General features: G+C 39.9%; 3 protein-coding genes across 6 annotated transcripts; 2 read left to right on the top strand and 1 right to left on the bottom strand.

The window, feature by feature from the left end:
- Nucleotides 1-36,952: 36,952 nt before the first annotated feature.
- On the top strand, nt 36,953-44,131 carry SNRPF (small nuclear ribonucleoprotein polypeptide F). Its single transcript, XM_066357322.1, has 4 exons — nt 36,953-37,092; nt 38,978-39,103; nt 43,330-43,394; nt 43,995-44,131. The coding sequence occupies exons 1-4, from the start codon at nt 37,090-37,092 to the stop codon at nt 44,059-44,061; spliced, it is 261 nt and encodes an 86-aa protein (XP_066213419.1). The 5' UTR covers nt 36,953-37,089; the 3' UTR covers nt 44,062-44,131.
- On the bottom strand, nt 43,993-91,151 carry CCDC38 (coiled-coil domain containing 38). Of its 3 annotated transcripts, none has more exons than XM_066357307.1 (16): nt 91,094-91,151; nt 83,404-83,458; nt 80,171-80,271; nt 78,347-78,512; nt 73,716-73,780; nt 71,445-71,608; nt 71,255-71,335; nt 67,687-67,850; nt 65,373-65,462; nt 64,572-64,629; nt 59,398-59,467; nt 57,642-57,793; nt 55,606-55,741; nt 50,701-50,906; nt 48,286-48,379; nt 43,993-45,280 (listed from the first exon to the last, which is right to left on the bottom strand). In XM_066357307.1, the coding sequence occupies exons 2-16, from the start codon at nt 83,441-83,443 to the stop codon at nt 45,167-45,169; spliced, it is 1,701 nt and encodes a 566-aa protein (XP_066213404.1). In that variant the 5' UTR covers nt 83,444-83,458; nt 91,094-91,151; the 3' UTR covers nt 43,993-45,166. The 3 variants fall into 3 exon arrangements, with proteins under 3 accessions (XP_066213404.1, XP_066213394.1, XP_066213397.1); XM_066357297.1 differs by lacking the exon at nt 91,094-91,151 and adding an exon at nt 90,635-90,698; XM_066357300.1 differs by lacking the exon at nt 91,094-91,151 and adding an exon at nt 90,375-90,470.
- Nucleotides 90,504-106,024, top strand: AMDHD1 (amidohydrolase domain containing 1). 2 transcript variants are annotated; one of them, XM_066357313.1, is made up of 10 exons: nt 90,504-90,639; nt 91,113-91,295; nt 92,662-92,768; nt 94,188-94,252; nt 96,500-96,777; nt 98,794-99,019; nt 102,228-102,352; nt 103,543-103,636; nt 104,159-104,319; nt 105,175-106,024. In XM_066357313.1, the coding sequence occupies exons 2-10, from the start codon at nt 91,159-91,161 to the stop codon at nt 105,260-105,262; spliced, it is 1,281 nt and encodes a 426-aa protein (XP_066213410.1). In that variant the 5' UTR covers nt 90,504-90,639; nt 91,113-91,158; the 3' UTR covers nt 105,263-106,024. The 2 variants fall into 2 exon arrangements, with proteins under 2 accessions (XP_066213410.1, XP_066213407.1); XM_066357310.1 differs by lacking the exon at nt 90,504-90,639 and having other exon boundaries at nt 90,872-91,295.
- The last annotated feature ends 2,857 nt before the right edge of the window (nt 106,025-108,881 follow it).

The raw sequence follows: 108,881 nt of genomic DNA, 5'->3' as shown, positions 1-108,881 counted from the left end.
CATTATAACTGGAAGTTTATACCTCTTAATCCCCTTCACCTTTTTCACCCACCCTCCCATTCCCTCCCCTTTGGCATCATCAGGTTGTTCTCTGTATCTATGAGTCCGTTTGTTTTGTTTTTAGATTCCACCTGTAAATAAAATTATATAGTATTTATATGCCCTGGAATTTAATCTCCAGTGATATGAAGATATTTAATAGATAGAAGCTAAATCGTGGTCCTGGCTTAGTTTTAGATGCTGCTGTACATCTATAAAAGGCATACGCAGGCCCTGGCTGGATGGCTCAGTGGTAGAGCGTCGGCCTGGCGTGCAGGAGTCCCAGTTCAATTCCCGGCCAGGGCATACAGGAGAAGCGCCCATCTGCTTCTCCACTCCTCCCCCTCTCCTTCCTCTCTGTCTCTCTCTTCCCTTCCTGCAGCCAAGCCTCAATTGGAGCAAAGTTGGCCTGGGCATTTAGGATGGCTCTATGGCCTCTGCCTCAGGCACTAGAATGGCTCTGGTTGCAACAGAGCAACGTCCCAGATGGGCAGAGCATCACCCCCTGGTGGGCATGCCGGGTGGATCCTGGTCGGGTGCATGCGGGAGTCTGTCTGACTGCCTCCCCATTTCCAACTTCAGAAAAATACAAAAAAAAAAAAAAAAAAAAAAAAAAGGCATATGCAGGAGATGAAAGTACTTAGCAACACAACAAATCCCCAGCTGGAGGGAGCGGAATTGGAACTGATACAACAGCTATAACCTACCAGCAACAATGTTGAATACTTTATAATTCTCACAACTCTTTAAGGTTAGGTTGTGGAACTAATAACCTTAATGAGAAAACAAGCTCAGAGAAGTTAAATATTTGAGCCAAGGTAACACAGCTAAGTAAATGGACTAGTCAGAAAGTGGCATAGGAAGGCAGTTAAAGGAAGGGTTCAAAACTAGACTGTCAATTTTCTTATTGGTAAAAACACTCCTAGAAGGTTTTCTAGCTTAACACTGGCAGTTTAACCTGGGGAGCTATGGATTTAAGCCCCACCTACCTTGCTTACCTGCAAATCTCACTCATGAGTTTTAGGGCTGTCAATAGATACTTCAAATTCAACACATTCAAAACTAAACTTATTATCTTGCTCTTCTATCACATCACTCTTCCCATATCTCTTATCCTGTAGAATGTCACAATAGTCCATTTTCTGGACCAACACAAAAGGAGTAGCTTTTTCTAAACTTCTGCAAAATGCTGGTGTTCATTACTAAGTTTCTGAGGGAAAAGAGTTCTATAGTCAAATAACCTTAACATTAGGTTAACAAAGTTAAATAGGATTTTTCAGAACAGTTAATATGTTAAGTTCATTGCAAATCTCTAGGAAATGAATATAACATTATATTAAATGTTTGCATTCAGTTGCATGAACCCAACTCAGTAGGTTAACCAATTGAGATTGATTTTCTTCATATGACAAGAAGTCAGGAAGAAGATAGTCTAGTAGAACTTCAGCTTCTCAGTGAAGTCATCACGACCTGTGTGGTTTCTTTCTCACGGTCACAAGATGCCTGTTCCACCTCCAGGACTGGTGTCCCCATTCTAGGCAAGAGAAATGGAGAAGGAGAGAAGGAAAGAAGATATATGCCAGCTAGGTCTCAAAAAGCTTTTCCAACCACCTCACCCATGTGCTTCGATCTAATTGTCCAGACCTGCGTTCTGTGATCTCTCCAGACCATGAGGAAGTCTGAGCACATTGCCACCCTTTAACAATCACGCTTCCATTAGAAAGAAAAGGAGGTTAATGTCAATTAGACAACTGGCTGTATATATCACCAAAAGTTAGCAATTTCACCAATATACGCTGTATCTGGCCCAAGCACCTATTAACATACTCTGCTGCACCCCATCACTGATAGATGGAAATCATTCTTCTTGGCTTGGCACACAAACTTTCTATGATGTGTCAGATCCAGCCACCAGCTCCCTAGCCCCACCCACAGTTTCGGAGGCCTGCAATCTCTGAGACGAATAACGGTGCTTCATGCCTCTTGCTTCTGCATGCTCTGTTCCCTTGCCTCCTCTTCTCTCCTCCTTTGGCTAACTCTGGCAGATCCTTGGAAATGTAGTTCAGAGAATAACTGCTAGAACACCTTTCTTTCTTATTCTCTCTTCTACCAACAGGGTTAGTTCTCTTCCATACTCCCATGGAAGATTGTTAGCTGACCTAGCTGAATCCAGAGTCCTAATCATGCCATTAGAGGGGATATATGTACTCTGCAGAATTGGTTTAAAATGGCTGAAAAGGAAGTGAGAATCCCAAGCATTCTCCTTATTTCATGCTACTAGGTGACTTTTTAATTTTTTTACAAGGACAGAGAGAGAGTCAGAGAGAGGGATAGATAGGGACTGATAGACAGGAATGGAGACAGATGAGAAGCATCAATCATCAGTTTTTCATTGCAACACCTTAGTTGTTCATTGATTGCTTTCTCATATGTGCCTTGATCATGGGCCTTCAGCAGACCAAGTAACCCCTTGCTTGAGCCAGCGACCTTGGGCCCAAGCTGGTGAGAATTTTGCTTAAACCATCTGAGCCTGCGCTCAAGCTGGCGACCTCGGGGTCTCAAACCTGGGTCCTCCGCATCCCAGTCCAATGCTCTATCCACTGTGCCACCGCCTGGTCAGGCACTAGGTGACTTTTTCCCAATACCCCACTTCATCCACAGCATACCCAAGAGATGGTGGGTTTGACTTCTGAAGAAATTAAAACAGACAGACAAGAGGCCAGGCCCATTGAGGGAGGGGTGAGTCAGAGGCTGAATATCAGTAAATACACAGGAATAGTCCTCTTGCAACCTTCCTATCAGACATATATACTCCCAGGAAAGATACTAAAAGATTCTTTTTTTTTTTTTTTTTTTTTTTCTGAAGCTGGAAACAGGGAGAGACAGTCAGACAGACTCCCGCATGCGCCCGACCGGGATCCACCCGGCACGCCCACCATGGGGCGACGCTCTGCCCACCAGGGGGCGATGCTCTGCCCATCCTGGGCGTCGCCATGTTGCGACCAGAGCCACTCCAGCGCCTGAGGCAGAGGCCACAGAGCCATCCCCAGCGCCCGGGCCATCCTTGCTCCAATGGAGCCTTGGCTGCGGGAGGGGAAGAGAGAGACAGAGAGGAAAGCGCGGCGGAGGGGTGGAGAAGCAAATGGGCGCTTCTCCTGTGTGCCCTGGCCAGGAATCAAACCCGGGTCCTCCGCACGCTAGGCCGACGCTCTACCGTAAAAGATTCTTTTGTAGAGAAAGTGGATGGAAATAAGAAAAGAAAAAGAAAAAAAAAAAAAGAACCTACAGTATTGCCATTAGGGATTCCCTAACAAAACCCCACTTTACCTGAAAAATGAGGTCCACCAGCCAAAAAGACTTACCTAGGCCCACAAAGCTTTTAATGACATTGTTAGTATCTCATTGTTAAATATAAACTAAGGCCTGAGGATAAACAGACATTCATGACACAGACCAGGGAGATGAAGTAACAGAAAAACAAAACAGACTAATAAAAGCTGGGCCTCTGAGGAAACACAAACGGTGAGGACACCAAGATCTACCATCAATACCCTCAGAGAAATGAGACAGGGTACGGCATCCATCGAACAAGAACCAACTGGCATAAGAATGAACAGTAGAGAACACAGAAGTACTCTTGTAAATGTCCCATGACCGCTGTAATGAAAATTAATTCCATGAGAGAAAACGTGGAGAACATTCTCCAGACTGAACAGAAGGACAAAGACTAAGCAAGCCTTCAGCCTTGGTTACTGCTGCAATTTTGTGTGGCAGGGATTTGCTGACATTAAACCAGCCATCTTCTTTAGCTCGCAGGGAAAAATCAGGAAAGCGAAATATTGAGTGTGTTCATGTGCAAATGTGCTCAGACTTTGAACTTGAATTAGATTTCAAAGATTAGCTTACAAACTAAAGAATATTTTCCCCTAAAAAATCATCAAAAATTATAAAACCAGTTTTTAAAAGCCCATAATCTCCTAAAGCAGCAATTTGATTAAAAAACCAACCAAACAAAATCTTTTGTCTGTAAGTGGGATTTCAAGATAAATTATGTGGGGCAATGTATTTGAGCTACTAATTAAACTAGATATGCTTCTAGCATTGATTTTACTTATGGGTCTTAATTTCACCGGATGTTTTCTAACCCTAAACTTTTGCTACAATTTCAAACACAAGTACTTTTCTGAACATTTTTATTTCACATCTCCCAAGATTACAATGCAATTTAGAGTGCAAATCTATGACACAATTTACTTTAACCCTAAATTCAGTATAATGGAGTTCATTGTAGAGGAATGATTCAGTTACCAGGAAATCAGAAGAACCTCGCTGAGCAATGTATAACCATAATCCCATTCTCGGAGCTCACAGTAATAACTTCATTACATATTCACACATTTTTTAAAAACCTGTAAATAAGTGATAAGAGAAATTAGAAGGCTATACCCATACAAGGTTAAAATAAAAATAAGTTCATTTATGTTCCTGCAAAATTCAAAATAATACCTCCAATGGCCTACCTTAAACCTTCTCTACTTAAAAATGCTCTCTACTGCCCTGGCCGGTTGGCTCAGCGGTAGAGCGTCGGCCTAGCGTGCAGAGGACCCGGGTTCGATCCCTGGCCAGGGCACACAGGAGAAGCGCCCATTTGCTTCTCCACCCCTCCGCCGCGCTTTCCTCTCTGTCCCTCTCTTCCCCTCCCGCAGCCAAGGCTCCATTGGAGCAAAGATGGCCCGGGCGCTAGGGATGGCTCTGTGGCCTCTGCCTCAGGCGCTAGAGTGGCTCTGGTCGCAACATGGCGACGCCCAGGATGGGCAGAGCATCGCCCCATGGTGGGCGTGCCGGGTGGATCCCGGTCGGGCGCATGCGGGAGTCTGTCTGACTGTCTCTCCCTGTTTCCAGCTTCAGAAAAATGAAAAAAAAAAAAAAAATGCTCTCTACTCACAGAAATATTCCCTATTAAACCTTAAGAATAGGCCTTGGCCAGTGGCTTAGTAGATAGAACGTCAGCCTGGTATATGGACTTCCCTGGTTCAATCCCCAGTCAGGGCACACAGGAGAAACGACCATCTGCTTCTCCCCACCCCTCGTCCCCTTCTCTCCCTCTTCTCCTCCCTCAGCCAGTGGCTCAGTTGGTGCTACGCTCTACCCTGGGAGCTGAGGATAGCTTGGTTGGTCAAGCGTGTCAGCCTCATGCTAAAATAGCTCAGTTGATTTGAGCATCTGCCCCAGAGGGGATTGCCCGGGTGGATCCTTGTCAGGGTGCATGTAGGAGTGTCTCACTATATCCCCTCCTCTTACTTAAAAAAATAAAACAAAACAAAAACAACACTTGAAGAATAGAAACCTTAAAGCTAAAGTTAACACAAAATGAATACAAAAAAGTCTAAGCACTTTTTGGTGAAGTCTAAGCACTTCACATGCATGCAGTCAGTCTCTTTAACAGGACTAAGGAAGATTGCTCATCATGAGGAACAGCACATCCTTTTCCCACGTTATTCCCTCATCAGGAATATTTGAATGAATGCAAATTTTGTTGCAAACTGAGAAGAAGGAATCTTCTTTAGAAATGATTAATTATTGTTAGAATACATGATACACCAATTATGGACAGAACTCTTTTTTGGTTATGAAAGCAGAGAGCACTATATTAATACTTTTTTATTGTTTTTAATTTCTTGTGTTTACATAGATTCTAGTATATTAATACTTTTAAAGCAATATTAAAATGTACACTGAAAAGAATTCTGAAGCAACAAGAGATTTCTCAGTCTTCTAATGACCCTGTAGGAAGTTTGCTTTGTGGAATTACCATATTCTCTGGCTTTCTACCCACCCACCGGGGAAAAGAAGGAGGTACAGACTACTATTTCTTACTCTGAAACAAAACAAAAGAGGACCTACAGACTTGAGGTATAAGTAGCTAAAGCCAGTAGCTTTGAATTCTTTTCCCAGTCTCACTGGTGTGGTCCTCAACATGGCACTTGTAAATCTACAAAGAGAGTCAAATACACTTATGGTTTTCTAGTATGTGCCCCCCTCCTTTTTTTGCTCTATAAAAGGATATTTATTTGCCCCTTTACAGACTAAAAATATTCTACAGTCAGTAAACAAATCTCTTGACTATGTATATAATCCCAAAGGTAAGTAAATAGAGTCCTATACAGAAGTAAAAACTCCCCTATGCAACTCTGAATGAATGTGTCCTAATATACTTACTCTTGATAAGATTTTTTTCTTTCTGTTATAACCAATAGCAATAACTGGTATTTATTGAGGACTTAATGCATGGCAGGCCATGGTGCTAAACACTCTACATGCTTTATCACTGACAGTGCTCACAGTCACCTTAGGGAGAGACCTCCAATCACCGTACTCCTTTATAAATGAGAACTGAGACTTAGCAGAGCTGGTCTCCAAAGTCCAGGAGCAAAAGCACTATGTCCATTATGGTCTTTGAAAAATATACAAAAGCCATAAAAAGGGCAAACTCATCATCCCAAGAAACTGTTTTTGTTTTGGTTCATTTCTTTCTGATCTTATTTCTATCTATACAATTTTTGTTTCATATCCTTTTTCACTTATTAAGTTATAAGAAATTCTCACAAAATATCAATTTTCATGACCATTAACTGTTTCAGTGACTGCCACACTTACTTGGACACTTGGGCTATTTTCAGATTTTTGCTATTATAAATAATGCTTTTATAGCTCTCTATGTAAAAAATTTTCTTAATCAGGGATTATTTCTTTATAATCATTTAAATAGAAATATCAGGTTAATGGATAGGTAGATTTAAGGCCACATTGCCAAATTTCTCTTCCAAAAGGGTTGTATCAATTTGTATGGCTCCTAATTTACTAGATATTATACTTTAAAAATATAAATGTCTTAAGTATGTGAAAAGTGGTATTTTTTAATTTACATTTCTTTCATTGGATTATATGTAAAATTGATTTTTTTTCACTAGTCTCCTAAGGTGGAAGCCTAGGTTATTGATTTTAGATCTTTCTTCTTTTTTAACATATGCATTTAATACTATAAATTTCCCTCTAAGCAAATTAATTTTGCTGTATCCCACAAATTTTGCTACATTGTAGTTTTATGTCTCTTCAGTCCTAAATAATTTAAATTTCACTTGAGACTTCTTCTTTGGTATGTGAACTATTCAAATGTATATTATCTATTTCCAGATATTTGGGAAAAATAACAGTTATCTTTCTGCTATTTATTTCCAGTTTTATTCATTGTTATTTGAGAGCATACCTTTTATAATTTCTATTCTTTTAAACTTGTTAAGATATGTTTTCTGGCCCAGCATATGGTCTGTCAACACACATATATTTAATGTGTATTCCTCTGTTATTGGGTGGAGTAGTCTATAAATGTCAATTTGATCAAATTAAATGATCTATTCAAGTCCTCTATATACTTACTATTTTCACTCTTTTCTATCTTTTTTTTTTAATGTATTTTTTCTGAAGGTAGAAGCGGGGAGGCAGTCAGACTCCCGCATGTCTCGGACTGAGATTCACCCAGCATGCTCACCAGGAGGCGATGCTCTGCCTATCTGGGGCATTGCTCCATTATGGCTGGAGCCATTCTAGCACTTGAGGCGAAGGTCATGGAGGCCTTTGCTGCAGGAGTGGAAGGGGGAGACAGAGAGGAAGGAGAGGGGGAAGGGTGGAGAAGCAGATGGGCACTTCTCCTGTGTGTCCTGCCAGGAATCGAAACCGAGATTTCCACATGCCAAGCTGATGCTCTACCACTAAGCCAACCAGCCAGGGCCTACTCTTTTCAAACTATACTCACTTTTAGCAACCAGTGAAAAGTCAACAAAAGATAAAATATATAAAAACTAAATTATGCTTAAAGCTTATATTGTAGGAAACAGATTTTCCATGCATGCATTCCTTGAAGTTTTTAATTTTTGTCTAGCACCCCTTTCTAACAATGAAGAGGAAGTACGAGAAGAAAAGCTGGGTGAGAAGGCGAGCCAGAAACACAGAAGAATATACTGAAAGAAAACACCAATCACGTCACCAGTCTGAGATTTTTCCGTATTCTAAATAATGCTTTCACACCTACTGAAAAAGAAAAGAAATGCTTATTGACTAAGGATTTAGTCTTTATCTGTCTTAAGAATTCATAATTATCAATGAAAAAATAATATAGCTCTTAAAAAGAGTACTTATATTCTTGCCTTTTGAACTGACCCTCTTTTTACTGTAAAATACCACAAATTCACGGCTTTATAGAGTTGGAAAAGTAATGTAGTACATAAAGTTTAGCTGATTACATAGAGTTATAGTTTCAAGAGTTGCTTCAGAGCAATCAGGCTATTTGGAAAACCTTTTTCATAACAAATGTGTTCTTCCTTTAAAATGTAAACTCTGAGACAATCTTAGAAGCAAATATTGACTGCATACTTATATTAAGTCAGTTGTTGTATTTTAGTCATAACAATGCAAAAACGTGAAGCATAGGTTTACTTTTTAACTCTAGCCCTGTTCAAAGATCACTTATTGGCCTCTGAAGGAACAGGTGGCGGCATGTCTGTTATAGTTTAACAAGTGGCCTTTGGGTGAGGTATAGTCATTCAGATACCCCTGGATGCTTTGGATGCTCTCATGTGTGGCAGGGTGCACTTGCTAAAACATTCTTCTCTCTTGATCTGGAGACCTAGAATCTGTATCTTAGGTACCAGGCAGGTATTCCAGACTTCCTTCTGAGTCATAGATGAAAAATGCCATCTTGCAACTGAGACAGCAATTCTTTTGCCAGGAAATTACATTCTTAATTTCCCAATAGTGACATAAATATTTCAGTCCTTGGTAAATAAGATAGTAGCATTACTAATTAGAGTATATATATGAGTATTTATCCTTTGATAACAGAAAATACAGAGATTTTTTTCTATCAGAAGTATTAATTACACTAGATTCCCCAAAGAATTTCAGGTTCACCTCAAATACCAGCAATTCAATTGTATTTCACTATTCATATCGGCTGGGTTGGATTAAATTGGTACTGCATTACTTTTATCATTGATCTTAGGAGTATTAACATCTTCAAGGAATTGTTTATATTTTTATGAACATGGTATAACTCTGCATGCATTTAGGTATTTTTTAAAGACATTTTCATAATTTTATAATTTATACATAAAAACCTTGCTAATCTTTTATTATTAGACTTATTGCTAAACACTAGTTTTGGTTGTTTTTATAGATGATATCTTTTAAAAAATATTTCTAAGTATTTGTTGATATATTGAAATATAATATTTTTTTGTATATTGGTCTTATATCTAGTAACCTTACTAAATTCTTAGTTTTAAAAATTTGTAGTCTTGAATTTTTCTGCATATAAACAACCACATCATGTGCATATACATACAGTTTGTTTCTTCTTTTCTAATTCTTTTTTGTGTGACAGAGACAGAGAGAGGGACAGATAGGGGCAGACAGACAGAAAGGGAGAGAGATGAGAAGCATCAATTCTTTGCTGTGGCTCCTTAGTCTCCTTAGTTGTTCATTGATTGCCTTTTCATATGTTTCTTGACTGGTGTAGGGGGGGGGGCTCCAGCAGAGCAAGTGACCCCTTGCACAAGCCAGTGACCTTGGGCTTAAGCCAGTGACCATGAGGTCATGTCTATGATCCCACGCTCAAGCCAGCAACCCCATGCTCAAGCTGGTGAGCCCACACTCAAGCTGGATGAGCCTGCGCCCAAGCCGGGGACCTTGGGCTTCACAATCTTTGGGCTCACGCCAGCAACCATGGGGTCATGTCTATGATCCTACGCTCAAGCCAGCAACCCCACACTCAAGCTGGTAAGCCCACGCTCAAGCCAACGACCTCAGGGTTTAGAACTTGGGTTCTCTGCATCCCAGTCCAACACTCTATCCACTGTGCCTCCACCTGATCAGGCTCTTTTTTAATTCTTATAACTTTTATTTGTTTTTCTCTGCCAATACACCAGCTAGAACATTTAGTACAGTTTGAATACCACAATATTGGAAGCCTGGATTTCCCTTATTATTTTGTGATGTAAGCAAAGTGTTTCAAGACTTTTTTTTTTACCCAGCACTAAGTGTCTTGTACTATCCGAGCAATCTGAACTATTGCTAGAGTCATAGCCTATCTTTAATCATTTTCCATTGCTTTACCTTTTTGACTAGGTAAGAATCACTATTTACACACTTTCTAATCTATGTTTTAAATTCACTGTTTTGAGTTTCCAGTGGTGCATTTTTGTGAAATTGAATACTGATTGTGAAATCAGTTCCCTACTGAGACATTGTGTTTCTCTTTTCAATCAGATTATTTGTTAATACTCATGCCTTCCAGAAAAACCTTAATTAAAAAATAAAATTACTTTCAAAGGCAATGAGTTAGGTAGACTATGGGTTTACCTAACTTTTTTTTTTAAATAAATTTTTATTAATGTTAGTGGGATGACATTAATAAATCAGGGTACATATATTCAAAGAAAACATGTCTAGGTTATCTTGTCATTAAATTATGTTGCATACCCCTCGCCCAGAGACAGATTGTCCTCCATCACCCTCTATCTAGTTTTCTCTGTGCCCTTCTGCCTCCCCCTAACTCTCTCCCTTCTTCCCTCCCGCATTCTCCCTCCCCCCACCCCTGGTAACCACCACACTCTTGTCCATGTCTCTTAGTCTCGTTTTTATTAGAAGTTCTGGCCAGAGCAATCAGACAAGACAAAGAAATAAAAGGCATCCATATCGGAAAAGAAGAAGTAAAGGTATCACTTTTTGCTGATGATATGATCCTATACATTGAAAACCCGAAGGACTCCACAAAAAGATTACTAGAAACAATAAACCAATACAGTAAGGTCGCAGGATACAAAATTAACATACAAAAGTCCATAGCCTTTCTATATGCCAACAATAACTTTTCAATGCAGTATTCTTTATTTCTTCCCACAATGTTTCCAGCATTCCCAAGCATGCAGGTTGCTTTATTGCACATCAGTGACACTGTTCACCTCACTGTTTTGGTGAATGCCATGCATGAGAATGGTGCAGTGCACTATGGTCTTGTCTATGTATTTCACTTTTTTGTCTGATTAGGACTGTAGGGCCTCTCTTTAGCAAGTACTGTAGTAATAATCTTCAAATGTCTGACTCCAGAAATAACTCTACTTGTGGTTTCAGAAAGATTCTTTGCTGCAAGCAGAAGAATATTATGTCTGAGAGATGTGTTACTATAATATTGCTTTAGTAGGATAATCTTCTACCCCAAATCAGTATTGATTCAGTGTTTTTACTTTAGTATTATATAATTAAGTATATTGTTACTTCTGTTTAAATAAACGCAATTAGGAGGAGGTTTAAAAAATGGATAGAGTTGGGAGAAATTCTTGGGGGAAAGAATCAACATAAAACTAATAGTTACAAATCTCATTAGTAGTAATAATATTGTGATGAGATAATGATAATGATAAGGTGGTAATAATAATAAATTCTAGTTGTTTGACTTAGTTACAAATTGAAGCTGCATGTGGTTTAGTTTCTGCCATAAGAAAATTATTTAAAGAGAGAGAGAAGATTACTTAGCATAGTAATGCTACTTTCTCATTAAGAAAAGTCAGTGTTAATGATGAATGCCAAACACATAGTGAGGCCAAATTCTCAATTGCAACTTTTTGAACTCTCTTCTCATGCCAAAGCAAGGTCTAAATTAATTTGATCTTATTGAAACCATAATTCTTTTTTAGAAAGGCAGGTTTTTATGGACCAAAGAGGTCAAATGCTATAGCTAAGTCATCTTTGTAGTTGTACGTCTAAAGCTTTAAAATATATAAATAAATTTAATATATATATAATTTTATGGTTTTAATCAAATCAAATTATATATATTTGTAGAAATATTTCACTTAGTCATTCACTTAGTGTTGGATAGCACAGGTCTAGACCTCACAGGAAGTAAACACCACAAAGGAAATAATATATGTTTGGCACAAAGTAAGTACATGCAACTGGCTTGTACTATCAGAAAAAAAGCACTGGATGGGACCAAAAAAGGAGTGAAAAAGAAAAAGTGATAGAAAAAGAAAAGTTTAGATTCTCTGACATATTTTCAAATAAGGATGCTAGCACAGGAACTAAACAGAAGGCAAACATAGGAACCACAGGCTATAAAAAAGTTGTGAATAGTCAAGAGTTGGAAAGCAACTTAACTTCAAAAGCAAAAGCAGTCTGCTTTTGCTGACAACATATAAGGCATATTATTAGGTTTGTTGCTACTACGAAGTGGCCAGGTCCTGCAACTGTGATTAATTCATCTTTATATCACCAGTGTCTGGCACAGAATAAGTTCTTAATAAATATTTGTTGAAAAGGGAGGGGCTGTTTGCAGCTGCGACTGCACCTCCTCCAGCTCACTGAGCTTCAGAGGAATGAGAAGAGTAAGTAAGGAGGCCTCTCTATACCATGGCACATACAAAGCTGACTGCCTGTAAATGGACAAGTGGTATAGCACTGAGGAAGTTACTAGTTACTAAAGCCACTTGCAAGTGAGCGCCCTCTACTGGACGGGTGAAGAAACCTCATGGTTACAGGCTTAGTACACGGCACAACATGATTCACAAACTTCCTTTCCAGAGTCTGGTGCGAAAAATGACTCAGGACTTCAAAACAGATCTGCCCTCCAGAGTGTAGCTATTGGTGCTTTGCAGAAGGCAAGTGAGGCCTAACTGGTTGGCCTTTTTGAGGACACCAACCTGTGTGCTATCCATGCCAAATGGTCACAATGCCAAGAGGCATCCAGCTAGCACGCTTCACACATGGAGAACGTGCCTACGTGTATAAATGCAAGTTGAAAATAGGGGACAGAAATCAGGTATTGGCAGTTTTTCCATTTTCATGTGTGTGAAGTTTTAATATAATGTGGGGACAGAAAGCATTAATGCAAGTCAAAATGTTTCAGTGAACAAGTTTCAGCAACTTTATCAATAAACCTGTTAAATTTTTCTGGAGGAAAAATTAGAGGAAGAATAATCAATTAGAGAGCTATGTGACCCAGTTAAAAAATATTCCAATTCACCAACGTCACATGTGGTTAAAGAAAATCTGTTTCTGAGTTGTTTTTGTGGGTGTGGTCCACAGGCAGCCCTGGTGACACATCCGGAAATGTGGCGAACAGACTGAGGGCAAGTGCTGCAAAGTGATCTCACGGTCACAGCCTGGGTGGGCCTGGTAGGTCAGTACTCTTGAAGTACATTCATTCTGGAAAGTTCTCATATGACTAAGAAGAAGCTGACAGAAATTGAACAGATTTCATCATTAAACAAATAGAAAACATCAAACAGGTAATGGAAAATGTTGTTGACTGAGGATAGGAGGAAACATTTTTAGAAAATTTATCATAACCTCCTGTCTCTTTTATTCTCTTTCACATAATTCTCTCCTCCCTTTGCCTTCACCCCTGTCCTCCCTTACCCTACAGCAGTGGTCTCCAACCCCCGGGCCATGGACCGGTACCAGTCCGTGGGTCATTTGGTATCGGTCCACAGAGAAAAAATAAATAACTTACATTAGTTCCATTTTATTTATATTTAAGTCTGCACGATGTTTTATTTTTTAAAAATGACCAGATTCCCTCTGTTACATTCGTCTAAGACTCACTCTTGAGGCTTGTCTCGGTCACGTGATACACTTATTCGTCCCACCCTAAAGGCTGGTCCGTGAAAATATTTTCTGACATTAAACTGGTCCGTGGCCCAAAAAAGGTTGGGGACCACTGCCCTACAGGACAGTGGTGTTTCCCTATAATCCATTCAAGAGCACTGTCTTTGCAAGTTAAGTAACTTGTCCAAAATCTCCTGAAAAGAGACAGAGCCAGGATTTGAAAAATTGGACCCCAGAGCTCCTGGCCATTATCATTCTACTAAACCCGATTATGCAGTAGTTACATGGCAGGTAGAAAGCAAAATGCCTTCAAGCCCCACCCCCAGTCTATCAGTAAGCAGCAATTATCTTTTAGCTCAATCAAATATTCTAAACCCCTTACCAGAAAAAGCCACCTAAAAGTTTCTAAATTACCCACCTATATAAAACAAGAAAACACCAGAGACCCATAAATCTCCAGAGATAAAGAATAGAGTTGAGGATGAAGACTTGACTTGGGAGGAGGGGGTAAATACACAATATGGTGCACAGAGATGGGTTGTAGAATTGGGCACCTGAAATCTGTATAATTATGTTACTGAGTGTCACCCCAACTAATCTCATTCATAAAATGAGAACAATAATAACACGTATCTTAAAAGTTTCAATAGAATTAAATAAGTTAAAGCACTGAGAATAATGGTTGGCATATAAGCATTTAATAAAACTTAATTATTTATTATTTTCTCTCAGATGCAGTGAAGTTCTTTTTCTTTTGCTAACGATCTTAAAGAAAAATTCATATCATGATGTGTCTTCAGTTTCTGTAGCTCAAGAATGTGATTTCTAGCATGTACTCATATTTTCAAAAACTCTATACAACTTATTTGGATATTCCCTGTTGTATTTAAATACAACATATTATAACTTAATATTTTAACCAGACATTCATGTTCCTTAAAAAGTAAATCAAGAGATACTGATCATGCTGCAAAAGCAGAATGTTGAAATGGTTAAGAGCTGATTCCGGCACCCTAACTCTAGTTTAGAATCCCAGATCTTTTACTCACTAGCAGAGTGACTTTGGGCAGAGAATCTACCCTCCGCATGCCTCAGTTTCCTTATCTATAAATAGGGATAGTGATAGTATCTACCTCATAGATTTGTTATGAGGATTAAATTAGTCATTACATATAAAGTTTTAGGAATAGTGTCTTACACACAGTATGCACTTATGTGAGTTATTTTTAAATACTTTCCCCATATAGTTGAAAAGGTATATTTTGCCATTGATTTTTTTGAAATGTATTAGTATTGTTTATAAGAAAACATTCCAACTTATTCACTCTGTATGCCTAATATATATTTAATTTGTGGTTGAAATTCAAGCCCTTTCTAACTATCTGCCTAATTTTAGTACATTGTAAGTATTGCTTTAATTGTATTTTAATCCTCAGATACTTAGTTGCCTTTAATTGTCTCAGCCTGTTACTTTTTCCAAAACCCATGCAAGGTTTAAATTATAATGTTTATATAATTTAATAACAAGTTTCCTGACAAAGCAAACTGTTAGAATATAGTAAATGAGATAAATACTTAGAATATTTTATCTTTTTATATAGACATTGCTAAACATCATAAGTCTTAAGGCTCAAAGATTAAATAAAACATATTACATGTTTTTCATCTTTATGTTTAACTACTGTTTATGAAGTATTGGAATCAACAATAGGCTCAAATCAAGCATCTATTTTAATGCTGCTTAATTTTTCCACTTCATGTGTGAATTAGCTAAGAGATACTGCAATTTAAGGAATAATGACTAAACCCTTTTTTTATTTCCTGGTTAGTTTTCTTCTAAAGGAAAGTACTGAATTTTTTAACATTTCTCAGACATTCTCTATATAAAGAAAACTAGAGAATTAGAATTCTCTTACAACCATCTTTTAAAGCTAAGAATATTTTTTTAGATGAAGAAATAACTAAATAGAATATAAATATTTTTATAAGTTTAGAAACAATGGGTCTATGCAGATTTAGATTTAAAAATTCAATCAAATATTGAGAGAATACTATTTTGCGAATCTTCCGATCTTGTTCTGATGTCTGACTTCATTTGCATTCCTGCACACCAGGTTGGTGTGGGTGATGTTACAGCAGCATGACTATAATCATCTCCCCTTGGGAAATATAAGAAGAATAAAGAATGTTGGCCATTTGGGTCACTCCTTGGAAAATGTCAGAAGCATAATAGAAAAAACCAAACCTGAATCTACAAAATCATTAAAAATTAATTTATAAAAATGTCAAAGGGATCTTTATAATTACGGAAAACACACACTCACACTACTAAGGGTATAGATAAGACTTTATTTAACTATCACTAAGTCTTCTCAGCAAACTGAATGTTTAATAATATATAAAAGTTTTTAAAACTCTACTTATTTCAAATCAACTGACTATCCAAAAATTTGCATCTTCCTCTGGTTCCATTTCATGGTTTACAGGGAATTAGCTTTAGCACTCTTCTTTAGAGCATAGGCTGAAAAGGCATTTTAATTCCTACCTCAGAGTAATTTTAAAACCACATCAGTTATTTTTCATGTGCAGCTGTTTTTTATCCAGAAATTATTGCTCTAGGCATTTTTACTTTACCACACATTTTAGAAGAGAAGGAATGAAGGGGAACCAGCTAATCTACAAATATTTCACCAACAGTAGATCAGACCAAAAAAAGGTGAGGGGGAGAGTTATGAACCAAAACTTCTTTCGAAATAAGAACTGCTCATCAATGGTCTGCACATTGAATATATAATCCACTTTACTTGCATTTAATTATCACTAAAGAGTTGATTTTCATTTTACTTTCCCCTCTACCATGTATTCTTTTAAGAGGGATTTACATGTGTGCTGGAAAATAAGGGAAGCGTAAGGCTGTTCTCAAGAGGCTTACAATCTGATTGGGAAGACAATGATTGCATGTAAAACAGTGGAAGAATAACATAAAGTAATAAAACACACACTAGAGACTGGGATGCCAAGAGGAAGAAGAAAAGAGAAGAGGCGGAAAGGAGCAGGAGGAGGGAAAAGCCGGATGGTGAGGGTAAAATTTGGATAACTGGAGGAGGGAAGATATTCTCCAAAGCCATGAGTGAAGGCTTAAAGTGAATAAAGAGTGTCTGGGGCACTCTGGGTAGGCATGTCTTACGGGAGCAGGGAACACAGAAGTAAGTAGAATAATAAAATTTAACACTGGAGAGAACTTAGAGGTCATCTTTCTGAATATGCAAAAACTTCTTTTATAACATCTCTGGATGATAATCATTTAACATTTACTATTATGTTTCTTGATTGTTTGTTTAACAAAAACACTTACTGTTTTCCAGATACTGTTCTAAAGACTTCATATATAGAAACTCAAGTGGTCTCAGAACAACGCTACGACAGAGGTATGGTCATCGTGCCCACTTTACTGATGACAGAATGAGGTAAGTAGAGGATACGTAATTAGCCTCAGGTCACAGAGCTGGTGAGCAGCCTATCCAAGATCCTCACATAATGGGTCTGGCTGCAAAGCCCACACTCTGACCAGGTGCTCACCCTTTCCCAGGGTGGATGGCCCTTCCACCATTGTCCAGCTCAAACGATTAGACATGAGGTCTAAAACCTAACATTTTTCATACATTTCAGCATTATTTGTGGTGTAAATTTGCCTCATAAAAATTCAGCTCTCAAGCAAAGAGCACTGTGGAACTCTAAGGATTTGAGTCGATTGAATTAAAACAGTCACAAAGTATAGTTATCTAGTACTTGTTTAATACTAAAACCAGTGATGTCTATGAGTTTTAAGAAATTATTTAAAAAATATACAAAGTTAATCTAATTTGACAAATTTAGTGGTTAATGTGGTTGTCTATTCATTTGAGGAAGTCTTTAAACAGCCCAGGGGCTCAAGATACTATAAAATATTAAAGTATTCTAAATACTAAAGACCATGGAATCACTTTGGAGGTAGAATTTTCTCTGTGAATTTGGAGAATGTTTATAATTAAGAATTCCTCTTGGCAATCATTCAAAATTATGACACTACTTGAGAAATGGAGACTGCAAAGACTGAGACTGGCCTCTTATCCCAAAGCCAGATTCGCATAACCCTAAATACTGGGTTTGCTCACTCATTCATCCAGTCAATATTGACTGAGCTCCTCTGGGGTCCAGGCATTGTTTCAGACCCTGGGGATTCTGAGGGTTATAAAACAGACAGGTTTCTATTCTAATGACACTTAACATTCTTTGGGGGCTGACCGGTACAGGTGAGATTTAGTCAAGAGTTTTACATATTTTCTGTTTTGCCAAAATTATACTGTGTTGGATTCTTATCCATTCTCAATTACTTCTATTTTGTTACCAAAAATGAGAAAAAACTGCAAGATCTTGAAATATGCTTACAACTTAATAAAAAGAAGATAACTTGACCTACAAAGTCTATTTTTCCTGGAGAAGCATAAGGAAGTGGAGCCAGCTTTCAGGAACCTCTGGGGTTTAATGCCAGCAGTCCTCACTAAACTTCTCCCCAAGAGAAATTTCACACTTAAAAAAAATTTTAAAGTGTCAATTAAGGTAAAGCTCTGCCGGGTAGCTCAGTTGATTCGAGCATCATCTTGATACAGCAAAGTGTGGGTTCAATCCCCAGTCAGGGCATATATAGGAATCAACCAATGAATGCATAAATAAGTGGAACAACAAATCGATGTTTCTCTCTTTCTCCTTCTCTCTAAAAATAAATAAATAAATTAGTTTTTAAAAATTTAAGTAAAATAAACACAAATTTAGCATATGGTATGAGCATATAAAAACAAAATATTTTTATCACAGAACCATAAATTGGCATAATAATCAAATGTTATTGTAAGATCTTGGCTATAAAACTGGAAATATGTGTCTATTGATTAAGCCTGCCATGACTCATCTAGAATGATTTTGTTCCAAGGAAAAAGTTGGTCAATCATTTAAGCACTTATGTTAATAGCTTTTTTTAATAAAGAGAAGTCAAATGTTTCTAAGTTCTTACAAGTCCAAAGAGAAATACAGTAGTTAAATCTATAACTGAAAATTGAAAGACTTTACATGGTTATATATTTAGTTGTAAAATATAATATTGTCTCCATAGAGTTTAAATATTTATACTGGTCATTTTGTTTAAGAAAACATCCTGGGGCCCTGGCCCGTTGGCTCAGCGGTAGAGCGTTGGCTGGGTGTATGGAAGTCCCGAATTCAATTCCCAGCCAGGGCACACAGGAGAGGCACCCATCTACTTCTCCACCCTTCCCCCTCTCCTTTCTCTCTGTCTCTCTCTTCCCCTCCCACAGCCAAGGCTTCATTGGAGCAAAGTTGGCTCGAGCTCTGAGGATGGCTCTGTGGCCTCTGCCTCAGGCGCTAGAATGGCTCGGGTTGCAGCAGAGCAACAGCCCAGATGGGCTGAGCATCGCCCCCTGGTGGGCTTGCCGGGTGGATCCTGGTCAGGTGCATGCGGGAGTCTGTCTCTCTGCCTCCAGCTTCTCAATTCAGAAAAATACAAAAGAAAAAAGAAAACATCCTGGGGACATTGTCTGTTACAAAAAAGGATCAGTATTCATGCTCTTTGCTTTAAGGGAACAGAACTCTTAAGTTTTCTTGAACTGCCTCAATGAAACAGCTACTTGGAGCCCTTTAAATCTCTGATAAAGTCCGTATGTTTTCCTATATTTATTACAAAGGATTGTGGAAGTTTACGGTGGCCAAACAATTAGAACCCAAGATAGATTCTCTCCTCTTACAGCAGGTTTCATTTTTCACATGTAATTTTACAACTGGTTCTATGACCGACTCAGTCTATATGTGGTCGCTGCACCAAATCAGGACTCTAATAAAATACTCTCGGTTTACTTTACCAAATACATATAATAGAGTTGTATAGTAGGGTAAAAATAAACTCTGGTACCATCTGATACCATTCTCATGGCATTAACATAATCTCAATTGAGCAAAACCACCATTTAAAAAATTTGATGCAATTTACCTATTATAATTGTGGCCTTAAGTCACTTAAATAAAAAGGTTGTCATGATAAACAAGAATTTCTTTTTGTCATTCACCACCTGATTTTGGTAAATTAATAATGTGACTATCAGAACTTAGAGTCCCTGGAAAAAGGAGGCCTTTTGAATAATAAAAGAATCTGGAACAAGCAAGATAAAGAAGTTTCAAGCTTATTTGATTTACACTATGTAGGGAAAGTTCATTAAGTTGTATTCATAAAATCAACTACTATCACCTAATTTGGGCTAAAGATTGCTTTTCAAATACTTATGATACAAGAAAATAAATAAAGAGTTAGAAATTCTTTCCAGTTAGCATGTATAAAATGAAGACAGTTGGACAAATAAGCACAAGGATATATTTTTAGTTTGTGGAGCAATTCTTGGGGTTTAGTTTGCTCCTCAGGGAAGAAGAAGCTTCCAAATAAATATTTTAGCAAAGAAATAGGTTATTAAATTTTTTTCTTAGTCTGATAGAAAAAATAATACACAAATACTTTGGTATCTGTAGGGCATATGTTTTTCAAATTAAATATAGCCCACGTTTGGTTAATACCTGAATTTACAGGGCTAGTTTCCACACCATTCACTCACATAATTAAATTACTTAGTCCAAATTGTGTGCAGGCCTCAGCTACACGTTCTGGTTATTGCCAGAGTGAAAGCAGAGTTTAAGAAGCTTGGGAAAAGCACCTGAGCAGGTGTTTTTATCTATTACAGGCAGGGGATCCCAATCTGGGGTCCATGCATGAGTTTTAAGGAGGTCCGCAAAACTGCAGAAATTGCATTGAAACAATTTTTATGTGTTTATGTAAAAATATTTAGAAAGTCCATGGTTTTCCTGATTATCAAAGGTGCTTATCGCCCCTCCCCCAAAGGGTAATGATTACTGATTTAAAGTTTCCTTGTTTGGAGAAGGCCCGGAGCACCAATAAATGATGATTCATTTTTGGATTAAAGAATGTGAAATGTTGCCCTCTCCTCATTAACCACAAATTGAGGTTTGAGATTAGAGTCACAATCTTTCCCTGGCAAACCCTTCAAATACCTAGCTGCTATGGAAAGAAAAACCATTCCAAATTTAATTTTATACACGTCGGTGATACTCAATGTTTCTCTTGTTAGTCTGGTATCCTTTGTTCAACTAACAATATTTTTGCAACTCTATTAATATGCATTAGGTGTTGTGGATAAAAGGATGAACCAAAACGGACATGCCTCTCACCTTCTAGGATAAATATAAAGGAGAGAGCACTCTAATTTTTCCTCATTCTCTATATCAACTGGAGGCAAAAATGATAAAACATACCCAAGTTCATGTAATTTCAGCCAGAGAGCTCTCACGCATGTAGTAGAGTGACATCTAGTGTTGGTTATGTGGCAGTGAAATTTGTCAGGACACTGGGTAACTTGAACTTTTTCTTTGTACATCATGTTAAACTTGGCTTAACCAACTTTTAGCATAGTTTTGCTTCATTGTTTAAAAAATACTTTAGAGTAATTTTAAAATAATCTAAATTTAAATATTAATAACATTGTTTTTACTTTCTTTAAAAAATAAAATACTTGGCCCTAGCCACAGTTGGCTCTGTGGATAGAACATCGGCCTGGTGTGCAGACGTTTGGGTTTGACCCCTGCTCAGGGCACACATGAGAAGTGACCATCTCCCCCTTCTCTCCCACTTCTCTCTCTCTTCCTCTCTCATAGCCAGTGGCTCAGTTGGTCCGAGTGTCAGCCCCTGGCACTGAGGATAGCTCAGCTGATCTGAGTATCAGGCCCAGATGGGGATTGCCAGGTGGGTCCTGGTCAAGGCGCATGCAGGAGTCAGTCTCTCTATCTCCCCTTCTCTCACTTTAATTAATTAATTGATAAAAAAAATAAAATACTCAAAGCAGAGAGAGAAGTACTGAAAGCAAAGTAACATTTATGTATCTATGATCCAGTTTTGGCAAAACTTAACATTTGCTATATTTACTTTAGGTAGTTTAAAACAAAAACCTATTAGACACATTTGTTACCATGTGGACTCTTTCCTGAATTCATTTCCATCTTTTTCTCCTCAGAAGTCACCACTACCTGACTTATTATCTCTGTGACTGTTTTTATATGTTTATTATCTATTTGTGTACCTATGAAATTTTAAATATTGTTTTACTCTTGCTATAGATTTCATACTGTGTAAATTCCTTTTGCAAATTGCTTTTTCTAGTTCAATATTATGCTTTTCAGATTTATTTGTATTGGTCATTAGCTAATTTCTTTTAACTGCTGTATGACAGTAATCCATTAACTTATACTACAATTTATTTATTTTACAGCTGATGGACATCTGGTTTTTTTCAGTCTCTTGCTCTTGTAAACCATGGTACAGTGTAAACCATGGTACAGTGAACACTCTTGCATGTGAACCCTGCACACATGTTTGAGAGTTTCTTTAGGCCGTGCACCTGGAAATTAGTGCTCAGGTATTTATAATATTGAAAATTTGCTCTCCAAAGTGATTTTGCCAATTTACATCCTCACCAGCAGTTTGAGCATTTCTGTTACTTTACATTCTCACCAACAAGTGGTATTGTCAGGCTCTTGAATTTCTGACAATCTGTTTGATGTAAATATTATTCAATTCACATTTCCTTGATGAGTTGTAAGACTGAGCTTCTTAAAAAAAATGTTTTTAGCCTGACCAGGTGTTGGCGCAGTGGATAGAGCATTGACTTGGGAAGCAGAGGACCCAGGTTCAAAACCCCTAGGTCGCTGGCTTGAGCTCACCAGCTTGAGCATGGGGTGGCTAGCTTGAGCATGGGATCATAGACATAAACCTATGGTCACTGGCTTGAAGCCCAAGGTCACTGGCTTGAGCCCAAGGTCACTGGCTTGAGCAAGGGGTCACTCTCTCTGCTGTAGCCGCCAGTCAAGGCACATATGAGAAAGCAATCAATGAATAACTAAGGAGCCGCAATGAAGAATTGATGCTTCTCATCTCTCTCCCTTCCTGTCTGTCTGTCCCTCTCTCTCTTTCATATATATTTTTTTAATTAATTTTTTTAACACTCAAATTTCTTCTGTGAATTGCCTGTTTCTCTCAAATGTCTATTAGATTGCTGGCATTTTCCTTATTGAATTTTTTTTTTCTTTTTAAACATATTCCTGATACAAATCCTTTATAGGTTCAATGCCTTGCAAATATTGTTCCCCAGTTTATAACATGGCTCTTTCCTGTGTTTGTAGGGTCTTTTCATTTTATGCAACCAACTTTATCAATCTTTCCCTTTTTATACCTTATTTTAAAAAGGTTTCATTAAGCTTTTCTCTTTTACTTTCTTCTAAAATGTTTAAAATTTTAATTTCCATATTTAGGTGTCTATGTTGCTAACTTTTGTGTATTGTGTGAGGTAAAGAATGTTTTATTTTTTTCTATAGTTAATAACTGTCCTGGTAATACTCATTAAAGAGACTATCCCTTCCTCATTGTTTAGTCTTACCACCACAGTCACTCAAGAAATTGGTTGTAACATTTCTCTCATATAGCACTACTTGTACAGCACCTTGAGTTTCCCTCAATTGAGTCAAGTGTGTCTATTGACCTCTACCTGTGGGCTTATGCCAACTCATACCCTTAGACTGGTTTGCTATCTGACTGAGAAATAGTGGTTGATCTCAGGACTATTCTTCCTAATGTTCCCAGACTCTGTGTCTTGTGTTCTGACCACTAGTTTTCTCTTGGGTATTCTGCATTCTGAGTTATGGTAACCAACCCTCCCAGTTTGCCCAGGAAAGAGGAATTCCCCAAATGTAGGGCTTTAGGTGCTAAAACTGAGGGAGTCCCTGACAAATGGGGATGGGATGGCCGGTTTTTTCCGTTCTTACTTCCAGGTTCAGCTTCCTTCCATGTTGATCTCAGGAATCTTTAATTTGGTGTTATCTCTGTGCTCAGCAATCACCTTTACATTGGATTTCTATTTGTTGAGCACCTACTATCTGTCAGGATATATGAAAATTTCCACATACTGGAGGTCATTGAACAGTTACAAAAGTTTCCCGTATCTTCCTTTTACACAGTAGGAGAACTGTATTTAATTGGCAAGGATCACAGTACTAACGACACAGAAGCCTTTTGACTGAAAATGTTATTTCTACTAAACTTGCTATGTTCCTAGCCTGAGGAAAACACAGCTGTATATTGCATAAAAGGGGTCTACACTAGCATTAACTGAACTTCTGGGTGGAACCCCATTATGCCTGGCCTTTCGCTAGCCACACATTTTTGGTACATTTGACAGTGCATGAAATCAACTTCATATGTTAGAAAGCACAAGTCACAATTCCATCTGTTACACAACAGTACAAACATTTCAAATGTTTCATTAGGAGAAAAACTAAGGAGAAAGTAAACATGAATATCATTGCATGACACATCAGACTGCCATCTTCGTAGTGATAATTAATCAGTGTCACTACACAGATGTGGGATCTTTTCATTTTATTGCATCTACTTTATAAATCTGTCCCTTTTTCTAGCTTACTTAAGGAATCTTTCATTAAATTTTCTTCCTTTATTTTCTCCAAAGCCATGATTTTATTTATAGATATTAATATAAGATATTGTTTGTACAATATTAGTTTCTCAAATATTAACAAGACTTATGTGGGGGAGAAAATGGTGCAATTAGTTTGGGAAATAATTTCTTCATTATAGAACTTCTCAGTCTTTCTTTTGCTAATTTGCATTGTGACTTCCTTACACAGAGATAGTGTAGCATTTTTAAAATGATTTGACTATGAAACCTTTTTAGTTCATTTTTTATAACTTCCCACATGCTTTGTAATATATATAGGAAAATGGGTTTTCATCTGTAATAGCACAATACCCTCCAGAGGGTAGCAGATTTCTTGACATATGGCCAATCACGGGTTCATTGAACACACCAACAAGAGCCTTGGAACACATTCTGTTATTATTCTGGTCATGGATGTAAAATCTCTAGTTACTGTAGCAGAGACAGGCATTGAGATTTAGCTTAAGGCTGATAATAAAGTAAGTTGAGTCTCTGTGTAGCACGGAGACTCAAAAATAAGCCAACTGTCACCCGGGAATACTTTTAAACAATAATAATGCCCTGGTCTCACCTCAAAACAATTCATTTGAATCTCTATATTTGGTTTCAGGCAAGGCATTAAAATAATGTTCTCAGATGATTTAATGAGCAGCCAGGGTTAAGAACTACTGTAGTAAGGTGATAAAATGATATTTTAGGCAAATATTTTCTGACGTTTTCAAAGAGAAATATGGGCTTCTTTTCACAGGGAAAATGTTTTAAATGTGGAAGAACACATAAAGAAAATAATCATTCTTACATCCTTTGTCCAAAATTAGCCTTTGTTAACATCTTTTTCTCTCTTAGCTGTCAGAATTGCACACAACAAAATCGAACAAAATTTCCAAATCTTATAGTTCCTAAACTTAACTTCAGAAAACATATCTCAGTCTTAGAGCAAAAGACATTTGTTTTGTTCTGTTAGCCTCCAAAAAGTCACTGTAGCTCACCTTAGTTAACAAATAGCCTAACACATTCCAAATAGATCCACTGAACCAGTGGGCCTCATCTGACAAAAATGAATTCATTTTCTACCTGAGTATGGCTAGCAGGCCTATTTGTGCAAAGACTAACTGGCAAGATGGAGGAGAAAAGAGTGAGAGATCAAGAAAAGATTAATGAATAAATATCTTACAGTTGCAAAGAGATGTGGGAAAAGCACTGTCTAGAAGGTTGGAATGAGAAGCAGAGGTTATAATTATGGATTGGAGGTTTCTTTATGTAAAGTTAACTGGCTTACAGTGGGAAGTGAATGCACAAAAATGGGTCTCATTAAAATCATGTTCTTACTGGGAGCTGTTCGTGTCAATAACCTGATCGAACAGCTGTTTTTAGGACTGTAGACCTCCTGAAGGCAAAAGTCTGAGCTAAAAGATAGTCTCAGAAAATAAAATACAGACTCAGTTCCTCTGAAAGCTGATAGATATTTTAAGCAACAAAACAGATCTATCTTGCAAAAAGCTCTAGAACTCAAACTAAAAATGCCCAGCTTGGTCTAGTGAAGTATATTGTGAGTGATCCAGGGGGAAATATTATTTTCCCCATTTTATAGATATCTCTGAAATCAGAGAAATTAAATAATTTTCCCAGAGCTACAAGCAAATAAGAAACAGACTGGCATCAAAGTCTATGTGCTTAACTAACTACAACTGGATTGCCTCAAAACTTACAGGAAAAAAACTCATGCTGCAATACAGAAAACACATATGTAAACATTATATATATGTTTGTCCATACATATACATATATATAACCTATTCTAAATTTTAATGTCTCTAAAATTGAGATATATAAATGACATATGTAATTATAACTGACACAAAATTGGTACATAAAACAATGGTGCATTTTGAACATAGTAAAATAAATATCATAGGCACTCGTAATTAGTTATTCTTTCTCATAGGTAGATGTTTGTAAAATCAGAAATCCTTTTTTAGAGAAAAGTAAGGCCCTGGCCACGTGGCTCAGTGGATAAAGTGTCATCCTGGCACCCAGAGAGATACGCTATTAACATTTTAAGATATATCTCTCAAGAAAAGGAAAAGAGAAAGACAGGAGAGCACAGATATATACAAATTAGGACTGTAATATAGCCAGATGAATAGAGGAAATCAACAAATAGGAAAATACTATTACTTTATGAAAATAACTTTTTTTTAAGTGAGAGGAGGGGAGACAAAGAGACAGACTCCCACATGTGACCTGATGGGATCCACACAGCAAACTCCCTACTGGGGATGCTCTGCCCAGCTAGGGATGTTGCTCAGCAACTGAACTATTTTTAGCACCTGAGGCAGAGGCTCCAGTGAACCACTTCAGCACCCAGGACCAACTTGCTCGAACCAATTGAGCCATGGCTGCAGGTGGGGAAGAGATTGAGAAAGAGAAATAGAGAGAGGGAAAGAGAGGGGAGAGGAGTGGAGAAGCAGATGCTTGCTTCTCCTGTGTGCCCTGATTGGGAATCCAAAATGGGACATCCATACACTGGGCTGACACTCTACCACTGAGCCAACTGTCCTGGGCCTATGAAAATAAATTAAAACAAGATATGAATGATTCTTAGGAAAATATATATTACATTATGTAAGGTATTTTTCCCCACTGAGGAAGAAGGAAGGGCATAGCCACAAAGTGTGGAATAGCAAAAGCTTTATTTAGTACAGCACAATCCGCCCGACGAGGTTCTCTGGTCTGGGGGACAGGGGCCAGAGAAGTCAGATGGAGGAAACCGTGTGGGGGTAATTTAAAGGGTCATTAGGGCGGTCAGCTAATATGACGTGGCGAAATTTCATTGGCTGACAGACAATCACTCTTTTCCAAAGGACTCCTGGGATGTTTCTTTTGGCACGCATGGGTGTGGGCAGTTCTAGCCAAAGTTCCTGGGTCTGGTTCCTCATGTGACCTTCCCCCATTGCCCACAGACCTTACACATTGATTGACATGAGAATGAACAGCAGAAAACCTGAATAGAGATCTATAATTATGAAAAAAAAATACTGAAAACATATGCAGAAACTTACTTGCATGAGGTAGGTATCATTACAATCCCCGTTTTACAGAATGGGAAGACATGAAAGGCTGCATGTCAAGTAATTAGAAGAGCTGGGACTTGTCAATATTTTCCATAACTGCAATAACCATACCCTGAATAGGTCTGGACACCAACACGGAAAAATCCCACATTATGGCTGGGCACTTTTCTGGGTGCAGGAGTGCGAAGATAAATAAGCACACTGTGGCCATTGTATTCAAAAAGTTTCTAGTTGAGTCAGAACAGGCAATTATACAGACTATACCGCAACATGTTAATTGCTATACCAGAAGTAGAAAAAAAGTGTTGTCAGAGCCCAGAACAGATTCATATATAGAGAAGGGAGAGTGATGCCATAGGAATCTGGGGAGGACTCCTGTTGAATGTGTAATTTGGGCTGGCTCTTGAAAACTAGAGAAGGGAAAGAAAGGCATTCCATGCAGAGGAAACAGCATGTGTAAAGGCAAAATGCCATGCATAATCTATATGTTAACTTCATCAAATCTTCTATGAAAACAATGCAAAGGGATAGTATGCTCCTTTTGACAGAGGGCAATAGTTCTTAGTATCATCCTTCCCTTCTTCCCACATGACAAAAACTACTGTTAGTTTGCATTAAAATATAGGGATATTTGGCAGGAATTTATTGTATTCTTAATCAATTGTCAGAAATTTGGCCATGCCATTTGTCTTCTAAGCAAGTTATAACCAAGACTGTCAGTAAAGAGTAAAGATAAGGATAAGCAATATATTCACCAGTCAGCAGGGACCTGCAAATCTGCTCATTCAGAATCAGCAGGGGACCATGGGAAACGCCGATTTAAGCAAGCCTAAAGCATCACCGTTCAAAAGAGGAAGCAGGTTTGTAAGAAGCTAAGAAAGTCCTCCTCTAATTTAAACTCCCAGGAGCTGTTCGTGTGACTTCTGCTTATAGACAAAGAATGAAATAAAGCATGGCAGACATTTTGATATGAATGATCTTAATTTTGACCACTCTCCCAAACCTGATTCAGCACAAATTTGATACTACACAAAAGGTCATGTGTACGTGGAATTAAGTCAACAGTCACATATCTCAAAACAATTCACACTCAGTCTGCAGTATAGGAATTTCACTGTTTCACGGAGGCTGTGAACTATGTGTGGAATTAAGATTTAAGACATTTTGTTTGTTTTCCCTGAGGTTCTTAAAGTTTGGATTAGAAGAGCTAAAGGAGCAAAGTTTGGAGAAAGATCCTGGCTGGAAGGTTTATTATTCCTTGTGGGACTTCCAACAAGTTACTTAGCAACTCTATCTAATAACACTGCCTTCACAAAATTGCTGTAAGGAGTAAATGAGATAATTTATTTAAAGTACTGCCACAGCCTGACCAGGTGGTGGCGCAGTGGATAGAGCTTCGAACTGGGATGCAGAGGACCCAGGTTCGGGACCCCGAGGTTGCCACCTTGAGCGTGGGCTCATCTGGCTTGAGCAAAAAGCTCACCAGCTTGGACCCAAGGTTGCTGGCTTGAGCAAGGGGTTACTCGGTCTGCTGAAGGCCCACGGTCAAGGTACATATGAGATTTTTCATCTCTGTTTGATTTGTTTTTATAGTTTCAATTTCCTTGGAAATATATTCCTTGTGTTCATTGAGTCGTTTTCTGAGCTCCCTAAATTGCCTTTCTGTGTTTTCTTGTATATCTCGGAGGATTTTTAGGATTTCTATCTTAAATTCTCTGTCATTTAGCTCCAAAGTTTCCAATATATTAAAATTTTCTCCATAGATTTTTCCTCATCTAGCTGTGTTACCTCTCTTTCTTTTGTATCCATGATATTCAAATTTCTCTTCCTTAATGGCATCTGAGGGTGGTTTTGTTGATAGTATTAATGACATTTAATAAAGAATAAAAAGTCAAAAAAATAAAAAATTGAAGAGTTGTTTTTTTAAAAAAAAATTAATAATGAAATAAAGAAAAATAAAATAAAATAAAAATTTTTTAAAAAGGAAATTATTCCCCCCCCTCCTTTTTCCCTCTCCTCTCCTCTCCCCTCTTTCTTGAGAAAATCTTGTGTTGAACTGTGAATTATATTGTATTAAATAGAACAAACAATGCTTGTAATGGAGGGCCTGAATTGGGGAAAAGTAATTAAAGGGGCAAAAAAAAAAAAAAAGAAGAAGGGGGTATGGACCCACAAAAAGCAAATAAGGAAAAAATTTGGGTCAAGAATAAAATGATGGCCCTGGCCAGTTGGCTCAGCGGTAGAGCGTCGGCCTGGCATGCGGGGGACCCGGGTTCAATTCCCGGCCAGGGCACATAGGAGAAGCACCCATTTGCTTCTCCACCCCCACCTCCTCCTTCCTCTCTGTCTCTCTCTTCCCCTCCCACAGCCAAGGCTCCATTGGAGCAAAGATGGCCCCGGGCACTGGGGATGGCTCCTTGGCCTCTGCCCCAGGCGCTAGAGTGGCTCTGGTCGCGGCAGAGCGACACCCCAGAGGGGCAGAGCATCGCCCCCTGGTGGGCAGAGTGTCGCTCCTGGTAGGCGTGCCGGGTGGATCCCGGTCGGGCGCATGCGGGAGTCTGTCTGACTGTCTCTCCCTGTTTCCAGCTTCAGAAAAGTACAAAAAAAAAAAAAAAAAAGAATAAAATGATTTGCTTTTAGGTGTTGGTTCACTAAGAGTTATGATGAGAGGAATAAGAGGGAAACAGGAAAATGAGGGGACAAATGTAAAAAGTACTATTGTATTTAGTGGAACAAGAACTAGATAAAATGGAGAGCCAGGGATGGGAGCACTGCTAGTGAGTTAAAAAGGTGAAGTAAAAACCCCCCAAAATGCCACAAACATAAGTTTGAGTCCCAGGTAAGATAATTTGTTCGTTATTGAGGTTTGAATGAGAGGAGACGTAAAGGAGAAAGGAGGAAACTAATATAGAGGGAAAAAAGAAAGAGAGAGAGAGAGAAAAATAGAGGGAACCACTAAAAGAAGAAAAAAGAAAAAAGAGGGGAGAGAGAGAGAGAGAGTTAAGGGTTTTGGAATGCAACCCTCATAGAGAGAAAGGAAGAGGAAAGAAAAGATAATGGGAGATGTAACACTTATGGGTAGTGTAGTTCAAGGAGAGGAGAGAGTAAGACTGTCAGAGAGTTAATCGACCAAATTGGAGGAGGAAAAAAAAATATCAAGAATGAAGATAAGAGAAACAAACGAACAAATATAATAAAATGGGATAGGTTATAAAGTCTGCGGATTATTCTTGATTTTGAGAGGTTATCTTCTTGCTTTTTCTTTTCTCTCCCTCTTCCTGGTCGGTGACTCTGTACCCCGGGTTCTGCCCCTTTGGCACGCTCAGGGAGAGGTTTGCAGTTGATAAGTCTCTATGGCGATGTCATGTATTGTGCTTCAGTCTTGTTGGCAGTTGAGGCTCATTAGCATTTATAGGCTCCGCCAGTGAGAGAGTCCGTGTTCCTGGAGCCTCTCTCCTAGTCTTTCCTTCCTCAATTAGTAGCCTGATAATCCAGCTATGGGGTTGCTGCTGCCTCTGCCTGGATAGTAAGAGGCTCAAAGAGCTGGCAACTCCCCACTCTATTCCCACTCAGCACAGGGCTCTGGATAAGGCTCAGTCAGTCAGAGCTGCTAGTGTAATCAGGCGGGGCCTCCGCCCACTCAAAGACCTCTGGCTCTGCCACTCTGTCTGGTAACACGGGCGGGCGCCCACTCCCGGGGCGCTTGGAGAAAACTCTCGTTCACTATCTGCGTGTGCAGACCAGGATATCAGGCCAGCAGTCTTCAGGGGTCTCCAAACTTTTTACACAGGGGGCCAGTTCACTGTCCCTCAGACTATTGGAGGGCTGCCAAATACAGTGGTCCTCTCACTGACCATCAGTGAAAGAGGTGCCCCTTCCAGAAGTGCAGTGGGGGCTGGATAAACGGCCTCAGGGGGCCGCATTGTGGCCTGCGGGCCATAGTTTGGGGACGCCTGAGTGACCCCCACCCGCATGGAAAAGTTCCAGCATTGGAATTGGCTCTCGCTCCGTCCCCGTGCGCGGCTTTTGCAAGGCGCTGGGGCAGCCCGAGTTTCCGCTTTTGACCCACACATAGGCCCCTGACTCTCTGCCCCTCTGTGGGATAACACGGGCGCATACTGCCGAGGCACTCGGAGGAATCTCTCGCTCACTATCTGCGCACAGACCAGGATATCAGGCCGGCCACCTCACCCTCTGAGTGAAACCCCCACCTGCACGGAAAAGTTCTAGCGTTGGAATTGGCTCTCGCTCCCTCCCCGTGCGCGGCTTTCCCAGGGCGCTGGGGCGGTCCGGAGATTCCACTTTCGGCCCACACAAAGGCCTCTGACTCAGGGCACATATGAGAAAGCAATCAATGAACAACTAAGGAGTCGCAATGAAAAACTGATGATTGATGCTTCTCATCTTTCTCCGTTCCTGTCTGTCTGTCCCTATCTATCCCTCTCTCTGACTCTCTGTCTCTGTAAAAAATAAATAAATAAATAAAATAAAGTACTGGCACATAGGTACTCAATAAATGGCAGCTCTAACAGCACTCTTGCTGTGGCTTACATATTATTATTATTATTATTTTTTTTTTTTTTTTTTTTTTTTTTCTGAAGCTGGAAACGGGGAGAGACAGTCAGACAGACTCCCGCATGCGCCCGACCGGGATCCACCCGGCACGCCCACCATGGGGCGACGCTCTGCCCACCAGGGGGCGATGCTCTGCCCATCCTGGGCGTCGCCATATTGCGACCAGAGCCACTCTAGCACCTGGGGCAGAGGCCACAGAGCCATCCCCAGCGCCCGGGCCATCTTTGCTCCCATGGAGCCTTGGCTGCGGGAGGGGAAGAGAGAGACAGAGAGGAAAGTGCGGCGGAGGGGTGGAGAAGCAAATGGGCGCTTCTCCTGTGTGCCCTGGCCGGGAATCGAACCCGGGTCCTCCGCACGCTAGGCCGACGCTCTACCGCTGAGCCAACCGGCCAGGGCCCATATTATTATTATATAGATCAAAAACAGTCTAGATTTTTAGATTTTTTCCCCAAACAGAATATGCACCAACAGAGAGAAGAAAATGAATCTAATCTAATTTATTGAATCTAAATGATTATGAATTATTTTTATGATGGAAAGTATATTCTGCTGATAAATTTTATCTTTTCCACTGCCAACAATATAACCTAACCTGTTATCTATAATCAGTCAGAAATAAAACCAGTTTTAGTTTTAGTCCTTAATTTATCACATTTATAATTGCTCTACTGTACTCTGTAAATCAAGGCACAAGTGTTAACATCATTGCAAAATCTCATTTTATAGTGTACAGTTTTAAAATAATTATGTTTTACTGCCTAGCATTCTCAACATAAGTGGAAAGCTGAAAGGTTTAATCTACAAGAAACTTGCTGTTACCTAAACTGAAAAACTACACTTTCCCTTATTTGGGAGATAATAATATGTATTATTAATAATTAATACATTATAATTAATTCTATATGCAAAAGTATAATTACCATGCGAGGAATATTCTTTATTTTAATCTTTACTTTTTCCAGTTATTAATTTAAAATATCAGATCATATTAAAGCTGGAAGGGCCCTTAAGATAATCTATTTCAATCCCTTAATTTGACTAATTTAAAACTAAGGCCTGGAGAGGTCCAGGGACGTGGTCAAATATCCATGGTACCAAGTGTAATGTTTAAAATGTTTTGTTTTCAGAATTGCAGCAACTACAGATAGCATAGCCTGATAATTGGTAGAACTAACGTGGTATGGAACAAGCTGATTCTGACTTCTGGCAGCTCTGTGAATGAGCTCTCAGTGTCCTCTCCTCAAAAGCCACTCGGCTCCTATAGACTCATGTCTTCGGTTTGCTTTTCCTCTTTGCCTGCTGCCTTCTGTTTTTTCCGGTATTATTGTCTTTTCCAAAGAATTCTGCCTTTCATTATGTGCCTGAAGTAGGACAGCTTCAGTTTTGTCATTTTTGCCACCAGTGATGTTTCAGACTTAATTTGCTTATGATCCACATAAGATTAATATTTAACATGAAGAGAAAAAACAACTTTAAATACAACCATTTTTATATAGATGACAGTAAAGTTTTGTTTCCCTTCACTGAGATAACAGCTAAAAAGTCTTCTAAAATATATACAAAAAATAAGTCTATAAATACCATATAATTTCACTTATACGCGGAATCTAATAAACAAAATAGAAACCGATTCATAGAAACGGGGAACAAACTGACAGCTGTCTGATGGGATGGGGCTGGGTGCTGGGTTGAAAATGGTGAAGGGATTAAGTAAAGAAAAAAAAACCCTTAGAGACACAGACAACTGTGTGGTGATTACCAGAGGGAAAGGAGGGTGGTGGAGGTGGAAGAGGGTACAGGGGGATAAATGGTGATGGAAGGAGACTTGACTTGGGGTGTGATCACACAGTACAATATACAGATGGTGTATTATACAACTGTACCTGAAACCTATATTTTATTAACAGTGTCACTGTAATAAATTCAATAACTTTTTTAAAAATAAGTCTTCCAAATAAGACTTCTAAAGTATGTATTGAGCTCTTGAAATTTAGCTTTGTGAAGTAGAAAAGCAAAGAGCTTTCAGGTTGAACCCCAGCTATGTGGCCTCCCACAATTTACTTGCTGAGCCTGTTTCTCATCACAAAAAATGGGGCCACAACTACTTCACCTCTCTGTGTGGTAAGATTTCCATTATAACAATTGTGAAGGGGCCTGGCACATGGCAGGAACTCAAAGACTGTGCAAAGCTAAATACCCATTAAATGATCCTGGAACTAAGGGGAAAAACCATCTGAATTTTGGGATAAATAATTCTAACTGTTTGGCATAAATGACACTAAAAATTACTGTATTTTGTCAGCATTCTCCAACATTTACATGGACATTAAAGTTATAGTTAACAGCTACAGAGGCCTTACATGGCCCACCCCAGTCCTATCCTCTTCACACTAATTAATGAACCCTCACAGTGCTGTGTTTAGTTTTTAAAGGCACGTCAGCTGAGGAAACAAAGGCATTGGGAGGTAAGAAAATGCCCAACCCCATCCCCAGGCAAGGGGATTCAGAGGTCTGAATTCAGGCTCCCTCCCAAGTTTTACCCACTTCTCCATAGTGCTTCAATACACAATATTTAAACCCAGATTCCAAATTCATCTCCTTAGGGCTGCAATAACAAAACCAAAAAACAGTAGTACTAAGGTGACCAATCGTCCTCCTTTAGGGAGGACAGTCCTCCCTCAAAAAATGTCCTCCTACATGTCCTCCTCTTTGATATCGGATGACTAATCTGTAAATGTCCGTATTAAATTGATGCAGAGTCGATCCATTGCGTGTGATGTGACGTATTTATATCTAAATGAGTACTTTTTTCTTACAATTAATAAAAATTAATAGGCATGTAAGCATAATTATAATATAAAATATTACAAATGTTTTTATTATGCATTTATCATATTATAGTGTATTATTGTTGCAACGAATAAAATGTTTCTTTTATTTATGATACTGTTTTCTTCTATTTATTTTTGTCTTCTTTTTCATTGTAAAAACGATGGTCACCTTAGTAGTACTCAAAGTGTGTATTCTCCAAGAACCAAATGTAGCATTTCAGATCTCAGCGAGCTGAAATGAAAACAAGTGAGGGGAAAACCAAGTGAGATTCTGATTAATGCCATTGCGCTATTTGGGATTAGTCCTGCATAGCGCAAACACCCTCCATGTCTTTAATCATAAATACATGTAAAAAGGCTGTAGCGGGTCTCTGTTGGCAATGCAAAAGACAGATGGACAAGGACACCACAACACCGTATTGAGGACTCAAACTGACCTCATTTGAAATTTCTGCACTTGACTTTCTTTGGTGTTTTACCTCCCTTAGTATAGTTTGCTTCTCCCCCACCCTTTTAAGTGGGTCAAAATGGACATTACAGAATAGAAAACAGTCAGAACTGGATGGTGGCAGAGGAGACACCAAATCACAGAATCTGTGAGAAACTGAAGATGAAATTTTTTTTTTTTTTTTGGTTTTTTTTTTCATTTTTTTCATTTTTCTGAAGCTGGAAACAGGGAGAGACAGTCAGACAGACTCCCGCATGCGCCCGACCGGGATCCACCTGGCACGCCCACCATGGGGCGACGCTCTGCCCACCAGGGGGCGATGCTCTGCCCATCCTGGGCGTCGCCATGTTGCGACCAGAGCCACTCTAGCGCCTGGGGCAGAGGCCACAGAGCCATCCCCAGCGCCCGGGCCATCTTTGCTCCAATGGAGCCTTGGCTGCGGGAGGGGAAGAGAGAGACAGAGAGGAAGGAGGGGGGGTGGGGGGTGGAGAAGCAAATGGGCGCTTCTCCTGTGTGCCCTGGCCGGGAATTGAACCCGGGTCCTCTGCACGCTAGGCCGACGCTCTACCACTGAGCCAACCGGCCAGGGCCTGAAGATGAAATTTGAGAGCCAAGAACTCATTCTCCAGGTGTAAAAGGACAAAGGACACCCCCATTAGGCAAGTTCGTAAGAAATCCCGTACACTCCACAAAGTACACAGTATGTCCCAGCCGAACCCTTGAGGCCCGCGAGCTGACAAGAAACATGACCAGCCTCACTATCCTCGCCAGCTCGCAGTGACCCTCCCGAATCCACAGGCGGAAGGCATCCCTGTTGAGTAATATAATGTTATAGTAATTAAATATATAGAAATATAGAAAAATATAGAAGATATACAGAAATAATTTGGATATAATATTAAAAGCAATTAAGGAAATTAAATAAAGTTATGCCGTCTGGATAGGAATTAATCTAGTGTGTACAGATTGATGATGCACAATAATACACTATGATAGGCAGACTGCCTTTCGCGCAGGGCTCAGTGTGTATGTGAAGTTATGTATAGATAAGAAGTGGCTTGATGTCATAACTCTGTAGGTTAACATAAACAAGAAGCTTCCCTAGGAACACCTTAAAAGTGGTTTGATGTGACATTTTGGTAAATTAACATAAAAAGAACTCCCTGTGAGGAACTCCCAAAAAGGTGGTTTGAGGTGATAATCCTGTAGATTGACACCTGTTAGAAGGCGTTGGCCAGAAAAGGTACTAAAGTGAGGAGCCCTCTGCCGCGGTAGTCGCCAGATTCCAATGGCGATTCCAACGTTGAACGTGGACTGTCTCCAGGCGGCTCTGACCAAGGACAGCTGAGAGCAGCACGCCCACGGGCCGCTTAAACTGTACTTAGGCAACGCCATAGGATTGTGAGTAATAAACTGCCTGTGTGAGTCCTGAACTAACGTGTGTCACTGCTGTCTTTCCTCTGGTGGCAGTTGGTCTCGGCACTGATAAGTAGAATCCTCATAGTCGCCTCAAGAGTATTCTCGAAGAGGCTCCAGCCCTCGGACTAGAGCTAGGGCTCCGCTGGGACAGTCCCGCAGGCCAGCGCGCCTAGAGGAAGGACAGACAGCAGTGGCGTCTTGGTTGCCAGGAGACATGGCCCACCACCTCCTCCAATCAGCACATATCTCTTTCCGTCCAATCATAGAAGCGGAAGAGCCATAGTCGGAGGTAAAAGGTCACACTGCTTTTTGGCGGCCATTTCTTTTGAAGCACCGCGATAGAGCTGTGCTGTCGGTGCTCCAGTCTCGAGGGACGGGCGGCAGCCGGGATCGCGGCGAGTAGCCTGCAGCATTTGCTGGTCGTCGCGATGGTAAGGAGGAAAACAACTGGTGGAGGAGAGAGCGGGAGGCGAGAGAGCGCGAGCGGGTGACCAGCGACGCGGGGCCTGGTGGTCGGTTCGCGCATTTTCATTCATCCGCGTGAGGCGCTGCGCACTGGTTCGGCAGTCTCTTCTCGCTGCTCTGGAGCGCTTGCTCCTTCCGCTGCCTTCCGCGCCCCTGGGGTGTTCGTGCTCCCTTCCCTCTCCGCTTTGTTTTGAAACTGAGGTATCCTTGCTGACTGGGGCCACAGAGTCAGGGAAAAGAGGAAGATTCTTCACGTCCCACTTGTTGAGCCTGCTCTCATTCCAGCCCCGCCGCGCTCTGGAACACAGACCCCAGGCTTTGGCGCATTCTTGTGTTCATTTAGCAAGTATTGAGCGCATGCCCCTTGCCAGATACGGTGCCAGGCGGTAGGAATATAAAGTGCAGAGGACAGATGCGGACCCTGGCCTAGGTACATTGTGTCGGGCGTGGGAGGCAGACCTTAATAAAATAATATCAAAAATACATAATTGCAAATAATGTGCGCCAGGAAGGAAGCAGACAGGCTGCTGTGAGGGGTATACGATGGTGTATTAGAAGGGAGGTCAGGAATGGCACCCCTGGAAGGGGAGGGCTGCACCTGAAACCTGAATGGTATTGAAATACAGCCCTTTAAAGGGCAGGAAGAAGAGTTGACCAAGCTTAGGGAACGGTGAGCGGTGGCCCTAAGGCCAGGTACAAACCTTGACCAGTCGGAGGAAACAAAGCCACAGCCTCTTGCGTGAGGAGCGGTCATGAGGCAGTCGGGCAAGACCTCTCAGGCCACGTTAGAAGATCTGGATTCTACTCCAACTGCAACTAGAAGCCATTGAAGCATTTAAGCAAAGATATGACGTGATAAAAATAACAGTTGCCATGTGGATAATAAGTTGGAAAAAGACAAAAGTGAAAACTGGAGACTCTTTAGGAGGTTATTACGTTAGCACCTGTGTCTTTTGAGATCATTTTGAATGTGCTTATCTTAAAGGGGTTTAGTAGCTAAGTTTCTTGGTTCTTTTCTTTGGACTGACAGGTGAGCAGGTGAAGTAAGGAAAAAGTGTGAATTTACTGGGGACACTACTGCTTTGCTGGATAAACAAGCATTAAATGATAGCTCGCCTGTAAGAGGCAGTAAGTCAAGACAGACCCAGTCTGAGCTGGAATTCAAGCGAAAGACTGTCAAGTGTGATCTGCCTTCTTCATTCTGTAGCCTCACATTTGGGACTTGACAGCTGAATTGTTTGTGTGTCCCTGAAGTCACCGTGTTGCTTTATTCTTCCTCCTGTTAGATAGGTATTCTCCTCTTCCTACAATAGCTGTTTTTTTCCCCATGGAAATACAGTATCTCTCATCCTTTAAAATGAAAACGTTACTTATTTCAGACAACCTTTCCTTTTCTCTTAACACTGGATTGGTTTGATACCCTTGTACGTAGCATATCCACTACATTGCAGTGTAATTGTCTGTCTGTTGTGATTTGCCCTCCCCCCTCCCATTGGGAGATTCTTGAGCACAAGGACTGTCACCTGCATTTTTTTGTTTTTTTTTTACTGCCTTTACCTTTGCTTCTTTATAACCTGGAACAGTGAGTGACATTTAATAGCTATTCAGTGTGTTTAAAGGGAATAATAAATAGTTTTATAAGTTTTGATGGGTCAAAGATGAAATTGGCTAACTAGTTATTTTGATTTCTCTGATGCTGTTCAACAAATAAAAGTAAAAATTATATGAGAGGGAGTCGAGAGTTTGTTTCTTTTAGGCACCATAAAATATATGTGATTTGATAACCGAGAAGGTGGTGGGCACCGAGCCCTGGAAAATAATTGAGTTTTTCTGTTGTTGTTCTTTGTGCAGAGTTTGCCCCTCAATCCCAAACCTTTCCTCAATGGATTAACAGGAAAGCCAGTAATGGTGAAACTTAAGTGGGGAATGGAGTACAAAGGCTACCTGGTATCTGTAGATGGCTATATGAACATGCAGGTAAGCTAAAGAATTCTAAAATCATTACATTGCATTTATTTTTCTTCATCTTACATCTCTAAGGTTTGGTGTGACTTACGAGAATGCAGTTAATTAAATTGACAGACAATACAAAAATTCAGGAAAGAAAGTCAAGGTCACAGAGGATGTTATAATTGAATTATAATGAATGATGCCTGGTATTAAAGAAGAATACAGCCACAGAATTATCAGCCAAATGAATTGATAATGGACTACATGTCTGTTAACATTAGCTCTGTAAATGTTTCAGCCAGTTTTTTTTTAATTGTGATGAAATATATAGAACATAAAATTTACCACTTTCAGGTGTTCCACCTGGTGGCATTAGGTACATTCACGTTGTGTAGCCATCCCCCTCACCACTTTTCCAAGTTTTTTTATCATCCCCATTTTTTATCATCCCAAAGTGAAACTTTGTACCCATTAAAAAAAGTAACTCCCTAGAGTGATGGGTATACAACATAATCGAATGTCAAAATGAGGCCCTGGCCGGTTGGCTCAGCGGTAGAGCGTCGGCCTAGCGTGCGGAGGACCCGGGTTCGATTCCCGGCCAGGGCACACAGGAGAAGCGCCCATTTGCTTCTCCACCCCTCCGCCGCGCTTTCCTCTCTGTCTCTCTCTTACCCTCCCGCAGCCAAGGCTCCATTGGAGCAAAGATGGCCCGGGCGCTGGGGATGGCTCCTTGGCCTCTGCCTCAGGCGCTAGAGTGGCTCTGGTCGCAACATGGCGACGCCCAGGATGGGCAGAGCATCGCCCCCTGGTGGGCAGAGCATCACCCCTGGTGGGCGTGCCGGGTGGATCCCGGTCGGGCGCATGCGGGAGTCTGTCTGACTGTCTCTCCCTGTTTCCAGCTTCAGAAAAATGAAAAAAAAAAAAAAAAAAAGAATGTCAAAATGATCCGGAGATGTTTTCTCTAAATCTATGTACTCTAGTTGACCAATGTCACCCCGTTAAAATTGTCTAAATAAAAAAAAATAAAATAAAGTAACTCCCCTTTTCCCCTGCCTGCTTCCCTTGATAAATACTATTCTTTTAGTCTCTCTATTCTAGGTACCTCATATATATGGAATCCTACGATATTTGTCCCTTTGGCATGTTTCACTTAAAATGTTCAGGCTCATTCATGGTGTAGCATGTATCAGAATTTCATTCCTTTTTGTAGCTAAAATAATTATTGTATATATATTTTGCATTTTAATCCATTCCTCTGCTGATGGACATTTGAGTTGTTTCCACCTTCTGACTGTTGTTAGTAATGCAGCGAACATGGCTGTAAAATATCTGGTAGTCTCTTTTCCAGTTGCTTTGGGTATGTATCCAGAAACGAGATTGCTGGATCATGCCGTAAATCTTTAATTTCCTGGGGACTGCCATGCTGTTTTCCACCTGAACAGATGATGCTTAGGTCCCCAAAATTCGTATAGAGCATTGTTTTGGCCTGGAAAATTCCCTAAGCAGGAATCATTTTCCAAAGGCTATGGAAAAATCTGAAGAGCATATCCCCTGTGCTGAACATGTCCCAGACTTAGTCGAGATGGTGTACAACTTTATGAATATAGTCGTTAAAACCACGGACTTCTATATTTAAATGTGACTTTTATGGTATGGGAATTATATATATTTAAATAAAAGAGGAATCAAGACTATACACCAAATTCTAGGTTTCGAAAATAATGTCACTTCCTAGTGAGCTTGCCAGTTTTGAAATGTATCTGAGAAACCACATTGATGATGCCTTTGAGTTTGTTCACTCAGAACGTGTTTATTGAGCATCCATTATGCGCCTGGCCCTGTGAATACACCAGTGAACCAAGCAAAGCCCCTATCCTCGGGAAGTGTTAGTGGTGAGGGAGCGTAATAGACTGTGGTATCGGGTAATGAGAGGTGCTATGGAGAAAAAGAAAGCAGTGATGGAATAGAGGGACAGGAGTGTGCAGTATTGGATAGGAGAGCCAAGGAAGGCCTCTCTGAGGAAGTACATTGAGCAGTGACCAGAATTAAGTGAGCAGCTGAAGAGAGTTGCTGAAAAGTGAGAGCATCCCACTTTGAGGGAAACAGAGCAAAGACTTTGTGGAGGAATGTGGTTGGTGTGTTTAAGGCACAGCAGGAAGGCCAGAGCAGAGTGAGGTAGGGGAAGAATGATAGAAAGGTTGAAATGGTAGTCAAAGAGGGCCTTCTAAGTGATAAAAAGGACTTTGGACTTTATTTTAAATGTGATAGAAGGCTTTGGAGCATTGTGTAATTTAGAAACCAGTTAAATGTTAAATATCTGCCAAAAATTAATTTTCAACAAAAATCAGTTGATATTAATACATTATTTCTGAGCTCTGTTACATACCAAACTACCATATTTCCCCATGTATAAGATGCACCTTTTTTCAAAAATTTTGGGGTCTAAAAACTGGGTGCTTCTTACACAGTGGTTGTAGATTTTTTTTTTTAACTTGCATTTTCTGCTTTTTCACGCTGGTTTTTGCACTCATTGTTGAAGACTGATTTGTCATCAGACACAGATGAGGACAAGCTAATGGATGGGAGTTTTGACAGTGATGAGGAGTTGTATGAATTTTAGGATGAATAAAACTTGAATTCAGTAACTTTATGTAATACATTTTTTTTTCTCAAAATTTAGGCCCCAAAATTAAGGTGCATCTTATACATGGGGAAATATGGTAGTTGTCTCAACAACCACATGTATTTCAGACTAAACCTCTCTGGGTGTAGGAGGTTACTCTGTTCTCCATGGTAGAAGGAGTAACATGCAGTAGCAGTGTTAATTCATTACCATGTTTTTCGTGCCATACCTCACATCCTCTATAACCCCTATATTTCTTTCCTTCTGCTCTTTGCCCAGCTGATGAAGGAAGCTTCCCTTCCTTTTTCTCTCCTGCTCATTTCTTTTGTGGGTTCTAGATAGCATGATTGTAATTTAAAAATATTAAAAGTAAAGTTTATTACCTATATGTAGAAGGAAAGCTAAACTTATAAAAGCAAGACAGATAGACAGGAAGGGAGAGAGATGAGAAGCATCAACTCATAGCTGCAGCACCTTAGTTGTTCATTGATTGCTTTTTCATATGTCTCTTGACCGGGGACTCCAACTGAGCCAGTGACCCCTTGCTCAAGCCAGCGACCTTGGGCTCAAGCCAGTGACTATGGGGTCATGTCTATGATCCCACGCTTAAGCCGTTGAGCCCGCGTTCAAGCTGGATAAGCCTGCACTAAGCTAGTGACCTCGAGATTTCAAACCTGGGTCCTCAATATCTCAGGTTGACGCTCAATCCATTGTGTTACCACCTGGTCAGGCAAGCTAAACATTTTGGTATAAAATTAAAGTAATAGTTCCCTAACTATAAAGGTTACTTTTTTAAAAAAAGTTTTAACATTTAACAGTTGAAAAATAAAGGCTTTCATCAAACTTCCAAATCCCTAAAAGATCCCCTTTATTACATAATAGGTATGTAACCCACCAGCCACAATTTAGTAAAGAAAATGTTGAGTTTAAATATTTATGAATGAATTTCAATTAAAGTACAGTTGGCATAATATTTAGTTTTAGGTGTACAATATAGTGATTTAACACACATACATACACACACCTTACAGAGTGGTCACCGTGATGATTTTAATAAGCACCTTTCACTGTACAAGGTTATTATGATATTGACTATATTCCTTGTGCTGTACATTATATGCCTGTAATTTATTTTAGAAATGGAAGTTTATAAGGTAACTCTTCATTGTTTAATCTCCTTTTAAGAACTTGTTTTTCCCTGTTTATTAGCACATAATTTAAAAATTGTTTTATTTACTTCTTTGGTTTGGTTGGTGACTAATATAAAAGTATTTTAGCCGTAACTTTGATACACACATATTGGTTTCCTCGATATGATACTGTGTGGGAAATTGTTTTTCTTGGCATGTTGTTTCAGTGTCTACTAGAAAGAAATATTACACAACTGAGAGATTTTTCATATTATGTGCAAACAAGCTTTATTATATATGAGTTCTAAATCCATCAATATTAACATTAAATATTTATATGAAACAAAGTACAATAGTAATAAAATAATATTAATTATAGATAAATATGAGTGGTTGGTATAGAAAGGTCTCAGTTAATAAGTTTCTCTCACCAATATTAGGTGTGTCTTACTATTTTCCTTCTGTATTATTACGTTAATATATTTTCTTTTTATTTAAAGCTTGCAAACACAGAAGAATACATAGATGGAGCATTGTCTGGACACCTGGGCGAAGTTTTAATAAGGTAACAAGGAGTAGTAGTATATGTAAGGAGACTGGTGAGCATTAGAAATACCCATTTAAACAAACTAATTTAGAGCCTCAACTTCAAAATTGCTTTTTAAAATCACTATTAATTTAACATAGCATTCTATAGCTAGACTTTAAGAGTCTTTGAAATTGTTAAACTTATTAAAGGTTTAAGTGTTTTGGAGCTATTCAGCCTTAAGATTTTTCTAGTATTGATAAACTTTCTAGCTCTTAGCTGTAACTTTTTTAGTGGTTTTAATTGTAGGAGTTTGTTTTGAATCTCAGTTGGGTCTGGCTGCTGTTAGGGATTTTTGTTATATTCATTTTCTAGAACTAACTTGATATCCCCAAATTCTAGTCATTATTCCCTTTGAAAGAATATAAAGGTACTATTTTATAACAGTCACATGGTAAAAAAAGAATAAGTACCATGTGCTTTTTAACAAATCAGTGGTAAAATTGTTTTAAAAGAGAAAAAATACTATATTGTAAATTCAGCATTTGGTATTTTGGTAATAAAAAAATCTAGCAATTGAAAATCAGATTATGTGTTTTCTGGTTGGAACAACAAAATAGACTGTTCTTCTGTTCACAGGTGTAATAATGTCCTTTATATCAGGGGTGTTGAAGAAGAAGAAGAAGATGGGGAAATGAGAGAATAGCATCTTTTGCCGGGATTTTTCTTTTTTATATATATTTCTAGACAATAAAAATTTGTGTTTTTCAACTTGACTTGTGAACTGTTCATACTCAGAAAGTATGTTTAATTAATATGCAAAACTCAAATGTTGAAACAGTTGAGAGATTATTCACAGTAGTAACTGCTTTAAAAGCCACCCAACTTCATTCAAGTTGGTTTTCTTTCGTAAGCCAAATACTCTTACTTTTTTCTATACAGGAACATTATGCCTTATAAACATTTATGAAGATGAACTTCAACCCTTGTAATTATATATAATATTAACTGAGACCTTTTAAAAGCAACTGTTTCTTTTAAAGTTATTTTTGAGCCATTTTTGACTGTATAAAGTTAAATATTTTCTTATAATTAATAGATAACATTTTATTTAGTAGCTGGTAAATTACACATTACAGTGTAAGCTAAATAATATATACATACAAATAAAATGAAACATCAGCTGAAAATTAAAATGATTGTGGATATAGAGCACAACAGAAATTGTGAACTGACATTTAGGTTGAAGAAATAGTTTGTTCACTTAGAAAAATTAAGTTTCTGAACAGTACTCTTTAATGTGAATTAAAAACCAGTCTTACAGTTATGTTCTGAGAACATAACCTAGTGATTTTTGTTTAAATCTTAAACTCCGAGCCCTTAAGATATCTTAGAGTTGTACATTGTTAAAATGTATACTCCACAGTTATAAAATTTATGCTATGAACTTTCCTATGGACTGGTTGAAAAAAAGTAGATCATCGAAAGTCTTATATTGTTAGAGAATGCCACTATTAAATTTAATGGTCATTAACCATATAGTTACATCAATAAAGTAACTTTGGATGTGCATTGCCAACTTTGAGGCAACTCAAAGTATAGCTGTATGATGTTTAGAATAATACTTAGGCTATGGAAAATAAAAGCCTTCAAATAACTCCCATTTCCAATGCTGTAACCTTTAGAACAAAGGCATGTCTTCCTCAAACTGGTAAGGCCAGTATATGGGGCGGAATATTGCCATTACTGTAAACCGAAATCTATAAAATATGCCTAAAACATTCTGGAAATAAAAGCCTTACTGCTCCTATTCAAGTGAAGAAATATTCATCTTCTAGTGATTGTGTTATTGTTTCCTGGACTGCAAGTAGTACTGGTTTGGTAGCAGATGGAGGTTTTGAACGGTAGATGAGTCGTCTTCCCAGCTGAAATAAAATAAAAAATAATATTTCTTAGCATAATCTTTTTCTATTGAAGTATAAGTAAAATACTAATATTAACTTGATTTTTCCAAGAAATACGGTTTAGAATAGTAAATAATCCATTACAGAGGGATTGATAATTTAATGGATGTCCAACATGTTAGGTAAAGTTAACTAACAAATGAAACACTGTAGTGTGCAGAAGACAAAGCAGTTAGGTTTTACTGAGGAAGTGAAGGAGATTTACGGTAAAGTCATTGCAGGTTTCAGACATGGTCAGAAAGAACCATATTTGAGGCCAGCATTTCATTTCTCAGCAAGTGTCATAGTTAGTTTTTCTTCCATTGGTGAGAAGAGTTCACTTTCTTCTGTTGAGCACCAGTTGACTGGCATTGAAAAGTCCTGTTCATTTTTAAACAAAAACTTGAGAAAACTATCTACTTATCTTGAATACTAATAATCTTTTTGGCTCTTGGGGGTGTCCCACCAGGGCAGGTTTAGGGAAATCCTGAGTTGCACATCTGTTCATTCTCTCTGGGGCATATACAGGGGTCCTCGGGTTACAGTGCAGTTCCGTTCCAACAACAGTGCTGTAATCCGAATTTTGGTATAAATCAAAATACACCCTAGCCAAACACAAACAACACTTGCACTTTTAACGGTCCAAAGGACATAGGTAAGCAAGCGTACCTGGGACGCCAGCCCCTCGCTCATGCTGCGATACTGTGTGCTCTTCCACTGCATGCAGCCCACCAAGTTCTTCCACCGAGTCCATGGAGTCGGCGCTCACAGTGTAAGCCAAAACACGTCTCGGTTTTTCTTAGTTTTTATGGGAGTGAGCATTGTAATTTGAAATGTCGTATGTTGAGACTGTGTAACCTGACAACCCCTGTACTCAAGATTATCATACTAATTTTATTTTTTAGTCTTTTCTCTGTAATCTGTTTTGTTTTGCTTTTATTAAAGAGTATATTGATTTTGGAGAGAGAAGAGGGGGGGAGGAACAAGAAGCATCCACTCAGCAGTTGGCCTCTGGTATGTGGCTTGACCTGGCAAGCCGGGGGTTTCAAACCTGGGACCTCAGCATTCCTGGTCGATACTTTACCCACTGCACCACCACAGGTCAGGCTGGTTTTGCTTTTACATCTGAATTTGTGTCATCCAACAAATGGATGAGAAAACTATTTATGTTCTACTGGACATGAGCTTTGATAGGATATCTCCATTGTGTTCAAAAGGGCCACCATCTTTAATGTGAGACTGTCCCTTGCATTGCAGAATGTCTGACATTCTTGGTTCCAGTGAACTAAATAACAATAGTGTCCTCCACATAATTAAATCAACAAAAATGTCCTTAGGGGACCTGAATTCCTTTGCTAAAGTCAGAATTTTTTTCTGTCAGTGATCTTCTGTTTGGTAACTTGTTATTTATGTCTGAGAAAATTTCCAATGATGAAGTGTCCCAAATGGGTTAGAACTTCTATTCACAGGATTTTTACATTGTCAGCTTATCAGATTGCTGTTTTTATTTTCAATTTCCTTTCAGTTTCAGTTTTCATTCTCATTTTTAGTCTGTTAATTCAACAAGTATTTGTTGAGTATCCACTGTGTGCCAGGCATTAGAGATACAAAAGTCATAAAACTTGCCCTTGCTGGATAGCTCAGTTGGTTAGAGCATTGTCCTGAAGCGCAGAGGTTGCTGGTTCGATCCTAGTTAAGGCACATTCAAGAACAGCTCGATGTTCCTCTCTCTCTCTCTCTCTCTCCCTCTCCCTCTCTCTCCCCCCTTCCACTTTTCACCCCCTTTTCTCACTAAAATGAGTAAGTAAACATTTTTTAAAGAATCATAAAGCATTCATGTTTTAAAAGGAAAGATATTTTAAAATAATCATTTCAATTTTGTGGGTTTAGTGAAACTATATACAGGTGGGAGAATGATGAGTGCTTCATTCTCCCTTGGGAAGAAGAGGACAAGTCAGGTGTTCATGGGAAGATTTGAACTAGAAAAATATAGACTCTTTAAGAGGAAATGCTTATTTAAATAAAATAATTTAAGGTAATCATTACATTTTGACATACATATTTATAATTACCATACTTTTGAAACTTTTTTCAAGTACTTAACCTCAAAAGTCGGGTGTGAGGTACACAAAAGCATTCACAATGAGTTAGTTATTACTGTGCTGAGAATCATTGTTCACATTAGCGTTGTAGCTAACCATGAAATTGGGTTCCTGGACTATGTTTCAGACCCTAACCTAGAGGAGGGAGTGGCATATAGACACACCCTCCAGCACGCAGAGGCGTGGACTGGACGCGCCCAGTGACTGGCTGCCCAGACTTCTTGTTACAGGTCATCTTGCAATATGAAGAACCCTGGTTGTGGTCCTGATTCGTCTTCTGAATCTGAAGTGACACTGGGTATGCCATTTTAACTTCAATTATTAATCTCCCTTTTTTTTTTTTTACAGCGTGAGGGTTAGAAGACCCAGTTATTTGTAATTCTTTGAGTTCACTATTGCCATTGTGAAAGAAGCAAGGTTCAGAGCTACCATTTGTAAGATATATAGGATATTTCCAAAAAGATGCAGATATAACTGTTAGCACTGGTTGCCTCCAGAGAGGGGAACTGAGGATGACTTAGTTACCACTGAATACTCTTGTATCTTTTGAACATTGAACCATATGCTTATAGTATCTATTCAAAAAATTCGTTTTTAAAATAATTATCTAGTTTGGTGAACTTAGAACTAAATAAAAAAGGAGGAGCGGACAAATATCTTTTACTAAAAAAAGTTGGCCTAATATGGAACTGTTACCCAGTAATTTGAATTATTCTAAAAGTAACAAGGAACCGGAGAGAGGCCTGTTGAACCGGGGAGCAGGAAAGATTTCGCTGAAGTTTAACTTGGATAAACATTCAAATTAGATATTTTGTTTTTATACCACAGAAGCACTGGTATAAAAACAAGTCCACAGTAGCGGGACCGATCAGTAACAAAACAAACCTTTTTCTTTGGTTGTGCTACTGCTCTTTCCAAAGCAGCTCTCAGCCTTTCCTCCTGATGTCTTTGTTTTTCTTTCATTTTCTCTTCACGCAACCTGTCAAGAGAGAAAAAGTTCTTCTAACTATAAATCACAGTAAAAAAAAAGACCTGCATCATTACTATTTGGTATTGAACTATCTAAATGTTATAAAATTTCCATTAAGTTTAAATGAAAATAATAATTCATCTTCACCCATAACTGTGGCTTTTGAATATTCAGGTGAAATCTTAACAACACATCCTATTTGTGCTGAAATGGGAAGAATTTGTCTGTTACAATTTTGGAAAAAGTGAACATTTAGCCCATCTTGGTCTAAATAGGCACCTCTGCAGAGCCTCTTGTCACTCATGTTGTGGCACTTCACAGTGTACACCAGCCACTGGAATTAACTTCCACTACCTTTCCATTGAAATATAACAGAAAAGTTCACAGATGACACATATAGTTCAGTGAATCACCACAAAAGTGTATTTTCCTGTTAATCTTTTTGTATGGTATTTTGAAGTTAAGATCAATAAATGCTATCTGTCTTATTTTCTCTAGGGTTGTGAGGATAAAATTAAAATGAGATGATTTAGGCAGTCTGCCTACTCCAGTGCCTGGTGCAGAATAAGCACTCAATAAGTGATAACTATTTATGGACATACTTAATTTTAACTGTTAAATTTATTGAACTTTATTTTTTTTTGACAGTCAGAGGGACAGATAAGGACAGACAGTAATGGAGAGAGATGAGAATCATCAATTCTTCATTGCAGCTCCTTAGTTATTCAGTGATTGGTTTCTCAGATGTGCCTTGACAGAGTTGGGGTCGGGGGCTGTAGCAGCAGAGCGAGTGACCCCTTGGTCAAGCCAGTGAACTTGGGCTCAAGCTAGTGACCGTGGGGTCAGGTCTATGATCCCACGCTCAAGCCAGGGACCCCGCGCTGAAGCTGGTGAGCCCGAGTTCAAGCTGGCGACCTCGAGGTCTCGAACCTGGGTCCTCCGCGTCCCAGTCCGAGGCTCTATCCACTGCGACACCTCCTGGGTCAGGCTTATTGAATATTTTTTATGCAGGATTTGGTATTGTATGAAGTGCCACCAAACCATGGGAAAAACCAACTAAAATTTTCTTTTTAAGAACAATAAATAATTAGTATTAGGTTCATGTATCACTACTGAAAGTACATTGTAATAACTCCTGGATGACAATTTATTTTCTACTATAAGATATAAGTGTTAGTATAATTAATCACAAGTCATGTTATGGAAGGAGTCATCTGTCATTTATAATTTTTAAAAATTTGCTTTATATTTGACAAAATTCTATAAGGGTCACCTTAATATATTCTGGACTTCATTTTTATGTGGGGGAAGCAATATCCCCTATACAGCAGTAATATAGTAGCCAATAACAAAATATCTAATATTAATGACTGATATTTGAGTACCTACTGTGTGCCAAAGATGCTTTATTGTTTTTACATAGATCACTTAATTCTCACAACAATCCTACAAGTCATTACTGCCATTTGACAGATAAACTGAGGTTAACCCAGGCAGGTCAACTCTCAAGTCCATACTCCTAGCCATAGTATTGTCTGCCTCCCAACATGTTTTGCTATAACATGAACATTATTTCACCTATAAGCATTTTCTACATGCTGCATTATACTAGGGATCATATATTTATAATCATTGCCTCAAAAGTAGTATGTACATAACTCAGTATGGAAGTTATTTGTAAATTGGTGCATTCTCCTGAAAGGCTCCAAGCTGGGCAAGGATGTGGGACTGGTGGTGGGCCATGTTCCAGGGGTGATAATCCTCATGGGACTCTTGAGGAATGGATGAATTGCTGTGTAGATGCTATGTGTGGAGGAGTTGGCAGTTATGCACAGAGGAAAACCCTCATTTGTGGCTTTTTCAAACCTTTCATAGATTGGGTCTTCCTGCAGTTTTCCAATGAAGAGCTTCAATCTATGCCTTGCGATTTTCACCACAAGTGCCATTCTACTTCCACATGATAGCTCTTCAATAATGTTCATTTAAGTATAGTAAAGATTCATCCTGAAAATTCACTTTTCCAGGCTAAAAGGACCCCTTGCCCATCCCAAACTAGGCCAGTTGCATCTGGTAAACTTTCTGGTCATCTGGTTGATTCCTTCCTTCACAGTGCTCATGTGCCATTGGTAATGGCACATTTATTTTGTAAGAATAATTGATGAAAGCGTTTTCCTACTAAATAATAGCTCTCTGAGGAGGGCTGGACTGGGTTTGGCTCCTCCCACTGTCTTTATGCAGCCATCTTGCCGTATAATAGAGACCTGCTAAATGGAACCCAAGTAAAACAGCCACTCAGTAAGTCATTCAGTACACTTATATAGGACACTGACTTTTGCCGTCGTTCTTTCTGTTTTATCCTCTTAATTGCCTCCACATTTTCTTTGGGAATAGAGTCAATGAGATCACTCAGTTCCACCAGGCGAGACTCTACTTTGGCCATCTTTTGGACCAGGTTGAGGCTGCCAACCTCATCATCTCCAATGCAGACTTTGTATACTTGATTAATTTTTTTACTAAGTGCCTCTATCAGTTTTTCCTGAGATTGAAAAGAAGAGCAGAAAACATCACTATTGGCTTGTTCAGTAAATGTAAATTCTTTTACTCTATTATAAGGAAAAGGCTCTTACATACCTTTTCCACTAAATGTTTCCTTGTTTAGAACTTTAGTTTGACATAGAAGAGAGAAAATGCAGCAATGATATGTATAACAATTTATAGTCAGATCATTGCTATAGCAACATCTTGGGTTATTTTTTTTTTTTTAATATTTCATTCGAGGTAAAGTAATTATAACCGTAATCTTTTTGCTGAATGTTTTTGTGTATCTTATACCCTAAGCATTCAAGTAGAGGCAACATACACATTTTAAATCCTTTTTTGCCATTCCAGTGCATTTCCTTGCAGCATGGCTTGTGAGTTCCCTTTCTTTGCATTTATTAGTCTGGTAGCTAAAACTAACCATCCTGTGTGATCGTTAATAGCATGCATGCCCCACCTCCCTTTCTAGACTGAGCACCTGGAGCTGTTGATGTTGACATGTATCTAAAATAGCGCCTTGCACATAACTAGGCACTTAATAAATGTTTGCTGAATAAATGAATGTATTCTCTCAGAGGAAAAGAAAAGTTACAAGCAAACAGGTTCCCAGGCTGGCCTACAAAAACCTTTTGAGAAGTTAAAATTTTTACTCTCCATTGGGAAGCCATTGCAGTATTCTAGCCTAAACAGAGGCTCGTGCCAAACTTTGCTGATCCCTGTACCTGGCTACTGGTCCATTTTATCTGATGGTAGAGACACTATAGCTTGTATGTAATGTGTTTCGGGACCGAAGGGAAACTCGCATCCTGTTTCTCCCCTTTGAACCTGCGATTAAGAGGACCTCAATAAGCTGCTGGGCAGAGTTCATCCGTTCTCCAGGTAGCTTTCTGCCCAAATGCCTGCTTCCAGTCAAGAAGATGAGAATCAACTTGAAGCCAAGGACAAATAACACTCAAGAGGTTGGCTCAGTGGTAGAGCGTCGGCCTGGTGTGCGGAAGTCCCGGGTTCGATTTCCGGCCAGGGCACACAGGAGAGGCGCCCATCTGCTTCTCCACCCTTCCCCCTCCTTCCTCTCTGTCTCTCTCTTCCCCTCCCGCAGCCAAGGCTCCATTGGAGCAAAAGATGGCCCGGGCGCTGGGGATGGCTCCTTGGCCTCTGCCCCAGGCGCTAGAAATGGCTCTGGTTGCGACAGAGCGACGCCCCGGATGGGCAGAGCATCGCCCATGGGCAGAGCATCGCCCCCTGGTGGGCGAGCCGGGTGGATCCCGGTCAGGCGCATGCGGGAGTCTGACTGCCTCCCTGTTTCCAGCTTCGGAAAAATAAATTAAAAATAATAATAATAAAAAAAGAGATGTGGCTCCTGGAATCATGGGACTCCTTATAGAGCCAGCAACAATTATAAGTCAACCTCTGTTACCAAGAGCTTACTTTCAACAGCTTGTCTCCCATCTCCCATCTCCTGCTTTAAGCACCTTTCTGATGGTCCTACTACTTACCATAAAGTTCCTCCCCTTTTTTCTTTCTAAAGGAACACTTACTGTATTTATATAAAAATATAATTTTAAAGAAAACAACGTATGAAATATTTTAAAAATGGAAAAGAAACAACCAAAAGTCCTATTTGCCATAAATCTTTTTCTCTCCCTTTCTAAATAACATTAATTGTATTTCTCATTTATAGTAACACTTTCCCTTAGAAAATTTTAGAAATACAGAAAAATATTAAAAAAATGTAAAAGTAACCCATCAAGAGGCTGAAATGTACAAAATGAACATTGGATAAAAAAAAAAATGCTGCTGCAATGTGAGTCATTTAAAAAAATACATTGAACACTGGTCCTGAGAAAAAGCTATTTTAATCTGAGAATAGTTGATGGAGATTTCTGAAGGGACCTCTTAAATACTTAAACATTTTAGAGATGAATGAGCAGTGGCCTTTCCAGATTGTCATTTTTTAAGTTCCTTCTTTCCAACAGGAGAGGAAAAGACAAGAAGAGATGTTTTCTTAAGGACAGCATGGGAAACAGGATTAGGGAATGAGGTAAAAGATACTCATGAAAAAAGAGATTGAGGGCTAAGCAGAGGGCAAAGAAGAAAGTTCAAGGCACAGGCCAGAGAAGCCAAGTGTCAGTCCCTGGGGCTGCCACCAGATGGCAGGCCCAGCCCAGAGCACCTGAGGAGGGACTGCAAGGGACGGGAGGAATACCTGCTAGGTGAGGTCGGGGGGCAGGATTGTGAAAGACTAAATAAATAGCAGAATAAGAACTTTGGATGCTTTCCACCAGAAGGGGGAGTGATCCGACCAGAGAAATGTTTAGAAGGAGTCATTGTTAGCAAAATTGGATAGGAATGGGGAGATGTCTAGATGTCATTTAAAGTTCCTTTGCAACTCAAGGATTCTGTAATTCTAATCCACGTGGAATTCTGTGTGTTTAATGTAAACAACTCTCCAAATTGAACTGGATCAATTCCCAGTTGAAAGGAAAATTAAACCAGAGATGAATCCATTCCACAAATTGAACAATGGAATAGCTTATATTCCATTCATTTCCAATGAAAATAAATAACTGCTACACAAGCATGGATGAATCTGAAACATGATTTCAGAGAAAGAAGCTGATAAGCCAGACATATTGCATGATTTCATTTATATGAGTTCAAAACCATAAAATTTAATTGATGGTGAGAGAAGTGAGGATAGTGGTCACCTTCGAGGGATGGTAAGAGGCCTCTGGGGGTGCTGATGGTCTCTTCCCTGATCTAGGAAATGGTACAAGGCTGTGTTTACTTTGAGGAAATTCTTAGAGAGTTTCGATTTGTGCACTTTCAATATTACATTAAAGTAATAAATTGAATCAATGAAAAGTGTTTTTAGGGGATTAAGCACAGTTAGGAGTGTGGAAATTGTAAAGAGTAAGGTTGATTTTATAGTTATCACAGCTCCAAAGTAACTGATAATTTTGTGAATATCAATATTAGGTGCAACTATATTTATTTACTCATAAAGGATTATGTTTTGACATGTTGAGGACAAGCAAGAAAATTCTAAGAAAAGAATATTTTCCCCTGACATTTTTTTTCTTTTCTTGCTCTCCTCCCCAGTTCTGCCCCAGTATTTTACAACTCTAAGAGAGTGTGCATTTCCTCAAAGTGTGTGATTCACGAGTGCCAAAATTACACCTGTAACCAAAATATCAGAGATAGTCTTTTAAAAGTAATTTTCAGATACATTATACCTTTTCTGTTTAGGGATCTGGTTGTCTCAAAGTTTAAGAGTATTAAAAGGGCTTTTTTTTTTTTTTTTAACTGCCCTAAATTTGGATGAAAGGGGCTTAGTGGAGCAGGTGGGGAGTGGAAATGTCACATTTATCTGACATTTTTCATGTCAGTCAGCTTCAGGATTATTTAAACATTTGGAAGACGGAAACAACTCGGATGCCCATCAAGAGATGAATGGATAAATAAATTGTGGTAAGTGAATAGAATAGAATATTTTTCAGCTGTAAAAGGAATTCTGACAGATGCTATAATATGGATGAACCTTGAAAACATGCTACGTGAAATAAGCCAGACACAAAAGGACAACTTACTGTATGATTTCATTTCTGTAAGGTACCTAAAAACAAATTATAGACAAGGAAGGGAGAGATTTACCAGAGGCTGGGAAGATGAGGGAATGGGGAAATACTGTTCAGTGGATACAGAGTTCCTATGTGGGATGATGAAAACTTCTGTAGATAGATGGTGGTGATAGTTACACAATATTGTGAAAATGCTCAATGCCACTGCATTGTACACTTAAAATGGTTAAATGGTAAATTTTTTGTTATATATATTTTACCACAATAAAAACAATGTTTAAAAAGCCCAGCATTGGAAAGTAAATGTCATCACACTTCTTGCCCTAGCAGTGCACAACCCCATCCCTCCTAACTCGGGGTGTTGTACCACCCAAGGAACTGTGTGTGGGAAGGGTGCTCTTTGTAACACTGCCTACCTGTGGGTGGGGAAGGACAATCATCTACTGATGCATTCCCCTGAATCATCTTCTGCTTGAAAATCAAGTTCATAACCATAAATGTGATGTTAACCCCACATATTAGCATGAAGTTTTATTTTATTTGAGATTTTTATAAGGAAACCAATGTTAGCTGGAGTTGTGGGTCTACAAACCTAATCATTCATTCAACAAACATCTACTGAGCATTCTAGGGACACTAAACTAAGAAGGGTTTGCATCCAGCAGGAAGAAACTAATGTAAGTAAATAGGTACACTGGTGTGTGTTATAGGTGCTCTGATAACATATCTATGCAGGCCCAAAGGAGGCCGAGATCTATTACAAGTTGAGTGTTAGTTAGATACTCCATTCAGTGCTTCTTAATTATTTGCTCCTTAAATCACTACCAAAATGATCACAGGCAGTGAACTACTTCCTATGTATACACTCTCACTAAAAGAATTGCACTTACGGGGGAAAATCTTAACATCATACTTTGTAATAATTAGAGCAACATTTAAGAGAACCCCAGTGCCATTCTATCCACTGTTTAAATTTTTACATGCTGGTTTTCTGCCTTTGATATCAACCTGGAGCTTGTGGTTCATTTTCATTCTCCCGTTCCAATGCTTAGAACACAGGGAATGCAGATTATTATTATGAGCCTAAAGAAAATACTGTAGGCAAAGATTGCTTACCTGGGCTTCTGAATTAAACTCTCCAAAACTAAATAGCCTGCACCTTAATTCCAGTTCTGCTGCTGTTTCCTCTTCTCTCACACAGCTAGCCTTAAGCATCTTCTTGTGCTCCAAAAGAAAAGCTATGTTGCTATTTCTATTGCAAAAGAAACAAGACAGTGACCCTTGTCTGTAATGTGTGGTTTTAATGAAATAAACCATCAGGAGCTTCAACACTCCTTCCAGATCATGCGTTAGCATCTTGTCTTTCAAGCCAAATCCAAGTTTCTATTTTAAGACATTACCAGCCCTGGCCGGTTGGCTCAGCAGTAGAGCGTCGGCCTGGCGTGCGGGGGGCCCGGGTTCGATTCCCGGCCAGAGCACATAAGAGAAGCGCCCATTTGCTTCTCCACCCCCACCCCCTCCTTCCTCTCTGTCTCTCTCTTCCCCTCCCACAGCCAAGGCTCCATTGGAGCAAAGATGGCCCGGGCGCTGGGGATGGCTCCTTGGCCTCTGCCCCAGGCGCTAGAGTGGCTCTGGTCGAGGCAGAGCGACGCCCCGGAGGGGCAGAGCATCGCCCCCTGGTGGGCAGAGCGTCGCCCCTGGTGGGCGTGCCGGGTGGATCCCAGTTGGGCGCATGCGGGAGTTTGTCTGTCTCTCCCCGTTTCCAGCTTCAGAAAAATTAAAAAAAAAAAAGAAAAAGACATTACCAAAGTACATGCAACTTTTCAGGTTAAAATGAGAAAAATCCATAGGGGTTTTTAACTTCCATCAGGAAGAATTTTCTTCCCCTCTACTTCTTTTGTGGTTCCCCTGTGTCCCCATAGTAGAGAGCAAGCTGCCAAGTCGAAGTGTCAGGATCTCGAGTTGTAATGAGATCTATTGTGTCCTCAAACTTGGCTGGTAAGTCAGAATACCTGGGAGCCCAGGGTTAAAATAGAGACTCCTGACTCCCTCTCCTAGAGATTCTGATAGAGATCTAGAGTTGGGTTCTGACGTAGATCCCCTTTTCCTGCCAACCATACCCCCACTCTCCCCCCAAATCATATTGTCAGAAGTGGGGGCACCATAGCTGTGAGGATTGGGAGAGGAGACACAGATTAAAAGGCTGTTCGTGGTCATGGGTGGCTGTGAGATCATGATGTTTTGGTTCATAACTTCTAAAGTTAATACATTCCAAAGTTCAATGGACTTGGACCTACTGTTTAGACAGATTACCATCTTCTGGCCCAGACAACTGTTCTGAAAAAGTTTCTACACATTTTTATAATGAGTAGATATAAAGATCTGTTCTCTATGACTACACTGTTTTATCAATTGTAATGATATAAAATTTTACAATAGGAAGGAATTTTGTGAGTCATTAAATCCAGCCTCTTTCCTGACAGAAATTCCTTTTATCCTAGTCCTGATATATTGATATGTACATAACAAATGTAAATCACAAAACTTTTTGATATAAATTTGAGGAGAGTCACAGCCAAGGAAAATGCATGTGTTAGCATTATCTTCCAAAACATAATTTGATTAGGCAGATGATAGGGTGAACATTGTAGGGGAACAAAAACTAAGGCAATAGGTGACACTTTGTTTCTTTTGTGGTTTTTTTTTTTTTTTTCATTGATTTGAGAGAAAGGGGAAGGGAGAGAGAAGCATCAACACGTTTCACTTAGTTCCATTTAGTTGTGTACTCATTGACTGCTTCATATGTGTCCTGATCAGGGGTTTGAACCCGTGACCTCTGGTGCACCAAGTTGACGCTTTATCCACTGAGCCAACCAGCCAGGGCCGATGCTTTAGTTCTTTTTAATCTTTTATTATTGCTAGCTAGGAAAATATTTTGACAAGTGGAAGGAAGTAGAGATTAAACTAAAGCCAGTCTATTCTGTGTAAATATAACTTCAACTCTTTACACCCCACAATATAAACTATTAATAAAAATTTCACCCTAAAATGCAGAGAGACCACAAGAAAAGACTACACATGGAGTAAGTTGGACTCTGTCTCTGGTTAGAAATCACTTAATAGAATACATCTACTTGTTTTCTGTCACTTACATTTTATCTTGTATGAGTTTTTCTCTTTTATTAACATCTTCAAGATTTTCATCTACATCTTGGGAATACTGTATCAAAGTAAGATTCTGCTCTTCCAGCTCTGTGAGGACTTGAAGTAACTCTTCTGGTTCTTTGAAATAAATCTCTGGCTCCTAGTCAATCAGTAATGAAGAATATAATTCACTTAAAAATATGCTGCTGCCTGTGTACTATGTGACTTACCTAGAAAAATACATTCTGGAATACCATTCTGATTATGAGGAAGATGTGAGTAGGAAATGGCAAAGGAGCCTATTTCCATGTAAGCTGGCCCTCTGGAGCGGACGTTTGAGGTGCTGGGGAAGAGGAAAAGTATTGGGAAAATGGAAGAAGAGGATGCGAAAAAGAGAAGAAAGGATGGAGAAGAGATTAGCAGGAAAAAGGGAAAGGGGTCTAGGGAAGGGCAAGGGAGAAGAAACAAAGATAAAGACTAAGTGAAGGATGCAAAGTGAAAGTTTCTGTCTCCACATTTTAATTATATTTTTCAAAATTTTAGGAATTTAAGTAAATTTTTTGAAAGATGACTTGGGTAATTATACTTACACCCATATTAATCATTTCCTGTAGCCAAAGTCTGAATGGATTTTAAGAATGTGGTGTATCTGTACTATGGAATATTAACTTTTATAGGCTACAACACAGATGAATCTGGGAGATATGCTAAGTGAAACAAGTCACAAAAAGGTAAATAGTGCATGGTTCTACTTCTATGAGGTAGCTAAAGTAATCAAACTTTTAGAAAATACAACTGGTTGCCTGGAGCTAGAGGTAGGGTTCAGTGGGTGGAGAGTTTCACTTCTACAAGATAAAAAGTTAGATCGGATGCATAGCAATGTGCATATATTGTAGTTAGCACTGCTGTACAATACACTTTAAAACGGTTAGATGGTGAATCTTACATTTTTTAATCACGATAATAAAAGAAAGATGACTTGAGTAAGGTGTGTAATCATACAAGATGTTTTGTTGTTTGTTTTTGTTTGAGATCAGAGTCAGGGAGCGAGAGACAGGAACATTGAGCTTGTTCCTGTCTATTCCCTGACCAGGGAATCAAACCGGCAACCTCAGGATGATGCTTCAAGGCTTTTTTTATTTCTTATTAATTCTTTTATTTATTCACTTTTTAAGAGACAGAGAGAAGAGGGGCAGGGGAAGGGAAACATTCATTTGTTGTTCCACTCATCCTGCATTCAGTGGTTGCTTCCAGTGTGTGCCCTGACTGGGGATCGAACCCACAACTCTGTTATTTCAGAACAGTGCTCTTAACTGACTGAGCTAAATGGCCAGAGCCAGTGGCTGGTGTCTTAAAGTGTTTTTTATTCCTTTTGAGTTTCTGTAGCTGTATTTAAGATGGGTTTAGCTCAAAGACATCTTGTAGCCTTGAGGGGCTGTTTTGTTTAAGGTCAATTTATCTTACAGTTCAGCTGCCCAATACACCTCAAGCTCCAGTAAAATGATAAGCAGTCAGGAAGTGGCTACTTTTTCTACAGGAAGACAATAGATAATATATATCTCCTAAATTATTACCCACTTACATTTATTTTTCATAAAGTACCTGATGGCAAAGATGAACTATATGTATAACTGGGGGACAGTATCAAAATCATATTTTCTTCTGGAAAGTTATGGAATGCTTGGAACAGTAAATTTTAATTTTAAAACAAGAAATTAATATTTCACCAAACAACATTTCAATCAAGAAATAGATTCTAGTTACCAGATCATAGTCCATATCATCATCTAAAAGGAATTCCAAACTGTCTTCTGAACCTATACTTTCAGAAAGGCTGTAAAAGAAAAAGAGAATACCTGATTTCTGAGCCATTTTCTGTCAAAAGATTTGCTTTCACTTTTAAGTTTTCTTTGGAACCTAATTGTAACAGTTTTTTCAATAGCTTATTTAGCCTTTTAGGGAATGGCTTATTTCAGGAATCAATGGATTCCATGAATATGTAAAAGATTCACCCAGATAGGGGTGACATAGGCACAATGAGACTACAAGGAAGGGCTGTATGTACCATACAGTAGCAGTTATTTGAAGTGCATCTATAAAGTAAGGCAGCTTTTTTTTTTTAAAGAAACACATGAAAATCTACATTGCCATATCCATTTTGTTCATTTTAAGTTTTTTTGTTTTTTGGGTTTTTTGCAAGAGAGAAAGGAAGAAGAGGGACAGATAGAAAGGGAGAGAGATGAGAAGCATCAACTCATAGTTGTAGCACTTTAGTTGTTCATTCATTGCTTTCTCTTACGTGCCTTGACTAGGAGGCTCTAACTGACCCAGTTACCCAATGCTCAAACCTAGGAGGCTCTAGCTGACCCAGTTACCCAATGCTCAAGCCGGCAACCCCCTGTGCTCAAGCTGGCAACCTCAGGGTTTCAAACCTGGGTCCTCAGCATCCCAGGCCAATGCTCTATCCACTGTGCCACCGCCTGGTCAGGTTAACGCAGTCTTAAAAAGCTAAATGTGCCATAGGGCTCAAAACAAAGCTTGTATCCCCCAAGTGTACAATATTTGTTTTTTTAAGAGCAGATAGTACTTTTTAAATCAGGCCGAGGAAATCTTGGCTGGGGAATGGGTGATAAGATACATCCTTAAAGAATAATTATGTGGCTTGCAAAGTGGCCATGGAAAAATTCTTTAAGGGAATATTGAAAAGGATTGGAACAAAAAATAGGAACTTTAGATGGTAGTGAGGATGGGAAAAGTGAATAGATGGGTGGGGGATGGGAGGACAGTTAGACATGAAAGAATGAAATCATGGGAACCAAGAACAGAAAGAGCTCCTGGGGCCGAAAGAGAAGCGACAAGGATGACTCCAGCGTGTGTAGTCTGTGAACCTGGAATATGGAGGTAGCACTAACAGGAAGGAAAACCGTTTAACGATGGAGTAAGAAGATTAATATTTGCTTTGTCTTATTGAGTTTGAGGGGACAAAAACAGCTACCTGGAGCAGCCTTATAAGCAATGGGAAGTAAGGTGTGGGAAAACAGAAAGGACCATAGGACATGAGTATTTGGGAAACATACGCTGAGAAAGTATATGATACTACACATCACGCCTCTTTTCTCAGTAAATATTTGTTGAGTGAACGAAAGGAACTATGAAATTGATGAGCTTTGGCCTGACCTGTAGTGGCGCAGTGGATAAAGCGTCGACCTGGAAATGCTGAGGTCGCTGGTTCGAAACCCTGGGCTTGCCTGGTCAAGGCACACATGGGAGTTGATGCTTCCAGCTCCTCCCCTTCTCTCTCTCTCTCTGTCTCTCCCTCTCCTCTCTAAAATGAATAAATAAAAAATTAAAAAAAAAAATCTTTAGAAATTGATGAGCTTTGTGAGGGAGTGGATGTGGTGTTTGCATATTACCATGTGCATTGATAGATGCAGAAAAGGCATTTGACAAAACAACACACAGAAAAATCAGTATGGAGAGGCCTTTTTCAACTGCAGCTAACATTTCACGTAATGGTGAAACCTGGATCGTCTGAAGACTGAGAACAAGGCAAGGATGCTGTTTGCTCGCACTACTCTTATTCAATACAGGAAGTTCTACCCTCGGCAATAGGGCAAGGCAAGGAAATAAAAGGCATACAGATCACAAAGAAAGAGTTAAAACTATTTGCAGATAGCAAATGGTCTACATAGAATATCCAAAAAAATCTTGAAAAAAAATCCAAAAGAACAAAAACAAAATTTCTGGAACTGATCATTGAGTTCGGCACGGTCAGAGTATATAAGATAAAAATTCATTGATTGTATTTCTACCCACTAGCAATAAACACAAAAGGCACTGCAATTGAAAATACCACTTACAGCTGCTGAAAAAGAAAAAAATACATAAAGAAGAAATAGGTGTAAATCTAATAAAATACGTACAAGACATATATGCTGAAAACTGCAAGGCTAATGAAAGAATAAAAAAGATATAAGTAAATGGAGAGACATAATGTGTTCATGGATTGAAAGAGTGAACATAGGAAAGATGTCAATTCTTCCCAAATTGATTTAGAGGTTTGTATTAGTTCCTAGGGCTGCTGTAACAAAGTACCACAAATGAGGTGGTTTAAAACAACAGAAATGTATTCTTTCATAGTTCTGGATGCTAGAAGTTCAAAGTCAAGATGCCAGCAAGGCCACACTCTCTGAAAGCTCCAGGTAAGAATCTGTTCCATGCTTTTCTCTTAGCTTCTTGTGTTGCCAACAGTCCTTCGCTTCCTTGGCTTGTAGATTCATCACTCTGTCTGTGTTTCTGTTTGCACATGGTGTTCTCTGTCTATTCTCTTTTTTAAGAACACCTGTCATATTGGATTAAGGGCCCACCTTAATGTCTTCATTCCAACTTGACTGTGCATTTTTAAATAAGGTCACATTCATAGATATCATGGGTTAAAGACCTTAACATATCTTTTTAGAAGAAATATATAATTCAACCCATAACAAGATTTAACACATTTCCTATCATAATTCCAGCAAGATTTTTTGTAAGTATAGACAAGATTCTTCCAAAATTTATGTGGAAAGACAAAGGAACTGGAATAGTTAACATAATTTTGAAAAAGAGGAATAAAGAAGAATCAATCTACCTAATTTTAAGACTAATAGTGGCCAAGACCATGTGGTACTGGTGGAGGTGGAACAAAATAGAGAATCCACAATAGATCTGAATGAATATGCCCAACTAATTTTTGACACCGGTGCAAACCAATTCCGTGGAGACACCATTTCAGCAGAAGTGCGGGACCAATTGACATCCACATGCAACAAAAACAAACAAAATATCCCAACTCAAAAAAAAGCAACAGAAAATCTAAACCTCAAAAGTTATACAAAAATTAACCCAAAATTGATCACAGACTTAGATATAAAACAATAAAACTTTTAGAAGAAAACATGAAAAAAATCTTTGGGATCTGAGACTAGGCAAACAGTTTTACACTTGACATAAAGCATCATTTATAAAAGAAAAAATAGATAAGTTGGTTTTCATCCAAATTTGAAAGTTTTGCTCTACAAAAGACCCTCTTAAGAGGATGAAAGAACAGTTTACAGATTGAGAGAGAATGTTTGCAAACTGCAAAGTACTAGTATCTAAATATATAAAGAATTCTCAAAATCCAACGGTTAAACAATCCAGTTATAAATGAGCAAAAGACATGAACAGTCATTTACAGCAGTGGTCCCCAACCCCCGGGCCACGGACTGGCAACGGTTCGTGGGCCATTTGGTACTGGTCCGCAGAGAAAGAATAAATAATTTACATTATTTCCGTTTTATTTATATTTAAGTCTGAACAATGTTTTATTTTTTAAAAATGACCAGATTCCCTCTGTTACATCCGTCTAAGACTCATTCTTGATGCTTGTCTTGGTCACGTGATACATTTATCCGTCCCACCCTAAAGGCCGGTCCATGAAAATATTTTCTGACATTAAACCAGTCCCTGGCCCCAAAAAGGTTGGGACCCACTGATTTAAAGGATATAACAGGATAAAGATGTAAAGGAGCCCATGAAAAGATATTCAACACCATTAGCTACTAGATAAAAATTCAACAAATGCAAATTTAAAAAGCACAATAAGATTATACACTTATCAAAATAGCTACAATTAAAAAATAGTAAAAATACCAAATACTGGTGAGGATGTAAGGAAACAATTCGTCATACGTTCCTGGTGGGAATGGAAAATGGTGTAGCCACTCTGGGAAACAATTTGGGTTTCTTTAAAAACTAAACTTAGATCTATTATCCAATTCAGCAGTTGTATTCTAGGCATTTATCCCAGAGAAATGAAAACTGTGAAACATAGAAAGTATAAATATATATATAGCAATTTTATTTATTAAAACCCCAAATTGGAAACAATCTGGATGTTCTTCAATGAGTGAATAATTAAGTTGCAGTGCATCCAAATCATAGAATACTACTCAGCAATAAAAAGAAACCAACTATTGATTGACCCAACAGCTTGGATCAGTCCTCAGAGAATTATGCTTACTAAGACATCCAATTCCAAAAGATTATAAACTGTGTGATTCTATTTATATAACATTTTTGAAATGATAAAAATCATATAAGTGAAGAACAGTTTAGTGGTTGCCAAGGGCTAAGGGGAGGTGGAGAGAGGAAAGAGGATGTGACTTTAAAGGGTCAGCATGAAGAATCCTTGGGGCATGTTCTATATTTGATTGTGTCTTGACTGTAGCATTGCCAATATCCCAACCCTGGTATTATAGTACAATTTTGCAAGGTATTATCATTGGGGGAATGGGTAAAAGGTACCTGGGATCTCTGTATTATTTCTTACCACTACTTGTGATCTACAACTGCCTCAAAACAAACATTTAATTAAAAATAAAATAAAGCAGTGACTGCTAAGTGCCACAGTGCTCCCTGGATTTCAGAGCGCAGTGTCTGTTGACTTTTGTCATGTATGATTGTTGTGGATTCTGTAGTGCTGGCCCAGAGCCTTGCCTTGGGGTTGGTGTACCCAATTTGGGAATCACTATATTTTCTCAAAGCCCCCTTGGGGTAGCCAGGGTTGAAACAAAAATGTCTTATGGTCCTATTGCAGCAATTTTGAATGATGTGGTGAATTGCAAACACACAGGCCAGCAGAGTAACTTAAACAACTGGGCGGAAGATTCTGAAAGGCAAACACCCAGGCTGCAGGGGGCAGGCAGTTTCTGCAAATAGCAGTTGCAGGCACTTCTCAAAGAACACAGGCAGACCTGTAAGAGCTCAGTCACCTCAGGAGCACACAGAAACGGCCACCACTACCTGCAGCATCTGTCACAGTGGGTGTGGTTACGTGGTGTATACGTTAAAGGCTTAAAAGAAATATTTGCTGAAAAACATTCAGTTTACAAGAGTTCATCAGGTGTGTACTGTACTTTGGTATGGATGATATGCTCTTCTCTTGGCTGCCTGTGGGCTTCCAGCGTAGTTTCCCTGTTCAAAATGTTGAGGCGAAGTCCACGTCATTGGTGATGGTAGAGGTGAAAAGCAATAACATATTAGAAATTAATCCTTTTTATTTGATGCAAGATAGTCATTTTTCTGTATATGTAGGTGATGCCCATTACTTTTTTAAATTATTAGAATTGTCCCATAGAAAATGGAGCTCTTTTATTCTATTGAAATTGGGTTCCAAGCATAAGGATAAAATAAAAGGCACACTGGTGGAGGGTGGCATTTGTCAAAAATGATACAAGTCATAAATCAGGGACATGAATTGTGAAATAAAAGTCACAGTTCTATTTTTACTTAGTCATATACATTTCTAATCAGATTTTTTTTTAACTGGAGGAAAAATATGATAGACACTTCATTGATTACATCTCGTGGAGAAACTTACCATTGCCACATACAAGTGACCCATGCACTTGCTCCCCCCATAGCTACATGCACTGGATCCCCACACATCCATGCCTACGCCTGATACTGGTCTGAAACTGAGCAGTGAGCAAAATGGTCTCGGATCTTTTCATCCAGTGGCCCCCAGGTCCCCCCAGATCATCCTTCCTCACACCAGCGCTCATGACTTTCAACCACTCTTTCTGCTATTCTGTCTTGAAACCACAGCAGGCCTGCCTCTCCCTACCCTCTTTGCCAGGTTAGCTCGTAGGGCCTTTGAGATGGGCACCTTCTCTGGTTTTATGTTTGTGAGTGAAGTCTCAAATCCCTTGTGCTACCTTGGCTGTATCTTCCCAGAGAATACTCTTCTGAAAATGACAGCCTCCTGGTGTCCTCAGTACTGTTCTCTCTTTTCTTTAAACTTAATTCTAGAAATGAAAAATAAAGAGGGGTAAAAAACAAAAAACAAACAAAAAAAAAACCCACTTCTGAGAATGAGAGCTTGATCTTGGTGTGAAGGTAGAGTTACTGTAAAAGCTTCCAGAGTTAGAAATATGAGGTGGGGATGTGGTACGCAGCACATGTGTGATGTAGACAGCAAGGACTGGTCTCTGGAGCAGGAAGAATGGATGAGGACTGGCCTGCAGGGCAGAGGGAGGTCTCGATTTCCCCCATCAATCGTAACCTCTAAAATCCCAGTGTGAGCCATTCACTCTCTTGGACCGAGTGACTCCTAGCTTCCTGAGCACCCTCTAGTTCAGGGGTCCCCAAACTATGGCCCGCGGGCCACATGTGGCCCCCTGAGGCCATTTATCCGGCCCCCGCCGCACTTCCGGAAGGGGCACCTCTTTCATTGGTGGTCAGTGAGAGAGCACAGATGCATCCTGTGTGCTGTATGTGGTGGTGCCACAAAGCGCAGCCATGCGGGACGCACGCGTCAGGGCTCCGGAAGCGCGTCATATCACTTGTTACGGCTAGCATTGACAAATATGGAACCAGACACTGACCATCTCATTAGCCAAAAGCAGGCCCATAGTTCCCATTGAAATACTGGTCAGTTTGTTGATTTAAATTTACCTGTTCTTTATTTTAAATATTGTATTTGTTTCTGTTTTGTTTTTTTACTTTAAAATAAGATATGTGCAGTGTGCTTAGGGATTTGTTCATAGTTTTTTTTATAGTCCGGCCCTCCAACGGTCTGAGGGACAGTGAACTGGCCCCCTGTGTAAAAAGTTTGGGGACCCCTGCTCTAGTTAGATGGCAAGTCTAGCAGCACTGAATCAGTAAGCTGTTAAATGCAAATACTTCTCACTTTCCTTTCCATTTGTTTTTTCTCTTGTCAAACACCATGTATTGAGTTTTATTCAAGTGCCATCACTGTGCTTGCTCGATTATTTCATACACATCGATCTAAATTAATCATACTCTGTACAGTGAACAGAGCAGGGCAGCCATCTGTGGTATGCTGATACATGTCAACAACCATGTATCAAAATTCTCCCCTATTTGTAGTTTACCCAGAGTCTCAGAATTTTCAGCTGAAGAGTTTGCAGATCTTCCGAACTCTCTGAGTAGCCTTCTCCTTTCCAGTACTGTGCTCTGGGAACTTCAGCCCCTGTGCCCTCCCCAGACCCTAGCTCTGTCTCCTCAACTCACAGGGGCCACTGGGCCCACTTGGGCTCCCCCTTCTTAAGCTGCATCCTGGAAACTCTCCCAGGACCATCATATAGCTCATCTCATGTATCCTCTCTCTGAGGGGTTCCTTTGTCAATGATGTCCAATGTCCGAAAACTATTGCTTCATATGTTTTTTCAGACTTTTCAGAAAGCAGGAAAGTGTCTGGTTCTTGTTACCCAAAGTTACTAGAAGCAGAAGTCTTCCCTTTTGACCCCATTTTGATCACCCATTAAATTCTTATATATTGATATAATAGGATCTATTTCTGGTCCTTTGACTTGACTTCTAAACATCAGTACCATACTGTTTTAACTTCTGAGACTGTCATAATATATATCTTACAGGATTAGTAATGCCCCCCAATTACCTTCTAATACCCTTCCTTCAAAGTATTTATTTTTCTAGATGAGCCTCAGAATTATTGTGTAAAGTTCTCCCCAACCCAACAACCAAGTCCCTGACTTGGTCACATTTATATTATATTTCTATAAAGTATATACATTTATTTCAGAAAAATTGGCAGCTTTACACTGTTAATCTTTCTATCTAAAAACATGACTTATTTCTCTGTCAAATCTTCAGGCCACACAATTAAGGTTATTGTTGCTTTCTTGGACTTAATTTGTACGTTTTCTAATTAATAACATTAGTTTACTTTGGTTAATATGTTAGGTTAATAAATATAATTGACTTTGTGTCCACTTACTAAAATAATTTTTCACATTTTTGTGGGTGAGAGGTTCTAGGTATGCTAGTGTGTAATCTGTAAATATATTTTCTATGGCTCCGTGTATATATTTTTATTGCTTTATATTTGAAATTAACTGGAGTTTCCAAATCAATAATATATGATATCAGAGACAGTGAGAATCCTTTGAAATAGAAATTCTAATTAATAAACAGCAAGCAAACATTGCAACCGAACATTTTAGAACTAGGGACATTTATTTAATTGACATTAAGAATATGACTTACTTGTTAATATTTTTGGAAGAGTGCCATCCATATTTTCTTTACTTTTTGATGTCTGCATCTTTTTCAGTGTTTGCTGGATTTGCCACTGTTTTGGAGACAATTTCAGCAGAAAAAGTCCATATTTAATGTACTCTTTAAGAAGGAATTCTGTTTTTGATATTTCACTAAAAGGAAATGAAGATATATGATTAGATATATCTTTGTGAAAGCATGTTCATTTTTTTTTAAAAAAAGAGTTTTTTCCTAGCCAGATAGCCCAGTTGGTTAGCATTGTCTTGATGTGCCAAGGTTGTGGGTTCGATTCCCAGTCAGGGCACATACAAGAATCAACCAGTGAATGCATAAATAAGTGGAACAAATCGATGCTTCTCTCTCTCTCTTAAAAAAAAATCAATAATAATAAAAAGTTTTACAAAATTCATTCTCGCCCTGGCCGGTTGGCTCAGCGGTAGAGCATCGGCCTGGCGTGAGGGGGACCCGGGTTCAATTCCCAGCCAGGGCACATAGGAGAAGGGCCCATTTGCTTCTCCACCCCCCCCCTCCTTCCTCTCTGTCTCTCTCTTCCTCTCCCGCAGCCAAGGCTCCATTGGAGCAAAGATGGCCCGGGCACTGGGGATGGCTCCTTGGCCTCTGCCCCAGGTGCTAGAGTGGCTCTGGTCACGGCAGAGCGACGCCCCGGAGGGGCAGAGCATCGCCCCCTGGTGGGCAGAGCATCACCCCTGGTGGACGTGCCGGGTGGATCCCGGTTGGGCACATGCGGGGTCTGTCTGACTGTCTCTCCCCGTTTCCAGCTTCAGAAAAATACAAAAAAAAAAAAAAATTTATTCTCTTGTATTTATTTAACAAAAATTCTAAGTATGGCTATAAAAATATGGGCATCAGTATGGTAAGAGATGAGAAGAAATAACCTGTAAGAAATCTATTTGAATAAAACATGCCCCCAAGATATGCACAGTTAGGATAGACTGATGACAGTTTGACTCTACTTATTTATTTTTGAGGGTAATTCTGTATTAAGTGTTAGATGTTAGATTCAGGGAGTACTGATATGCTGGGGCTGCCAAGAGTGTAACTATTGAAGGAACAGGGAGTGCTGATAGGGCCCCTGTGAGGCTGAGAACAAAGAAGGTCAGAGACCCTTATCAGAAGTTTATGTTTGAAATTCGCCACTAAGCTAAAACCAGCCCCTGTTGCTATGCCGGCCCCTGTTGCTATGCTGCGTACGACCTCCCTAGCCAATAGCTAAACTGCCACATCTGCTTCTGTATAATGCTTGCTCACTTAGGATATATAAGGACCTGGCTGTAAGCGCCAGGCGTGGCTTCCGTTTGCAGCTCCTTGTGAGCACGGTGTCTCCGGACATCTTAGGAGTTTGCCCCTGCACAGGTTAAACTGGCCAATAAAGCAACATCTAAACTCCTGAAAGTCTCCGACGTTTGTTCTAGTACCCGGTGGATGCAACATTAGATACAGGGAAAAATTAGAAGGCAGCAAAAGATGGTCCTTGAGTGAGGAGAAGAAAAGGAGCTAGCACTCAGTGAGCACCAGCCACGTACCGGGTGATACACAGGACACGCTACAGATACAATTCTATCCTCAGTACTGCACTTTAAAGTACGTAGTCTCATTCTTGTCTTCTGGACGAAGAAATGAATGACTTGCAAAGTCATCTGTCTGGTGAATGGCAGAACCAGCACTCAAATCTGGACTGAAAGCCTTTCCTCAGCCTCACAGCACTTTCCCATCATGTTTCAAAATGTACCCAAAAGGAATGTTTAAAACAACAACAAAGGCCCTCATGAAAGCAAGTCTCCCCTTATCCTCAGAGCCTTTCTTACACACTCCTCAATACCCTTATCAACATTACTCCTATAACAATATCTTCAGCTTCAGTATTTCTTTTGGTCAAAGCCTTCCCGAGCCCTGGTATATGAGTGATATTCAAGAGTCAAACCTGGATGTTTTCTTCTGTGGTCACCACCATTTCCTTTTTAGATTGAAAGCCTCCCAGGTGTCCTACTAAGCACAGGGTTAAAATGGCTAGAATTGCACAGCTTCCATGAAGAAGCTTCAGAACCAGCCCCCATTCCCTTTGTAAACAGATTTCCAGCCCTCCCTGCCGTGGAGGACCAAGGTGGGCCATGAAGAGAGAAGAGGGCCACACTCTTGCACCCCTTGCTCTGTTACCAGCTTGTCTTTCGTCACCTGCACCTTGCTGAGACCATGAGACAGGAAAACACACAAGTTCTCTTCAGAAAGGCTTTCTGGAGGGTTTAATAGGGTAATCATTGTGCCTAAATACAGTACTTTATTCAATACAGAGGCTGCTGTTCTAGTTCTGTAAATAGAATCTTCTAATTACATCGTGGAGGGCAGGAGGGAAGGGAATTCTCCATATTGGAGAATATGAGAACCCCCTTCAACTAGGTTCCTAACAGAGAAGAGGCTGCTGTAGCCAGAATGGGTTTGAAACTTACATTTTGTTAGTAACAACTGGCTTCAGAGGAACTGCCCTCCTGTTCTTCAGCTGCATTTTAGGCAAGTGTTGTCCTCCCAAAAATGTTGAGGATTAAGTCTAAGTCTAGGACTTGGTTTTAAAGTAAAGCTAAGCATCAGTCCTCAAAAAAAAGTTTCAGCATGCTTCAGTACCAGGACTACAGTCTCCTGGAGGATGAAATTACTGTCTGAAGATGATGACAGAAGGAAGCTTTTTATTTAAAATGAGATCAAGTGAGATGCACTTGAGCATAGAAGAAAACATCTAGGTTTTTTTTTTTAAGAGTGACAAGTGGTACTATCATTTTATCTCAAATCCTGCTCCTGTATTTTTGTCATTATAGATCCCAGTTTTTAATATAAATGCCAGGTTTATCTAAGTGTAAGGATAAATATAAAAAAAATACTACCAATTATAATTGTAAGATAATTGTAAAATGAATCCCCATTGCAGAGATGTTAAAATGTGGGAGGAAATGTACCTCAGAATGAAAGAAAAAGGACACTTAAAAAATAATTTGTTTACTCTCAACTTCATTTTCATCTTTTCAACTAAAATATTGGCTTTTATATTGACAAGTTAGAGAAACTTTCAGCCAGAGATCACTGTATTGTCCTGACACACAGTCAGAGATGAGTCTTTTCTTTCTTTCTCTCTTTCTTTTTCCTTTTTTTTTTTTTGAGAGAGAGAGACAGGAAGGGAGAGAGAGGGTGAGAAGCATCGACCCCTAGTTGCTTTCCCTTTTGTTGTGCATTGATTGCTTGTCCAACATGCCTCAACTAGGGCCCAGCCAGGGTCTCCTTGTTCAAGCCAGCGACCTTGGCCTTTTCATTGCCAGTGACCGTTTTGGGTTCAAGCTGATGAACTTTGGGATCAAGTGGACAAATACCTCCCCCAAGGCAGTGACCCCGTGCTGAGCCCGCACTCGGAGCCAGCAACCTCGGTGTTCTGGGCAGACGCTTTATCCACTGTGCCACTACCAGTCAGGCCAAAGAAGATTCTTGATCAGCAATTACTCAATTCAAAGGGGCATGGACACTTGATAAGAAAAAGATCGTTTCCAGGTCTCACTTGTTTACTGCCTGTGCCTCCATACTTGCTTTCTTTAGTTCAGCCGTCATTTGGAGTTTGTTTCTAGTTTCTTGTGCTGCCCTGGAAAGTTACAAGAGATTTGTTAGTTTGTTTTGTGTTGTGTTCTGAAAAACTAAAAAGGAAGAAGAGGGAGGTAAAAAGTGATTTGGCTGGAGTGAAATAAACGAACACTTTAAGGGCGTCTACAGATCTCTGGTAATTTTGTTGAAGGAACTCTTCGAAGGCTACTGCATCGTCTTGGAGCTTTGTTTCTGCTCTTATGAGTTGCCGTTCCTTCGTCGCCATGTGTTTCTCGTACTTGTTGATCATGTTCCTTTTGGTTGACAGAGCGTACTAGGAACATTGAAAACAAGCGCATTGAGAACATTACTCCACGTGTCTAGCACATTTCAACAGTCTCATAATAAAGGGGAAATAACTTGCATTTTAAATGATCATTTGTGTTAGAAAAAAGTGGTATGGCCAAATTTGGGGCTGTAGCCTTTATTTCATGAAGGAATTTTATTGGGGAGATAATTAGAAGGGAGACTAATTCCTCTCTTTCACTTTTATGAAGAGTCTTAATACTGTTCCAAAATGACTGGACCCCACAAATCAAAAATAGTTACATAATGCTCCAAAGGGCAGGTCCTGGTATTTCCTACAGCGTCCCTCCAATACTTTCTGCGCATCAGACAACTGGGCGGTCTGCAGCCTCACAGGCTCCTCCCACTGGAAGTACGAGGGAGAATCTGGTCCAGCGGCCAGGCTAGTGACACGTTCCTTCAAACCAGCCCAAGGGGCGGTGCTTAGCCTCAAACAGCCCCGTTTAGATCATAGCCCCATTTGGATCCCCGAATCCAGCTTTGACATCAAGCTTCTTTTTCTTTTTTAGTATAGAATATAAGAATCCACTTGGGTTTTTAATGCCATGCATGGAAAATAAACCATAAATTAACAAAGCCACATATATTATAATATAAATGAACTAAAACTATGTAAATGAGATAATTTTAAAGAAATGCAACCAATGATTAGATACTTCAAGTTTATAACAAAAACGTATTTCATTTATTACTTTATTCACCAAGTATTTATTGAGTAACAACTGTGTGCCAGGACTGTTTTAAGTGGTGTTAACAGAGCAATGAACAAAATTGCTTTTATGGGGTATGCATTCCAGTAGAGGGGGGAGTCTATTAAAGGGGGAGAAGGAGTCTAGTGGGTAAGGGTAGGGGTTGCCATTATCTGTATAGCCAAGGAAAGCCTCCCTGATATTGTGAAAATTAAACAGAGACTGGAAAGAAGTAGGAACAATCATGCAGATGTCTGAGGAAGAAATGTTCCTCCCAGAAGGAAGAGCCTCTGTGCAAAGGCCCTGAGGCAGCATCATCATTGATGCGCCCCAGGATCAGCAAGGAGGCCAGTGTGTCTGGAGCAGATGGAGCAAAGGGGAGCGTGGTAGGGATGAGAGCTGGACACCAGATAAATCACTAATGGTCTTCAGCAGAGGAGGGGCATGGGTGAGAATAGACTGAATGTTGTATGGAGAACAGACTGTAGGGAGCAATAGCAGAAGCGGGAGACTAGTGCTTAGAAGTTATGAGAATTCATGCAAGAGATATTGGTGACACAGACTACAGCGGCAGCAGCGGCAGTCATGAAAAGTAGTGTGGGTATAGCTGTATTTGAAAGGACATTTGGATATGAGTTGTAAGGAGGTAGAGTTGAAGATAACTCCAATATTTTTGGCAACTGGAAAAATGAACTTTAAGTTTACTGAAATAGGGAGCACTGCATGCGATGCAGCTTTTCAGGGGTAGGGAAGAGTATAGCAGGGGCCAAGTTTTAGAAATATGAGGTCTGAGCTGACTGTTGAGCTTCTAAATGGAAGTATTAAGAAGTATAATTGCATTTGTGAGTCTGGAATTCAAGGAAGAGGGTCAGGCCAGAGAAGCACATTTGGAAGTTGTCAAAATGGAAGGGGAATTTAAAGGCCCCTGGAGGAGGGTAGATGGAGCACAGGGAGAGAAGTGAGTCCTGGGACTTTCCAACATTTGGAGAGCAAGGAGAAGAGGAACAAGAAAAGAAAACTGTAAAGGAGTGAGCAGCCAGTGATGTGGAAGAACCAAGAGATGGTGGGTCCTGGACACCAGCTGAAGAAAGTGTTTCAGGAAAGAGGAAGTGACCCAATGGGCCAGCTGCTGAAAGATAAGTTAAGGAAGACTTTGAAGGGACAGTTCAAACTCAGCAGTAGGAAGGTCATCGGTAACCTTGACAAAAGTAGTTTTGGTGGAATGTGAGGACCAAAGCCTGGCTGAAGTGGGTTTAGGGGAGGATAGGAAGGACAGGCACTAGATCTGGGCATGTAATGGAAAAATGAAATGTCAAGGTGAAAATTTGTCAGTTCTATGCAAGAAGTCTTCTTTTTGGCTAATGGGAGAAAAATTGTTTTTACTACCTCAAGCAGGAACCTGTCTCTCTGTTCATTAATAAATTCACGGATAGTCTTCTTTGTGTCTGTACCTTTAAAGAAAATTGAAATTGATGTAGATTTAGTTCTTCATTATCTCTCAAAGATGTATAAAATAAAAGCTATATAATTAAATTATTGCATGCAACATGTATCTGGACTTAAAAAAAATAATTTGATAAGAGTAACTACCATTTATTTTCTGTCCATAATATACCAGGAATTTTATCAGACACTTTAAAACATCATTTCATTTAACCCTAACAATAGCCCCAATAAGGTACTTATTACTATCCCCATCCTGTAGGATAGGAAGTCCTGAAGCTCAGAGAGGTCAAGATGCTTGTCCAAGGTTCCCCAACTAACACAGAGAAGGACGGGCACGTGACTCCTAAGCCTGTGCTAATTACGACTGAACTATTTTAAATCTTAACTTTTTGCTCTATCTAGACATAAAACCAAAGTCTTTAGGCAAAGTGTGTTTGAGAATCCCAAACCAAATGTATGGCCGGAAAGGAAAAGATGACAACCATCTTACCATCTAGCCACAGAAAATACCAAAATTCCCTTTCAGGGTTTCTTTGTTCTGGAAAAATTATATATAGGCTACATTTCAATAATGTTTGCTTCATGAGAAACCATCAGAATGTGATATCAGATACAGTTTTTTTTTAATAAAAATGTAAGTAGTAGTAGAAAGAAAATCGTATTTCATAAATAACCAGGGAGACAGCACTGCACCAGGAATCCTGCAGGCTTCCCGGAGAGGGGGGAGGGGAGTTGTGCTCCGCCTCTGCCTCTTCCTAGCTGTGGGATCGTGAGTAAATGACCCTCTCCAAGCCTCGTACAACAGGATACTAAATGTGGTAGATTATTTTATTGCTCTTAAATTCTTGCTGTCCCTCTCTGTGAGATTATGTCATTCCCCCACCCCTGACCCCACCCCATCGATGTCAGGCTTGGCCACTGACTTGATCTGGCCCATAGGAGGGGAGTGGAAATGACCTGTGTAGCTCCCAAGCCGAAGTTTCCAGAACTACCACCACCAGGCTGTCTTTTTCTCCCTCTGCCCAAACTCCAGCAGTGTCCCAGGCAGGAGCTGTTCCTTCAGTATAGGACTCAATGGAAAGTACCAAAGTTGAAAAGTGAATGAGAGATAAAGTTCTGTTGTTGTGAACCACTAAAATTTAGGAGTGGATTATGACCATAGCCTAAATTCCCCTAAGTGGCTATATTACTGTTAGTCATGACTTTATGGTGCTGTTGCAAGAAGGAAATGGGGCAACTTGTACTAGAACACATAGTATATAATTTCTTGATAATTGTTAGCTATCATTATTTCAGAATGAATAATCACTTAAGTTTTCAATAATAGTAGTAATAATGATTATTATATGGGAGGCCAGGTGACAAACAACCAGCTTTGGAGTCAGATAGGTATTGGTTTAAATTCTGCGTCCACCTAGTGACTTTGAATAAGTAACTCAATTTTACTGAGCATTTGTATCAGATAAAGAGAGGAGGCAAAAATACTCAACGGCATTTTGTTGAGGTTTAAATAAAATAGCATGCATGAAAGTAATAAGCACCTAGTTAGCACAATTTATTTTTAAACGCTTAAAAAAAAACCATTTTGTTATAGAAATCATCAACATTCATAAAAATAGTCATCTAATGAACCACCCCGAACCTATCACCTGCTCCAACATTATCAACATTTTATCAGTCTTGTTTCATTTATCGTCACCCTTCATTTTTCTCCTCAGTAGAACATTTTAAAGCAAATCCAAACCATTATTATCATTTCATTCATAAATATTTTATACTTTAGTATGTGACTCTATCATATTAAAAAATTTTTTTAACAGCCATAATACCATTATTATCCCAAACAAAATGAAAAATTCCTCAGTATCATATACCAAGTTAGGGTTCAAATTTCCCCAGCTATCTCAAAAAAACCCAACTTTTTAGAACTAAAAAAACCCCATAAAATCTAAACAAAGGTCAATTTGGTTGGTATGACTACTAAAGTTTATTTTATTTATTTATTTATTTTTTAGTGAGAGGAGGAGGGATAATAAGACAGACTCCTGCATGTGCACCAACTGGGATCCACCCAGCAACCCCATCTGGGGCCGATGCTTGAGTACTGAGCTATTTTTAAAGTCTATTTTGAAAAATCCTTTAACAGCCACCTCCCTCTCTCCATACACAGCTCCTTTTTTTCCATGCCTTTTATTTTAAACAGATAAAAAATCAGGTCAATGCCCCTGTAGAATTCCCCACTTAATGGACCCTAGGAGATTGCATCCTCGTGGCGTTGTTTAACATGGTCCTTAATCTCCCTTACATACTTAATTAGATTCAGGTTCAATGTATTAAAACATAGAAAAAAATAGAATAAAATGGCTTACTGTGGCTTTCATTTGGTTATTTATGATGGGTCAGATGAAAATAAATTTCAACATAAAAAAAATCCTATCCTGTCTAGCAATTTACTAAATATTATAGCTATGCTCACCATTCCAGGTTACTTTAACATGGTGCTGTCTGAGTTGATGTGATTTTTGTCAACTCTAAATAGACTGGTTATAGTGCGTTTCTAGCTCTCAGGCAGCTCTTTTGACCGATAGACCATGCATGACAAAGGCTTCCCCAAAGCACTTGTGCTCCTCTAAGTCAAAGGGCCTCAGAACTCCCTGCAGATGTGATCCAGAGGTGCTGCCCTTTGAGAGCAAAACCGAAGTCAAGCTGCTGGCTGCATGGAGGTGGCAGGGGCTCTTCTGTCCTGTAGCCTACTGATCTGTCTATGGCAGTTACCTGTGTAATTTCTTTGATGATGACCTAGTAGTTTACACAAAAATAAAATAATGTAGGCTCCCAAAGTAGGGATCACTTGCTCATTTGTCTTTAATCAGAATTCAGGCAGGACATGCAAGGTTGGAGAGTGAGGGTTTCACCCAAATCATATCTTGGTTGGATAGAGTTTAAGGGGGAACTTTATAATTTTAAGTGAAAATGTCCAAATATCTTATCTGTGTAATCAGCAGAAACTGACAACCTGATTTCCACTGCTGACAGAGCCCAGATTGCCTTGGATAATACTAAACAATTTTACTATTTCCTTTTTAAGAGCCTTTTATATTTAAGTGACCGGTAACCCCTCTGCTAATCACCAGCGGTGTTGAAAAGGGTCATCAGCAATGCCATTCCTCCTAGCTCCCTCAGAACTGTTAGACTGGCGAGGATTTTTGAAGTTAACCCCTCTTTGTGCAGAACTCTTTCTGATACATATCATGTGTAATTTAAAGTGCTCTTAATGACGTAGGGTTCACCGTGCGATAGAGGTGAACTGTAGGCACGAGACCCAAGACTGAACCCAGCCCTCCCCATTCAGCCGCACAGTCACTGACATCGCCACGCGCAGTCACCGACATCGCCACGCGCAGTCACCGACATCGCCACGCACAGTCACCGGCATCGCCACGCACAGTCACCGACATCGCCACGCACAGTCACCGATATCGCCACGCGCAGTCACCGACATCGCCACGCACAGTCACCGGCATTGCCACGCGCAGTCACCGACATCGCCACGCACAGTCACCGACATCGCCACGCACAGTCACTGACATCGCCATGCCGCCTATCCTTTTGCGGCTTTTTCATAAGTGGTGTGGAATATGCACCTCCAAGATCTTCTAAATAAGTTGACATGGCTTCCCTTTTCTATACTAATTAAATCCAAGTTCATTCCTAACTGGTTTCCTTGTTCTCTGAAAAATTTGTTTTTTCACAGTTTGAGAAAGTGCCTGGGCTTTGGGAGCCAGAAAGATGTTTTTAAGTCACCACAGCAAATCCTGGACACTCAATCTCCCTCCTTCCTTCCCTCCCTCCCTCCCTCACTCCCTTCCTTTCCTTCCCCCTTCCTTTCCTTCCTTCTTTTTTAATTTTTAATTTAAAAATTTGAGTGACTCATTTTGCAGGAAGATTTTATCACTCCATCATCCTAGTATTAATCACTCTAGCCTCCCTAGCTTCAAAGTGCTTTCCATTTCATTTGTAGGCACCTCTTGATCTGATAAGTAGGAAATGGTCATGACATTTTGAGTCCCACACTGCCCCATTTCATAAAGCAATAAATAATAGCTTGTAGTGTTTTAGCATGTTGCCTTCATAAGTTGTTAAAACAGGTTATGTTTTTGCAATAACAGACAAACTACTTAATTCTATTAGCATTCTGATTCTGGATATGAGAGCTGTATGGCCCAGACAGTCAAGTCCTCTCTTTAGAAAGACTGCTCTTAAATTCAGTTCTAGATGTAGATGTAGAACTGAATTTAAATAGCCAGAGTCACTACCTTTCATGCTGTGTCACTTTGGCAGTGATTTTCTTCTTTAGAGCCATGGCAATGAGTAACAGTCTGTTTCTTGGGAAAGTAGGATGTCTTATTTAAAATAGATTTTCTCCAGACTCTCAACCCCCATTTAGAAAGACCCCCCAGCCATATTATGAGACAGCACACTATGGGTGTCTCACCTCCAGAAAAGCCACCAAGTCTGATAGTAATAGTAAATATTTGAAACAATGTTTTAAAACAGTCATTTAGATTTACCTTCTGTTAAACTGAGAATGAGAGCCGGATCTAGCCCACATTTTTCAAGTGAGCCAGAAACTGTGTCAGAGCGGAATGCTATTTGGCTCAGGTGTGAACGACTCTTCATTCGAGATGAAAAAGTAGTCTTTTGGTAAATTTTCATGCTGCGGTTCAAATTTTTTTCCTGCCCAAGTAAGAAAGTTTAAAAGAATTTCTAATTTACCAAAAATAATATTATCTTGAAATAGTGATCATATATAAAATATATTTGTACAAGTCCTTTTCTCATTACTAATACATTAAACAAGCAACCTCCAGTTCTTATCTCTAAAGAACCGTGTTTAGTTTTTAATTCCTTCTCGTACAAAGTGGAGCACAAATGTAAAAACATTCAGCTTCTCCTATAAACACGTACACAACAAATACGAAACCGAAAATGTTGCTCTGGCTTTACTGTCACTCTCTTCTTGCGGGGCCCCAAATGCAAGGACCTGAAAACTCCACTGCTTTGGAAAGAATGATTCTGCAGAACTGAACGCTTGAGAGGAAACGGACCTCCTCGGGAAACATAAAAAACCAGCTTCCTGATTTCGTGAATCTTTTCTCAATTTAATTTTGGATACTTTCAGTCACACACAGAACACATGTGTGAAACCATCACCCTATAGATAAATCAGTTATTGAGTGTTCCTGGATATTTTCCTCATTCTTTTTTTTTTTTTAGATCCTGTAATCACCCTTCCTTCTAGCAATAAGCAAAGCAAACCTTGTGAAATCTGAGCCACGCAAAGCAAGCAGGGAGAGTAACTGTAGGCACAGCTGGAAAGACGCAGCTTCATACCAAATAGTTCCAAAATGGCACCCCCTCCTCACTTTGAGTTCCTCTCCTTCCCCCCTAACCCTCCTCAGCACACACATATACAGTCTCTTACCTGGATCTGCTTGGAAAATTGTGACTTATTCTTAACAATTCCGCTCCTGTTTATCTCCTCAGTGGAGCCTTTGCGTGCACACTCACCCCGGCCGCCACCCACTCCTCCCTCTTCTCAGAGCCGACAACCACTTTCTCTAGATTTCCTTTATGCCTCTATTACTATATTTCATCGGCTCTAAGATGCATTACTGTAGATTACTAAGGTTACTTCATCAACTCTAAGATCTTACTTATTGTAAGATGCACTGCCAATTGTGTATGATATCCCATCTATATAAGCTGGATCCCAATTTCAGGAATAATAAAATGTGAAAAAATGTGGCCCTTCGAATCAGTGAATTCAGAAAAAGCTAAGCTGTATATGATATTATTCATATGTGGAATATAAAACATAGACATGGACACAGACATAGACGTGGTGGTTACCATAGGAAAGGAAAGAGGGTGGGAGGTAGAGGGGCCAAATATACAGCAACAGAGATGATCTGACTTTGAGTGATAGGCACACAATGCAATATACAGATCATGTAACATAGAAGTGGTACAGTTAAAACTTATATGATCCTTTTAACCAATGTCACCCTAATAAATTTTTTAAAAATAATGTTTCCGACTATTAAAAAAGAAAAAAAAAATCAATGAAATAAGGGTATAACCCTACTTGTCACAGTAGATTGTAGTGGTATGTCTGTCTTCCTCCAGTGGCTGGATGCTGCTCTGTCGTGTGTGTGTGTGTGTGTGTGTGTGTGTGTGTGTGTGTGTACACACCGTCCCCCAGCACAGTGACAGTGTGTGGTGCATAAGTCAACAGTTGACTCCATACCTTACCCAGCAGAGTTCATAAAAGCAATGGATGAGAGGATATGTGTCTAACATTAATTAGGATTGGGATTTCAATCGAATCTTACCTTTTGCCTTGACACCCTTTCATTTTCTTTGAAAAGAAAGAGATCTTTGAAAGAGATCGTATATGGCCTCTTGTTTTTGGTTTCCTCATCTTTTACTTTATCTATTAAGAAAAAGAAAAAGAAGGAAGGAAAACCTTCTGTCATTCCTCCTCTTTTGACCACATGGCGAGCTCCCACCAGCCAGGGTAAACTAAGTGAGATCCGTGGGTCTTTGAGGAGGAGGATGCAGCCAGCCTCACCTCCCCAAATGAATATGAGGCCTGGATCCAGGGGCAAGAGCCACCACTCACTGTCTGTTTCCCATGGCACTGAGCACCGTGCTTAGTAATTCATGGGGAACGAGCCTATATTTGCTATATGTAGATAAGGAGACTATTACAAGACAGTGGGATCATATTTTGAGATATTAACATGTTGATTCTTCCCACTTCTGCAATATACCCACCATTACCCTTACACCACCATGTCCTCTACAATAGATATATCCAATGCCCTTAGAGAGATTCTCAGTCTAGACCAGGGAGTCTTAAAAAGAAGTCAAAGATAATAGCAAGTATTAGCAAGGATGTGGAGCAATTGGGCCCTCATATATTGCTGGTGGGAATGCAAAATGGTGTAGCCACTTTGGAAAACAGTCTGGCAATTCCTCAAAAAGTTGAACATAGAGCTGCCCTATGATCCAACCATTCTACTTCTACCTATATATCCAAGAGAAATGAAAACATTTGCTCACACAAAAACTTGTATATAAATGTTTGCAACATGCTTAGATTTCTAACAGTTTTCTTTCTTTCTTTTTTTCTTTTTTTCTTAAGTTAGAGATGGGGAGGCAGACAGACAGAGTGCTGCATGCACCCTGACCAGGATCCACCCAGCAAGCCCCCCGACGGGATGATGCTCTGCCCATCTGGGGCCGCTGTTCCATTGCTCCACAACTAAGCCATTACCTGAAGCGAGGCCATGGAGCCATCTTCAGCGCCTGGAGCCAATTTTGCTCAAACCATTTGAGCCATGGCTGGGGGAGGTGGGAAGAGAGAGAGGGAGAGAGAGAGAAGGGGGAGGGGTGGAGAAGCAGATGGTCGCTTCTCCTGTGTGCCCTGACCGGGAATCAAACCTGGGACATCCACACGCTGGGCCAATGCTCTACAGCTGAGTCAACCAGCCAGGCCTTCACAATTCTTGACAAAGAAATATACTGAAAATGCTTTAATAAAATAGGGATTGTCCGAGACATATTATTCTACTGTTCTGAATCTTGTTGTTGTTGTTTTTGTTGCTGTTTTGTAATATATTTAGTTTCCCTTTTTATATCAATGTTTATATATTTATCTCATAAAAAATAGCTATCTAGTGTCCCATTCTTTGGATGTATCATATTTTATACAACCACTCCCATACCAATGGACATTGTGGTTGACCCCAGTCTTTTGCTATTATAAACAATGCTGTGATGACTATTCTTGTATACATCTTTAATTATTCGTGCAAACATCTGTAGAATAAATTGATGACATGGCCCTACACTAGGCAAAATGGTTTCTAGTGCTTGCTGTGACCAAGGCCTTCTTCAGAAGCAAGTTGCCCACAGAGACCACTGTTCAGCTCAGGAGGGGTTTAGCCGTATCACCTAAAAGGAACGTTCTTCCACAGGTAAGTAGGCCTGTTATGTTGTTTAATGCTTTGGAATATTCACCTCTTAACATACACAAGTCACTTGGCTACAAACCACCTCTGTGCTTGGAGACGATGTATATCAATCAAACTCCCATCCCACTTGGGTGCAGAGATCCACTTTCTTGCTGATGCCCAACACTCTCTTCTGTCCAAGAGTTCCCTTAACAAACTGTTTAATTCCAGAGTTGTAAGCCTCCTTTTATATTTTTTAATTTCTAAGCCTGTCCTCCTTGGGTGATCAATTTCAGTGTACCTTGAAAAATTTTCCCAACCCTATTTAAATGCTTTTCAAATAATTTTGTGGTCCCCCAATACCTATTCTCCCTTCTATAGCAGCAATTTTGAACCACTGTGCTGCAAAAAATTTTAAAACCTGCAGTACCTAACTATTAAGTCAGGGGCACTGACCTCTTTCCTCTTAGATGGTCAAATAAAAAAAAAATGACAACAGCCAATAGAACAATAGTTGTCCAGTGTGAATGAATCAAAATTATGCCTATTTTTTTTTCAGATTGGCAAAAATGTATAGTTTTTGGTGTGTCACAGAATTTTAGTGGTTTATGTGTGCCAAGGGATGAAAATGGTTGAAAATCATTGTTCTATAGGAATAGAGCCTTTGATTCCAGATTGGCACATGGTCACCCAGAGTAGACATGTTATTTTTCAGCCTTCCTTGAAGCTGGAAATAGCCGTGTGACTAAGTTCTGGATAAGACAATGCCAGGAGAAGTGGTAAGTGCAACTTCTAGGAAGTGTCCTAAAGGGAGGGGCACCCCCCCTTTTCTCCTCTTTGCTGGCAGGAATATGGATGGCTGTGATCACCGGTACAGAGCAAACGCCTGGGATCAAGAATATAAGCCAGCAACAGCTAGAGCAGCACAGGCCCCTGATGTGAGCTTCCATATGGACCCTGCAATGCTTATGTCCAGACTTGTTACCTAAGAGAAAAATAAACTTCTATCATGGTTAAGCCTCTGTTATTTTTGTATTTTCTGTCTGTTGCAGCCAAGTCTTTTAATTCTAAAGACAGATAGGGCCACATTTCCTTCAAAAAGAATTCCTATAAAGTGCCTGTTACCTATAATAAACTCTTGGCGTTATCCAATTTTTAAATCTGTGTCAAATTTATAAGTGAAAAAAGTTATTATTGTCTACTGATAAACACTAATTCCTCAAATACTGGTAGAGAAGTAAAGGAATAAGGAGAGAAAGGGTGGTCAAGGAAAGGCGAGGACAGACTTTCATCCAATGTAGTTAGTTATTCGAGTCATGTATTGTGACAAAAAATTGAGTGAATTGTTTTCTGTCATGAAAGACTGGCAGTCTTGCTAAAATACAACAGGTTAATGGCCCTCTGATTTAAAGGTCTTTCTTTTGAGAATTAAAAAGTAGAAGAGAACTTCCTCAGCAGGTAGTAAATAAGTTCTTTACATAGAGCAGTCACATCTGATGCTTACGGGGTGTAGCCCTCTCCTGTTCTCACTCTCCCAGGCCACTAGCGAGGACTAACAGGACCAGGTAGGCGCACAGTGAGAACTCATGGACTGATTTCTTCCTTACCTCCAGAAGTCAGTGGTGTCGGTAAAAATTGTGATGACATTTTTGTCTTCTGGCCCTGTCCAAAGAGAAGAACATACATGATAAAAATTCTGTAAACTTTGCATAGTCACTAAATTCAACTGCCAGTAACTCCCAAATAAGCCCTACTGCTTTTAAAAGCAGTGCACGCACCAACTTTTTGACCCAGCAATTCCACTTCTAGAAACTTATCCCGAGACAATAATCAGATCAGTAGGCAAAAAAGTATGTACAATAATGTTTGTCCAGTGTTTTTTAATAAGTAGGGAGTTGACTAAGTAACCATGTAGCCCCTTAAAACAATGCTGTAGTCACTATTTACGATGTTAGCTAAAACCACAATATTTCAAAAGGATAGGAATGATGTGGATAAAAAAACACATGCCAAATCAGAGAGGTGTATGAAAAACTCCTCATCAAACATTAATAATGGTTATCTCTGATTCAGAGCAATCTTCATTTTTATCAGCTTTGGGATCGGGGTTAGTTGAGTAAGGCACCTACCTTAGCTGCATAATTTGAGAAAATGGCCTGAAAAACTCAGTTGTCAACACAAATAATATGTTAATGCAATTTTGTAAAAAATCAAAATTAATGCACGAAAAATTAAAGATAAAATATCATAATTTAAAATATATATGGGATCTGACTTTGCACTTATATGACCCAGAGAATAAGTGCCTCATTTTCCCTACCCTGTCCTGACCCACAGATCTTGTCTTTATTTAAAATGTTGATTTTTGTTCATGGTGGATTATTTGCATTAAGTTTTACTTTTACTTTTTTAAATAGTGAATTAAAATGTTTGATTACTGAGTTTTTGCCTCCCCTTTAAATTTTGCATGCAAGGTAAGTGCCTCACATGCCACACCTTATACAGGGAGTCCCTGGGTTATGACAGTCTCCACATACGACGTTTACAACACTCACTTCCACAAAAACTTTACAAAATTGAGACATGAGTCTTTCAGCTTATGCCATTAGCATCGTACTTACAAATCATGTGGGTAAAGTAGTCTGGTTGTGCGCGATGGAAGAAAACACAGTAACGTGGTGAATGGGGGAGGGAGTTGGCGCCCCCCAGTCCGTTTACCAACGCCACTGGACTGTTAAAAGTGCAAGTGTTAGATTTGGTGTTAGGCTAGGGTGTGTTTCAACTTACACCAAAATTCAGGTTATGTTACTGTCGTAGAAACGGAACTGTGTCGTAACCTGAGGACCCCCTGTACTTGTCTTGAATTTTTATACTTTTTGTATATCATTCAAATTTTTCAATGAGCCTGTATAATTTTTACAATGGATATAATATCAAATAAATTTTTATTTGGGGGAAAAGGGATATTCAGGAGTTTATATAAAAAGGTGTACCCACAATAGGAAAAATGGGACAAAACAGCCTATTTCAGGCTGCTCATTTATTTACTTATTTATTTTTAATGGAATTTATTGGGGTGACGCTGATTACAAATTTATACAGGTTTCAAGCACACAATTCTACAACGCCTCTTCTGTACACTGTATTGTGTGTTCATCTCCTCAAATCAAGTCTCTGTCTCAAGCTGCTCATTTAAATTTATGCCTCAGTAATCTCAAAGAGCCATGATTAAGAGCTAAATGTCCCAGAGACACTGTAGCAGGTGATTGAGAACACACACTTTGAAGTCCTGACCCCAAAGCTCAGTTGGTTGGATTGTGTCCTGATATGTCAAAGTTGTGGGTTCAATCCCCAGTCAGAGCACATTAAAAGAATCAACCAATGAATGCATAAATAAGTGGAAAAAATCAGTGTCTCCCTCCAAAAATTAACTTAGAAAACATTTAAAAGAAGCCAGACTTTGGAGTGGACAAGTCTGTTGGTTTGGCATATACAGATGTGTGAGCAATTTCATTTAACACTAAACAATATTTATTCAATACTTACTATGTGTCAGGCACTGCTCTAGGTGCAGGAGAAAGGGCAGTTAAAAAATAAACCACACACACCAGAAGGACAAAAACCATTGTTTTCATGGGGCCTGTATTTTAATTGCTTAGCATCTCTGAACCTCAGGATCCCATTCCATAAAATGGGAGTAATAGATAGTTTCACTTCTTCAGGATTCAATGAGGCAATGTACATAAGCAACCCAGCAGGGTGCCTAGCATACAGACAGAACTCAGGAAGTGAGAGCTACTATGTGCTAATATTTACTAATCAGTATGTGATTTTACGCCCAGTAATTATAAAAACAAAGATGAAAAAGAAATTATATTAATGCTTATAAAAGAAAAATTTAATAAAAGCCTACAGGATTGATACTATACTTCTTCAGATTACTGAAGATTTTTTCAGATGCTTTAGGCTTATTCCAACAGGTAGGAAAGAAGGGTTGGTGCAAAATTGATGACAATCTGTTGGGCTGGTCTATGAAGACTTGTAGGAGGTTTTTTCTGAAATTTCCATTGTGCACTTATCTCCACTCCTAAGAGTCTACTCACTTCTTTCTGGTCATACTTTTGGCTCCTTCAATCCTTTTCTATCGGAGTTCACTCTCCTCCCCATCTTCACTCTCATTCCATTTATCCTAAAAAGCCTAACTGCAATAAACAATTTATCCATGGATTCTGACACTTTTTCACTCGTAGAAAAACTAGAAGTTTCCCTTTCCTCTGAGCCAACTGCTAATAGTAGATATCTGTTCTTATCCCACCTCCCCATTAATTCATAGAACATGTAAACAGAATGAATGGCCTCTAGAAGTTGTTGTACTTCTGTACTTCCCTGTGCATTAACCCCCGTGCTGATTACTGAACAGGCTGGTGAAGAACATACAAGAGTAGAAGCGAACCAATATGATGCACCTATCAGGGGGAGAAAAAAAGTCAACACTCGTAAATGTCTTTGTTGTGCAAATAAAAATACCCTGATGACTAAACAATGGCTCTGGACTAAAAAAAAGAGGAAAAACATTGAATTGCATAGCAAATCCCTCCAAATTCACATCTGAAATCCATGTTCAAATCCAAATTCCGATGGTCAAAGAAGATAAAAGGCTCAGAAAGACCAGGGTTTTAAAATGTGCTGTGTGGTTGCAAACCATCATTGTTAGACGTGGCATAGGCTAGTGACTAAAAGCATGGACTTATTATGCTCCTCAATTTTCACACTTTGATCCCCCGTCTTTCAAAAGGGAGGATGGGAATAGGACCTACCTGCTGGGAGTAAGTGAGTTAATATATGTCCCACCTTTTGGACAGCACCAGTTGTGTAGTAAGGGTCTTGTAAGTGTAACCAAGAAGAAAGCATTCTAAGGAGGGGAGGTGCCTGGTGTGTTTGAGAAGCAGCAAGGACACTAGTGGCACTTAAGCGCAGTGAACAAAGGGGAGTGACAGACGAGGTCAATGAGATAACAAGGGCCTTGAGCGTCACCTACTCAAGGAGATGAGAATCATGAAATAAACCACTGTGACTCCTGAGCTGAGATTAGACTACAGAAGGAGATGAGGTTCCAATTGGGAAGGCAAGCAATATTGGGGTCTCAGGGTAGCAGAAGTGGGAAGAGGTGGTCAGACTCTAGATACATTTGGAAAGTAGACCTACAGAACTGGCTGATGGTTTGGATGTGGGGTATGAGATAAAAAGCCCAGGAAAGACTGGAGTTGCTCTCACAGAGACAGAGAAGGCTGTGGGGGAAGGGGCAGCTGGGAAGATAAACACTTCAGTTTAGAGCATGCTAAATTTGAGATATTTATCAAATAGCTGAGGGATATGGACATAAATACACTGTTTTTCCAAATGAGCATCATGCTAGTTGATTTATTTAATTTTTGCATTCCTCCAACATTATGCAACTGTATGTGGTCACTGAGTCAGGTCCTTTGATATGCATCATAACAGGGGAAGCATGAAGGCACTGTAGAAAGATCCTTGCCTTAGGGAGGAGGCAGGTTTGAATCCTGCCTCTGATTAGCAGCTCTTTTTTTAAGATCTATCCAATTGAACTCAGTGCACCTTAGGTTCTTTTATCCAGTATGGATACTAACTCCTTTGGCATGGGCTTGTTGCAATTTTCAAACACAGATATTGTATGCAAAGTGCTTACTCACAGTAGGCTGATAGGGAAATAATTGCTCATATTGTCTTCCAAGTAGATCTTCAGCTGTGTCCTCTTTCTAGTTCTCTCTCTTGTGAATAACTACTAGCATTTGAAAAGAATAGGAGGAATAACTGACAACTAGTTTTTGTAAAAAATTCTGAATTAAAGTTCTTGAAACTGGGTCATTTAAGAGGAATCTACCAGCAATGTCAGTGTAAATTTGGGGAATCAGACCCACCTCAGTGCAGATTCTTTTCATTTTTTATTCATTTATTTTATTATTAATTTTTTTTCATGGTCCTGGCTAGTTGGCTCAGTGGTAGAGCATCAATCGGCCCAGCATGTGGATGTCCCAGGTTTGATTCCCGGTCAGGGCACATAGGAGAAGGACCCATCTGCTTCTCCACCACTACCCCTCTCACTTCTCCATCTCTCTCTCTCTCTTCCCTTCCTGCAGCCATGGCTCAATTGGAATGAGTTGGCCCCCTGCACTGAGGATGGCTCCATGGCCTCCGCCTCAGGCACTAAGAAGAGTTTGGTTGTTGAGCAATGGAGCAATGCCCCAGATGGGCAGAGCATTTCCCCCTAGTGGGCTTGCCGGGTGGATCCTGGTCAGGGGCACATGTGGGAATCTGTCTCTGCCTTCCCTTCTCTCATTGAATAAAAAAAGAAAAAGAAGAAAAAAATTTTTTTTATTTATTGATTTTTTGGAGACAAAAACATTGACTTGTTCAATGTATTTATGCATTCATTAATTGATTCTTGGCATATTAGGACAACACTCTAACCAATTAAGCTACCCCTCCAGGGCCATACTGCAGATTCCCATCACTGTAAGCTCCATGGAAGTGGAGAAAGAGGAATGGGGTTTTATAATGCCCAAACCTAAAGTCCTAGATCAACTCTAAATAGAATTAACAATAACAATATCTACCAGATATTATTCAAAGAAGTTTGTGTTTGAATTTCTTGACAATTCTACAAACTCAATGAAAGTGGATTTCCAGATTCTTTCAGTATGAGATAAAGAACTTTTATCTCCCATATGCAAATGAAGATTTAGACACATTCCCTCAGCCAATGTCTTTCCATTTTTTTCTCACTTCCTTCCCACCCACTTGGACAAACACTAGGAAAAGGGCTGTGAACTGTGTCCTCTTTCTAGACCAGAGTTAGCAATTTTTTGTTTACCAGAGAGCCAGGAGCCACTAGGTCCTTGGCCTGCCCAGTGACTGTCTTTTTTGATTAGGTCAGAAGCAGAACACAACGATGAGGAAATTACCTTCAGCTTAACCTTTAAGGCCCCATTGGCGTCAAGCTATCTATTTTGCGTGGACATTTCTGTTGACATTTCTGACTGCCCTTTTTGCAAATTGAAAAAAAATAACTGGAGGTCAAGCAGAAGAAGAATTAGGGAAAAGAAATCAGCCAATGTGAATCAGATAATGTGAAAAGTACTCTGTAAACTAAGAAGTGCTATAGGGACATTGGTTATTACTAAGGAAACACATTTACCCTCACCTCTATAATTATTTAACAGTGATCAGGGAGGAGGGAAGTCTATACTCATCTTTCTTGCTTCTGCAAACCTCTCACTTGCAGGGGCTTGTCAGGCAATAATGTTTATCTACATTGTAATCAGATGCACTCAGTTCACTCATATATAAAACGCCATCTAAAAAAATACAATTTCTTTCAGATTGCCAAGAACTAGTAAGCTTTAAGTACATGATACATTCTGTGAAGTCAGGAGACTAGAATTCTAATCTTTAACTAGAACTACTGAATCCTAATCTTTAATTTAACTGACCAGCAAGACAAAGAGCAGGATTAAAATAAACTAATGGTAATAATAACAATAATAACAATAGCTATTATTTAGAGATAGGCACTGGGCTAAGTGATTTACATTTCATCTTCTTTAAAGCTCAAGTGAGTACATAAAGTAAAAACAATTATCCCCATGGTATACTGTAGATGAAAAAACTGAGGCTCAGGGAAATTAATTTCCCTAGGTCAAACAGCTCATGAATAACAGAATGAGATTAAGAAAAGTTTATTGAACCCCAAAGTCTCCTATTTCTATACTTTTACTCCATCCTTTATAACTACATAAGTCTGCAAATATAATTACAAAATGTTACATTCAAGTCTTTAGCAGAAATTTTGTAAATTTTAAATATTTTTCTATGAATTAGTGACTATTTTTCACTATTTCTGCATATGAAACCTTTCTTTAAAAAACTGTTTATACGCACACTTCTGTCTGTGATTGTGTGTCTGAGCTATTAAGAATAATCTATGGATTTTTTTTTTTCCTTTCTGGTCTCCTTTACTCTCATTGTCTACTGATTTGTTTTCCAATTTTCTTCTTTGTTGTCTTTCCTTTCTGACTAGTCTCTCTTTTATGTACACAATATTAAGCTAGAGCAAATGCTTATTTATTGTGTTCATCTAAATGAGTTTTTGCTTTCTGTCCTTCGTTTTTATATGGTTTTAAAATGACACTAAACTGACTTGCTTTTATATTGTTAGGGTTGTACAGGCCCCAAGCCTGCCTTTACTGTATGTTTTTGTATCCATGAAGTGTCCTCCTTTTGATTGTAGCCAGTACTGGGCAGGGAAAGTGCCCTTCCTGTCTTTGTCTATCCCACAGGCCTAATCCAAAGCTCCTACTAAAAGAATATAAACAAAATAAACCTGGGCTTGACAGTGTCACCACAGAACTGAATAGGCGGGAAGAGATGTGGGTGAGAACTACAGACCACCTTCTTTAAACAAACTTGATTCTTCCACCACCCTTGGAAGCAAATTGAAGGCAGGCCCGACCAGATACAACTGGGGGCGTGGGGGACACCCAGCTGAAACCAGTTTTACCTTAACGAATTTGGATCCAGGAGACCTTTCAACCAATCCTTCAAGTAAAGTGTTAGGGGAAGATGGGTGGAGTCACCAATCGATCCTCTGGCCCCGGTTCTATCCTCCCCCATCCCGGTCCCCCTTCATCTCAGGGGCTGTCTGGCGAGGGATCCGGAGCGGAGCTGGCCAACTGAAGAAAGAGGGCGCTGCGCCCGCCACCTGCTTCGCGGCCTCGCGGACCCCGGAGTAACTACCCCATTGCACCCCCCTCCTCTTACCCCAGGTTCGGCTGCGGGCGGCCCACCGCGTCCCTGAATGCCACCCAGCCCCCAAGACAGACGTTTCCCACATTCTGTCCCCTCCCGGCGCTCTGTCCCAGGTTCCAGCACCCATCTCTACCAGGTGTTTCCCCACTTTCCCCAGTCCCGGCGCCCTCACCTACAGTGACCCCCTTCCACGTGGCCACGTGACCTCGCAACCACTTTTATATCTCCCGGTGACCGAACTTCAGCTTCTTTATGTGTAAAGTAGGGACAAGAATCTCTACCACGTTTACCCAGAACGTGACAAGGAGACCAAGAAAAAAAGATTTATTATAACGTTGATTATTAATCAACATTCTGGTCATTGGTACTACTGTTGTCATTGCCAAGATTGGGGGAAGGCGCTCATTCTCCCGGGTTTGGAAGGGCTGCGACTGCGAGCGCCCGCCCCTGCTTCACCCTGCCCGCCTGCACCTGTTCCGCCGTCCCTTAGAAGCCCCAGCCCGGTGACCATCTCCCGATCCGCGGCGCGCGGCGACATGGCGGGTGACCACCGCCTCCTGTTGGAGAACGCGCAGCAAGTGGTGCTGGTGTGCGCCCGCGGGGAGCGCTTCCTGCTGCGGGACGCGCTGCGCAGCCTGGCGGTGCTGGAGGGCGCCAGCCTGGTGGTGGGCACGTAAGTGGCCGCGGGTTGGCGGGATCCAACCTGGCGCTTTTTCTCTAACTTATGCCCTGGGGACCGAAACCGGGTACAAGTTTTCCCGATCCCAGGGAGACATTGGCAGGGCTGCTTTTTAGGCACCTGTTGCTAATAAGTTTGATTGCTTCAGGTTGTCATTCGGTGGGAAAACGCACTCAAGCTGCATATGGCACCGGGACGCATCAGGATCCAGTCTCTGCTGATAAAATATCATTGTCCAACAATCAGAAGGGGTTGGGGTTCTTTCCAGTGCTTCCCGAAGTGTGAACAGCTGCATTAAATGGCCTGAGACTCTTTTTTTTTTTTTTAAGACAGATTTTTAGACCATTCACCTTCCCCCCCTTACCCCATCTCCATCCCCAGATCTTTTGAATCAGCACCTCTGTGGGCGGAGTTCTGAGACCTGAATTGTTACAAATACCTCTCCCCCCCCCCCTCCTGTTCACTAAAACTTGAGAACCACAGCAAACCTTTAGATAGTAATAGTTTGGGGTATTAGGAAATTAAGATTCAGTCACCATAAAACGAGGACATTTTCAGTTACTTTCCTTAAACCTTCTGTGCTTCTTGCTAGAGTGAATAAAAGAGTGGCCAGTTTAGGAGGACAAGTCTGGGCTGGGAATGGGGATTGAATGCCAATTTGAACTGGAGAACAACGTGGCAGGATGGTTGCACAAAAGCAATTAATCTCACCCCTTAGCTGAGGCTGCTTAGGGTTGTGTAAGAGTCTAGCTTTAGGGACTGTGTTTATTTTTAATTAACAAAGGGATAAAAACATTTCTAGTGTTGCTGTCAAAAATGTGATAAAGTCAATTAACATAATCGCACAAAAGTAAGAACCAGGGCTAGTTGCAGGCCATATCTGGAGTCTTGAGGATTCAGATCCCCACTCTCTTGACCTGTTGTGCACAACCCTTCTTCTCCTGTCACTTTGTCACCAATATGCTCCGTCTTTCATGCTATCTATATTCCAGACAGTAGGAATGAGGAAGAGAAAACAATTCTGTTGGCTAAAACTTAGTCACATGGCCACATCAGGCTGCTGGGAGGCAGGGAAATGCATCTTTGTTCTAGGTGGTCTTGTGTCCAGCTGAATTTTAGGAATCTAGCACTGGGAAAATGGGACATTGAAATTAGAGAACAGTTAGCTTTCTCTGCTACACATGATTTGACTTTTTTTCCTTATATGTGCCTGGAGTCACTTTTCCAAAGACAATTTCAAAAAGGAAACACAACAAATACCAACTGATACCAAGAAACACTGATAACATTTTAAATCATTAGCCAGATTTCTCACAATATTTCCCCAAAATTCAGTAATTATTTCTTGATTTTTCTCCAGGGATGGGCTTATAAAAGCCATCGGTCCTGCTGATGTTATCAAAAGACAGTTTTCTGGAGACACATTTGAAGAAAGAATTGACTGTTCTGGGAAATGCATCTTGCCGGGTATTAACCTCTTTTCAGTAAAACCCCAAATGCAGTATTAGTAATGTAAAGAGGAAGAGTACTGTAGCTTGTTTTAAAGAGGATCTCACAATGATATTAAATTATAATAGCTACAATTTATTGAATTTCTACTATGAAATGTCTAGCTGCTTTACAAACATGTTCTCACATTGAATACTTATAACTGCCCCGTAGGGCAAATATCGTTATCAGCATGTTACAGATTAGAACACTGAAGTTTAGGGGTGAACTATCTTACTCAATATTGTTAAAGGGGTAATGGGCAAGTTCTGACTCAAATCCATCCATTCATTCTACTTCCTCCCACTCATGGAAGGAAGAGAGACCAGCTGTATTGTGTAGGTTCAAAAACTGTCAGAAGAATTTTATTAATGCAAACAGGAAACTACTATCTCTACTACCAGAATATACTTTAAATTAGTAAGAGCATGAAACAAAAGACTCATCTCTAGATGAAAAAAGGAAAAGAAAAAAAACACCCTAGCAATTTCAGTAAAGTTCATTTGTATCTTTAGTGATTGACAATAGAATCAGTTTATTCACTGTCATCTCTTACTACATGATCTGCTTTATGGCTTCATGTAATGATCTGAAACAAGTTTCACAAATTTCAAGTTCTATGCAAATGTAGAGGCTAATATTTATATAATACATTTCAACTGTGTACTGCATATATCTGACAGAGCTTCAACTTTCTGGCTCTTGGGAGATAGAAAATAAACCTTATGAGAAAGAGCTGAATATAATAGAAAGTGATATGAATAGAGCCTTGTGATTTTACTCCAAATCAGAACCCAATAATCAACCATTTATTCCATTAGGTATTTTTAAAATCCTGAGAAGATAAACTTTACTGAATTGCATCTGAGTAAACAGACATTCCAAGTAATTACGTTATAGTTTTTCTTTAATTAAAATGTATTTATTTCTTGAAGAAAGATTTATCTTTCTGATCTCATATTTTTCCTCCTCAGGGGTGAGGGTACAGATTGTATGCTTCTGTTTTCACACCCAGATTATTCACTGGTGATATGGTACTTGGTTTTGCTCAACTAATAGATTTGACATCTTGTTTTAAAAGTCCACTTGGGGAGCATGGGTTTACTGGCCAAAAGGAGCTATATTTTATTTTTTGTTTTGGGGAGCTATATTTTTTAAGTAAAATTTTCACCATGTTGAGTCACCTTCCTCTATTAGAGCCTTCCAGTCCAACTGTGCAGAGAGGCCTCTTGTTTCCTCTCTGTGGGGGAACCATGCGGACAAGTTCTTTCTCCTCCTGCCCCTCCAAGATGGCTGACCACCATCGTGCTTTACAAAGACTGGGATGGGATAGCTGGCCTGCCATCTAAGGACTTTCTGATTCTTAACTTTAAAAATGATTTGATTTATTGATTGCAGGTTTGGTGGACGCACACACACATCCAGTATGGGCTGGTGAAAGAGTTCACGAGTTTGCAATGAAGGTAACTGCAATGAATGATGGCAAATAAAAATGAAGCATAAACAAACATAGACAAGTCCTTTTCTAAAGAGTCTGTCGACTGTCGGACTTTGCAACATATGCCTACATGTCGTTTTAATGGATATTTTTATTGGCCTGGACTATGGAAAATAAATGATAACAAAACTGACTAGTTTATAACTGTCCCAAATTTTCATATTAAGCACAGGGTTAGCAGTCATTTTAAGCATAATAGTTCTCAAAAAACTTTAGCTGTGGAATCTTCATTTTAACAGAGCTGGGCTGCCTTGCTCTGTAATTTCTCCCCTCTTTCCCTTCCCCCGATTCCATCCCACCACCTCTGGGAGTCTTTTAAAGGTTCCAGGAAACAGTTTGCAAATCACCATTCATTAGGGTCAAACCAGGAAAAATATATTTATTTTCTTGCTTAAATATTTTATTTATTGTTTTGAGAGAGAGAGAGAGAGAGAGAGAGAGAGAGAATGGTGAGGAGCAGGAGGCATCAACCAATAATAGTTGCTTCTCATATGTGCCTTGACCAGGCAAGCCCTAGGTCTTGAACTGGCAACCTCAGTGTTCCAGGTCGATGCTTTATCCACTGCACTGCCACAGGTCAGGCTGGAAAAATATATTTCTAATAACAAAATAAAATAAGTCTCATATTGTTCTCATTTTTTTCCAGAAAAAATTAATTTATTATGAAACAAACTGTAGTCAACCCTCACATCACTGGTTGAAGTCATTTTTGCATTGTTTGTTTTTAGTAGATTTTTTTTTTTTTAGAGCAGTTTTAGGTTCACAGCAAAACTGAGAGGATGCTACAAAGACTCCAAAATATTATCGCCCACCCCAGGCTTCCCCAGTTTCCACGTCTCCAGCAGATGGTACATGTGTTACAATGGGCGAAACTACATTCTCATCCAGAGTCCATAGCTTACGTCAGCAGTTTTCAACTGGTGTGCCGCAAGGCTTTTGAAAATATGCAATACCTGACTGTTCGTCAGGGACACTGGCCTCTTTTCCCTTAGATTGTCAAATTAAAAAGTGACAACAGCCAACACAATAATAACCATCTGGTGTGAATGAATCAATTTTTTTTTTCAGCAAAAAAGATATTTTTTGGTGTGAAGAATTTTAGTAATTAGTTTATGTGTGCCCTGAGATAAAAAGGTTGACAATCGCTGGTTTGCGCTACTTAATGTTCACTCTTGGTGAACATTCTCTGGGTTTGGACAAATGTATGACGACATGTACCCACCACTGTAGAATCGTACAGAGCGGTTGCAGCGCCCTAAAACTCTGTGCTCCCGCTGTTCATCTCTCTCTTCCCCCAAGCCCTGCAACCACTGATCTTTTTACTGTCTCCAGAGTTTTGTAGCCTTTCCAAATTGGCTTTTATCATTTAGTGATATGCACTTGAGTTTCTCTATACTTTTTCTTCACATTGTTTCTTAAAGTATGTATCCTAACAGCTAAATTGAACTGTATAAAAAAAAGAAAAAATTTCTTCAGATATTGTGTACCTTCCTCAAAAAACTTGATCTGCTTTTTAAGACTTCTTTATTAAATCACAGAATTTCAGAGCCAAAAAGCAACCCTAGAGATTTGCAGTCCAGTTCTCTCATTATATCGATGTGGAAAGTGAGGTCCACAGAGCGAGGTGTGTTGGCTGAGCTCACCAGCTCACCAGGTCAGAACCCAGATAAAAACTGGCGGGGGAGACCCTCCCGGGTGGGTATATTGTGTTGGCACCATGCTCCTCGCTGGGCAGAGTGACAGGACCCCAGTGGGATTCCCACAAAGGGCCTCTTTATTTACTTGTGCCACAGAGGTTAGGCTCCAAACTCTTGTGGCCAAATACTGAGGAGAGGAAATCCCCTTTGGTTTCTTTGGTGGAGGTTTGAATGACTGAGGTGGGATTCCTGGGAATAGCCCAAGGTTTTCTTTTCTTATAGGTGCTGGCGGAAACTTTAACTGGTACACAGTTGGGTCTATTGGGTTGTTAAAATATTGGAACGCTTCTGTGCCTAGTAAATTGCCAATGCCCTGAGACCAGAAGTCTCCACCACATCTCACATCTCTGCTATCCCAGTACTTTCCTGGGACAACCCCTGCCCCGCCCCCCTTCTCTGATCCGCTGGCATATTGATTGTAAATCACTTTGAGATTGCCCCTGCAGGAAGGTTCTGTAGACTTTGCCTGCAATCTCCCTGCATTTGTTCGGCCTAAGGGTGAGCCGTGTGTTCAGTTGGCAGGAGCCACGTATATGGACATCCACCAGGCTGGAGGAGGGATCAACTTCACCGTGGAGCGCACACGCCAGGCCTCGGAGGAGGAGCTGTTCAGCTCCTTCCAGCAGCGGCTGCAGTGCATGATGAGGGCCGGGACCACGCTGGTGGAGTGCAAGAGCGGCTACGGCCTCAACCTGGAGACCGAGCTCAAGATGCTCCGCGTGATCGAGCGCGCCCGGCGGCAGATGGGCATCGGCATCTCGGCCACTTACTGCGGGGCTCACTCGGTGCCAAAGTAACCTCAGGCGGCGGGGACCAGGGTTTTACTCGGGCCTTGAGGGACCGACCGCTCTCTCCAGCGGTCGCTCAGCACTTTAGCTCTGGCAGAGAGACCAGTAGAGGAAGCCTTTGGAAAGGTGTTCTGATTCTAATGGTCCGTCATCTCACGCAAGGTTTTAGAAGGGGGACCCCCATCAGACCCATCACTTTGCTAGTCCCTTAATGATAAGGAAGAGGAAACGCTCAAAGCTCTTTTGGTTAACAGAGAGAAATGTCCCTTGCAGATCCTTTAAAATGACAGATGTTAATCCAGCTTCCCGTAACAGCAAATAAGCACTTTAGAGATGAAGACTAATACCATACCGTGTAGGAGACAGGTCCAATCTTGAAGTCAAATGATTCCAAACATTTTTTATTTTTGTTCATGATGCTTGTTGAGCAGAAAACATTTTTGTTTTATTGTTGTAAATTTTTTTTAGCTTTCCCCTTAATATAAAAAGTTTTTCCTATATGGCTTTACTATAGAGAAAGGCTGTCTCCGTCTACATCTGTATCTGTATCTGATCTGTCCTGGAATTTCTAGAAGGCCACAGTTCCAGAACTAAAAGATTAAAAAAAAATCCAGGACTTAAAAATTCACAGGTCTTCTCCACAGTTTTAGTGCAGTTTTAAGATTTGATAACTTAGATACATAAATGCTATAGACTTACATAAATTATTATTTGAAAAACAATTTATATTTAAAAAAATATTTCATCATATGAACTTTAGACAATAAATTGTTAATGGTGATTTTGTGCATAGCATCTTCAGAGGAGCTAAAAAATTTTAACATTACCATAATATTTACTATTTATAAAACAAATTAAGTAGAAAAAAACACATATACCTAATATTTCCAGTGATGTTTGCTGTATGTTTTTTAGCACTTATACTTCTGAAATTATTAAAGCTTGAAACTGCTCTAAGACTTTGGAGACAGCCTGTCTAGAGGAAACATTTTTTTCAGATGGAGCCTGAGGTGTGCGATGCCTGGGTGTTTCAGGAGGCAGGGCCGTGTGACATGGTGGTCGGGTCTCAGGCTTCGGAGCGATAGCAGACCTGGGTTTGAATCCAGCTGAGCTACTTCCCACGCTAAGGGCACCTCTTAACATCTTTGAAAGTGAATTATTCATCTGTAAAACAGCTAAGTAACAGCCTATTCTATGCAATTGTCTTGAGAATGATACGTAAGTGCTTGTCTCGTCAGGGTCCACGTCTGTCTACTGACCCAAAGGGTTTTCACTGAATGAGAGGCTTCTATGTGCCAAACACAGGGCTCAAGTTTTGTAGGAATTTTCTTCATCTGCCAATGAGGCTCTGCGGTCTGCATCTTGATCTCCAGTGATAAAGCCCGAGGCTCCGAGTATGCCAAATGATACCAAATAACATGTCTAAAAAGTTATGCAGCCAGCAAGTGGTAGAGCTCTGTGTATATTTGACTTCAAAAGCCCAGCCCTCCCTAATATATAACTACCCCAGAATCTTAGTGAAAATTTCAGGGCCTCTACTGTGCTCTTCTCCCCTGTCCCCAAGTGGTGAGACAGGAAGCCTTAGGCAGATGCTTCTAGAAACAGCGTGGAGAAGAAAAAGGATGGTAGTTGGGGCCCAGGTAAGTGGCCTGCAACGGGGTTGCCAGGGAAGCTTCCAGGATGCTCTCCAGGTGTCCCGGACAAGCAGGTTCACTTTTCCCAGCCTGATGGCCTTGCTGGCGTTCCCAGAGGCAAGGCTGGTGTGCCAGACGGAGGAGCCCATTTGAGCCTCTGTGTATAGGGCCAGTGCGGACAGAGCCCAGTCAGTACCTCCGTTGTGTCAGCCTGTCACCGCTGTTAAGAACCCTCAGTTACAGCTTTGATTCTTTCTGTACTTCTCTAAGACTTGAAGTCATTTACCTACAGTTTCTCAGGTTCTCCAACTATATATAAAAAAAAATCCTCTTTCTAGTTTTTTAAAGAATATTTTTGCCCATGGAAATCTTTTTTCCTTCCCTTAGAGGAAAAACTGCCACAGAAGCTGCTGATGACATCATCAACAACCACCTCCCAAAGTTGAAGGAGCTTGGCAGAGACGGGCAGATTCACGTGGACAATATAGATGTGTTCTGTGAGAAAGGTGTCTTTGATCTTGATTCTACTAGAAGGATTCTTCAAGGTGGAAAAGATATAGGGTTACAGCTGAACTTCCACGGGGATGAGCTCCACCCGATGAAGGCCGCGGAGGTACGGCTGACCTTTTCCTTTGTCCACACTCTCACTATGGAAAACTGACCTCGTTTGTTCAAAGACAGGAGCAGCCTCTGAAAAGCAGAGCTTGGGGAACTTTGTTTGGACGCTGTGCACATTGGTCTGATTGAGCCTTGGAATCCCTGACCTCTATGATAAATTTACTTTTTTGCTAGTTATTTACTTTTATTATCACCTGCTGGAGGTGTTAGTAGAAAAAGAAATACCTTTGTGATCTTTACTATATTCACAACTATTTTGGTTGGTACAGAAAGCCATACTGCTACTGACTGATGTCACCTGCAGCTCCTAGGGTCTTCCTGTGCATCATCCAGATGAATTTTAGTGACGCATACCATTAATAAGCATAACATGATTTTCAAATCTGTATATCTTGCCCAGATTTGTATATTCATATTTTCAACAAATATCTGAGTGTCTAAGGTGTGTCAGGCACTGTTGAATTCATCAGTGAATAAGACAGCTCTTGAATGGGGGTCAGGAGCTGAATGAACAATTGCCCTTGTGACGTAAGTACAGATGTAGCTACCCCTCACGGGTCTTAACCACAACAGGTCCTACCTGAGCTCTTAATATCACTTCCAAATCTTGCCCTGTGTTTCCTATCCCAGTGAATGACCCCGTTACTTATCTGTTGCCTAAGTCAAAAACCGATGTCAGTTGGCTCCACCCTCCCCTTCACCTACCACATTTCAACCAACCAGCAAGTCCTGCCAGTGTTCCCCCTGAATGTCTCTAGATTCACCTCTCTTCACCCCTCTGCCTAGATCCAACCACCACCACACTCTCCCTGGATTCCTGTTACAGCTGTTCTTGTCTTCTAGCTCAGGGGTCGGGAACCTTTTTGGCTGAGAGAGCCATGAACGCCACATATTTTAAAATGTAATTCCATGAGAGCCATACAATGACCTGTGTACATTACACATTATCCAATAAAAATTTGGTGTTGTCCCAGAGGACAGCTGTGATTGACTCCAGCCACCCGCAACCATGAACATGAGCAGTAGGAAATGAATGGATTGTAGTACATGAGAATGTTTTATATTTTTAACATTATTATTATTTTTATTAAAGATTTGTCTGTGAGCCAGATGCAGCCATCAAAAGAGCCACATCTGGCTTGCGAGCCATAGGTTCCCGACCACTGTTCTAGCTTGTCTCCACTTTAGTCTGTTTCTTTAATCCATCCCCTAGTGCATCTATCCTTCCTCTCCATTGCTTAAAACCACCTAAAGCAGCGGTTCTCAACCTGTGGGTCGCGACCTGGCGGGGGTCGAACGACCAAAACACAGGGGTCGCCTAATAAAATATGTATTTTCTGATGGATTTAGGTGACCCCTGTGTTTTGGTCGTTCGACCCCCGCCGGGGTCGTGACCCACAGGTTGAGAACCGTTGACCTAAAGGCTTACCTTTGTTTATAGGGGAATTCCAAACTCCTTGCATGTAGACTTGCCAGGATCCAGCCCTTCCCTTGTTTACTTCTCTATCTTCCTCTCTCCCCTCCCCCTTTCCACTTCCTTTACCCTGTCTACCATGAGCCAGCCACAATAAACTACTTTTGGTACACCAAATACCCCATGCCTCTGCATATATTGTTTCTCTACTCTGAACTCCCCCTGTGGCGCTATTTCGAACTCCCATGTTTCACCTTAGCCACAGCTTCTCTGGCGGTCCTTCCCAAACCTCCCCAACAGAAGGTTATTGCTCTTCCCTGCATCTGTCCCACTGTGTTAAACTTGCCTCTGCAGTCCCTACTGGACTGCAAACACTGAGGACTGAACCCATGCCTTACACAGCCTGCTCCCTGGAGGTTAGCACAGTGCCTGGCATGCCGATGACCTTTACTAAATAAATAGCTATTGAATATTTGTTAAATGAATGTAAAATGGGTGGTCAACAAGATACTTTTGGTTGTAGAGAGTGACTCATGAATTATATCAATAGAGGCCAATACCCAGGATAAGCAAATTACATTTGCAAAAATGAGAATGATTCCAAGGTCAGAAAGAGACTCCCCTGAGGGGACATAGTCTGCCCTGTGATCCAAAATGTTCTTAGACCGAGTCAGCTTCTGACAAGGGGTCAGCTTATCCCTGCCCTGGTGTGGAGGAACTGCAGCCTCCCTGGGCTGCAGTGTAGCATCAAATATTACAATCTCCTCTCCTTTCCTTGGGATATGATTTCTTAACATACCACTTTTCATTCTGGGGCCGAGTGTGAGTGTGTGTAAAAATAAGATGAGAAGAATTCCACTTCATTGTGTGGTTCCATGATCATCACAGCATTGCCTCTTCTTGGTTTTTTAACTTTTTTTTTTAATTATAAGAGAGAGGAAGCAAGATAGACTCCTGCATGCACCCTGACTGGGATCCACCTGGCAACCCCCATCTGGAGCTGATGTTCTGCCCATCTGGGGCCATGCTTGCAACCAAGTTATTTTAAGCACCTGAGGCAGTGGCTCCATGGAGCCATCCTTAGCGTCTGGGGCCAATGTACTTGAACCAATTGAGCCATGGCTACTGGAGAAGAAAAAAGAGAGAGAGAGAGAGAGAGAGAGAGAGAGAGAGAAGGGGGAAGGGGAAAGGGAGAGAAGCAGATGGTTGCTTCTCCTGTATGTACTGACCAGGAATCAAACCTGGGACATCCACATGCCATGTCAGTGCTCTACCACTGAGCCAACTGGCCAAAACCTAGCCCAAACTTTTCATCTGGAGAGAAATCGAGCACAAGTAGCATTCTCAAATTATATATATATGATTTCACATTTTTAAAGTTTGTTTTCTTAACTGATCTGTTTTCACTGAGCAGGGGCATTTCAACATACCCAATCATTGTGATTTATGATGCTATAATAGATTTTATTACTAATATTACTCAACATCTTATTCTGATTCATAAGATTCATAAAATTTCCTTTTTTAGCAAAATGTCTGAAGAATGTCAGTAAGCATTTGTGTCTTAGAATAGTTTTTGAAGTAGTGCAATAGCTAATTTTCAAATGAATGTTCATCATAAACCCTTTATCCATTTTGGGGTTTGTGCTTGCGGGAGGTAGTGGGGCAAGAAATCTTAATAATAGAGTGCTGTTTATTTTTGCAAGACAAACTGTATTTTTTTTTTGGCACTTTATTGATTTATTGCTGCTGTTGGTTAAGTCCTCTTGTCTCTGCTCATTCTGCTTAGCTTGGAGCTGAACTGGGAGCCAGGGCAATCAGTCACCTGGAAGAAGTGAGCGATGAGGGCATTGCTGCCATGGCAACAGCCAGGTGCTCGGCTGTCCTTCTGCCCACCACTGCCTACATGCTAAGGTGAGGCCGTCCTCACCCCCACACAAGGGCTGTAAGCACAAGCTGTGAGGACACAGACTTCCAAGATGCTTAGCTATTATTTCATTGCCCTGACAAATCCCTTAGAGATGCAAATCAAGAAAACTTAGCTCGTGGAAGATGCCAATTCTGGAATGATGTTCAGAAATGAGCTACCCCAAAGAAGGAGTGCAGAACTAAATTGACTTTCAGTGGTGGGATTATTGGGAAGGGTGGCTCTTTGTTTTTCCTTTTTACTAGTTTTTGGATTTCCTAAAGAAAAATGCCTTTATAATTTGAAAAAAAAATGAAGTAGGCTTTATACTTTGAAAAACATGCATACTATATTAAGTATGTTAAATAGTACTCAGAATTTGCATGAGCTGTTTTCTGATATGTGCATAGATGCTGTAATTGGGAACCAGAATCCTCATAAATCCAGGGGGTGACAGGAGAGAGGAGCATGTATTTTGTGGAAACTCCCTAGGAATTTTCTGTATGCCCTCTGTGGATTGAATACATTTAGTCCATCTTGTATAACTGCCATTTCTCTAATTCTACCAATTCTGAAACCTGAGGTCTTCTGATTCTTTCCATTGTACCCCTTCCATGACAGCCACCAAGTTTGTGGTCAGGGAGGCCAGCATTCGAGAGGCACTTTATTCTGTTAGGACCAGGTGCTTTCTGTGGGGTCGGTGTATGTGATTTTCAAGGCGGTGATTCTGCAGGGAGATTTTGCCCTTTAGGAGACATTTATCAATGTCTGGAGATATTTTTTTTCTTTGTCACAACTAAGTGTTGCTACTGACATCTAGCGGATAGAAGCCAGGGATGCTACTGAACATCCTACAGTACACTGAACCACCCTCACAACAAAGAATTAGCCATCCCGAGAAATGATTTGTGCCAAGGTTGAAAAACTCTGCTTTAAAGATTGAAAAATAAGGCTTTGCATAACTGTTACAAGGGAGAATTATTTCAGTGCTTTCCTGATACTTATTATGATTCCATACACATACATTAATGTAGACTACAAGCAAGAAATATCAGTCAAAAACTAATCACTTAACCTCGAGTTTCTGTTTCTTCCAGAAGACAAAGGGGTTGGATAGCTTAAATCTTCTTCCATTCTGAACATCTATACTGCGAAAGCTCCAATTCTGGACACTGACATCTTTTTTCCCCTTCATTAGACTGAAGCAGCCTCGAGCCAGGAAGATGTTAGATGAAGGAGTAATAGTTGCTTTGGGTAGTGACTTCAACCCGAATGCCTATTGCTTTTCAATGGTAATTACTTTTAATATGTCTTTCTAAGCAGAGTATCAAACTTCTACCAAGCATATATATAATTTAAAAATATTTCTGTTAAAATGGATCTAACATTTAAAAAAATCTTCTGTAAAACAAGAAAAAAAAAGATATAGATGGTAAGGTAATTGGATTTTTTTGCACACACAAATGCTTCCAAGCACAAAGAAGGGAGAAAGGGTCTTATTTATATTATTTTCTGATTTAGCCTTGGACATTGTGGTTTACAGAAACTCGTTGCCCCTCTTGGAGAATAGGATAAGCTCAAAGAAGTTTTAGTAAGTAGGCGTGGAGGGCAGCTTCATTTTTTATACAATAAGTGATCTTGAAAAGTTGTAAATAAATATTAAATACACATAGGGTAATCTCTATAATAAAGGAATCTTTTCTAAAGCATAGGGACCTTTATGTGTAAGTTTTAATTTTCCCATAGCAATTTAGCCATCTCCACCAGTCGCCGCTTTGTTAGTTTCCTCCCTCACTTTTCTTTTCCCACCTCAGCCTATGGTCATGCACCTGGCCTGTGTCAACATGAGAATGTCCATGCCAGAGGCCTTGGCCGCTGCCACCATCAATGCAGCTTATGCCCTGGGGAAATCTCACATGCACGGGTCTTTGGAAGTTGGCAAACAGGGAGATCTCATTATCATCAATTCATCCAGGTGAGTGTTCTTTTAACTAAGCTATTTTATGTCCATTGTATTATCCAGACCTCCTTCTCCACTAATTATTAGTATTAGGCTCTTTGCAAGCTCAGAAGCTACCCGGTCCCCTCTCTCCCTTTCTATAACAAAGTCTCCCTGCAGGTCCTAAACGATAGGGAAGACTAAGTCTTCCCGTCTCTCCATCCATCTTCACCTCTCTCATAGATCTCCAGGCTTCTGCTCTGTCTGCATGGACGTTGGACTTGCTGTGCCTTCTGGCATGTGTTTTTGTCTTCCTGCTTGGCTTCTGACCTTCTTTTGCTTACTCTGGGCCACCCATGTCCCAACTTCAGCTTGTCACCTGGTTCTGATTCATTACCGTCCTAACTTCTTATTCCTACTGGATCCCCAAATCCTTGCTTCAGTTTTCCTGCCCTGATTTCTTATTACTCACCCACAGTTGGCTGCCATCTGGGTCTCCAAAGGGGTAGTTTGAGTCTTACTGTTCTAAATCTTCCATTGCTGACTCTAATGAGGCTGTTACAGCTCTCGGACCTCATGTTCAACAGAAGAGAGTGGCTCTATCGTTCCACTCTTGGTAGTTATAAACCACTCTGCTGAAAATAATGCTAATGTTACCATTTGTACATTACTTAATTGAATCAAATATTTTAAGATCAAATACTTAAATTATTTTTAAACACTACTTGACTTATCATAGGCTAGTTAGTAATATGTCATTTTTTTTAAAAAGCCCAAATGTTAATGACTAGGTATAAAGAATTTTTTAAAGAATGTATTTTTAAATTAACATTCAAGGACAGTGATAATTTTGACTTGTATGTAATGAAGTGATGTTTGATTTCTTCCTAGATGGGAGCATTTGATTTACCAGTTTGGAGGCCATCATGAATTAATCGAATATGTTATAGCTAAAGGAAAAGTCATCTATAAAAAATGACAGATTAAAGGAAAGAGAAAACTGTTCAATTGCATAAAATACATCAACACGATTATATTAAAAAGTAAGATACCCTAGTAGGTTACCAAAATGATGTCACATAAACCTAAATGTATTTCAGGGTTTTGTTAATCCACTCATAAAACTCAAGGGATTAATTTCTTTTAATTTAATATGCACCCAGACATACAAGCAGGTAAATCAATTTAATGATAATCTTAAAACATTAAATTACTTCATAAAGGTATGTCATAAATATTCTGAAGATTAATATGAATTATCACAAGAACGCATTTGTGGGAAAAAGCAGATTGGCAATTATGTAGACATGGCTTGAAATTCCCATTTTGTTTCTGCTATTCAAATTTGTTTTTCAACAATATTTAGTGAAAATTGGGGGATGGAGGGACATCCAAGTAATTTGCCCCAGAGTAAGCTAAAATGTAGCCTTCTGTAATAAGACACAGTTTTTCCTTTGCCTGCTCAGCTTGTCTTCCTAGATGCCCTCTGGATGCATCAGTGTCCCCTGAGGGAGAGTGGCCTTCCATTTCTGATTTCTTTTCAACCCTAGCTCAAAACAGACTTCACAGCACAATTCCAGACTCTTCATTTTATATACGGGTGCTGGGGACTTGCTGGAATGAATGCATATTGACCAAATCCAAGAATGTCATTTTAAAAGTAGTTTTTAACTTTTTGATTCTTCACATTACAAATGTATAGAAAACGGTTCATAACTCTTAATAAATATGTGCTGCCACTGTTGTTGTTGTCTAGCATGGGGGCTGAGGCTCTATCACTCATATGCTTGGTGAAGGAGTTTTGAGGGGGTGTGGGATCACCTAGTCAACAGTGGGAATTTGGGACCTATGAGATAGTTATGAAGGTCCACACTAAATGTTAGGTCATGCTGAACCCACACCATGCAGAAGTTTATCTTTATACTTCCAGAATATAAAGGCGAAGAGCACCCTATTTTTCTCAGCACAAATAGCATTCATGTCTTCTTTGAAGGAGAGCAGAAGAGGATACCCACTGGGAACTGCCTTAGTCCTCCCAGACCAGCCTTTGTAAGCCCTTGCAGCTCAAGGGAGCTTGCTAGAAATGCAGAGCATTGGTCCCACCCCAGAACTGCTGTATCAGAGTCTACGTCTTAAGAAGCTCCCAGAGGATTCACGAGCCCATTAACTTCTGAGCAGTCCTAGAGCCTAAGGCCCTAGTCAAACCAAGTTTCACCCTGTTCTTCAAAAAACGGGGTCTGATTTGCTGTTCTAGGCCTCACAGCACTATTTCCTCTGCCTGGAATGCTCTTCCTCTCTTCTCTAGGTAGGAAATCAGAGCTAGTCACTCCCCACCCCACCGTGCCTCCTTACCTCGACTACAGTCATTATACCATTGTAATTTAACTGTCTATGCCTTTACATTGTGGGTTAGTAGAGGGCAGGAACCTCGTCATGTCCCCAGGATCTAGTATGGGGGATTGGTTCACAGCAGATTATCAATAAATGAATTAATGAATGGATGCACAATGCACTAAGCACCTGACCTATTGTGGTGCAGTGGATAAAGCATCGACCTGGAACGCTGAGGTCACACTGGTTGGAAACCCCGGGCTTCCCTGGTCAAGGCACATATGGAAGTTGATGCTTCCTGCTCCTCCCCCCTTCTCTCTCTTTTCCTCTCTCCTTCCCTTGCTCTCTCTCTCCTTTCACTAAAATGAACAAATAAAATCTTTAAAAAAAATTAAAAATGCACTAAGCAGGCTAACCGAGAGATGCAGGTACTCTGTGGATTGGAAAGAGCATAGGAATTCTTTAACATAATGTCAAAGGATGACGTTCATGGAGGAGTCAAGTGTTAAAGGAAAACCAAAGAAAGAAACAGTTTCAAGGTTGGGGATGGGGTTGCCATCCTGAGCTTTGGAGGTTGGCAGGATTGTGAAGAGAAGGAAAAGCTCCAAGATAGAACATCAGGAAATGTTCAGAAGACAAGGGATAAGTCTTCCTAGAGTACAGGCTCAGTGGAGAGCTCAGATGACAAGGTGAGGTCAGCTCTCACACGGCTTTGGACGTCAGCCTCACTGGTCAGAATTTCATTTTAAAGTCGGGGAAGGCACTGGGCGTATTTGAATAGGATAGGTCCAGTACAAAAGTGTTGTTGTGGAAATATTAACCTGGTTTCAGTGTACATAGCAGGCACTCAAATATTTGTTGTGTGAGTGGACTCTGGCAAGACACCTGGAACGAGTCCTCTGGCGGGGAGAGCAGGAGACCTCGGGCCCGATGTCCAGGTGGAAGGTGAGATGTAAACCTCTACTCTGTGAGCCACATCAGGCTAGATCAGCATTTCTTGTCTCAACTTTTTAAAATTATTGGGTCACGTTCTCAGGAGAAATAGTAAATTATTTTCTAAAGAATAAGATTGTGTCAGGTAGGGTCGAGTTTTGGAAGAACACAAACCATGTGACATATAATTTTTTTGCCTCTCCCAAATTTTGGTGGTGACATCACCCCCGCTGAATTGAGGATGCAGGCAGCAGACACTGTGGGCGACAGGCGAGGTGACGTAGTATGCCGAAGGGAACACAGAGCTGGAACTTGACAGCTGGGCTTTGATTTTCTCTCTTTATCTGTAGAGATTGAATTTCCTCCAACTCTGAAATTCTACTTCAAAGCTGGGCCCTGCCTTCTGGGAATTTATAATCCAGTTAGGGCAGTAAGAGTGACATTAAACAGAAGAACAAAGGCACAAAGGCAGACAATATTTAGAGCTGATTGTCTTAAAATAAGGTGACCAATCGTCCTCCTTTAGGGAGGACAGTCCTTCTTTTGTAAGTTCTGTCCTCCCTCAAAAAGTATCCTCCTACATGTCCTCCTTTTTGATATTGCTCTAATCTGTAAATGTCCGTATTCAATCAATGCAGAGTTGATCCATTACGTGTGATGTGTGATGTAACATATTTATATATATTTGACATGACGACTCGTCAAGGATCAGTACAGTGCAGTGAGATGCGATTATGCACGCGCTTCTCACGGGAGACCTTGAGAGAGCGTGCGATACACAGAGCACGCAAATGGTTTTGTGTACTTCTTACCAAAACACAACACGGCACATATGACATTGTAGACCCACGATTTCATTCTCAGTGAATGTTCAATCATAGACAGGGAAGCACAATTCATGTTTTATTAATTCATTATCTAGTTAATAATTTCCAAATACGTATAATTTTATTTACAAGTATTTTCCCGAAATTCGAGTTTTAAAGTAAAAATCTAACCTCAAACCATATCTATTAATAACACATTTTAATTAATAGTTGCATAAATCAGACGTTTTTAAATTAGAAAATGATAAATACACCTGAATATCACTCCAAATTAGTGGTTTTGTTTGATATTTAGTTTTACTAAATGAGTACTTTTTTCTTACAATTATTATTAAAAATTAATAGGCATGTAAGCATAATTACAATATAAAATATTACAAATGTTTTTATTATACATTTATATTAGAGTGTTATTATTGTTGCAATGAATAAAATGTTTCTATTTATAATATTGTTTTCTTCAATTTATTTTTGTCCTCCTTTTCATTGTAAAAAAGTTGGTCACCT

This window comes from Saccopteryx leptura, chromosome 1 (assembly GCF_036850995.1).
Source record: "Saccopteryx leptura isolate mSacLep1 chromosome 1, mSacLep1_pri_phased_curated, whole genome shotgun sequence".
Lineage (NCBI taxonomy): Eukaryota > Metazoa > Chordata > Mammalia > Chiroptera > Emballonuridae > Saccopteryx > Saccopteryx leptura.
Note: the sequence above shows the minus strand (reverse complement) of the source record. Positions and strands in the feature narration are given on the sequence as shown.

Excerpts from the sequence above, each read along its gene's own strand:
- SNRPF (XM_066357322.1), top strand. Across the intron at positions 39,104-43,329 it reads ATGGCTATATGAACATGCAG|CTTGCAAACACAGAAGAATA; the intron begins GTAAGCTAAAGA and ends TTTTATTTAAAG. Across the intron at positions 43,395-43,994 it reads CTGGGCGAAGTTTTAATAAG|GTGTAATAATGTCCTTTATA; the intron begins GTAACAAGGAGT and ends TTCTGTTCACAG.
- CCDC38 (XM_066357307.1), bottom strand. The coding sequence starts at position 83,443 with ATGTCATCACAATTTTTACCGACACCACTGACTTCTGGAG. Across the intron at positions 71,609-73,715 it reads GAGACAGGTTCCTGCTTGAG|TACGCTCTGTCAACCAAAAG; the intron begins GTAGTAAAAACA and ends CAATGTTCCTAG. Across the intron at positions 65,463-67,686 it reads TCTTCCAAAAATATTAACAA|AATTAAGTTTAAAGAAAAGA; the intron begins GTAAGTCATATT and ends TTTCATTTCTAG.
- AMDHD1 (XM_066357313.1), top strand. The coding sequence starts at position 91,159 with ATGGCGGGTGACCACCGCCTCCTGTTGGAGAACGCGCAGCAAGTGGTG. Across the intron at positions 94,253-96,499 it reads TTCACGAGTTTGCAATGAAG|TTGGCAGGAGCCACGTATAT; the intron begins GTAACTGCAATG and ends CCGTGTGTTCAG. Across the intron at positions 99,020-102,227 it reads ACCCGATGAAGGCCGCGGAG|CTTGGAGCTGAACTGGGAGC; the intron begins GTACGGCTGACC and ends CATTCTGCTTAG.